The sequence below is a fragment of the Lycorma delicatula genome, chromosome 5, assembly GCF_047948215.1.
Source record: "Lycorma delicatula isolate Av1 chromosome 5, ASM4794821v1, whole genome shotgun sequence".
NCBI lineage: Eukaryota > Metazoa > Arthropoda > Insecta > Hemiptera > Fulgoridae > Lycorma > Lycorma delicatula.
Window position 1 is genome coordinate 145,976,957 of NC_134459.1, and position 144,179 is coordinate 146,121,135.

Consider the following 144,179-nt stretch of genomic DNA (forward strand, 5'->3'; position numbering starts at 1 on the left):
AGGGAAAAAGAAATAATATATCAAAAGAAAAATAAAACTAGTTATTTAAAACAATAAGAGAACGAAGACTTTAATAAAAAAAGATCATATTTCCCAGTCTTCTTTCACAAAAGATTTCAATATAATAAATAAAAAATAACTACACTAACGAATCAAATTTAATGCTAATTACGTGATTCAATTTTAAATAAAATGGAATTTGAGCCTGAAATAATATATATAATTTTTTCCCAAGTAAACGATAAAGTGAAGAAATACGTCGGACGAGTTAAAATTATTACGACAGTAGTCCTAAGAAAATGTCTATGTGAACCGTAAACGCTCATGAGATTGCAGATTGGAAAGCGTTCAACCGTATAGAACGGTGAGTTCACGTTGAAGTAGACAAACTCAAATGGAATATTGGAAGGCACATCTTCCTTCTTCAATTGGCACTATTGATGACAAGTACAGGAATTACGTTCATTTTAAACTAAATAAGAAAATTTATTTCTTTCGTAGAGATGTACCTACGCTTCCTAAATATATTCTACAATAATTTAACAACAAAAAACGTCAACCTTAATTTTTTTCGTAATAAATTTGAAATTTAGCTTATTTATTTTAGAATTTCAGCCAAGAGTGATAAATAAAACATTTATTTATGAATTGTATCTGCAAGATCACTATTAATAATTATTCTTTACCCAGTAATTATTCTTTACACTACAATAAAATGTAAGTACTGCTGTAGTATGTCTCAGTTAAAATGATAATTAACAAAAACGATGCGTTTATGGGCAATGAGATATTGCTTTGTCGACACAATGACGCCAATAATTGTGTTACTGATTTCAGAGACGGTAATATTCAACGGCAGCTACATACCCACTATACCTAATTGATAATCAGTTTTAATTACTTACTAATAAACTATTTTCATTATCGTAACTAATTATATTAATGATTTTACATAAAGATGTGATGATATTCCTAAACTTAGCAAAATGAAATATATTTATTTTCAGGATCGATTATAATTAAATAGAAAACTGATTGTATCGGCCTATCGCAAGACCAACGCAAATATTTGCAATCAGTATCAACTTAGATGAGATCAAATATAAATTAACTTTTTCCACAAATTGAAATAATATCTTGAAGTAAGTTCTGGCAAAAGAAAGAAGAAATACCTTAGCATGAGCTGTTTTAAAAATTGATGTGCATCAAATTAATGTTTGTTCTCTACTGTAAAATTACATTATTATAAAATAACGAAATTTTTTAAAGAAAGTTTCTTTATCGTTTAAAGAAAGATTTAAGGAGAAAACACGATTTTTTCGTCCGTTTTTTTAAATATAATTTCAGAGCTCTGTAACATTAATAAATAGGTTTGTAAAGTATTAGTTAACAGTTAGTTAACTAATACATAGTATAGTTAATATACTAAATTACGGAATTTTTATTTTTTCCCCTCATCCAATTTTAGGTCACTTAGTTAATGGTGGACGATTTTAAAATAATATTATATCTTAATCTCCAGTTATGGTACGTTTTATTAACGCTATACTAAATAGTTTTAAAATAGAAATTAAGAAATATGAAGTTTCAAATTTTTAGAAATGCATGTATAAAAAAAAATTATGTTTTCCGTGAAGATACATATAACATGAGAAGTGAAATGAAGATTTTAGTGATAAGAACACAGCATATGAATCGTATTACGAAATACAAGAGGATAGTAATGTCTATTAATAGTAATGCCTCTAGCATTAAATAAATCATTTTATATTATCCTTCTTAATAGACATTTTGATGTCAATTTTAAGCGCTTTCTTTTAGTAATCACGAAGTTCGTTAGAACTTCGTTTGTAAGAGGCGACAAAGTCAACGAACTATGTTTACAGTTCTAAACATGACCTAACCTAACAGTGAGATGAAGATGGAAAAAAATAAAATAAGCGTGAAAACATTATATTTCAGTTCAATTAGATTTGTAATAAAGAATACTTTCAAAGAATACCTCAAATTTTGTTAGACACCTTTTTTCCATTTTATGAACCGCGGGACTCGAATATATCATTTTATTCATTATTTTAGTGTACCTTTACGAATCGCGCCGCTAGATAGCAGTACTTGATAGACTAGGTAGCGTACAAAAACTTGATGTACTTGAAATAATAAAATTTAAAAGAAAATATATTATAGCTTGTTTTAATCGTAAATGCTTTTATGTAAATGGAAGTAATGAAGATGAAATAATTTTTTAATTCACATCCCATCTTTAAAAAAAATAAAAATATTAGCTAATAGATTATAGTTTTGTTAAAAAAGGAATAAATAAAACTGAAATAAATTCGATTGGTAAATCGAATTACAAAAATTGGCAAAATAAATTTGATATTTATTTTAACTTTTTTTAAAAGTTAAAATAAATATTATTGAAAATAATGAAAGTATTTGCTACGAAATTTAAGAATTAGTTTTATTTTTTGTCGTGATCGCTTTATGAAAAATAAATATATTCTTTAATTTTAAATCACTTTAAGTAATTTATTCAAAATAAGTAATTTTAGACGATACATTACTTATAGTTTTGACGCTAGCATCATAATCAAGCATAAAAATATAAAAAAAATAAAAATATATACATAACCTAATTATACGTCTAACAACAAAATGAATAAAATTTATTTAATTATAAATTTAACAAGTGAATCCAATATTTTAGGTCATTAAATTTATTTTATAACGCCTTTTTTGGTAATAAGTTTTAATTATGATTTTTTTTCTTTTTTGTATCTCAAATTATATTTACAATAGGTTTCGTAAATTAGGGACCATAGATAAATTTCATCACAATAATCAAGTTATAAAGGAGTTTCCCTTGAAACACTTTAATTACATACATTCAAAAGTAGAAATAAAATTAAATATCGAGGAATACGAAAATACTTACCAGAAAGCCTAAATTCCTCATCAAATTATACAACTTATATCACTTTTTATGAGTATTATGTTATGATTGATAAGTGAATAATTAAGTTTTTTTTTTAAATATTGTGTTCCTACTTATAGTATTAATTAAACTTTAAATATCATTTAATTCGTTGAAAAATGAAGAACAAAATATTATTAATTTAATAAAATGACAAAATTCCATAATACTTTTAAAATAATACATGGTAAACGACTTACTTTCAAATAATTAAAAGATTTTTTCTTTCACAAACATCTTGGAGATTCTTCTTCATTGGAGAAACTAGTACCTTACCCAGCGGTTTCTGTTGACTGATTTTCTAAAAGTTACCATTCTCTCTCACAAACAAGATGCTTTGGTACGGGCGCACTATTACTAAAAAAAAAACTTGTTAACCCTTCAACTCTTTTCTACGTTTATCTGTATCTTTATTTCGTTTCCCCTTTGCTTCTGGTGAATCGGCTGTTTCTAGACGAGGGTGTTTACGTGAACAGTCGGCCAAGTTTTATTATTCAAGATTTTGCTGTTGATACCTTCTGTAGAAGGCTATCCGCAGGGGTACAACTTCACTCCAGAACTACTGACCTTGGAGGTCCGTCCCGGTACTCCGTAGGAACCGGAAAATGCATTGGCAGAGCGCGAACGCGCAGTCTCTGCACTAACTCCAAGCCCCTACTCACTAAAGCTTTCAGGGCTTCCATGCACCGACATGCATGGGCACCTTACTACGTGCTTGTCATTGCGGGGGCATATGGACAACGGAAGGGATTCTGTTACACCTGCAATCACATCAACCCTGGTCTCCTTGTCACCAATTGTAAAGATGATGAAAGTCCGTATCCAAAATAATTTAGTAATAAGCATAATCTGCAGGTAACCAAAGAGTCCAGCCCTATAGTGACCTGAAGTCGGGATCGCTGATATAAACAATGTTCACGAGTCGAAAATTACTTAGAGCTCCGTTAGCCGTAAATATGCATTGTACTTAGTAACTACGGCCCTAGACATGGAACGTAGATGGTATTGTTCAGGACGTGGGGATTATTTACCACAGAGCATTATTACTATTATTATAATTATTATTATTGTTATTACAGTTTTCATAATAACAGAGATCAATTTATATTATCTGATGAAAATAATTCCCAAAAGAGAAACAACACGGAAATATTACATTAGAGTACTTATAACACGTAAAAAACAATTTATGTAGTAACATAATTATACGTTTAACCGAAATCATCGAAACCGAAAGATGAAACATCCTGAACAGCATATTTATATTTAGTTAAAATATTTACTCGACATCCACAGGAATAGGATGGTATATTCATTTGCTTGTTTATGCCTGTATAATTTTCGAACGGTTACACTGATTAAAATTAAAAATGTATATCAGATCATTTGTGTCAACTGCGTGTGTAATCGTAAATAAGTAAGGATTTGATGAAAAAAACAAATACATACAGTACAACTTTAAAATAAATAACATCAAAACGCCTCAAACCGGGCTACAATTAAACATTTTTGATATAGAAAAATAAATTAAAAATTCAGAACATACGTTACTTTACTTATTACGCTTATTAAACAAATTTATTTAAATAAATTAACAAATAATGTAATCCAGTTCATCAGCACGTTGATATATACTCTAGATCTTTCGGCCTACCCGAAAGCGATCATCAGAAGTTAAAATTAATATATTTAAAGTCAAAAGTTTAAAAAATCATAGTTAAAAATTAAAAAAAAAACAACTAAGATCGGGACAGTCATGACTGTTTTTTTTAAATTTTGAACTATGATTTTTTTAACTTTTGACTTCAAATATATTAATTTTAACTCCTGATGATGGCTTCCGGATAGGCCGAAAGATCTAGAGTACATAACAACGTGCTGGTAAGGTGGATTACATTATTTGTTAATTTATTCATTTAACATATCAGCGGTACCATGCTTAAAAGATTCAATTTATTTAAATTAGAATAATACACATATCATTTATTATACACGATTACACGAATAGGAAATTTGAATTAATTTAAATTGCATCTCTAGTAATTATTTAAAGAAATAGTTAAAAAAAATTGTACCGAAGTATTAAAAAAAGAGAAATAAATTCTTAAAAGTTAAAATAACATTAACTAACTGTATGAATTCTAATTTTACAACTGTAAGTTATAGTAGTAGAATAAATAAATTTTATTAACTTTATTTTAAATTTGAAACATAATATTGTTTAATAAATTAATCAGAAAAGTTTTCTTTTTCATATTATAATGTGTTAAAACAAATTTTTTATTATGTAAAATATTTCTTTCATTTTAGTATAAATCTAGGATAAGATTATAATTTTATATACATAATTAATAATAGAGAGATTTTATGAGCAAATACCTTTATTAATCATCGGTTTAGTCCCAAAATAGTATATTTGTCTACCTACTATATCACCCCTAATCATGTTGCCGTTATTTCCGAGAAACCTCTCATCAACTTACGTCTCATTAAGTAACAACAAACAAGCCTTAAAGTTGCCATCATAGTTAGAATATGAAGGGAGAGAGCTATTTCAAACTTCTAATCTATAGTTTATAACGTTACTTAGTCTACGTGGTAGGTCTAATAATAATAATATTAATAAGTACAACGTTTTTCTAATGAGAAATTAATATATGAAATATGCTTTTTTATTTATTAAAAAGTAATTTCTCTAAAATACTTCAGATGATTAGTTGGAATTGTTATCCGTAAAAAACGGCCGAATAGTAATAAAATAATCTTACGCAACGTGTTGAAACCGGTTATAGATTTACTTATCTCAAGTAAAGATTTAATAAAAAATAAACTATAATCAAAATATTTTACGGTATTAAAAAACAACATGTCATGTCTGTTAAGAATCATTACTAAAGGATACAGAAAAAATTATCTTATAAATATACAGGTAGTCATTCTCAATAAAAAGAACATTCGTTTCATGCGAGGCCAATCGGATGTATGAAAACAACTTCTTCCCTGAACTGAATATATTCTTGCACATGATTACGCCAAGTTTAGTGAAATTCAGCATATACATTCATCCACTTATACAATAGGGTATTTAAGAAAGAAAATTAATAAGAATTATATATTACGGTAGAAAATTATAATATACCATAAGTTACACAATTTGGTTATTCAGGCAGTAAAATTATAAAGGATGACAAAGTAAGATAGAAATCAAAAGTAGACTAGCAAAAACAATGAGAGTTCTTTAAAAAAAAAAACTTGAAAAGCGGTCTTGAAATATGGACAGTAGGAAGAACAGAAAGAAATATAACATGAGGACTTTGATATATATAGTTGCTCGTATATAAGGTCATAAGATGAACGGGAGAGGAGAGAAACTTGTGGCAGGGTCTTGTAAACAGGTGAACTAGATCCACGGGACGTATATTAACAGAACTAGGATTAATTAAATTGATAAAGAATTGTGAAAAAGAAAAAAAAACAATTAATAGAAAAATTGGGATTTTTATATAAAACAGATAATCGAGGATGTAGCATGTAATAATTATAACGAGGTTAAGAATATGAATAGAAAAGAAGTCTATAGGCATCAAACATAGATCCAGAAATTAAAAAGATATTCTTAAAAAAATTTTATGTAGAGTTTGGCGCTTTATGCTATCGAAATATGGGCTAAAGAAAAAAGAGGCCTTTGAAATATAGCGCTACTGATTGTTGAGAATCAAATGGGTCGAAATGGTAAGCCCTTAAGACAATGAAGATAAGAAAGAGTAATGTTTTTGGAAGATTCTTGAAAAGAGTCTAACTATGTTAGTCGGTAATATATTAAAACATCATCGGAAGGTACTGTAAAGGAAAACAAAGATTGGAATATACAAAATCGATAACTCAGGGTACAGAATGTATTACTAAATTTAAGTTAAATAATTAACATAAAAAATGGAACGGAGAATACTATCGAACGGATAAAATGAATGATATTTCAAAAATACAGAATAATTGTGATCTTGTTAGTTAATGAAAAGTAACAAATTTTTTTTTTTTAAATTATTTATTGACGCAATTTGGTGCAGATCCGTTTCGTAAACTTCCATTTTTTTATCATTCAAAGATTATACGTGATACATGTGACCACAAATAACAGAATTTTTAACGATATAATAAAAAAACTGATATGTATCAGGCCGTACAAGTAATTAAAAACATTATCGCAAGAAATAATCCTGAGGCTAGACAACATCAACCGCTGAACTAAAAATGAATAAACCACCTGTTATACCACTATATAATGTTGAATTAAAAAGGGAAAATCCTTCAACTCGATTTATTTCAAATACTACTTTCGTTTATCTTACGGTACAAGTTTTAGTTACAAAATATTTTATCTGGTATACTGCTGAACGTAAGCTGTAGAATAAATATAAAATAATGTTTATGTTTTCAGCAACAAAATGTGATAATTTTAGATATTTGCTTCATATCTCCAATAGTAAACGTTGCAAAAATATTATTATAATTTTCCTATAGCAATGTATAAACATGTTCAGAATAAACGAATACGTAAATTATTTCTGTGAGAATATGCGTGTTTCTGTTATTCATATTATGTTATAAGAGAAATAAATGAAAGCGAACACTTAGTTCTTGTTTTCGTTAGGAATGGAGCACCAGCGCCAAAGATTAAACGATGCCTGTAAGTATTACCACACAAACGATATATATAAGTGTTACCGATGTAGTAACGCTCCAGATAAAACAATAGCGAAAACTGAAATACTACAAACGATTCTAATAAGGCGGGCAAACAACGGACATACATAATAATAATAGTAATACTAATAATGCTAGCGATATCGTACAATTCTCTTCAACAGATGAAAGAAACCGTTGTACGCTACAGCACAAAACACGAATTTCAAAACCAAGTATTTAACTGTTATTACAGAATATTGTTAGTACTACACTGTTTTCTAACGTTTTACCAAAACATCCTTTCATCTTCAAAAATGTTGAAATAACTTCATTTCCGATGCATACACATAATTTGTATACAATAAATATTTTGAATTCATACAGAACAGTTACAAAGAAATGAAAGTTAAAATTGGATTTCATTATTTTACTTTTAAAGATGTCTACATACTGATATAAATTTGTATACGTGAAAGGAATAGTATTGTATTTCTTTCCATATCGTTTGTATATATCTTTTCTTGAATAATTTCTTTACTGTATTTAAAATAAACAAGAAAGTAATAAATGAAAATTGTTTTATAACTTATACAAACACATTTCTTTAACAAACAAAACGATTATAAAATTAAATTTTTTTAAAGATTTTATATGTATATGTATACATAAAATACGTTAGTCAACTCGTTTTGAAAAAAAAAATAATAGATAATTAAAATACAAGTATATAAGGTATTATTGAAAAATTAAAAAAATATTTATCACATTCATTCACCTTACAAACATACTAATCATATTACAAAAAGTAAATAAAAAATTTAGTGTTATCATTATAAATTATTAAATTTATATTTTTCATCTACAATCTAACGGAATATGATATCAAAATTTTAATACACACATAAGCTACTTTGGTACTGTATTTATGTCAGCCGTAACCGTAAAGATTACGATGTACAACTCATTCTCGTACCGGGCGTAGATATTATAAAAAATAGTTAAATCCGCTGTTACGACTTACCAAGAAAAGTAAGGAGTGTCATTGTATTAATCATCGAGCCAAATTATTACATATCGGTATACCAAACTTAACTCGCTTGCAAGAAATGTTCAGCTGTATGTACATGTCAACCACTACGTGTATGTGTCAGGTGTATGTACATTTACTGTATTTGCTGTACGGGGTTTAGCCGAATAGTGAACGTCATTACTTTCAAAGAAAACAACTTTTTTAGTGTCTCATATAACACATGTGGTTTACATAACCATAAAACAGACATATAGTTTTTATAAAACTATAAAATTAATATGTACAACCTCTTATTTTTGAAATAATGCTTTTTAAATATTTTTGGTGCTCAGAAAAAATACTCTCAATACATCTTAAAAAAAAAATTAGAATTTTCTGTTTGAAATCGTTTTATTCATTATCCTTCTTTGTCAGTAAATCAGGAATTTAATTATAATATTATTTGAACTAATAAGTTTTTTTTAAGAACATGTATTATAATTTTAGCTTATTTAATTGATTTTTTTTTAATTTTAGTTAAAAAGAGGTAGTCAAAAATACATAAAATAAAATTTTCCTTTCTTCTATTTTAAATCAGTTTGATTGAATCAAATATTTATCTAAAGTTAATTAATGTATTTTTATTAGTTTTGAGCAGTATATGAAATGCGTATGAAAACGACTCTTTTATTTTAAACTTGAATTTTTTTATGTACAAAAAAACGTGTCTTATAAAATAAATGTCTTTATTTTAAAATATTAAGACGTATTTTTATTTATTTTTTCTTGAATATTAGATTCCAATAAATTTAATTTTCTTACTTGTTCACAATTTAATGTTTTTAAACTTTATTTATTAAAAAATATACAATTTAAATTTAAATTATATATTTACTTAATGAATTAATTATAATATATTACGATATTAGATTTTATGATAGAAAATAAATTATCTTTAAAATGTCATGTATATATATAAAATATTAAAGTATCATATATATATATATATATATATATTAATGAATACAATCCTTTGAAAGAACGGTAATGTCAAAGTTTGTAAAGGAAATTATAATCTATTTCTTTGTACTCTTAAAGTATTTTTTACTTTTTAAATGCTAAAACTAACTTTACTCTCTAAATTAGTTAAACAGTAAAATGCTCGGTATGTTCGTACTTAAATTCCCTGAGGTGATATAGAGGTTACGCTCATTAAGAGAACTCCAGAATGTGTTTTAAAGCCTGAACCTTTGTGTATAGAGTGGTTCAAAGAACATTAAATAGAACCCTGTAAAATTATATTAAATGATAAAGAGTAACTAGAAAGAACTTAAATATAATTTTATTTTTACTCTGGAAAAAGAAACCTATTTATTTACTTTTTGTTAAAAGAATTTTTTCAGCATTGGAAAAATAATATAAACCGTTATAAAAATTCTAAGTAGCACTAAGCAAGCGCTATATGTGAACAATTCATGGAAAACTGGTCAGTTCCTTTTCTTTTTATTACAACGTGCAACTGATAACTATTGATGTTGCACCGTTTTATATATATATATATATACAAAATATTATGAGTAAAGCGGCCAAAGTTTTATAATTTATACAGATATAAAATAAAAATAAACGTCAGTAATAATAACATGAATAATGTAGTAACAATAATAAATTACATGTAAAAATAAAAAAAAAAAAACCTGAATACAACATTAACGACAGTTTGTAACAAGTCTTAACAAGATGTAGCATGTTTATTGGCAGATATCCGCGCTAGTCATGCACCGTGCAACTACTATGAGTGCTATTTCAACTATCAGCGTACGTAAATCGATATTTTTACGTCCGTGATCAAACTCATTTTTTTCGATAGAAAATACATTTTCATAAGTACCATAAAGACCATACAGCTAAGTTACCGTTTTCGATCTGAATTCAAATATTCTTCAAATTCTTTTTGTTATATTTGTGGTGAGTAAATGGTGGAAAGGCAAAAAAGAAATATAACAAGTTTCGTTTGACAAGTGTACCTCACGTATTTTGGTGTTGAAAATAGCAAATCAAATAAAACTTGGGCACCCCATTAGTCAGAGGGTGAACAGAAGAGTTCAGATTTGGAGTTCCAATGGCGAGAGCAACGAAATCACGCCAATGATTTTTTACTTTTGTATGACTGATATTCACGGTTTCAATTTGAAAAATAAAAAAAAGAATCGTCTATCTAAATATGCCATCCGCTTTACACCCGGTTCCTCATTCCAGATGTATCAGTGCAAATTCCACCAGAACATTTACCTGAAATAGACGGTTCCAAAAGTGATTTAAAGGAAGATATCATCGAGGAATACGAACACAGAGATAGCTTTGCAGCAGAGCTTTATTCACTGTCTGAACTAAACGATTTGATTCGAGACTTACATCTGACCAAAGAAAATTCAGAATTGCTTGGCTTGAGGCTTAAAGAGAAGAACCTACTAGTAGCTGGCACCTCCTTTTCCTGATTCAGGTACAGAAAAAAGGATTTTCTTCCATATTTTTGGAAGAAGAAGAATCCGATGTCTTCTGCACTGATGTATGTGGACTTTTGACTCGATTTAACATTCCGTACGAAAGTACCGACTGGAGACTGTTCATAGATTCGTCCAAAAGCCGCCGCAAAGTTGTCCTTTTTCACTATGAGGTTACGTATCCGCCAATACCCATCGGATATTCTGTCCATTTAAAAGAGGGTTACGATAATTTGGAATTCGTTCTTGATATAATTAAGTACGATAATCATAGGTGAATTCAAAAATAAAATCTTGCGGAGATCTCAAAATAAAATCGATGCTTCTAAGACAGCAAGAAGGATACACAAAGTTTCCTTGCTTTTTGTGTGAACGGGATATCAGAGGCAGAGAAAATTACTGGATAAGGAAAGATTGGCCGAAAAGAGCTTCATAAGAACCTGGAACTTTTCAATGTGATGAACTCTATAAAGAATATAGAAGGAAAAACGCGAAGCAGAGTATATGCCGTCCAAAGTAATTTCGACAAATGGAATAAAATTGTAAGTATTTTACAAACTTCGTCATTAACGGTGTGTAAAGGGGGGAAGTGGTTTCCAAATAAAAATGGATTAATTTAAAAATGCAGTATAATAGAAATTAGGCTTATTTTTAGTAATTTTCATTAGAAATTAAGGGGTCAATGACCCCCCCCCCCCAACGGCCAACCAGTTTAGACCACTCAACTATAAGACTGCATAATATAAGCCAAAAAAGTGAATATATTATATTAATTCATTATAAGAAAAACTTTTATATCTATTTTGTTGTATCACATTTTCGCAATTTTTCAACTTTTACAAACTTTAAAATTTGCAATTTGCGAAAAATTCTGAAGTGATGAAAAAAAATGAAGGTTATTTTAAGATTTAGCACTAAACGATACATAAGAATCAGTTATCAAAAACTAAAAAACACAACCATCGCAGACTTGTATAATTAATAAATCGTACATTGTTTAAAATCCTTCTTCAAGATTTCAAGACTAGGATTGAAATATTTTATGTCAAAAAACTTTCTTATTAGTTATTTATAGACCTGATTCAATAGCTTGTCATAGTTATTCTGGGGAAAATATTTAAAAATAGTACATAATCCAACGTGCCTGTAATGATAACCATTAGTGCATGAGTGCGAAGTAAGTAAGAATAAGTGAGAAATAAGACATGAGCCTTCTTGGCGAGTGACGTAAACTTCGCAATAATGCATTAATGACCATTATAGAGTTGCATGCCCTATTTTTCCTACGGCTGAGAAAATATTGATATTATTGATTTACGTCGGGGAGAATAAATTGTTTACGGATTTAAACAATACATTTTTGTGGAAATAGGTTATTAGTCATAAGTTCTGCCTTTTCTTTAATATCGATCGGCGTTATAGATATTTCTTCCTTTGAAACCAACAGAAGTAACAAAGGGATAAATAGTGTAATATAGAAACTTACCTACCGGTGTATTTTCAAATTAACCTCTGCTTGATAAATGGGATTAAAAATCAAAGTTAAAAAAAACAGCTGATATATTTAACAATACCCGCTTCTGATTGGTCAGTGATTAAAAGAGTTCTTCTTTTTCTGTTTAGCCTCTGGAACTACCATAAGGTATTACTTCAAAGGATGAATGAGGATGATACGTTTGCATGTAAATGAAGTGTAGTCTTTACAGTTACAGATCGACCATTCCTGAGATGTGTGGTTAATTGAAACTCAACCAACAAAGAACACCGGTTTTAAACTCTCGACTTCGAAATCAGCTGATTTACGATGACGAATTCACCGCTAGACCAACCCGCTTGGTTGGTTGAAAAGATCTTTCAATCGGCTGAATACCTGTATCATAATGAAAATCTGTTTCATAATGACTCTCATTATGATACAGATAACCGGATAATTCAAACGTTATAATACAACCGTAGAGAAACATATTTTCTAACATCTAAAAATTCATGTACATAGAAAATCAAGAATAGAAATTTCGCCATCAGTATACCCATGAATTAGTTTTTACAGTTACCAGCTAGTTACCTTAAAACAATTTATACTTTTTTATTTGCGTTCCGACCAGTACGGTTCACATTTACATAGTTTTGACTTCCTTTTTCTTTTCCCCAGAGTCTTTAATTGTTTTGCTCTGTTGTTTTCTTCCGTCCATCTATTCAGGTTTATACCCTTCTTTTTCTAATTTATACTTAATATTGAAAAAAAAAAATTTTATCAAAAAAAAAACGTTGTTTTTTTGTCCTTTCCTTAGAAGTACAAAATTGTAGCACATAATATAAATTTTTTTTTTTAATTTTAAATATTTTCTGAACAAATTTTAGGAAAACAGATAAATATTTTTCCACTGTTATATATCACTAATTATATTCTATTAGATAAAATATACTAGTTTACATTTATTAATTGTAAGTATTATAATAGCATGAAAAATAATAACCGAGTAAATCTCAAATTCAAAAAAAAAAAAATCAACAAAGGATTTTCTCTGATGCATTTAACGTCAACTTTTAACGTTTTTATGGCTGCATAAACAATATCATCGCGTTAAAATTCATATATAATACGGATAAAAAAACAAATGAATAATAAAAATAAATGTGGTACCACAGAATAAAATATGACGTATTTTGATAAAACGTGTTGATATAGATATATTTATTTATTTACGGTTTTTTTTTTTTAATATAAGACAGACGTATTATGTGACAGTCTGGCCTTGTAATAAGAGCTTACAAAGCAGCTAGCTTGGTAAGTCATCATCCAACAACAAGGCGGTTTCACCAGTTTGTTTTTTTTTTAACGAAGTACGTAAACCCATACCATCCGTTACATTCACATTTAGTTAGCGGGGATGAATGAAGGAAAATAACCCTCTCCCCCACATCAGCTCAACAACATGTTATTTAATACGCCTCCTTGATCAACTTACATATTCATACGATGCGTAACTACTTTGCGTTGTTATGTTTTTAAACCTGATTTATTCTCTTAGTATTTTTAATAAAAGAGATTTTTAAAAGGTTATTTTACAAAATTGTCGTTTTACACGCATGTGTTGTTTTGCGTGTAATGTTTTTTAATTGATTTGGTTAGCGTGACTAATGTTATTTTTGTTACTGTTACTTTCTTATTGTACTAATGATACTTTTTTTAGAAAAATGAATTTTCTATTTTACCCGCATATATATCTATATATATACATATATATATTCGAATGAACTTAAAAACATCGAAATTTTTACAATAATTTAACAATATTATTAATGATATTATGTCTACTGCACCGTTTTATCACAACCACAGGTCACATCCCAACTCCGTAGGCTGAAGACACTCACCTTGTCACGTTACCGATCGCCACACCAGTCTCTCCGTTCCGAGCCCTGAGAGGCTTTACCGGAGGACGTCTTTAGACCCTCTAACACATTACATCTCATAGTCATCAGCCAGGCCTCGGTCGGGATGCCACCGATGTAATGCCTTGGCAGACATTTGCATCAGTAAAATATATATCAAATTTTGCCTTCACGTAGACCTCAAACGTACATCTTCAGATCCAACCTAACATGATCCCCTCAAACTAACTAACCGAAAACGCGGAAGCGCGAACCTCGCGGTTGTGCAGATTTGACAGCACCGTTCGTGACTGTGAATGCCTCAGAAAACGAACGAGTTTAAAGTGCACTCATTCCAATAAAAATTATGTCTTACGCAAGATAGAAATTCAGACCTACACCCAAATAAGTCGACCAATTTAGATCACCTAACAAGGGGAACGTAACCTCATTCCGGTCCGCGCAGGAGCCGGGGACAAACCCCGCACCACCACCCAGTCGCATCATGGTGGGCATTACCAAGTCACGATCAGGACCGCCAACGGTGGAGGGAAGCCACGCCCCCGGTCGCACGGGTTACCATATCCCGGCGGCGTGGCCATCCCCACCAGCGGAAGCCCCAAATCGAATCATAAACAATACCAATATAACCGTGGCACGTTGCCAAAGCGTCTACCTCCAACCAATCCAACGCCTAAGCCAGAACCCTAGCCATCCAGGATCCTACCACGATCGAGTACCTCGTTTAAACTCCCTTTGCAGACTTACACACCGCAGGGGCGCGAAGAAAACCAGGACACAGGTCATAGTGGGTCAGCCATTCTAATGCTTGGGGGTAAGATCATGGATGTCTTGCAGCGAGCCTCTAAAAGATGTATTTGGACAAACCAGGGCCAGGTCGGCGATCGTTTGCTCTTCAGCTCCAATCGGTCGGATCGTGGGCTTTCCGCAGCTCCACACTGTGTCATGCTCTTATTATAGATACCATCATTTGTGCGAATTCTGTTGATGTTACACCACTATCTTCTGGGAAGAGTAAATCCTGGTATCCTCAGAGTTGGGGGTCCGAAACTACCGGATGTCAAATGGGCAGAGTCTCGATCTGTCAAGCTAATTTTTGCATTCATATCCTTCTATGAAAATGAAACATACGAAACTCCTGATATCAAAAACTATTGAAACTGAGATAAGACCGGATTCAATATACTTAACTTTCAGATCATATTAAAGGCGTTGAGTTTTTTATTTGTAAACTCCTTTATCTTTTGTCTGTGTGTATAAATTTTTATTAATATTTTCTGAATGATGTAACATATTTATTTAAAATAAAATACGAGTCATTATAACTATATTATGTTAATTTCTTCTAACATTGCAAATATTTTTTTAAAAATGTTCATAAAAACACATTTTTTACTTTCAAATAATTTTCTTATAAATATATTTATATCAAAAATAAACTTTATAAATTACATTTTTAATTATAAAACACAGTTAAAAAATATGTTTTAAAAATAATTTTAACATGATTTTTTTTTTAAAAAAAGAAGCAAAACCTTAAGGTAAGAAATAATCAAGATGTATATTTTATATATATATACGAAAAAAATAATTGCAATCTAGTGGTGGTTATGATATAAGGTAAACGGAAATTAAAATATTTACATTTTGACAATAAAGATATAAGAAAATAAATTACAGTATAAAAGAATAGATAAAAGTACAGGATTACATAAAAATGAGACCGAAAGAAAAAAGCTAATAATAAAAGTTTCACTGGATGAAAAGGGTAGAATACATTATTATGTTAAAAAACCTATTTTCTTGGTTAGAGAAGGAAAGATTGACAGAAACAGCAGTGAGGATCTAAAGAAAAAGAAAATATCAGTAAACGAAGTTCTTGTTTTAAGATGAAGTTGACATATGATAGACTTCCCAATTATTGGAAAAAATGGTAGAATAAGATTATACCAAGATATGTATCTATTTTAAAATTAAGAGTACTGTTCGCGAACTGAAACGTCAACGTCCATAATATAAAATAAATAGTACCATATCCCGATAGTAGTTCTATCATTATTTTAATTATGTAAAATAATCTAATTAATATTCGATTCCTTCCTTTAACCTACTATTACATCATTGTAAATATAAAAATCAAAAGGAAGATACGTCTTTCTTTATTAATTAAAAACTATTTGAATCTTTAAAAAAATAAAATGTGCATAAAGAAACACTGACCAGTATTTTCCTCGATAGGCTTGTTTAATTCTTAAAATCAAAATGAAAGAAATAATATCTTCTTAAAATACCTGGAACAAATAATTTTAAAAAAATGTTAGACTTTAATTAATATTCTATTAAATAAATACTGCTACATAATATATACTTTTACATTCTTTAGGTAGATTAAACGTATCACTATTCTATTACACTTAGTTTTTTGTAACATGCTGCGCGGGGTTCTTATCAGTGCTGTTTCACTTGCAATTCGTTTAAACAACAAACGAAGAGATTAATTTTGATATCAAGCCATTTTGCCGGTTGAAAGTTCTAGAACACTATTTTCTTTTTTTTTAAAGAGATGGAGCAACCCCATTTACGGGCGCCGAAGCAGTTTCGGATTCGCTAACAGGTTCCGCAGGATAGTAAAAAAGGCGTATGTTTCCCTGCGCACTACCGACTAAACCTCCACCCCTGGCGACCCGGCCCTCCTGGGAATAGCTGGTAAAGAATTACTTCAGTAGGTGGGTTAAGCGCTCATACACACATTCAACAGACAAGAAAGCAAACAGCAAGGCACATACACATACAAAAACAGATCCACATATAACTAAAAAAAAAAACCACACCAAACAAACCAACATCTATACACCACCCGTGCACCGACACACGCACACCATCAACTCTTGCAACACTCGTACTTACCACGCATACTGGCTGGGCCGGGACCCCAGCCAGTGGAGTGACCGCGGCTTCATTGCATCCAGCCGACCTCCACAGGGGTGTTCTAGAATTTTTTTTTTCGGTTTTATCTTTGCATTATTAGAATCTTTATTTTTATTTTTTTAAATCGTTTCAGTTACGAATTAAATTACAAGGTATACTTTACGTTCGAAAGATTAGATGAATGTATGAAGGTTTGATTGATTGTATTTATTTTGATTCAGTACAGATGTGTAATGCTACCTAAAATTATTAGTTCATACAAAGCTTGTAAAAATAGCGGTGGGACAGAATACGAGGGCAAATTAAAAATTATCTACACTTTTCCCATAACGCACCATCAAGGTTGTCATATTGCTTTCTACGCATTCGCGCCTAGAGTTGGTACGACTCCGATCACGTGTGCAAAATTTAATCCTGATCGAGTTATTTGCCTTTCGGCTATTACAGGGCAAATTTGTCCGCTCCGCTAGAAGTATGCACCAAGGAGAAACAACGAACAGTGATCTGATTTCTCTAGTCGGAGAGTGTAAAAGGGGGTTGAGATACATCGCAAAATTTTATCACAATATGAAGACAGTGCTTTATCATGTAAAAGTGTTTTATCATGAATCGAGTAGTTTAAAAATACCCTACGACAGTGTGACTCACGAAGAGTGAGCAGGACCCCCGACAACTTCGACCACGGACGAAAAGATTCAACAAGCTTGAGAAATGGTTCTGGCGAATAAGCGAGTTACCATCAATGAAATAAAGTCTTCTTTAACCATCGGTCACGGTTTTGCCCATCAAATCATCCACGACAAGTTTGGCTTTCGTAAAGTCTATTGTCGAAGAACGTGTTGCTGTTGTTGCTGCGTGAAAACGCCCGCCCGCATAGACTCGCCACATCGTTCAAACCATCAACAAGTTGAATTTTGAAACACTAAAACACCCTCCCAAAAAAGGGTGCAAAAGTGGCTTCGCGACCAACCGAAAACCTTTTCCTGAAAAAAATACGTAACCTTGAGGATCGCTAGATCAAATGCATTGATAAGGGAGGTGATTATGCAGAAAAATGATGTTCAAGTTGAACCTCTACCTTTGTATGAATAAATTTTACAGCGGAAACTGTAGATAATTTTTGACTCGTACATTTTACATTAGAAATGAATATCATTTACAGAGAAACAATTGCATTTCTTTCGTAAAATCAGAGTAATTAAATACTGAAGCAAGAAAAAAAAACGTTAATATTATTAAATAAGTAGCAAATGTTCTATTTAAATATATTTTGCATATTGTGTGTATATATATATATATATAATTACAGACGACTTATGATGTAATTTCTTAAAATAAATATTATAACGTATAAAAATTATTAAAATTTATATGAAAAGTAATAATAATAAATATTATATAAAATAAGTATGATAAATTTATTTTATAATTTAAAATATATTATTTATGTTTAAGTGAAAGGAAAGAGAATGTATCACTTTAAATGAAGGTTGTTAAGCTGACAGACAAAATAAATAATAACATATACAGTCTAGATGAAGCAATTTGTTTTAAAAGAAAAAAAGTTGAAAACAAAAAAAAAATATATAAGATGATATTTCCGAAGTGCATTCTCTTTAATATTTTCTAGATTTTTCATATGCAAGCAAGCAGAAATATAAAAATCTTTTAAAGGATAAAAAAACGTAGAAAAATATAAAGGAAGAAAGAATGGATATAGGAAGCAGCAAAGGTTAAAAAAAAATGGAGAGGGAGATTCTGAGGAGGTATGCGAACGTGCCGTATCGTTCAGCTGACCTGATTACGGCAATATTTCTTGTTCTATTGGAATTTTTCATTTCCAGTTTGGCTGAACGCCTCACAAAAGCGCCAACTAAAAAAATATCTCACGACAAGCATACTCAAAACTCTTACCCTCACACATACAAAACATCAGCATGTAGTACTGGCATATATAAAAACAAACGAGGATGTTATGGAATTAGAACGCCTCTCATGGTTATCTCTCTTATCGAACCTACAAAACGTTTTCCATTTTTCCCTCTTGTTTTTATTTCTACATTGACAAATATCGTATATAAATTCCATAAATTTTTTTCAGATAAGAAAACTCTATTAATTTTGCATAAACTCGTATATATGACAGTCATACGCACGTAAGAGAACTGTATATATATATATATATGAACAATGTAGATATATAAAAATAAATACAAAACATTTTACTACTTTATATGAATGATTATAATAAGTAAGGACGGAATCTTCAAGAAAGTTAAAAAGGAGATAGCAGAAAGAAAGAATAACTTGTTATTTTGCAAACGACGTGGTTATATGGAGAGGGAGTCTAAAAAGGATGTTGTGTGCAGTAAATGTGTGGAGTGAAGAGATTCAGAAATATGGCATGCAGTTAGTGTTGAGGAGAGTAAGGTGATTGTACAAGACAAAAAAAAGGGAAATTCTATGAACATAAATATGAACGGCAGAAACATAAAAAGAGTAATTAACAGTTTTTTCTAAGGACGGGAGAATGGTTAAAAAAATAAGTACAAGAGTAAAGAAGGCAAGTAGATTTTACCATAGTGTAAGAAGTCTGATCTGGAACAAGGAACTACCATTGCAATGTAAGAGACTTATGTATAAAACCTATTTTCTGTCAATTCTTACCTAGGCGGTAGAAACGTGAACTTTCTACCAGGTGGTAGAAAGATGAAGGGTCGAGTACAGGCCGCAGAAATAAGATTCAAGAGAAGCCTGCTAAGGAAGCAAGAAGGAATAGGGTAACGAGAAACTGGTGTGGGCGCACTATTGCTAAAAAAAAGCTTGTCGACCTCCCAACTTATTTCTAAGTTTATCAGTCAGTATCTTTATTTCGTTTTCTCTTTGCTTCTGGCAATCAGCTGTTTCTAGATAAGGGTGTTTACGTGAACCTTCTGCCACGTTTGACTGTTCAACATTCTGCACGAAATGTTGATTCCTTCTGTAGCAAGGCTAGCCTCAGGGGCACAAACCCACTCCAGAGCTGCTAATCTTGGAGGTCCGACTCGGTATTTCGGTGGAACCGGCATATGTACTGGCGGAGAACGGATGCGCAATCTCTGCACTAACTCCAGGTCCCTGCTCACCGAAGCTTTCGGGGGTCCCACACACCGACATACAAGGGACCTTACTACATGCTTGCTATCGCGGAGAAAATGTAGATAATGGAAGGGTCTCTGTTACATCTGCAATCATGTCGACCCTGGCCGCCTCATCCTCATCTCTAAAAACTGCGTAAGTATTTTTTCAAAATAGTTTTCAACTTTGTACGACCTGAAGGTGGCGGAAATGTTCAATCCTTGTAATGGACATGTAGAAGGAAATCAGGTCAGAAGAAAATTACCATTTCCGAGGAAAACCTCGTTAGCCAGCTAGCAATAAGTATGTTGTAATTATATACACCTACCGCTCAGGATGTGGAACGTAGATCGGTATGTTCCGGAAGTGAGTATTATCTACCTGAAAGCTTAAAAATGTGTTAACATTATTATTCTCACCTCCGTGGTGGAGTGGTGGTGTCTGTTTTTCTTCCTGCCTTTCTGAATTAAAATCCTGATCAGGTATGAAAACGTAATTGGGGACCGCCTGTTGTGTTTCTAATGAAATAAAATTGTTTTTTTTCTTTCTTACTTTGTGTATTCAAAAATGTGTCATGAAACTAAATAGCAAAATATCAATCATTAAAGGATATTGACATAACATTTAATATTCAATACTTACATTAACGTAACATTAAATAATACTTACATTTAATACTCAATATTAAATTTAAGAGTATTAAATGTAAGTAATCATTTTAAACGTAAATTTTTACTTCTAGGCGACTAACTTTTCTAAAATACCGAGCAGTAAATTTCAATTTGGTAGTATTCTTTCTTTCTTTCTTTTTTCCTGTTTTGCCTCCGGTAATTACCTTTCAGGTAATACTTCAGAGGATGATATGTATGAGTGTAAATGAAGTGTAGTCTTGTACAGTATCAGTTCGACCATTCCTGAGATGTGTGGTTAATTGAAAATCCAACAACCAAAGAACACCGGTATCTCAGATCTAGTATTCAAATCCGTGTAAAAATAACTGGCTTTACTAGGACTTGAACGCTGGAACTCTCGACTTCCAAATCAGCTGATTTGGGAAGACGCGTTCACCACTAGACCAACCCGGTGGGTTAATTTGGTAGTATTAATGAGTAATTACATAACGGCAAATAATTTCTTACCGCTGATGTCCTTATACTTAACAATGTACCTAATATAAATTTAAAAAATCGCATGTAATACTGACTAATGAATCAAATCGTGTATCAGCGGTTAAAGATAAGCAGCCTTTTTTAAAAAAGCCTTACATCGTCCAGCCTTAAATTTAATTATCAACTGTAGTGATTCAAAACAATGCTATCTTTAATAAAAAAAGAGAATATTAAAAATTAAAGACACGACTGCCGAAAAAATCATTGCTGACAAACATCGCTCTTTTTGTTCTGATTTGGTTTAATCGTGATTTTGTATTATAGTAACAAATCCCCCGTTTGAATTTTGAAAATTAGAAGATTGGTTGCGAAGTTATAACATTTCCGAATAACCGTATCCTGTTAGATCGAGAGTTTCCCTGATGCATGTAAAAGTTAGCCTTTAACCTACTAATAAATACCGCGTTTGAATTTTGGAAATTGGACGATTGTTTGTAGAGATATTATAAGAGCACCCAAATGCAATTACCAAAACAGCGCCCCAGGGGCACCCCGTTTGTTAGTATTATTATTATTTGTCAATAAAATCCTTCGCTATTTCTTTAAAGAAATTCATACTAAAATCCTTACTCAAAATCAAAGCCAATCAAAAAGTTTCTGATTGCGCAAACCAGACCCTACATACTGTTGTATAAATGAGCAAATTTCATGAATGAATTTGATTATAAGTATAGTAGTTGCACAAATAAAATATATATGTTGCACAAATGAGACATATATGCACGGAGTCCAAAAATTAGCTACGTGCGTAATTGAAAGTATGCTTTGAAATATTATCGCACTCCATACATAAGAGAAATACATAAATTTACTTACACGACTAAATTACTTTTCAGTAATATTTTTCAATATTATAACGATGATGCACTGAATTTATACAGTAAAAAATAGATATAGTAGTATAGTAGTTACACGAATAACTGTACGTATACCAAAGAACAATTATAAATGTATTTAATGCACAACGAAACACAGGCAAGCTCAGAAGCAAAGCACAACGTACTGTTTCTGTCTTGCTCGGACAAACTCGGTTCCTCCGAGTTTACCCGAGCGTATCACAAGGCCTTACGGATCATACTTATTGACTATCCACCTGATTGTTACTACCTCGCTCGGCTAAACTTGACTCCCCCAAATTTACCCTAATGAACGTTTCACCTCGCAGTCTGAAAGATCAAACTTATTCACTACCCAGCAGACGTCTCTCGAACTCGTTTAAAGCTCGGCTCGTCCGAGTAACACGAATGAACGTTTCACTTCAGAGCCTGACGTATCAGACTTTTCCAATACCCGTCCAAAAGATGTACAGAGCGTCTAAAGAAGTCTTCAGTTTAAAGATATTGAAAATATCAGTCTACAGTTACAGCTATACGTCTACGGTCTATAGCTATAACGTCAGCTCTATGTATAGTTTTTAAGCATATTTTACATCACAGACTTATTTTCTGTTAAAAGCTACATATTTCTGTATAAATATTACATTCTAACTAGTCTATTACATCTAACCTATCTACTTCTGAAGTTCTTACTGTACTTCTGAAGTTTTGGATAATGCAGGTTAGGTCGATGAAGATTGTATCGTTAAAATCCAATTAAATATTATATTCATTGAAGAATTCATGGTGTATTAGAAATCTGGACCTTCAATATCATTGAACTTTATTTATTTCACCCCAAAATTATGAACATTTTTGTAAAAGAAGGTTTTGTATTCCAGAAATCGTCTATTTAAATCTAGAAAACTTAAATGAAATACGCTTACACTTACCGAATTAATTGTTACCCTTCTTTCGGATTTATAGAATCAGATTTCAAAATTTGGTGGAATTAAGGTTAACAATTTTCCAGCAGTTAGCAGTATATTCGTACACGATACATGAAAGCACAAAAATCAAACTGAATGAATCCTATTAAAGGTAATTTTTAAATTAGAAAGTATGGACTCAATCTTACACTCCTGACGTCGTCTTGAGATAACATTCTTCAGCTACTCACGAAGATAATGGGAAGCCCTACTTATCAAGAGGAAGCAGTTAATTCTCATTCGGTGCAATTCTTCCACATAATAATAATTTGCCACAAAAATAATAACTTCTTTTTATAAAAAATTAATGGCTAAATATTAATTAAAAATTTTAGTACATCTTAAGGATTTGTAAAATTTACCAATAATTTAAATTTATTTAGAAAAAATAGCAACACAAACTTAAATTATATCAGGTATTTTTTGCTACATAATTAATAAGTGGTGTTACAAAGTTTTTTTATTTGACACCTGCAACTTATTTTAGTAAAAAAAAAATTACTTGTACAAATTATATAGCTTATTTAACAAGTTATATATTTGATTTTTCAGTAATATAAAATCAACAGCAAATTTATTTAAAGCCGATTAAAAGCACATCGAAAGTAACATAAAACAATAATTTCTACTTCCTTGTACAAAGTAAAGGAAGTGATCACAAAAAATTTCGGTTTTTAGATTTCAACGGAAATATCCATTTTGACCACCCCTGAATCCATTTTGACTAGTTTCGGCATGACGTCTGTATCTCACATAACTAAAAAACGATTAGTTGTAGGGTGTTGGAATTTTGGATTTACAAGGAAGTCATGTGGTGTCCACATCAGATTTTTTATAGACAAACTTTTTATGAAAATATTTAAAAGTGAAGGAAAATTTTTGAACTTATAAATTAAAAAACTATTGAATAATAAACAGGTAAGCTATATGAAATTTTAAATGAATAAAAACGTATTCTATAATGAAAGCAGCAATACAAGTGATAAAGAATGCTGCTCGTAAAAATAATATATTTTAATTTTAAAGAACAAATATGAAAAAAGAAAAAAATCTAGTGAGACACCTATTTTTAAATTTATAAAGTAATTGATTAATTTAACGGTAGAATACTGTTTCGGTTCTATGATTACATCAAAACGTATTTAACAATTTGTTTAACAGCATTACAATGTAAACTTCAATTGGTTATTTTATGGAGGAATTAAACTAAATAATCAGACGTTTTAACCAAATTAAATTTATAATTCCTTTATGAAGGAAAAATCAATAATTTAATGAATTGTGATGACGTAACAGTCGTTAACGAACAAAACATGTGTACATTAGAATAGACATGTTTACTTTTAATAAACGCTAAATGAGTATATTACACGAGTAATAATATTGAAACGTACGTACGTTCGTACGTAGCCTATGTTGGACCAAGAAGAGGTTACACAGTACATTACACTAAATTAATATTGTTATTACAAACATTTACTGAAGTCGAGTTGTAAATAACAAAATTGCAGTTTATAAATTCATTATTAATTTGTATAAGTTTATATTTAAAATTTAAAAAAATGCTGATACCGTTTAAGTAAACACTTCGCAGTGATTGCATAAAACATATAATATATCCTTTTCCATAGTAATAAACTTTAAAATTATTATTACTATTCACAAAACCTTAATTATTTTCTTAAATAAAAAAATTAAAACATCTCTCGAATGAACTTTAAGAAACTCAAATAATAAAATATAATTTTTTTTTATAACAACAAAATCAATTTCAAAAATTCATGCTGTACAAAAAAAAATGTTTCAGTTCTTTAAATTCCGACTTTCTCAAGATAGTACCAAGTTAACAATTTAAAAATATTTAATTTGGCGCTGAATACAAAAAGTTTAATTTAAGTAATAGCTGAAAAAAGTATTTTATTATAATTATTATTATTTCGGGGTTTTTTATTTATAAGTTTTACTGCTTTTTAAACATGAATTTTTTATTTTATTCTTTTATTTCTGATATGTAGGTTGCAATCTGCAATCTGCATATATATGACGTGCAATTGAGGTACTATAGTTTTTAACTATCAGTCGACCATTCCTGAGGTCTGATTTATTTATTGAACCTCAGTCACCAAAATATACCGGTACTCACTGCCTCATACCCGACAAAAATAACTTACCTTTATTAAAATTTAAACCTCAGAACTTTCAACTCCGAAAATCAGTTGTTATACAGCTAATATGCGTCGATGATTTTATCATTAGACAACGCTGCGGGTTAAACATTTATCTCATAAAAATGTTTTTAGTGTTATTTTAATTTTCAATATGGATAAGCCTAAAACAATTACTACTCCTATAAAAAAATGTGTTTCCAATGTATGAAAAGGCATGAAAGCTCTCACTTAATGAAAACAAGAAACAGATTGGAAAGAGATGAGTAAAGATACTATTGTACTGCCGACCATTTCTGAGATGTGTGGTTAATTGAAACCCAACCACCAAATAACACCATTGTCCACGATCTAGTATTCAAATCGACCTGAAACTGAACAAGAGTACATTTCACTGACACTCATACATATCATCCTCATTCATCCTCTGAAGTAATACTTGACGGTGATTCCCGGAGGCTAAACAGGAAAAAAAGGGCTAAATTGAGTCACCCAGTACATTAGTTTACTAACATCGCACAATCTGCAGTAAGCTCTACTACAAACAGCTAGGATAGTTTTTATGCTGAACACGGTATGCTACTGAGCATATGCTAAGACTTTCTGGATTCCTGTAATATTTATTATTTATTACATAAATTTATTTATTTCAAATAATCTTCTTTTCGAGCAAAAGTGCTTTGATTATCAGAATAATAACAGAAATGCTATAAAAATCCAAAACAAAAGAGTAATAATGAAAAACACTCCTTAATCATCAACGTAAAGAATATACTTTTCATTTTTTCAAAAAATATTTTCCACAAAAAATTCCAATTACAAAAAATATTTGTAATTGGTCCATTATCGGACAGATGAAATATAATGATCCGTAATCGGTATATTTTTGAAGAAAAATTTCTGAAAACAGTGAAAAAAATGCGTATGGATCGAATTTGGGAACCTCTTTTTCTCTTTCTTTTATTGAAATCGGATAAAACAGTTATAAAATGATATAAATAGTTTGAAAAGCCAGTCTCTTGTTAAATAAAAATCTGGAGCAACAATGTAAAAATGTTAAATGTTTTAGTTTATCTTACCCTTAAGTTATTAAATTTTTTTTCCGAACATCTTTCCACTTCATTCAGTCAAATTACTCCATCAATATAAATTTTAACGAATAAAACTTAAAAAAAAAAGTTATTTTAAATAATCTTTGAAGTCGTGAGTTCTTAGGTTCCAATCCTAAAACCGGTAGGTAGTTGCTAATTTATTCGGATTTGGATACTAGATCAAAGATGCCAGTTATGTTTGGTGGTTTGGATTCAATTAACCATATGCCTCACGAATATTTGGCTCGAGTATGTTCAAGACTAGACGTTTATCGGTATTTTCACACAGATATTGATGAAATAATGATAATTACTTTAGTTACTGATGCGACTATAAATAAAAAAATTAAAAAAAAAAATAATTTTTAAATTTCAAAGCGAAGTTTTACAGACATTTAGGAGAGACATTTTTGGGGAATTTATACCCTTACGACAGCAAAACATTTCAATGGGAAAAGGGAAATAAATACAATTTTTAAACACTTTCCTAAAGATTTAAAAAATGTATACTGCGGCTTCCCTTCTCTTTAGTAACTGTTTTATTATTGTTATTATTTAATATCTAAACATTCATATTAGCAAAACAGGTGTTCTGTATCCCAAAGTATAAACTTTATCTTTTTCTACATTTTAATTTATTCCTGGAAGTTATTTTAATAAATATGTAAAAGTAACTGTAACTTTCGCGTCGGAAAACTTTCTACAAAATTTTGATCACACTTTCCCTTACTAGTAGTAAATAAGAAATTGTAGCGGTACGAATGCTTGCAATTTTCAGTTTGTTTATTATCAAGAAAAAATGTTCTTAATAAGAATTATTAGGTGTTAAAAATTCTAGTATTGTAGTTCTTCTATACCGGTTTTCTTTTCTTCTCTGATTTATTATTATTTTTTTTTTTTTTTTACTTATATGAAATATACTTTGAATGTAACAGGAGAGGAATAAGGTTTAAAATAAAAATAATTTAGGTTTGAACAATACTGGTGTAGGTATTGTTCAAATACCTATTAGTATGACATACTAATAACAGACAAGCAGTCTCTTATGTACAAGTGATTGAAAATTTGAGTAAAAACAGAGAATACATTGAAAATTTGATTCTTTACTATACATAAATACTTTTAATGTAAAAAGAGATAGCTGAAAAAACATAAATCTTTAAATAAACTGGTTAAAAACACTACTTAAAAATTCTAATTTTAAATCAAGCAAATACATTCTTATTCGGTAAAATGAATATCGTATTATAATGAATATTATATCATACCTAAAATCAGTAATCAATCTAATATTTAGAGAAATAAATTTAAGATCTTTTTGTAGCTGACGAAGAACATTCCAGTAGATTTTTGACCGATACAAACGACTTTAAGAAGAACGTTAATGATAAAATTAAAAACAAAGTCATCGAAGAACCATTTCGAATTATTTTTCCTGATGTTTATAAAACACTTCTTGATCACATCATCTTCCAACATTTAGTACTCCCTGGGTTACTCGCATATTAATGGAAGACCAGGAACAAAGGTAAATAGGATTCATGGTTATATTGGTTATCATTGATTATATTGGTTACGTCTAGTAAGTATTGATGCAGAGATTAAAATATTCTGTAATACAAGACACTGTACACTCAAACTTTATCAATTTATCGATTCAATTGATATCAGCGATAAAGAAGTCAGTGTAATATAGCACACAAATGAAACACCGATCATTGGTGGCATCGCCAAAAGTTATTGAAAAAACTCCAAATTTGGAAGCGAAATTTATTTGCCTTTATCCACACGATGTTTTGGGATCGTCACAAGGCGGCTGTCTTCCCCATACGGGTTAAGGATGTAGAACTGGTCGACGTTTTATCAAAAGGAACAACTACTTTAAAATAGATAAAATCTCGGCTGGAGTCGGAAAATTGACAAAGGGTCTTAATGTGTTGTACCATAACGGAAATCCACAATAAATCTTTTATAATCAAACTGTCTACTGTTAAACAGCTCCCTTCTACATATTTCTGAGCTTGAATTATATAACCCTTCAGGTTAGAATTCGAGCTAGTTACAGATAATAATGTAATTGAACATTACAGAATAATTTAATCTATACTTCAATATTTTCTAGACGTAACCAATATAGATTATATTCATAAAAAAAAAAAAAAATATAAAAATATTTTTCTTTTGTTTTAAAATGAAAAAAGTAATCTGTTAGTGTTACATTAATCAAATAAGTACATTGAACACAATAAAAGATAATAATATAAATTAATTCTTTCTATACAAATAATATTATTGAATGAAAACAATAGCAGGATATAAAAGACTAGATATTGTAAATTTCAAGAGTATGTTAAATAAATAAATACATTTCAAATAGTGATGGCAAAATGAAATATTTATATGAAAAAATAATCTATAGTAAAAACAAAAGAATAACCTATTTCAATATTAAAAAAATCAATATATGAAAATCCCAAATGATACAGTTTTTATACCTCCCCCAATCACATTTTACGGCAATGGAGGAGTTTTAAAAATTAAAATAATAATTTCGACAGAAATCTAGATTATTCAATACAAGATATATAAATAAACACCATTCTGTATTCACGAATACGTAGTACGTATACACATACCACAAATTCTCTTAAAATTCCATTAAATTATGTACGAAATGCATTGAATTTAATTTCAACTAACAATAATATCCGAACAACAGTTCTTCCTTCATCTGTTATTAATATGTTAAATTGAATTTGTAATGTGTATTGTTTAAAATTCCATTGTACTGAAAGAAAATACAGTTTAAATAAATATCCATCAAGTGTAAATAAATTTTAAAAGAGATATTTTTACTCGATAAAACTTCTATTCATAAATTACCAGATAACAGAGTTTGATAAATAGAAAAACATAATAATAATAAAAAGATAAAACAATAATTCCAATTTTTGAAATAATTGTGGGATTAAAATTTTAAAGCGTATGAAACAGTTCTTTATTATAAGTAAAGTATACCAAAAAGAGGAATTAAATTTTAATTGAATAAAATTATCGTTAAATTATAAAATTAGAGAATGAATAGCAATTGTTTTATAGAAGCATATTCGAGGTTTTTTTTTTGTTATGAGAGAGCGGGCATCATCAGCTATAGTCATTAGCCCGATGGAAATTGGTGACGTATGAAAAGATGCTATGACTAACCAGGACCTCCGCACGAAATGCCAAGACGCTACCTATTCAGCCACGGAGATCTATAAATATATCATAAAATAAGAATGATTTTTTGAAAAAAATAAAATATTTAAGTGAACTGTAAAGTTGTGATCTAAATATTGAGATAAAGAATGATTAGGATAAGAAGTTATATAACGTGAACGATGATAAAAGGAAACAAGAAACTAATAATTGAACCAGAAGTACTGGATTTGTATTTACTTTTTTGTTTTTTGTCCATGACCCTGTAGATTATAAAAAAATAAACTTGATTATTGCTTACTTAAAAATATTGTAACTTTATTCTGTTGCTTTTATCAGTATATTAAAAAAAAAAAACTAGATTAATGTAAAGAATATACAGATATCTAAAACTAAATATTTGTAAATAATATTAAAACTTAAACAACGTTAAAGTATCCATGTGTGTGTGTGTGTGTGTGTGTATGTGTGTGTGTGTGTGTGTGTGTGTGTGTGTGTGTGTGTGTGTGTGTGTGTGTGTGTGTGTGTGTGTGTGTGTGTGCGTGTGGAGGGGGAAGGACAAGGAAAAGGATGTCTCAGAGCAAGTGAAGAAACAAATTTAGAAATAGAGACAGAAGAAATACCACCCTCCTCTCTTTTTTGTAGACGTGGTATACTTTCAATATATTTTAATTAAATTAATTGAGATGACCAGGATTAAACAACCGTACATAATTTGATTGCAATCAATGTCATGTAAAGGTCATGTTCAGTAAAAAATATTTTTAAATAATAATAAAGTCAAAAGATAGTTGGAAATGCATTATATAAAATAAAGGGTTAAAAAAAGAGTAAGATTCATTGCTGTGGCTTAATTAATAACAAATTGTTCATCACAGCATAATTAAAATAATATCATTTTCATTGTATTACAACTTGGGAGGTAATTCAGGTGAAATTCTAATCCTTTAACTTTATCTTATTCATCTACTAAGTACAAATTAGATTAAATTAATTTAGAGACATATTAAAAAAAAGAATTTTTTAATGGCCATTAATTGCATTAATGAAAAAAAAATTAAAGGTGTTAATGAAGTCTTCACCTAATGATATACAATACTTTTAATTTAAAACATTAATATAACTTTTTTTTTAAATGTTTCAATTAAATATAATATGTAAGTTTAAGTATTTTGTTATTATAACTGCAATTTTATTATTTAACAATTATATTTTTTTTGTCTTCAGTCATTTGACTGGTTTGATACAGCTGGCCTATAAGTCTGTCTCTTCTTTTAACTATATTTTTCCAAATGCTTCTTTCTTCATCTATTTGCCGCAATACCTCTTCATTTGTCACTTCATCCACCCATCTGATTTTTAACATTCTCCTATAGCACCGCATTTCAAAAGCTTCTAATTTTTTATTCTCAGGTAATCCGATCGTCCAAGTTTCATTTCCATATAAAGCTACGCTCCAAACATATACTTTCAAAAATCTTTTCCTGACGTTTAATTAATTTTTGATGTAAAAAAATTATATTTCTGACACAAGGCTCGTTTCGCCTGTGCTATTCGGCGTTTTATATCGCTTCTGCTTCGTCCATCTTTAGTAATTCTACTTCCCAAATAACAAAATTCTTCTACCTCCATAATCTTTTCTCCTCCTATTTTCACATTCAGTGGTCCATCTTTGTTATTTATACTACATTTCATTACTTTCTTTTTGTTCTTGTTTATTTTCATGCGATAGTTCTTGCGTAGGAATTCATCCATGCCGTTCATTGTTTCTTCTAAATCCGTTTTACTCTCGGCTAGAATTACTTTATTATCAGCAAATCGTAGCATCTTTATCTTTTCACCTTGTACTGTTACTCCGAATCTAAATTGTTCTTTAACATCATTAACTGCTACTTCCACGTAAAGATTAAAAAGTAACGGAGATAGGGAACATCCTTGTCGGACTCCCTTTCTTATTACGGCTTCTTTCTTATGTTCTTCAATTATTACTGTTGCTGTTTGGTTCCTATAAATCTTAGCAATCGTTCTTCTATCTCTGTATTTGAACCATAATTTTTTTCTAGTCTACGTTATCGAATGCCTTTTCTAGATCTATAAATGCCAAGTATGTTGGTTTGTTTTTCTTTAATCTTCCTTCTACTATTGATCTGACCCCTTAAAATTGCTTCCTTTGTCCCTATACCTTTCCTCAAACCAAATTGGTCTTCTCCTAACACTTCTTCCTTTCTCCTCTCGATTCTTCTGTACAGAATTGTAGTTAAGATTTTTGATGCATAGCTAATTAAGCTAATTACATAAACAAATATATATTTTTATATAAAAACTATTAAAATAAATAACTTTTTGAAAATAATTTTCTGAAAAGAAACATTTCATCAAATAAAATAAAAATTTACTGCCAAAAAAATTTAATTATTTTTTTTTTTAATTAAATTTTTTTCAAAAAACATAAAAATATTCTTCCTTAAAATATGATTTTCAGAATGTCTTATTTACTTCCTAAGTTTTACTGCAGATGACACTGTTGTTAATGAAACGCGTCATGAAATTTGTTAAGAAATCCCTTATTATTTAAGTAAAATCACATATTTGAGATCGGCTAACGTTATTATTCTAATACGTACGTAGTTTATATTACGTTCGTAAATTTCACTACTTGGTTTGGTGTCTTTACTGCTATCTAAAATTTAAAAGCGGTTAATTTTATTTGTGTGTATACCTCATGGTTTTTACCGAAGTAAAACAAATACGTTTTAACATTAAAATACTTTTTTTTTCAAATTACAGCTAAATTATATATTTTTATAAGTACGTATATATTTACCCGATTGAAAACTGATGAATCTGATTTAGATAATGTTAGTAATAAAGAGTTGACCTCCGTTGGAATTAAGAGGCAGATCCAATATATATGTTACAATTAGAGAGTAGAACGGAGGATAAATGCGCTCTATTTAATTTAACTTTTTAAGACATATTTACAAAAGTGAGAATATCTATATTCTTTTATATACAATTATATAAACTACTTTCAATCTATATCAATCATAGATTAAAATAATAAACCAAAAATTGAACTTTACGGTCGAATATGAATATAAAAACTTAATATATTTTCTTGTCCTCATCATAGGAAAAAAACAAAGTAAACTTTCATTGCTTGGCTCGAATTAAAAATGACGTAAAAAATTTTGAATCAATTTTTTTATCTATGTATATTTTACAAGCTAATAATCTTCATAATATTAATAACAACAATAATAAAAATTAATAATTAACCATTATTAATTTTTACAATATAACAACAATAATAAAAATTAATAATTAACCATTATTAAATCGTTAATTATAAATTAACTGAGTGTAAATAATCGATTGAACAAATTTATAATTAAACTACTTAAATAAATTATCCGACTGAAATATTATTAAACCGAACAATGCGAATCGAAATGCAATATAATTGATTTAGTTTGTTAAAATAAAACGAACAATTCACGAAGCGTAATTTATTTTCGATTAATTAATTTATAACAGTCGTTGACGTTTGTCGTTCGGTAGCCAATTCAAAACGTGAGCTGTCATTAAATGTGAATGTATAGTAATGAAGGAAACAATTGTATGAAATAGGAGGATGGTTTAGAAATAGATAGAACGGGAAACGGGGAAGAACACCCTTTCCACTTTAGTAGTTAATGGTTCACAATAATAATGGCTAGCCTACAAACCTGTCTTTCCGCCTGTCCATCCATTTGAAACAAGACTATGGATTATATCCTATTTAATTTACTATCCACTTACAATGCATCAACTTCAGCCCTAATATACACAGGTAATTATTAAATAATTGTTACATTATTTACAGTTATTTTAAGAGTATCACACCGGTTATTTGATGTTTCTCATCACATGTATTCAATTCTGCATTTCAGAAAGAGAGGCTCGTTTTAATTTTATTTTTATTTTTAGGGTTATTATTGAACAATAACTATTTAAAATTAAAGGTTTGATCAATTTTAATAATACAAATAAGCAGCCTTTACCTTGGATTTAGAAAAAATAATAATTGGAATTATTTTCCTAGTCACATAATATGATGTGACTCACCGGGTTGATCTAGTGTTGAACGCGTTTTCCAAAATCAACTGATTAGGAAGTCGAGATTTCCAGAGTTCATGTCCTAGTAAGGGCTTACTTTTATACGAATTTGAATACTAGATTGAGGATACCGGTGTTCTTTGATCGTTGGGTTTCAATAAACCACACATTTCAGGAACGGTCGAACAGAAACGGTACAAGACGTCAATACAAAACTTCATTTACACTCATACATATCATCCTCTGAAGTAATATCTGAACGGTAATTTCCGGATGTTAGATAGGAAAAGGAAAGTCACATAATATGAAAGAAATACGAAATCAACAATTGCTGGGTATAAATTACACAAAAAACGTATCCTCTTTATTATGGATTTATGAATAACATTGGTTGTTGACAAATGTAGTCGTAAATTATATATATATTGTACATACATACATATATTGTATGTATATTTCTTAATTTATCAGTTAAATCTAGATACATGTAATCTTTAATGTCTAAAATATCTGAATTATTATCACAAAACGTTCATTTGAAGAACAATTTTTATCATAAAAAGACTATGTTATTTATAAATATTGTAGTGTGTTCGCGGTTCTACAAGAATATTGAGAGAATAAAAAACGTAAGTATTTTTTATAAATACAATTTATTACTACTCTAAAAACATATAAAATAAATAATAAATAAATAACATAAAAGATAGTAGTAATTCAAATAAAAAGACAAAATTGATTTAATGACAATTAAGTTTAATTGTCCAAAATCAAGTTTATAAATACCAAAATCAGTCCGATTTACTAAAAAATTTATAATAACTAATAGAAACAATATTGCATTAACTACAAGATAAGAACTCCTGGTCTGCAGAACCAATTGTCTGTCCTGTTGATTGTTCAAGCGCAATAATTTTTCTTGTCCGCGCCTTCTACGTTTTTTTATAAGTTCTTTCTCCAGTCCAGTAATCCTTCTGGTCAAATAAGAGCTTTTGGAGGTGCCAGGACTCGTTATTTTAACTAAAGAAACTCTTTTAGTTCCTTCTAAATCCTTTTTCCTATATTCTTTCTCTCTTTTTAATTAGAAGAAACCTTTTCTAAAACAATTCCTCAGATAAGATGTATGACCACGTCATACATCTTTAGAAGTATCGTATGTTTTAATTATGTTTTCCTGACTATGACAGGGAAAGAGGATTATTTGAAAAATTATATTTTCTTAAGGAAATTTATATAATTGTTTATTCTTTTAATTAAGTACTGTTAATAATAAATATTTAAACGCACATTACTCATTATTTATTTTTTATTCCTGTTACTTTCTATCAACTGTTCAGACTTAAATTTTTTTTTTCTTCTTTTAAACTATCATAACTTTTAATGGAAGTAACAGAATAACATTATTGAAAAACAAATGAGAAAATTAAGTAAGTTTGGTAAATTATTTTCAAAGTTGGACTATTTTTAAAAAAATACGAAAATAAAAGGGAAATGTAAACGCCACTATTCTGTAAGAGTAAAACTGGTGAATGAAAATATACACATTTTATCCGTAGTACATGGATGAGATTTTGCAAAAACTCAGCGAAGTTTACCGTTCAAGATATTTCTTAGAATGTTTTTTATATACCAACCGATTCTGCAATAACAGTTTTTTTTTTAATATTAAATTTAGTTTCAGTTAGAAGAAATTTCATTAAAAATCAATATTTAATTACTTTTTATAAACTCTTACACAAGTAATAGTGTTAGGAATAAAAAGTTAAGGCAAGCTGTGATTCAGGAAAGAGTAAGCAAGGATGTTCTTGTTCCATTTATTTTTTTCAGTTTGTAATATAAGTAGTAATACAGAAGTTAAAAGATAAATTTGAGATCGACGTAACCACCTAAGAATAATAAATTAAAATGTTATTATTCACTAATTTCATCGTTTTTTTCGCAGAAACAAAAAAAAAATTTAAGAAAATTTTAACAACATGTAAAAATCAAAATTACCCTTATTATCCATATTATATTGTCTCTTATTTCTATAAGAGAATTATTTGAATATTTTGTTAAATATTAATTTATTTATTAATAGTATTATTTTGTTAAATATTTTATTTTAATTTTTTGTTAAGATAAATAAGAGCAAAACAAAGATAGTGAAGGTGTGACAAAACTGAGGATAATGATAAATTAAACTTTAAATTATGCGAATATAACGTAATAAAGTGGGAAAATTTTATGTAAGGATGGACGAAATATTGCAGTCATAAAAAGGCAGACAAAAGCAAGAAGAGCTGAAAAAAATACAAACATTTAAAAAAATTTTTGTTTGGAATATAGAGCTTTACAATATTTTACGGTTTTGAAACAGTGTTCGAAAAAATGGAAAAGAGGTCTTGAGACAAAGAAAAGACAGAATTTTTTAGCAGTCTTAAATAAACAGAGAGTAGGTCGGTGAGTCGTGCAACGAGATATCTACGGTTTGTTAATTTGGTGATAGAGAGACCTAAAAAGTAAAAACTGTAAAGGACGACAGATAACTGAGGTTGGGCGATTTAATAAATATGTTGAACTTAAAGGATTATCACAAAACAGAAAAGAGAAAAGAATGGGAACACAATGACATCAATCGACTGAAGAAAGCAAAAAAAAGTTTTCATATTTTCTAATAGCAGATATACATTACATACATATTATTTAAATAATATCATGTGAAGAAACACAAATAAACTCTTTAAAATAAATACTATGTTATTTCAAACGGTAGGTAATAGTAATCTGTATTTCAAAATAAGAGAAAATAAAACGGAATGAATTACAAACCGCCTAGTTATTATCAGTTATGGCACAAATAAATTACTGCACTCGTTTGTGAAATGAAATTGTATATAAGCAACATTTACTCGCATATTAGTCAATCGTTGACGTGCATGTTTCATACTATTGGATTTAAACGCCAATTTTTCTGCATGCTAGCAGACATGCACCACCGTGACATACATAATAAACCTGCACATTTACACACAAAATGAATACATATTCGTGTTTATATACACGCATACAATCGCGGTTACAAAGAGATTAAGATAGCTTTAGCTTGTACACGCCGGTATGTATGTACAAAATGTTTGCGGTTTCATTGAATTTAGAACAATTTACGATTAGAATCGATTATATCACTTCATTGCACAACATATTAACCTAAATTTAAAAAAAGAAGTGAATTACAGAACTTATAAGGCTGTATCTTAAATTTATTTCTTAAATTTGTAAAGTTTTTAATAAAATTATATAATAATTTGAGCGATAATGTAAGTAACAATCATGAATCGGAAACTAATTATTTCTTTCCGTAAAGCATCAACTTAAAAAAAGTTGTTTATTTGTTTTTCTTCCGCATGAAACCACGCTTCATCTGTAAGAAACGTATGTCGAGGTACCTATGGAATTTTGGTCAACAAAAAAAAATAAAATAATTTAGTCTTTTGGCATGATCTGAAGGTTTCAGTTCTTGAACATTATTTTTTAGTAAAAGTTTCAGTTCTTTTCTTACAGCGTTATGTGCGGTAGAAAGTCCGATATTTTGCTTCAATGGTAACTTACACACTGAACTTGATAGTCTTTCAGTCATAGCATCCAAAGTATCAAGCATCTTCTGCTCGTTTAGTTTAAATGGTCTTCCATTTCGATCGTCTTCAACAGAGTCAGTTGCCCGAAATTTTTCGGTAAGAGTTCGAACTGCATTGCAGTGAGGAACAGCAGCATGTATAAACTTTTCAGAAAACTTTTATTTCATTAAACTAGTATACTGTATGACCCACCGGGTTGGTCTAATGTTGAACTCATCATTCCAAATCAGCTGATTTCGAAGTCGAGAGTTCTAAGGTTCAAATCCTAATAAGGCAGTTACTTTTATACGGATTTGAATACTGCATCGTAGATACCGGTGTTCTTTGGCAATTGGGTTTCAATTAACCACACATCTCAGGAACGGTCGACCTGAGACTGTACAAGACTACACTTCATTTACATTCATATATATCATCTTCATTCATCCTCTGAAGTAATACCTCATTAGGTGGTTTCCAGCAAAAAACAGAAAAAACAGGAATATATTGTCACCTTTACGAAAGACGTACTCGTCGAGAAAAACGCGTTCCTCTACCAAACGAATCATTACGTTTGTCGTTAACTATATCCGTTACTTTTTCGATAAACGAAACAAAACGAAGGACGTTCAACCACAACTGAACAACAGACATCTTTGTTTATTATTGAGCAACGCCCAATGAACCCACAGGACAACTAGCCTAACGCTGAAAGAACAGAATGCACCGCATAATTCTGAAGCATACTGCACAGCGACTTTCCAAACGCTCTGTAAAAACTATGATTATTCAAATTTTTAATTTAAATTATGATTTTAGTACAAGAAATGCTTTCAAATTTCCTCAGCTTCATTATCAGTTTATAGATGATAACAATTTGTCAGTATAGACACACATTAGTAAATTTTATTTTCGTTTTTTTTTTTTTAAACAAATGTATCATTCATTATCCGATTTATATTTTTAAAAACTAGAAGGATTTAGAAATCATATGTCATAATTCTACTTCTTTCTTTCTTTTTCCAGTTTAACATCCGGGAATTACCGTTCAGGCATTACTTCAGAGGATGAATGAGCATATGTACGAGTGTAAATGAAGTTTTGTATTGAAGTCTTGTCCGTCTCAGTTCGACCGTTCCTGAGATGTGTGGTTAATTGAAAACCCAACCACCAAAGAACACCGGTATCCACGATCTGGTATTCAAATCCGTATAAAAGTAACTACTTTTACTAGGACTTGAACGCTGGAACTCTCGACTCCCAAATCAGCTGATTTGGGAAGATGCGTTCACCACTAGACCAACCCGGTGGGTGTTTATTTAGTACGCCCAACATAGCAGCCTAGACATTGTTTAAACTCTATACCATGCTTTGAATTGATCTTATATATATATGCTTTGATTGATCTCTCTCTCTATATATATATATATATAAATTTACGTGTGTATTTTTAATGTGGTTTTTTCTACGCAAACATATCTTTGCCTTGGAAGAGTGAAGAATTAAAAAATAGTATGTGTCGATGAAAAATAAGGTGCAGATGAAAACGAAAAATTACCATCGTTTCCTCGAGTCAGGTGCCTAGTCTATCACACTCTACGAGCACGTTTGTACGTACAGACACATGATTGATTCTGATGATGGTAGAAGACGATTTAACCATCCGGTTGACCTTTCAAATTTTGGTTCTCACTATCACTTAAGAAACCTGCACACAGTTTTTCATGTTACCAAAAATCACTGAAATGTATTTCTAGAACGCTGAGTTATTGTATCCTGAAGTTCTCGGAAGGTAATAATTGTTTTTTTTTTATAAATAATGATCTTTGATTTCCAAAAATTATAGCTAATCAGTGAGAGGTTGGTATAAACAAAAGCATCCGCCATTTCTTCATATGATTCTGACACAAGAATCTTTCTTTAATCATATGCAGATTAGCCACAAGTAATTTATACTGTCTATTACAACTAATCATTCAAAATTTTCCTTTTCATTCCGAAACAGAATTGAAAAAACAATAATTTTTTTAAAAGGATAAAAATAGCATAGGTGTATTCAAAAATATAAATTCTTATTATACAATTTTTTTTTTGGCTCTCAGAGGTGGAGAGAAGTTTAGTGATTTCTGATTCACAAATAACAAACGGACATGAATCTGTTTCCAGTGTACCTATATGTCTTATGAAAAAACATTTTTATAGTCAACTGGAAAATTAATAAAAAAAAATTTTTTAATTAATAAATGATTAAAAGAAATCGATTAAAAGATAAAACATTACATCCTGCGAAAAAATGTCCATATTAACCGGCCCTAACACAATTTAAATAGTACACCGATTTTCATACAAACAGCGAATTTAAATAACATCGAATGGGTGAGTAGTCATTCATTTATATAGATTTTGTTTGCCATCCTATCAGGAATGCATGAAAAAACTGAACAAGTTAAAAATTTACAAAAAGAATAAAAAAAATAAATAAGTATATATGTATGGGTGAATCGTAAAATAATATTTAATATACCCGAATACACACATTATGAACTCATACCTCATTCTTCATGGCAAAATTTCAAGAATTCTGAAAGAAGCAGAAATGCTTAACTAATTAATAATTAATATGCAATTTTCTTCCATTAGCTTTCGTTCCTTCCATTTACCGATTTTAATCTTTCTTAAAAGTTATGCAATCTGCAGATTGTGCTTGCCAAGATTCATACATAATGTATAAATAATTCGAACTGTAAACAAAAGAAAATTTAAATACCTAATTGTATTTTTACTTTTAGATTTTCTATTTTAAAATTCTCTTCATTTTTTATTATTTTATCTACCTATCTATCTGATATATTCAAAAATGTTCACCTGCCAAAGAAAAAAAAGAATAATTTAATAAAGAAATCGAAATAAATAAAAGATAAACTTAAGTGTTGATAATAATTATTACTCGAACAAACCAGTTTACGTCGCACTAACAGTTAATCAGGGAAAATATCAGGGTAGATTTTTGGCATTTTAAATATTTCAGACCCTAACCAGAAATCGTATACAGAAATTGCTACAAAGCAAACAAATGTAGCAAGCAATTACTTATTGCTAGTTCATAATTAATGGTAATCTTTTCTACAACCAATGTGATCGATTTTAATTTTAAAAATGGTTTTCAATATTTAAAAAATTAAATTCCCTTAACATAAAATATTTATTTATTGTAAATGCTTTAGTTTTGATACGAAGTCATTAATTTCTGTACTCGCCAGTACATCTTTCCACAGATATTTCTTTACGATTTTTAAACTAATCACATTCATTCACTACATTCTCCCAGTTCATAACATTATTTTCCTCTTTTACTTAATACTAAGAAATGAGAAGAACCTTCGCCTGTTACCAAGCGACAGGTAACAGGAATAACTAGATAAATATTGGAATATTTTATTTATTTGGTATTTTATCTAATATAGACAGGTAATTCATGAAATACCTCGTTATCTCATGAAATACGAGTAACTGAATTACACACTTTAAAATGACAAATACACTTTAAATTGGACACTAAAGTTACACACTATCAAATGAAACATCTAGATGTAGGATATATATTTTTATTAGATGCAGATAGGTAGCTTTTAAGTTGATTTTCACCTATTTTGAACCCTTTGTTTTTTTTTTGTATTTAAATTGGGTACCAAGACATTCATGGCCAGTTGTTATTCTGAATATGGACACATTTAGACTTATTTTTGCTAACCTAATGGAGCTATTATAACTGAGAGTCCAAGAGACTGTCATTTATGATAGCTCATTGTCTACCAGCGAAGACCATCTTTTATTTTCACTACACGTCAGGAGATATCGTAGAGTAGAAACTCTAAATTTGTTTTTAATAAAGAGCTATGCCGAATGATAAGATTAATACAGATGGCTGCTGAAGCAATATTTGTACGCCTTTTTTTACCAATAGATCGACCTGTTCATTTCCATATATACCCAAATGGATGGAAATTACTGAAAAATCACCTCCTTTCATGCAGCTAGTACTGTCTAATCTAGGTCCATATATCTAAGATCTTTAAAGATGTAATAATCAGTATAGCAGCTTTTGAGTCGCAAAGAAAGACAGTCTTACCAAAGGCGTGCATTCGCACAAAGAGTTGTCGGAGAGGAATTTCAATCGCAGCAAACCTCTCCAATAAAGTTCAATTTATGAGAGTGACGGGCGATATGTACATAATTAAGGGCAAAATTCAAAAAATTACTATTAAATTACTATTTAATTGCGAATGGTACTTCGCAATTGAATGGTAAAAAGAGAAGAGCTCTCAGTACACTCCTGTGCCAGTATTACTTTCCTGATCAGGACATAACTCATCAGCGTACACTCATAGCTATTCATTTTTGTTTTTACATGTTTCATGAAAATCTTCCGTGGAACATAAAATATTATTATTTGAAAAGCTTTCAAATAACAATTGATGGACGCTTGACAAACAAATTGATGGTACGCTTCCTGTCCCATACAGTGGGATTCCAAATGTTACAATATTTTCAATAAATGATTTTGTCAAAAACGGAGTTATTTTTTATATTTATATTATAAAAATATACCAAAATCCCACTGACACTTTGTGGATTAAAAATTCTTTTTTGGTGGAATAATATTATTTTTGGTAATTTTAAAGTTAGGTATTTGAAAGCTTTGAAAAGCTTTAATGAGCTTAAAATTCTGAATACATATTTTTTTTCTAAAATTATGTTGAATATCTTAAAATTCAAGACACATTTAACTTATTTTATGTAGTTTTCAATTAATTTTTTTCCCTTTTGTCGTAACATAAAGTTTTTTTTTGTTGAAAAAAGTAGATTTTCAATAATTTTTTCTTACTTACAAATTTTGTCTGGAAATAATAAAGTTTTTCTTTTTTTTGAAAATGAAGAAAGTTTTACAATTTTCTTATTTAATATCTAATTTAAAGAAAAATATTTTCCTTTAAAAAGCCAAATATAAATCAAAATAATTATAAATTTTATTTATTTGGTTTTTGTATAAAAAAGTTCTGTTAAATAATAAATGGATTTCCACTCCAAGTAAGAACTTATGGTATTTGTGTGTATGTGTGTGTGAGATAACACAATTTAATACTTTTTACAAAAATATTTTCTTCTTGATAAAAATTTTTAAATTCGAAATGTAAAGGATTTATTCTGAATTTAACTAAAGAACTCCATTTCAAGATTTTAATTTTTTCCAATATTTAGCTCGTTTATCCAATTTTAATCGAATAGAATATGTATCACGAGCTGAAATTTGAAACAGAATAGTCTACATTCGATTTTTCCACGTAAAAATAAATTAATTTTTTTAAATAAAATAATTTTCTTTTTCCATAGGATTTGATTAGTTTTTCTAGTTTTGAAAAAAATCGATTTTTAAAGATTTATCAAAACAACTAATTTTTTATCATATTTTAAGTCTTCATGCGTAAAAACCGCATCATTCTTAGATAGAACTGATTTCAATAAAAATTAAAGGTTACGAATGTATTTAAATTTAGAAGAAAAAGTTTATTTTTCGATAACATTTTTCATTATAATTTTTGTCTAATCATTATTATTAAGATTTATTTATTTTTTGTAACCTAAAATAACAATATTAATATATTTTTCTCTTTAAATTAACCGTTTAATTAATATTTCAGAGGAGAAACTTGAAAAAAAACTTTAATTTTATAAAATGAGCTCAAAAACAAAAGCTTGATAAAAGACCTGGTATATATAAGTTACATGTTAGATGGGTTTAAAAGTGACTTTGACAATGATGAAGTACAAACGTATCAAAGATCAATTTAAACTATCACAATCATACCTATACACGTTCACATTCGTACGCGTCTGCGCTAACACACTCACAAACAAACATCTACTACGCGTCAATCCTAACACTTCATACATCAGGTGTATATAATAACTGTTTTTTGTATTACTACGGTACAATGCGTTACATCACTCAAAATCCAATGAACATCCTCAATAGCGATATCCAACAACGCAGCGCTCATGCCTGTCAGCATTTAGTTACTTTTATTTAGTCACTACCGAGAGCCGGAGGGTTAACACTCCTCTTCAACACAATTAAAATTACTAAACAACTGACTGACCGACCCTAAGGACTCAGAGCGAGAAACGAAACTTATTATTGTTATTATTATTCCTGTTGTTATCATTTTTAATTCCTTTTTTATTAAAATAATAATAAGTTTTAATCAAGGTTCTACCACTACTAAGATGACAAAAACACAAACGAATAATACAACGTTAATTTTCTTTTTCTTTTTTAATTAATGGAACGCGGAACAAATTCAAATGCAGTTTACTGTTACATTATTATTAAATGATCTAAAGGTAAGACACTACACGTTTCTATAATCAAAATCTGTTATTAATTTAGAATTTTGTTAAAAAAATATACATGTTAAATAAAACTCTTACCGGCTCGATTTTATTTATATGTAATACATATCACATTTACAAAAATAATACAATTCTTACGGTTATTCGTTGTTTAATAAATGAAATCGGATCGTAAGTGTTTTATTCAACATGTATTCCTTTTTTAAACAAAATTTTAAATTAATAACAGATTTTGATGACAGAAAAATTGTGTGTTACGTTTTTTGATATCAGTATCATTTTGTTACGATGGGTTGCGATGGGAATTAAAAAAATTGTTTCTTCTTCAGTACTTTTATTTACATACTTACTATTACAACAAGCTGTAGTATATTTTCTTTTTATTATTTCAAGAACATTATCATGTTTTTGTACGCTACCTAGTACTACCAAGTACTGCTACCTAGCGGCGCGATTCGTAAACCCACCTTTTGAGGAAAAGTGAAATGATCCAGTACTGGAGTTCATCAAATGGAAGAAAAAAAAGTCTAACAAAATTCGAGGTATTTTTTGAAAGAATTCTTTACTACAAATCTAATTGAACTGAAATATATTGTTTTCAAGCTTAGTTTTTTTAATTTCTTCCCCCCATTTTCATTTCACTTTAGGTTAGGTCATGTTTAGAACTGTAAATATAGTTCGTTGATTTCGCCGTGCCGTCCAGTTCTGCGGACTCTTACCGGCGAAGTTCGAACGAACATCTTGAACACTGAAATTACACTTTTTTTTTAATTTAATGTAAGAAAAATGATTTAAACAAAATTTTTAATGAAAAATAAAACCAGCCACGATTTTCCTGTCTATACTTATATACTCTGAATCAAACAGATTCGAGAGGAGGATTCAGACTCACAAAATGAATTTTTTGAGAAGGGTACTGATAAAGTCAAGGAAAGACAAATTTCATATCAAATTGAAGGTAAACTTTATCTTAGAGTAAAGTGAAAGGTAATTGTTAAGGTACTCGACACATGTGATTAGAATGGATAAGAGCAAACTACAGCAGCGAATATGATTGGCCGGGATAGATGAACGGAAGCATTGAGGACTAATCAATGTCAAATCTCGGTGGGATAAATTTTATGATGCGCTATAAAAATTATTAAGTAAATTGTAGTTGGATATTACTACTAGAGGAAATAAAAAAAATCATAAACAAATATATATTTGCATTTAGTTTTCTTTATTAAATTCTTTTTTTAGAAAGATTCATATTGTTAAATTTCAAACACATATTTATTTAAAACCATACTTGTAATACAATAAATAATAATCAATCTCTAAACCTAATCTGTTTAGAAAAAAAGACTGGAAAAAATTGGCTACCAAAATTGTAACCTAAATTAAATGCCATCTACTATACATTTTAAGTTCTATAAATATCGGTTAATTCAGACTGAAGATGTCAAGCAAAACGACAACTGACGAAAAAAAAGAGGAGAGGAGAATTATCCTCAACCATGAACGAATGCCCAAATATATAATTAAAATCATATTCTAATATAATGGAATCATCTAATTAACGCAAGAATGTGAGCGAGTCCACAAACGGCAAAAAGAAAAATAAGGTTTATGCAACCAGCCTTTCATGTGAGTTTGAATAAGATTAAACAGCACATCAGAACATACGTTTGCAGTTTAAGGGACATTAAATTACGTGAAAAACTTTATCAATATTTTGAGTAAAATTCTGAACTACAGAATCCGTAAGGCCTGTATTTCCCTGCCTCTCTTAACCAATTATGAACAAAATTGAATGGCAACACTGGTCCAAATACAAATACCATCGTACCCTTCATCCAAATCGGTACCCATCCAGAATTCAAGCAAAAAATACACCACAATATATGCATCATCCTACTAGCATTTTTTAATACTGAAATTCATTTTTTTTACAGATCATGAAGATCTAAAACTGAAAAATTTCGATGTGAAAAGTTTGACCGGAATAGCATACGTTCATGGCTATATACTATAATTTATAACTATATAAAAAGCAAAGTAGTAGATTTTTTTTTCATTAGTAGATTTAAAAAGGGAAATGATTATAAATAAATTTTAACTATTTATTTATTTTAAGTTGAAACACTTCAATCAAATAACAACAGTTATTTAAAGTATAGGTTTACTTATTTCAACTCATTTTAACAAGCCTAATAATAACAAAAAAATAATTTCATGAAATTTTTAATAATAAAATTTAAATATTAAGTTAACAGAATAAATATTTTATGTAAATGTAATTATGTTTTATTCGTATTGTATATATGATTACCGATAAAAAATAGCATTAAAAAAGGGAAAACAAACAACAGTCGTAAACAGACTAGAGAACTTCCGCAAAAAAAAAGTACAGATTAAATATAAATGTATGCTTCGTATAGTATTATTAAATTTTCGTTTTCTGCTGATATAACTTGCCTACGTAAAAAATAAATACATTACATAAGAATCCTTTTACTTTTACGCAGAAATAGTAACATATTTCAGTTTTAGTGGTCATTTAATATAATTAAATTATCCAACAACCGTAACTTGAGTTACTATTATCGTAATCGACCCGTAATAAGTAATTGAGATAAAATTACATAATATACTAAAATTGCAATATCATCAAATAACTAATTAAATTTAAGTTAACTTTCATAATGTTTAATTAATTATTTGTACAAACAATATTAATTATATATATATATATTATAAATTGATTTTATAATATAATTAAAATTAATTATATAAATAAATAATCTATCAATATATTACCAAAATTACATCACTATAATCCGGAGGTAAAGGTTTGGTTTTATAACGCAAATATACAAATTTTTATTTACGATTAAACCGGTTCTTATTATTTTAAAAGGTTATGGAAGAACTCCTTCAATTTATTGGATAACTTCCAAATTTACTCCAGTGTAATATTATATAGCCTGAGTCATTTCAATTATAGAGAAAAGATAAAACCAGTCCACAGTATTGCTAAACAGTCTGTCAACAAAGGAAAACTTTCCGTCTGTTTTTGTACTTTTTATAACCAGATTAAATACAACTCTTTCACTAACATAAATATTTTTGCTGCTAAATTATTTATTAAAATACAGAATATTTTTAATAATATTTAAAATTTTTTTCATAATAAACGTTGTAAATAGGCTATTGAATGAAACTGAGAATAAGATGCGATAAAAATATTCCTACCACAAATTATTTTATTTCTTACGCGATTTGTGAAATTTTGTTAACATTTAAAAAATAGTTATATTATTATAAAACAAGTTTCATAATTGTTTTTTAATGTAATCAACCTTTATATGACCATCTTTCTACAAAAAATAAATTAGGGTTGGTTTGAAAATAGCGAACAGAATTTTTAAAACTTTGTAAAAGAATTTTTATAATTTGTACGTACCTGCATTTATTTTTACTGCCCACTCATACTACGTTTTGTTACACTAAACCTTTACCAGAAAATGTATATAAAAATTTATCTAAAACAGTTTTATAGAAGTATATATAAACTACAAACGGACAAGATAATATTTGTAAAATAATCATATAAGTAATACTTTGTTAATTATATGGCAAAAATACCTTTTTTTTATGTTAAACCTCCAGGTCCAGAGTCAAGCAATTCAAGGCAAAAAAACCTATAATTAAATAAAGTGACAACTGATCTTTAAAAATAAAATCCCTCGTTTTCATCCACTCATAGGTTTCTCGACAATTAATATTTATGACATTATTTATTGGATTTTCCTTGATCGTTTTATACAGGTTTTCAGTTCCCATATTAAATTTAGCAAATATACCTTTTTTTATTTATTTCTTTATTCTAATTCCTTTATTGTGTTCCACAATTATATATATATTGATATTTTTTTCTTATTTCATTTTTTAATGATTTCTATGATGAACCAAGTTTTTTCAGTTTTTAATATAACCTATCATAATTATAATTTTATTCTTCAGAAAGATTTCTTCTTATATGACGTATTTTTACTTCAAATTTTCCCAAAACAATATCCATACTAGTAAGAAGAACTTACTAAAGGTCAATGTACTGTCATACAAACTTATAATTTTCTTACTTCGTATATTCACGATAATATATTGTCAAAATTTATCTAAAACAATTTTATACAAATATATATAAATTACAAACGGACAAAATATTCAGAATTTTAAATATAAACAGATATTTTAATTATACATTTTCTCCTTCCGTTTACATTATATAAAATCATAATAACTGGAATGAATAAATAAGTAATTGAACTAAAAAATGGAAAGTTTTTGTCGCTACTAAACGTACAAGTTTTTTCATTAAATTTCATCGTTCAACATAACGGTTTTTAATTATATATAAAACAAAAAAACCAATTTTATAAAATTGTAGTCAATAAAAATAATAATAGTAATAATAAAATATATTTACTAGACGGACACGCCTAATAGAATGAAAATACAGGTTGTGTATCAACATTAAAACGAAACCGGTTGAGTAATATAAACGTATTACGAAACGTAAAGAATTTGACCCACGACTGTAACAGAAGGTGAGTTCATAGGTTATAGGTTAAAGTAGCCGACAAGCCGGTATATTTATTACTATATTGTAACCATTGGAGCACGTACAATCTCAATTAGAGTTCCATATTCAAATAAGGTACTTTTTTTTACTTTTAAGTTTTTTTTTCAGTTGCTACAACTAATATTTTATTAGTTTTTTACGTATTACTAATTTTTACCAAAATACCTTTACAGTAATAAACAAATATGTCTTAAACTGCCAGTAAATAACCCACCGGATTGTTCTTGCGGTAACTCGTCATCGCAAATCAGCTGATTTCGAATTCGAGAGTTCTAACGTTCACATCTTAGTACGGATGAATACACATTGGATACGGATTTGAATACTAAATCGTAGATACCGGTGTTCTTTGGAGGTTGGGTTTCAATTAACCACACATCTCAGGAATGGTCGACCTGAATTGTACAAAACTACACTTCATTTACATTAATTCATATCATCCTCTGAAGTAAAAATACCTTACGGTGGTTCCGGAGGCTAAACAGAAAAAAAACTCGCAGTAAAAATAAAAGGTAATAAATACCTTTACCAATTATTATTTTTAAACGTGAACACTAAATTAAAGATTAGTTAGCTATTGGTATCTTTTTCAATTCTTCACTGATTTCTGAAATCAAAGTTCAAAACTATTGAAATTTTTTAATTCATACAAATTGTTTTTTTTTAATTTGACACAAGGTAATTGTACAAAATGTCTGCTTCGAAGAAAATCAGTTGGCAAAAAATCCATAAGCAAGAAATCTGCGTCTTGATAAAAGTTAAAATACAATGTAAAGAGTCTACTAATAATGTATGAAATGAGGAAATAAGTATTATGTTTTTCCTAAGTTTTCAAAATAATTTTCATATAAAAATACATTTAATATAAAAATGACTTCAATATATTATTACTCTAATAAGTCAATGGTAAGCGAAGATCACAAAAAAAAATGAAAAGTATTTTCAAATCATCAGTCTTTATTTTGGCAATTTAATTTGTATATAAAATATTTCCCACTAAAAATGTGAAAAATTCTTAAAACAGGATCACCAGAAGAATTTCCTCAAAATAATAAAAAATCTGATATGGATACCCATGACTTTCTTGTACACCTATTAAATTACATACACACTTTTTTTTTTTAAATGAAAAGTACATAAAATTTTATTTCATTAATAACTTCTGATATTTTTTCATATTTTTTATTAACATGAAATATTTATACAATTATTAATTCTACAATCTTATCTAAAATATTAGGATAAGTAAAAGTCCCTTTATTACATTTTAAATAAATTAAGTGTTATATCTATATAATATTATATTTTTTAAATTATTATACGATGTAACCATCAACAAAATGAAAACAAAAACGAACAATCAGATGTTTCATCAAATCCGATGTTGACACTGCATGACTTACTTGGATGCCTATTAAATTACATATACATATTATATTTTAGTTTTTAAATTAAAAGAACATAAAATTTTATTTCATTAATAACTTCTAATATTTTTTTCTTTTTCTTTTTTTTTATTGTATTGAATTATTATTTATTGTAAACATTTTTTTTTACAATCAGTGGTTAATAATTATGAATAAATCAATACATTTAAATTTTAAAAAAAGTTTAAAAAAAGTAGGTGAAGACCGATGTGCCTTCCCCTTATAAGATCTAAATATATCATTAATTAAAATTTAATTTGGTTATAACTCTGAAACCAATTAAAATAAGTACCACGTATGATAATCGTTGAAAGGCTCTCAATGAGGGCTTATTACTTAAGACAAAGTCCAAAATCAAGATTTTTTTTTTGGATTTTGGGCTTTTTTGGTTCAGTCGATTGCAATAAAAAGGGGAAGTTCACAACTAAATGTTCGAACAGTCCTAAATCCAAAATTTCAACATCCTACAGCTAATAGTTTTTGAGTTATGCGAGTTATACGTACGTACGTACAGACGTCACGCCGAAACTAGTCAAAATGGATTCAGGGACGGTCAAAATGGATATTTCCGTTGAAATCTGAAAACCGAAATTTTTCGCGATCACAATAACTTCCTTCCTTTCGTACAAGGAAGTAAAAAGAAACAAGGAATAGATCGATTTTTATAAACAGTTGAAAAAAAATGCATATAAAAGAAACAAAAATATACATATACGTGTCGAATTAAGAATCACCTCTTTTATGATGTGTTAACAGTTTAGAATAAAAACAATTTATAAATATAAATTATTAATAAATTAAAATTAAAATAATTCTTTTTCTCTTTCAAAAAAATATTATAAAAATCCTATCATCTTTGGTAAAATAGGTTATAAAATAGAGTCAAAATTTAGGAATATTTACGTTCCATTACTAACTAATCTTTTGTAATCTGAGATTAGAAAGTTCTTTAAATGTACACATAATTATTTCATCAATAAATAAAAATCACTATGAACTTTCAAGTTGCATCACGTCTACTGCTTCATAAATATAGATGATATGGTTACTTAACAGAATTTTTTCTTCACAATTTGTTTATTCCAAATAAGGAACCACGAGTAAATCATATCAGAAAAATTGCATGATGAAGGATTTCCACCAATACTCTCAATAATACGTACATATATATAAAGATTTAAAGTACATACATATATAAAGTTCATATTTATAAACACACTCGCACTGTATAAAACCACAGAAATACAAGATTTCACAAAGGTTTAATGAAAAACAAGCAAAAAATAATTTCAAAACATTATTAGAAGATAAACAAAGACAATGAAATAGCAACATATCAAGCTCATTGAAAAAGACCATACTCATCAAGGCATAGAAAGATGCTCATCACGTATGTTATATTGAACCACCTTAGTCGCTCAGTTTCCCCAAGTCCAAGCGTGGCGGGAGTTTTTGCCTCCGGGCCGAATTGGAAAGAAACTTTTTCCACGGACCAAACAAAAAATATTAAAATTAAGAAATATTAAATACAAATACGTTTCATTTAAGTAATCACAATTTTATTATGGAATTTTGTTATACTTTTATTCAATTTCATTAAAGAACAATTTTTTTCACAAATATAAGTTGGGCTGAAAATTACTAAATATTTCTAGCAAGTGTTTTTTTTTTTTAATTTCCCTATTTTCCATTACCCAATTGCTTACAAAAAAAGCTAATATTGAAAAATTTTTCGCGGACCGTATGTTGGCCATGCCTGCCCAACACTAGTAGGCGTTTCAATCGCCGGACATCCTCGCTGTTGTCTAGGAGATTAACTGCTAACAAATTTCACATGATTATTTATCTAACTGTCTATAATTTGAACCAAACCGTTTGACCTCTTCGCAAACATAAAGTAATTCTAGGTAATTCTAGGTAGTCATTAATTTCTTCGTTCAGTGCGAAGCTGAATTACAGATATCGCAAACTTATTCTGGAAACGTTGTATAACCTCAATTAACACTGAGAGCAATTGCTCTCAATGAGCAATTACACTGCTCATTGCAATGCAATTATAATTAATTAATAGTTATTATTAATAATTGTTAATTGCAATTAATTATAATTAACAGGTAAGAAGTTAATCTTGCTCAATTAACATTGAGCAAGATTTAAGCTCTTCCCCCTCGTTGTACCCCATAGTTCTACGCCATACGTCGAAATCGGTTTTAGAATCACCTTGAATATTATAGTGTTGAACGGCGACACTGTGAATTCCTGCCTAATAATTAATAAAGCTTCTTATACCATATATTTAACTGTTTCCTTTTTTCTCTCACGTGGTACTTCCATGTCAAACAACGATCAAGGTAGAGATATAGTATGCGGTCAAAATGTCGGTTGAAAGTGTCGACATAAGTAACGACGTGGAGATAAATCAGTTTTTTACTACGAAAAAAATCTTCGTTTATACTTGTTAACGGAAAAAAAAATTTGGTGATAAATGTGTAATTAATCCTGTTAAATAAATATTTAAAAAATTTCAATCTAAAAAATACAACTTTTTATTATTATTTATGTTCAATTTTATTAAAATAATATCACATATATAAAAAATAATATTACAGGCCACTCGAGCGTAAATGAAATAAAAACTTTACGCATGGAAAATTTTAATAATTAGTTATTAATTAACAAAAAGCAAGATTATATAAAATACAGGTTTAGAATAATTATAAATTAATTATATATCACTAGCTTTTAACTCGTTCTATATTCAATATTTTAATTGAAAAACGAGAATTATAAATGATGTTTAAGAAGATTTGTTCTTACTTAGGCTATCCGTCAGATGATGTCAAGGGATTACTCCTGAAGGAGTAAAGACGATAAGCTCTTCAAACCTCATGCAGGATAATCACTGTAGTATTACTGTACGTTCTAAACAAATTGAAAGTAATCAAAATAACCCTCTTGTACAAAGTCAAAATTGTTAAAACGAGTAAAATACATATATGAAATAGATCTATGTTTTTAAAATGTTTAAATAAAAAGTGATTGGATGCAGACTACGTGACGTAAAAAATCAGTTTTTTTATTAATATGGATCTAGTAAAAAAAAAAATTGTAAATATTGATCAAACCATATTCTATAATCGCTTTGAAAATTAGTTTTCATCCTTATTAATATATCACCGTTAAGTTTTAATTCTCTTACATTATTAATTAACTTAACTTTCTTTTCTTTAAAAAGAAATACTAAAACTTTTGTTTTCTCCTCCTCCTCTAACTCATTTTCTAATTATCACCTCACCACAATTCAATCATATTCTCTCCTTTCTTAGGAAGAATTCCTGTCATCGGCAATCTTCAGAAGAATCCTTACGTAAGACTGTATTTTATTCTTTCGAAGAATAATAAAAATCCTTATAGAGTTCTAGTCGTTTTTTTTTCTGATTATTTTCAATATCCTTGACTGTTTTTCATCCTGATCATCCAGATAAGAATAAAATTCAATCAGAAAAATAAATTGTTTCTACAGCTATTGAATTTTATCTTGAATACAGCACAAATTCACCAAAATTATCACTTTAACAAGAATTATTAACTCTACGGAATTATCAAAAAAATGTAAATACATATTACTATTCAAATTATCCAGAAAAAAAGTTTTTTTTTTTCTGTTGGATTGGAAAAAAACGAAGTCCCTTGTAAAGATACTAGGTAATTCTATTTCTGCAACAAATTTTGAAAATTTAAACAATTTTTGAAATTAAAACTTATTAACTGAAAAAGCAATTGTTTATTTTTTGAATAATAATAGTACAAGAAAAATTATAAACTGTTAGTGGTAAATTTAATTAACTCTCGTCTTGCAAATAGTTTTTATGATTTGAACTGTTATAGAGATAGAGGGATAGAGGATATAATTGTAACGGCAACCTCTTATTTCAAGGATTTATTTTTTTAAATTAAACGAACCATAAAGAAAAATCTCAAAGGATTAAGAATAATTCACCGATATCTAAGAAGTTTCGTCAATATTAGATGCTTTTATATAAATAAATGTTTCACTACACATTCCACATACCTTAAGATCATCAGTAACATTTTGTTTAACCACTTGCTTTTTTGTGGAATAATAAACAGCTAAAAAATAAAAGTTTTTAATAAAATATTTTTTTTTAAAACAAGTTTATATTGATGTTGCTTAATTATTTGTTTGGAAAATGTTGATTTTAAAAAAACAAAATTTCATCATAAGATTTTAAGAGGATTTTAATTTTAAAGTTATAAAAGCAAAGCTAGTAGTTAAGAATCTACCAGATTTGCTTTTTGTTCGATCACCGATTAGGAACCGAGTCCTTAAATAGACCCAAAAAAAGGTCACCCACCCCCCATCTGTGCCCTAATAAAGAAGTGGCTCCTTTGCAAACCCTTTCCCATGTTACTCATCCAAGGTAAAAGGAATAAAATGTAAGGAAAAGGGAAGAAAAGAGAGAGGTAATTTACCATTCTACTCAGAACCCAATTAATATAATTACAAATGTACTGGAGGTATAACAATTAACCTTAAATTCATTATGGATAGCAGAAACAGCAGCAGCAGCTGCTCGTAACAAATTTTCTCAAAGTTCAACTTGCTTGTTTAATATTTAATTTTTATTTTATTTTCACAAATGTGGAATTTAACTACTACACCTATTTCAATTATTATTTCTATTATATTACTAGCAGACCCCTACAATGCTTAGCTATTGCTAGATCTGAGTATATATATAGATTAAATGAACACAATCGAAAGTTTGATAAAACATTAAAAAACTGAATATTACAGAACTTCATAAAATCTTTCACTTTATTTCTTTTTCCCTTTTCCCTTCTTCTCTTTTTCCCTTCTTCCCTATTTCCCTTTTCCCGGTTCCCCGTTTCCCCATGTTCCCCTTCGCCCCTTTTCCCTTTTATCCAATTGTCCCTTTCTCTTTTGCCCTTTTCCCCGCGCGTAAATCGGTCCAGTAGTTTTTTAGTCTATAACATATCTGTGAGAAAAAGAAAAAAGAAAAGAAAATCTGTTTGTATATTTGTTTGTTTAGTAATTATCTCGATACCGGCGCTACCTAGCGGGTATAGTTTTTGCAAAAGGTTTTCTTTTCACGTAACTAATATATATTCTGAATATGAGCAAAATCGGACCATAAATGCAATTTTTCCAAATATTTCGACCCCAGCGCCATCTAGCGGGTCCATTTTTTGCAGAGGTTTTTTTTCCATGTAAGTAACACATATTCTGAATATGAACCAAATCGGACCATAAATACAATTTTTCAAATATCTCAACCCCAGCGCCACCTAGCGGGTCCAAAGTAATTCAGAAACCTTCGCGGGCATGTGCACAACAACTTACAAAAGTTTTATCGCAATCGGGTGAATGGTGTACGAACGCGGACAAAACAAACATTCATTTTTATACATATATAAGATTTCGAACGTTGATAAACTTGATTATTTTAAAAGTCTCAGAATTTAAATTTTAAACAAATTATTAATATTTTATTACTATGAAGTGATCCGATTCTAAAAAAATATTTTAACTGTATATATATACATCCAATCACCTCAGGAATAAAATGCAATACCTACGCATACAACATAAACAACTGTTACGTGGACATAAATGTTAGATCAGGAAAATGTACAAGTATTTTAACCATGTTAAATTCTAGACGATGTATATAATAGCAAAAAAAAAAAAAAAAAAAAAAAAAAATACCTGCAGACAGAATTTTAATGTCATGAATGAAAACGAATATTTTGTTTCTATTTCACAACTACAAAATTCATCATTGTGAAATCACAGCCTTAAAATAGAATTTATTTACTCCCAAGGTTTTACACAAATTCAACCTTATTAATAGGTTTAATCATCTGATAAATTGTACAAATAGTCACGAATAGTTGACAGTAAAAACTGTAATTCCGTCAAAAAAATATATGTATTTTAAAAAAAAAATATTAACATGCAAAATAATACGTAGAATGTTAAAGAATTGCTTACCCCTAGAAAATAAAGAAAAACTGCTAACAAATTTAGTATAAAAGATGACTTAAACTATATATAAAGCCATACTGCTATAATGTTCACGTATCCACAATAAAAATATTCTGAAAACACTTCTTTTTTTGTTTCTATTTTACACACATGAAGCGAAAACTGTAGTAAAAAACAAATTATTATTATTATTCTGATTGCTATCATTACAGAAAGAACTGGAAGCTGTGGTAATGTATATCTGAAGTACGTAGCCGACAAGAATTATTTACAGCTTGTTCACACAAGTTGTTTTGATTTATTCTCTCCGATAAACAGGAGAATTTATGTTCTACATAAACAAAAGAGGTTATGAAAGGTGGATCTATCCTTTGATCTTTGACTTTTGCAACAAAAAAAAACCTTTGAAATGTGATTTCAAAAAAAATATTTAAAGAATCATTAAAGATTATACTGTATAAAATGAAGAAATTTAAATATGCTGATAAAAAATTACGGCTAGGATAATGTATTACAAAAATAAAGTCTGCTCATATGCTTAGGGAATTTATGTTAAATCATTCAAACATAATTAAAGTCCACCGTAGACAGAAAAACAGAGAATATTTTTTATGAAGTACAATAATAAATTATAATTACATATTGCTGTAAGTAATCACCTTTGTATGGAGAGGCAAAAATGAATCGGAACAAAAAAAAATTATATTAAAACAGAAAATGATCGGTGACCAGAGATGAAGTTTAATGATTCGATGGAAATGATTACTTTAAAAGATGAAGATGATTAGTTTGATGAGAGATGAAGTATTTTCATTTATCTTATGCCTACTATGAAGAATTCAACAGATCCTAACTTGTTCAAACATTAATCATAAAATTACTTGTATATAGAAGTTATTGTTATACTTGGCGCATCTTATCTTTGCCGATACATTTGAAGATTAGTAAGTTAATATTCAGTAAAAACTTCCGGGTGGTCCTTTATTTTTTTAATGATTTTTTCTTTATGTAAGCTCAATGCTTGTAGGTTGAGAGTATGAAAAAAAAATACCTGACCGCCATTTAAACCAGTAATTTTTCGGATGAGAACCTGAGTCGCTACAAATATTTTATATCACAATCACATTTTTATTTCTTAACCTATGCAATTTCATTACTAAAATTTGTCATAAAAAAATTCTGTGAAGACAAAACTAAAGAAACTCTTTTTAATACTTTCCCTGATTACTCTCGCCCATTTTGGGCGTTTTTAGGTAGATGGTTTTCAAATTATTGGGCATATTCGAAGTAATACCCAAATAAAAGAATTGTTTCTAAAAATGAATAAATAAAAGGTATCTTTAGTAAAGTTAATAAAATATACATATATAGTAATTTTTTTTCACCCTACCCCTTGGACAGATCCACAACAAAGCGCAGCCCATTGTACGGGCCTGTCTACTCAAACGGGCCTCACCGTCCGCCAGCCATAAGTCTAGTCCCACAGGTCAGCCCGCCGGTTAGATCTTTTCATTGCCTGCCTCTAACCGCTAGGGCGGGGTATCCGAGCCCGACTATGTCGTTCCTGGACTCCATCCCAGAAGCCGCGATTCAGTCTTGACGCCAATGCCTCTAGTGAGAGCACTCTGTGTACACCGGGTCTCAGTCTTTTTCGTGAAGGGATGAAAAAGTCCCCCAGTGCCTCATCACTGCCGCCCATCCGTGCAAGAGCACAGACCAACGGTAGCTCCGCAGGGGGGTGACCTTCAACCCCTCGACCCCCCATCCTCCCTGGCTTTGTGCTGGAGTATCCGTGTCACAAAGTTATTTATCGCACGAAACCTCTCTGCCCTTGATAACATACAGTTTATGATTATATCAACTGTAAAGGGTCCAGTCACCAACTCGCAGCAGCGACGTTCAGCAGTCGAACACGATATGTTCCGGAATATTGAGCTCTCCACAAGAAAGGCAAAATGGGTCATCAGCTCTCCTCCTGGCATGCAAGTACACCCGAAACACACTGTGGCCAGATAAAAATTGGGTCAATCAGTAGGTGACTTCACCAAAGCTGCGGTTGACCCAAGGCTCGACCTGCCGGATCAGACGTTTTGTTCATCGTTCCGTGGAGGATAGGTTCCAGCGGACCTACCATTCTTGGAACAACCGTCTGTGCATATCACTCCTGTCAGCTCCTTCAATAATTCCAGTATATATAGTAATTAAAAAAATTACTATTTACGAAATGATAAAAAAGAAGTTTTACTAAAAACATCCACATAAAAAAATCTCCAAAAGCTCCAATATTAAAAAATCTTAATAAAAAAATTTTAAAATTATTTTTTTTGTAAATTAACATTGCAAAATTTAAAAAATTAAAATTTGAAGTTGAATAAAGTACTTTACCTTTTGAAAGGATTGGTATTTTATTATTTTGTTAATATTTTTTATATACTCGTATGTACATTCATTTTATTTATTTTTAACAACTGATTAATATAACATAGTTCATTACCTTTCTTTTATTTTTTTTGCAGGCGTTTAATAGAAAATATGTGATGTAGTTAGGAGTCATCTGTTGGCTGTTGTGTTATTTTTTTTCAACAATTCTTCTTTTATTTGTTATTCATTACAAATATTAATGGATTATAATTATTATTTCTGGCTTTTTAATACAATGAATGATATTTCATTAAATCGAGATTGATGAGACAAGCAGTATTGTTTATCGTTAACTTTTTTTTTTAACTCAGTAACTGCTAAAATATTATTGTAACCTTAAAATTATTATTCTAATTTCATTTTATTATCTACGATTACCTAATTCAAAGAATTAAATAATCTAATTTGAACACCAAATGACTTCGTTTTACGCCTATTAAATTACACATAAGATTTTTTAAAATGCAAAATACATAAAATTTTATTTCATTAATAACTTCTGATAATTTTTTTTTTATTCTTATTATTGAATTAGTATTTATCGTAATTTTTTAATCAATCAAAGGTTAATAATTATTAATAAAATAATATATTTAAATTTAAAAAAAAAAATGGAGATGAAATATGATACGAACGGATGTGCCTTCTGGTAAAATCCAAATATTTCATTAATTTTTTTTTTTGGCTCTAACTCTAGAACCAATGAAAATAAGTACCACTTTTTTATATCGTTGAAAAATTCTCAATGAGGGATTAAAGTTAAGAAAAAGTCCAAAATCCAGATTTTTTGGATTTTGAGGTTTCTAATGACACTTTTGATTTAGTCGATTACAATCAAAAGGGGAGGTGCACAACTAGGTATTACAACAGTCCTAAATCCAAAGTTTCAACATCCTAAGGCTAATCGTTTTCGAGTTATGCGAGATGCATACGTACGTACAGACGTCACGCTAAAACTAGTCAAAATGGATATTTCCGTTGAAATTTGAAAAGCGAAATTTTTCCTGATGACAATACTTCCTTCACTTCATACAAGAAAGTAAAAATTAATAAAGTCATTGCCATCTTAATTTTTAATTATTTCTTTTATTCAAATTTATTAATTTATTAAAATAAAATATTACTATTATTATTTGTATATTTTATCTAATTAACTGATGATGACTTGTTTAAAAATTAAATGTACACGTTTTAGATTTTTGTTTCCCAGGAAAAAAAAAATTTTTCTGGTAATTTATTTCAATAGTTATCGCTCATTAATTATAATAATTAAGTAGTTTAATAAAAAGGAAATTTTCTTCTAGTATTTCAAATTCTCCTTTTAATAAACTTTAAAGGAACAAATTATTAAAAAATGTATCTACTACAACTTAAATTTATTAACGTTAGCACTTCATTTAAGTGTTGCAAAATTGTTTTTAATTAAAAAAAGTTAAGTGAAATTATCTTGTACGAATAAAAAATTATAACAGAGTTCATTAGAAAGAAAAAAAATTGAAAGAGCAATAAAAAGAAAAGGAATGGGCAGTGATTCATGACAAAATAGGAGATGGCGTGAAGAGTGCTGGAAACAATTTATTGTGTTGTAGCGACTCGCCAAAACTAGACGAACAACAACAGCAATAAAAAATTACACGTAATAATATGAAAAATAATCCAGAAAAAAAACAATGAAAATGTAGGCACGTGTTCGTGCTCGTTCAGTTTTATAGACAAAGAAAGAGATTTTTCAAGTAAAAAAAAAATTAAGAAAGAAAATCGTCACAACTGAGTGATCCATAGAACACGAACAAGTTGGTTGACTGTACTGTAAAAGTTTTAATCGGAGTTAAAGAAGATTAGACTGTGACTTTGAAATTCTCTTTTCGCTTCGCCTGACTTAGAAACTATAACACTATATAAAAGAAAGATGGGAGAAACATCTGGTGGCGCCGACAAGCCGACCCGACCGAATAATTATCCTTATCAAGCTAGCAAAAATACAAGACTAGATTCAGAATTACAAATCATTAAAAAAAATTACTAGTGACTAGAAAAATCTATGAAAATTTATTCAAAAATCAAATACATAATAAAAAAATTAACGTTTATCAACTGTTTAAAGAGAATACAGAAAATTAATAATTTCATTAAAAGTTGGTTATAATAAGTTTTCAAACTGCGTAATCTGTTACGACTAACAATGTATAAAAACCAATATTCATTAAACACAATTTTTTAATTTTTATTTAAAATAAATAGAATTGTAATGAAAGAGATATTGGAAGAATACAAGCAAAACAAAATAAAGGAATTTCTTTTGGTGGCTCAGTTAAAGGACTACGATACACGTATGAAACTTTTGCAGATGATATTGCTCTTCTATCCTCAAACGTAAAAATTGCTATTAAATAGAAATCCTAGCAAAATTTGCAGCTAAATTCGTCTAGATATAGAAAGAGAAAAATAAATGCACGTCTAACCAATATAAAGGAAGTAAGAAACTATACACGTACATAGAAAATACGGCAAGAGTAAAACATTTTAAATATCTAGGAGAAATGATAACGGGTATTGGAATAAAGAAGGAAGCAATTAATTTTCGAACAGGTAAATTAAACAGGGCACAAATTTTAACACAAAAACTATATAACAAAAAGTGCATCTCTAGAAACGCAAAACTAATACAGTGCAATACCATGTACGATACAGAAGTACGATACACAGCAGAAGCACTCTACGTCAAAAACAAGGGACTAGTAAAAAAAGAAAGAGTAATCCTAATGAAGATTCTAGAGGGAAATAATAAATATGGTGACAAGTGGTTTAAAATAAGAAATGAAAAAATTTATCGCGTATTAAATCAGTAACAACAAGAATAGGAAATAAAGGCTTTAAATGTTCTTTGGATACTTGTTAAGAATGAATGAGAGTAGACTCACCAAAAAAATGTTTAAAATTATACGCCAAACAAATTTCCCAAACCCTGGTTAGATAAAATCAAGAAAGACTTAACCGAACTTGAACTCTCGCAAATAGATAAGTTAGATAGAAGCAAGTATAGGAAAATAATAACTGAATTTAAGGAGGTTAAGAAAACAAAAAATGAAGGAAACTAACAGCCGAAAATCTGGCAAAAATGGCAGACGACAGAGCAGCCTCAGAAAAGAAGAGAAATATGAAAAAGACTTTGATCCGAGGTCCCCAGTAGCTCAATTTGCTAATAATAATTATAAATAAAATTGTAAAATGTTCCCAAAATAAAGTAAGAAAATCTTAACTTGTTTTACTTTAGGTGGCCCTACTTAACCTTTGTCATGAAATATTTTAATAAAAATTCATTAAAATTTATATTTAAAAAAATATTAAAACCAATATGGACTTCCAATTATATGGAAAATTCAAACACAGAAATAATTCTTGTCAAGTTTCTGCGAAAATTTACTCAAGCATCATAGTACAACACAAATCATAGTACAACAAATAAAATCATTCATATAAGTCCAACCATCTCTTCCGTCAAAGAAGAAATTTCAAAATTCAGCAAAAAATATGAAAAAAAAAAACGTGAATTGCATGAAAATAATTTGGCGGACAGCGAAGAAACTGTAAACGAATGAAACTCAAGCATCCAGCGGACTTTATATCTGGCTAACCTTTCAAAATTTAATTTTACTGATGACGATCACAAATTATTTAAATATATTAAATTATAAAACCAACCAATTAAACTTTTCAGTTTGAGGTAGGTAACTGTACTGTTTCCTTTTAATATCACTATTTCTACAACAAATTTTTTGAATCATTTTAGAATAATTTTTAGATGAGTTAATAAAAATTAAATAAAATTCATAGGAACTATGTTTATATATATATATATATATTTAATTCAATGGTGATACATGATTTTTAACTAATTCGCAACTTAAAAAATAAAATGACGTACCAGGTGTCCCAAAAGTTGCCTGACCGAGAAATCTAATCGTAAAAGATCTACAGAGTTGGATATTGCTCGCTGTAGCATGCATCGTAGTTTGAAAGCATTGAAACTAAAAGCTTATCGTCCACTACTGAATCAAAGTTTAGAAGATAACTTCGAAAGTCGTCTTGAGTTCTGTCAATGGTTTGTAATATACTGTGAGGCAGAGCGTAACTTTCAAAATTGTATTTTGTGGACGGATGAAGCTTCCTTTAAACTAAACAGTTTTATCAGTCGTCATAACTGTGTGTACTGGAGTGACACAAATCCGTACAAGGTACTTGAGTAAAAACTAAATGTTCCAGGAATCACTGTGTGTGTGTGTGTGTGTGTGTGTGTGTGTGTGTGTGTGTGTGTGTGTGTGTGTGTGTGTGTGTGTGTGTGTGTGCGCACAAAATGCGTGTGTTAAACCCATCCGGTTGGTTTAGTGGTGAACGCGTCTTCTCAAATCAGCTGATTTCGAAGTCGAGAGTTCCAGCGTTGAAGTCCTAGTAAAGGCAGTTACTTTTATACCGATTTGAATACTAGATTGTGGATACCGGTGTTCTCTGGTGGTTGGGCTACAATTAATCACCCATCTCAAGAATGCTCGAACTGAGACTGTACAGACTACACTCACATATCCTCATTCATTCATCCTCTGAAATAATACCTGAACGGTAATTCCCGGAGGATAAACAGGAAAATGAAAAGGCATCAATGTGTGGGCTGGTATATGAAGTAGTGGAACTTTTGATCCATATTTTTTCAAAGGCACTATAAGTGGTGATTCTTACGTTGAAATGTTACAAGAACTAGTTTTACCTGAGCTACAAAATAACCCTTTGCTTGAAAATATTAATTTACTTAGGTAACAAGATGGTGCTCCACCACATTACAGTTTATTGGTAAGAGAATGTACTGACAGCAACTTGGACGAGTAGATCCGAAGACTGTACAACTGACTGGCCACCAAGATCATGTGATATTACACCGTTAAGACTTTTCAGTCTGAGGAATTTTGAAAAATAATGTTTACTCTAATAAGCGTAGAGATTTTCAACGGTTGAGAGAAATAATCGAAGATGAATTTAAAGCGTTAAACGCAAACAAAGATTTGTATAAAAAAATATGTTAAAAGTGTAAAAAAACTGCTGAGAAAAATGTATTAAAGTACATGAGCAACTCTTATAAAGTTTAAAAAAATGTATAATAGATTTAATATTTGTAATAAATGTATTATTTGTATAATAAATTTATTAGTATTATTTTTTATGTATAAAAAATCTATTGTTGATTTAAAAGCAGAAGTATTGTTTTAACCTTTTGAGATATTGTATTTCTCGGTCAAGCGACTTTTGGGACAACCGGTATATTGACCTTTACTAAAATAGGCAAAAAATAAATTTATGTTGATTTTTCAGTATGTCACCCAGAAGTGGGGTTTTCTCTATTATCGGATTAATATTATGTCTAGACAGTTAATATTCTATATAATAATATAAAATTAAAACAAAATAAATTAATTCCCTGTACCTGATATAAATTAGAGATTATAAACATTTTTAAAAATAATTTAAAGTTTTAAAGGTGGATTTTTTTAAATTCTTCAGTTACATATGTGTAAAAAGTAACGTAAAGTTTTAAAACATTATTTTTATGACTTACATTAAAAGCGAGACGACACATAAACTAGTATAAAATGCTAAAAAAAGCAAATACATGTATATACCAACAGTATGCGATAAGAAAGTAAAAGCTTGTATTTGAAGATTTTTATCTTTCGAACCATTGTATGGATAAAATTTAATTTTATATCTTCTTGAAACTTTTTACTTTTCCATTATTCTTGAGTGTTGAAATTTATTTTTAAGATAACGTGTAGAAGTTACGGAAGATCACCCATAAGAGTACTCAGTTTTTCGCCTGTTTTCACAACTCACAAAAACAGCAGAAATTAACGAGTTAAATTAATTTAACGTTTAAAAAATTAATTAATTTAACCTTTAAATTAACGAGCGTTTTCTATCATGACACGTTCTATAGAAATTACATTTTTAAGTATCTTTTTAACCCGCATAAAACTCTTTTACCTTATTTTACTCTTTTATTATTAAAAATATGGAATACCGCTGGTGGTGAGTGGGTGGGTACGTCCTTCTCTTGGCTACTTAAACTTTTTTTCGAAGCTTATTTACAATCAGTTACATTTACGAAACTCCTCAAAACTGCACACTAGAATATTAAAAACTTTTATGTCAAGCAAAAATAATTAACAATTACGAATGACACATAACACCACTAAAATAGATAGCAGAATAATATGTTATAATTGCACGTAAAAAAAATTGATGAATCATTGTAAAGAAGAAAAGTATATGTGATACGTTTGATATTAAAGAGTCGAATAAGTCGAATAGATACGAGTAATGGCAATACTCACATCCAGGGTTACTATAGACACCTTAAAACACTACAGGAACACTTAGGTCTAAAATGTGCAGTCGGTTCAACCTTCTAACATCATCCCTATTCTTTAGTAGGTTCAATGCCAAGTGATTTGTGTAGTTAAGGCCACTTAAGTGATATATACTTTTTTTTAAACCACTTCTACTTGTTGGTTTAAAATAATATTTCTTTATAATAAAAATCTGATGTGGACATCACATGACTTCCTTGTACACCTATTAAATTACATATACATATTTTTTTTTAATGAAAAGTACATAGAATTGTATTTAATTAATAATTTCCGATATTTTTTTTTTTTTTTTTGTTATTTTTGAATTATTATTATTCATCGTATTTTTTTGCAATCAAAGGTTAATAATTATTAATAAATCAATATATTTAAATTAAAAAAAAGGAAATGAAGTCTGATTCGAACCGATGTACCTTTCCCTTTTAAGACCCAAATATTTCATTAATTAAAATTTTATTTGGCTATAACTCTGGAACCAATGAAAATAAGTACCACTTATGATATATCGTTGAAAATCTCTCAATGAGGGCCTATTACTGCAGATAAGAAAAAGTTAAAATCCAAATATTTTTGGATTTTGAACTTTTTTGGACACTTTTTGGTTTAGTCGATTGCAATCAAAAGGGGAGATGCACAACTAGATGTTACAAGTCTTAAATCCAAAATTTCAATATCCTACGGCTAATTATTTTTGAGTTATGCGAGGTACATATGTACATACGTACAGACATCACGCCGAAACTAATCAAAATGGATTCAGGGATGGTCAGAATGGATATTTCTGTTGAAATCTGAAAACCGAAATTTTTCACGATTACAATACTTCCTTGTACTTCCAACAATGAAGTAAAAAATGACAGTTTAAACATTTATTAAAACTATCAGCTGTTTCTTTGATCTATCTTACTTTATTACTAGCAACTTAGTTTCTTTATTATTTTTTTATTAAATTTCGTAAATAAAGTTTTATATTACAATATAAAATAATATTTTCATTTTGTTAATTAGTGTTTAAATTTTTTATTGTTTTTATATACAAATAAAAAATAAATTTCCAGTTCTCATTTCGGTTGAACTGCTCAAAAGTTGGATTAAGAAAGAAATATGTTTCACCAGAGTTAAATTTTTTATTTCTTTTTTTATTTTTCATTTAATTTTATCATTACTATTTATTAATTTTATAATTTATTATTAAACGATATAAATATTACTTAACAATATATAAATATATATATATATATATATATATATATATATATATAGAGAGAGAGAGAGAGAGAGAGAGAGAGAGAGAAAGAGAGGATAGGTAATAAATTATTTATGATAACAATCGCAAATTTACACAGCACGAAATAATTAACATAATGCTAGCGAGGAGTTACATTAACTCCATTTAATTTATTGGTAACCTAACAATCAATCACTCCTTATACCACATACCTTATACTATACTAAATTATAATTTTTCATGTAATTGTGGGTTTTTAATTTATAACGTCAATAAAGATAAGTTTCCTGGTCAAAAAGTATCTCATATTCGGGAATCAACACTTATTTATGCTTTATTATACCGACAGCAGGTAATAAAATACTTCATCGGAATCATTGAAAAATAACATTTTTTCAAAAATTTTACATGTGTAATCTAACGGTTTAATGTTTTTTTCCTGAATTAAGAGTAATTCTTTATTGATTTAATTCTTTATATTTTTTTACTACATCAGTAAATCAGTTGCAAAAAAATGGTTTGTTAAACATAATTTTATATAAATTATTATTATTAAGTAGTATATTATTCGTTAGACAAAGAAGAAATAAATGGGTAAGCTATATTAATAGGAGGTAAATGAAACATTTACACAATATGTATAATCTGTTCGGATTTAGGTTTCTTTAATTTTAATTTTTTTTTGCATATTTATATTTTGTTATTATCGTTTAAACGTTTGAGCTTTACTGTATTTAATAGGATTTTTAAATTTCAATATCTTCGGCTTCCGTCGGATTCATTCCGATATTTACAGTACACTCAGCTCCTTACAGATGCAATGGATGTATTACGTCATTCGGCTCCTTTCGGATGCATTCGACTCCTGACGATATCATTCGGCTCCTTTCGCATATACTAAGCTCCTAACGGAGCAGCGGCTCCAGCAATATTATTTAAGGAAGTCCATCGTCATTCTTGTGGCCATTCATTATTCATTCTTCACTCGCCACTCTTGTTCAGTTACAGCCAGTCGCCTACAAATGGCAATCGCATTATTCTTGTACGATCGCATTCAGTAACAGTTCCAGTTCATAATTAAATTATAATATACATTTAATAATATATGAATAATTCATTTTATACTTCAAGTATATTAAACATTCAATTTATAGATACAAAGGTACTTTCAAATATAATAAAGAATTGACAATATCAGCTTATGACTTTAATTATTTAAGAATCAGCGCCGAACTTCATCTGTTCGTACATAATCATCATTATCGTAGCATAATAATCAACATTAATCAATTATTTAATCAAAGAGTTCTATGAATAATATGAAAAATGTATAAATTATTAAGTGCCGTTACTATATCAGTTGTAGGCAACCTAATAACAAGCATGCCCATGCCAGGCTTACCGAGAGGGAAATTGAAGAGTAGACCGGTTTGCTGTTGCTTTTTATCATCGAGCCAAATATTCGGTTATATATCAAAATGCCATATTCAAGAAATAATGATGGTACATTGCTCTGCAATTAATGCATTCACCCTATTAACCGACTGGCTGTATAATGAACTGAAGATCATTACTCTCAGAGTAAGAAACTCTGACTGATTTCTCTTGTAGATGGTTTTGCACTCATCATATACATAAGAAAGGCTGATGTGGTGTTAAGATTCAAATGAAAGTATCTTTTTTTATTATATGCAATGCCTTTAATCAATAAGGAATAATTTATTAATATAGCAGGAAAAAATAACAGTTTACAAATACATTAATTATAAAACGGAAATGTATTATATTAACACTACCTAAAAACCAATATCGTTATAAATTGTGGTTTTTATCACAATCAAACTGTAATTAAATTGGAGTTCAATACTTTAAATCCCCCAAATTTAGTACATTGGAATTTAACACTTTTGCCATACATTCTTGAAGTTGGAAGTAAAAGTTTCATCCGACTACCAACTCTAATTCAAATTTCTGTGGTTTCCTACTATTGACTATTAATTAAAGCAAATTTTGAAACGTTATTAAAGTTTATTTTGATTATTCAAAATATAATATAATATAATATTGTAAATGTATACACTACAGCGCCAACAGAAGCTATAAGACTGCTTTAAATAAGTTTAAATTTTACATATATATATATATATATATACATATGCATCATAGTATGTTATTATATACTTCAAACAGATTCACAACTGTAACATCTTTTTTTATAATTAGTGGATGTGCTAATAAGGAATAGTATTGTTGATGATAAAAACGTGTGCAGAGATTAATATCAAGTGACGTAACAGCAGTAAGCGGTATATTTTAATTATATTTTTTGACTCTTACGAATACATATAATTAATTTATCTTATAAAATCGACCGCCGGTTTAACCAGGATTAGTCAGGGAGTGGTAAACGGGACAATATCCAGTCGATTGGATAATTAATTAATTTATCCTTAAATCTTATGTATAATTTGAAATAAACATCATCGACGTAGATTATATGCATGTTGTAGTAAGTGATTTTAATGCTAAAATATAGTTAACCTCAATAAGAATCCAGAATGGCTGAGTAAACTGCCGTATACTCAAAAAGAAGATGTGTTAAGATGTAATAAATGTGGTGAAGATGGTCGGTCATCTTGGGATGAAGTGCAGGGGTCCAGACCGCACCATTATGTTCTCAACGCCACGGCGATGGTCACAAGAGAGGTGAGTGTCCCCAACCAGTCAAAACTACAGCGAGAAAGACAGAATCACGAGCCGGAGGTAGTGGTGGTAAACGTCGAGGAGAAAGAGCGTCACAGTAATGCGTTTACTGGATTTTAATGTAAATCGGAGCAGACGGATAGTGGTGGGTGGCCAGCTGCTGGGAATGGGAGACGGGTACTCCTCGGAGTCGTCGTCCGTCAATGGCCCCCTGAGGATGTCATCATCGCTGTTCTGTGTCAGCGTTAGGTGTGACCGGATGGTTGCACGAGGGCTATGTACATGCCTCACGGATTAGGTCCGGCCCCTATGCGACTTGAGGGGGAGATTTTTAGCGCGTGTGAGTCCCGTAATAGCCGTCAGAGCGAGCCTGTCGGAGGCTGGTAGAGCTTTTTCCTGCCCCCACGGGGAAAAAAAAGCTAAATAATATATATATATATATTTAAAAAATTAATAAAAAGCCATACGTTATCTATCGTTTACCGTTTAATGAAAATAAAAAATTTACCTGAAATTTTAGTACCGGAAATAAAAGTTTTATTTGCTATAATTAAGGTTCTGTAGCTTTTCATTAGAAAAGATGGCGCTAATTATACCAGTATCAGCTCAGCTATAACCAAAATATAGATAAAATAAAGTTTTTTGTAGCAGAAAAAATGTGCCGTCAAAAATATATTCCTCATAGAACATCTAAAAAAAGGAAATATTAAATTTCATAGAAGTTTTTCAATTTAAGAAATAATTTCATTACATTCAATATAAAAAATATTTATTAATTTTTTTTTTATAACTCAACCATTCGTAAAAATATCACAAATACTATCATTAAATTATAAATTATTTGAATTTGTTTCTCGCAAAGTACCTACTAAATATTATACACGCTTTCTAATATTCAAATTACGCCAGGCTTATATATATTTTTTTCTAATGTTTATGTTGCAGTCCGTTTAATTAGTCAATAAGCAGTACTCAATAAACAATTAGCAATCCCCCCACGGCCCAATGAGATGAGGATGATACGTATGACGTGTAAGGTGTAGTCTTGTACAGACTCAGGCCAACCATTCCTAAGTAGTGTGGTTAATTGATCATCCATCCCCAATTACCAAAGTACACCGATATCCATTGGACTTATGTTAAACAAATAAAATTAATATTTAAAGAAAAAAATAATAATAATGAAAATTATTATCGTTTTGTTCTAAACCAACTTTTTATTAATTTAATGTAACGCTCTGAATATGTAACTTTATGTTTGAGATACTTTTGAGTGTTCAAAAAACGAATTTATAAGCATTAATTAGAAAGAGTAAGAAAACTCAATGTTCATTTAAGGTAAGCGCATAAGGAAAATACTGTAATATAAATGGGAGCGATAGTGAAACCTGAGAGAGCGGTCTGAGGGGAAGGCTTAATGTCTAAGAAACTAAGTGGTATGAGAAGCGAGTGTAATTCCAGAGGGACCGACAACTGAAACACACAAAAGGGATCAAGGCGCTATTAGCTTTAACGAAGAATTAAGAGAACAAGACTACTTGGCTACCCCCCACCGACGAATCATGCCTAGCTCCGCTCAATTCTCATTGCTGTAAAGGACATTCCGCTCGCTCTATTGCTTCTAAATACAGGCTCGTATTGAACCTATCGGAATCGATGTATTGTACTATAAATGCTATTGAACTATATATAACCTTTTAAGATAACATATCATATTAATAACGTGCAACATTGTAATTTGACTCGTTTACTATTAATTTTACTTGTTAATATTTAGAAATACACTTCTAAATTTATTTATTTATATCTGTAAATTCAAAAGAAAAAAATATTGTAAAATTTATTCTAAATTCCCTCCAAAAATCAAAGTTCAAATTTATAACGAATCTCAAGGCAATAGAATTAAACTAAATCAACTTTCATATTGAATCAACTACCCGGATAATTTATATCTTTTCAAATGTAACCAACTAACTAAACCGTCCATTTTAAGGAAAACATTTTCACTTTAACAAAAAATCTTTCTATCGCCTTTCCAAAGATTTTTCTTTAAATTTTTAATAAATCTTATTACATATTAAAGAAACCTTAATAAATCCTAGAAATAATTATTTTCCCCTCGGATCCGAAAGTATAGTGAAATAATATAAAATCCCATATCATATAAATTTAGCAGAATGCAAAATTTCTCTTATAAATATTATATATCTCATTCAATAAAGGTATTTAAAATTTTGATTGACGAAAAAAATGCACATTTAAATTTGAGCTGTGCGTACTGCAAACAAAACAGGAATTTTGTAAACACCTAATTTCTACATTTCTTTTTCCTCATATTAATACAAAGACAGTTGAAGATGCAAATCTTTCAGAATTTCTGTTTTCTATCAAACTTCTATCCTTCTTTTTTATGTTATTTTATCACAGCAGAATTAAAGAAAAAAATTAATTAAAAGTTTTTGTTTTTCATTAATTTAAAAAATTAGATTCTTTGACTTAAAAAACGCCTTAAAGCTCATTAGAGGACCTATGGCCCGCCGCGAAAATGGCTTGGGGGCGAAAATGTCTTCTTCGTTTAATCTTGTGTGTGTTCATGGGAGGAAGTGTTAGTTGCCGGGCCGCCTGCTGCTCCTTACTCTGCTGCTAATGACGCAGAAAGGACCATGTAGTGGGCCGGGCGGCTGCGCGCAGCCGATTCTCCCCGCTCCTTGTGCTCTCTTAGTCATTCTTTCCCACAGTCCGTTGTAACTACTTTTAAATAATTCATTAAATAAAAAAAAATTTTTTACTGTAAATATTAAATAATAATCCCTTTCTTTTATTAATAATTTTGAATAATAATTATATAAATAATTAATCTAAATATTGTTAAGAGTTATTAATCTTTGATTTAAATTTAATAATAAATTATAAATAAATAATTATTATTTAATAATAAATTCTAATTCATACAGTATCTACACTTAGAAATTGAATTAAATAATCTGTAAATTAATTGACAACGAACTGCTTCTTGTGTGTAAAATTTAGCTGTTTCTTGAGTTGTGATTTTTTAACACTTGATTTTTTATTCGAAAGGGAAAGAGGGAGAGTCCGCTACGCCCAGCCGCCCGGCGCACCAAGTTATCCGCTCTACGCCAATAGCAGTTAAAATAAAAATGTCAGCACATAAAACAAACCAACGCACCATCCTTTTTCATTACAGTTTTTTTAAAAATATACTCTACGATTAACAAAACGGAACTTTATTGACCAATAAAGTTTTAGATACATAAAAACATAATAATTATAACATTATAACGTAACAATAATTACAATAATACTTTTTTTTTTAACTATAATTAATTTTTTTGTGTAGTTCAGTACTTTGCTATGTATGTCTAGTATAATGCTAAGCTCTAATTAAAAAAAAAACCTCACATTAGTATGAGTCAAATCCCATACGTAATTAAGTTATACGTAATATGGTTATTAGAAGAAAAGAATTCCCCATAAAATATGTTATTAAATCTTACATATATACTTCTGAAATAGACATAAGTAACTTTTTTATATCACATAATATAATTATTTAAGAATTTAAGCTTATATTTAAAAAACAAGCAAATGTAAGTTTTACAAATAAATATCTTTATTGACAATACAATTAGATTACGTATTTTCTGAAGAAATTGAAAATTGTCGCCACACATATTTATTGTAAAACTTTTTACCGGTTTAAAATTTTAAATTATTATCGATGCGGAATCTTTTTACCAAAGTTTCTGACAGTTTGTTAAGGAATTCAAATTAATTTCTGGAAGTTTTAGAGAACATCACTAAGACAAAACGGGGATTATTAATTAGAAATTAGAGATGATAAAATAAGAGTTTATTAATGTTATCTCCTTACCGGATCACAAAATCGATTTTTTATTTATTTATTTAAATTACACTATATATTAAAATAATATAATTGGAATTAAATGTACTGAAATTAGTTGCTTATAAAAGTAATAATGATTTATATTATTTATCAGTAAAAAATTTTTTCTGAACTCAATAAAATCAATTTATTCATAAAAAAATTCGATTCTTAAATGAATGATTTAAGAAAAAAGGATGAAAGAAATAAATACATTACGTATTTTATATTAAATTTCACATTTCAAAATCGAATTAAAAATTTTCCATCAAAATAAGATGTCAAAATCCCTTTAACAGCAGCTGTTTCTTTATTTTTCATTTCTTCAACCTTAGAAATTACAATATTTTGATATTAACAATTCTCCGATATTAGATTTGATATTTTTTCATCTGACGTATGCCTATATCAATTTTTTCATGCAATGTTCAAACCATATAAAAGTAAAACTGAAACTCATAATAAATCTAATTTATACAAAAATAATAATCACTAATTAAAATGAAATGATAAACGCGTGGTTTCATTCGTTCGTAGGGTTTTTTTTAAAGTAGATATAATTTTATACTACGGTAAAATTTCTTATAATTACATTACCAGAAAAATAGGCTTGATATTACACCTAAACTCAAAACTAAATATATTAGATTTAAATTACGTGTATAAATCGATAAAAAAATGATTCTGACTGTTTATTTACCGAAAAATAAAACAGCAAAACAATTTTTATTCGATTATTATCTAATAAATTTATCCAGTTTAAATACAACAGATATTGTGTTTCTAAATATCTCATAATATTGGTAAAAATCATGTGAAAATTTTTGTTTCTAATTAAATATAAAAATTATATTACGTAATAAAATAATGGAATATATTGAAGAGTTATACGGAGAAAATGAATTAGAAAATGGTGTTATAGAGGAAGAAGAGGAAGTTGAGGAGGATGAAATTGGAGAAACAATACTGAGATCTGAATTTAAGAGAGCATTAAAAGATTTAAATGGCAGAAAGGCTCCTGGAATAGACGGAATACCTGTAGAATTACTGCGCAGTGCAGGTGAGGAAGCGATTGATAGATTATACAAACTGGTGTGTAATATTTATGAAAAAGGGGAATTTCCATCAGACTTCAAAAAAAGTGTAATAGTCATGATACCAAAGAAAGCAGGGGCAGATAAATGTGAAGAATACAGAATAATTAGTTTAACTAGTCATGCATCAAAAATCTTAACTAGAATTCTATACAGAAGAATTGAGAGGAGAGTGGAAGAAGTGTTAGGAGAAGACCAATTTCGTTTCAGGAAAAGTATAGGGACAAGGGAAGCAATTTTAGGCCTCAGATTAATAGTAGAAGGAAGATTAAAGAAAAACGAACCAACATACTTGGCGTTTATAGACCTAGAAAAGGCATTCGATAACGTAGACTGGAATAAAATGTTCAGCATTTTAAAAAAATTAGGGTTCAAATACAGAGATAGAAGAACAATTGCTAACATGTACAGGAACCAAACAGGAACAGTAATAATCGAAGAACATAAGAAAGAAGTCGTAATAAGAAAGGGAGTCCGACAAGGATGTTCCCTATCTCCGTTACTTTTTAATCTTTACATGGAACTAGCAGTTAATGATGTTAAAGAACAATTTAGATTCGGAGTAACAGTACAAGGTGAAAAGATAAAGATGCTACGATTTGCTGATGACATAGTAATTCTAGCGAGAGTAAAAAGGATTTAGAAGAAACAATGAACGGCATAGATGAAGTTCTACGCAAGAACTATCGCATGAAAATAAACAAGAACAAAACAAAAGTAATGGAATGTTGTAAAAATAACAAAGATGGACCACTGAATGTGAAAATAGGAGGAGAAAAGATTACGGAGGTAGAAGAATTTTGTTATTTGGGAGGTAGAATTACTAAAGATGGATGAAGCAGGAGCGATATAAAATGCCGAATAGCACAAGCGAAACGAGCCTTCAGTAAGAAATATAATTTGTTTACAACAAAAATTAATTCAAATGTCAGAAAAAGATTTTTGAAAGTATATGTTTGGAGTGTCGCTTTATATAGAAGTAAAAATTGGACGATCGGATTACCTGAGAATAAAAAATTAGAAGCTTTTGAAATGCGGTGCTATAGGAGAATGTTAAAAATTAGATGGGTGGATAAAGCGACAAATGAAGAGGTATTGCGGCAAATAGATGAAGAAAGAAGCATTTGGAAAAATATAGTTAAAAGAAGAGACAGACTTATAGGCCACATACTAAGGCATCCTGGAATAGTCGCTTTAATATTGGAAGGACAGGTTGAAGGAAAAAATTGTGTAGGCAGGCCACGTTTGGAATATGTAAAACAAATTGTTAGGGATGTAGGATGTAGAGGGTATACTGAAAGGAAACGACTAGCACTAGATAGGGAATCTCGGAGAGCTGCATCAAACCAGTCAAATGACTGAAGACAAAAAAAAAATAAATAAATAAATAGTATTAATTTTTAATTATATCTTATCACTAACTATTGATTTAAAATTTATTTATTAAAATGGAGCATTGTTCAAAATGACAAAATTCAGTTTAGTTTTTTTTTCACAGTTTCTAGGAGGGGATGTCAGCTCTATAAGATCCTCACTTGGGTGCTCCATTGAATAACATAACAGATATAATTATTAAAAAAATATTTACACAAATTTTTATTAAATAAAAGTGGCTAATCTATTGTAAGAAACAAAAAAGAATATTAAAAAAACTTCTTAGCTTAATTGTCAGTAAAATAAAAAAAGAAAACATCAACTTAGAATTTAACAGAATTTACTATCGTAAACGTAGCGAACGACATCTTTAATGAAATAAAAAAACATCCCTCATCTCTTCATCATCATAATGCACCCCAACTACTACCCTTACTTTATATTCCGTTTACTTTACTCTCTTAATTAAGAACAGCCTGTAGTAATATCATGCTACTTTGCATTCTTTTTTTACCCTCAGTGAAATTATTTTTTAAAGTTAAAGTACACTCGCACTCACCTTTAACTTGAAGTGTGACATTTTTTTTTTTTTAATTATTAATGCGACCATAATGTAGTCCTACAGAATTTCTTATTTAATATGTTTAAAATATAATTTTTATATGAGTTTTAAAGTTTTAGGTTACACACTTACGCTAAAATATAATTAACAATAACTAAACTATTAAACAAAAGAAAACTGTGTTTATTTTTATTAAATCTTTTAACATTTTAACCCCTATTTCTGTAATAAAATAAACGGTAAATCAAAATGAAGAACAAAATCAAAATGGTATTTTTTTTTTGAGATGATTGAGCATCATTAATTTTGTCCGATGAGAATTGAAATTTGTAGCGTATGAAAAACGCCATGTCTCACAGGGATCCAAACCCGAAGCCTTCTCATGAAAGGCTCAAAACGCTACCACTTCGCCACGGAGATTGAAATTTTAAATTTAATGATTTTTTTTAAACATGCACTAATATAATGATGTAGTAATTACACCAAATAATTACATGAAAATAAGTAAAACGATTGATAAAAATAATTTTTATATTACTATGTTGACAGAATAATGCTTTGGCATAAATTAATCATTACTATATAAAAATATATTGAATGTTTTTTTTTTTTTTAAGTTTCATTATTTAAAAATGAGAAGATTCTAACTGTTGATAAATCAATCGACACATCCTTAATACTAATTCTCAATATCTCTATTCCATTTTAAAGACTGAATTTAATAATATTTATTTTTGATTTATCATGATGTATTTTCATTCAAGATTTTTTCTTTAGAATAATAAATAAGCTTAATTTTTTTTAAAAAGCTGGTCTTATGTATTTTATTGTTTTTTAATGTGCTATCTAAAATGGTTAATTATTTGAATAAATGAAATAATCATAAAATTACTACACAAATTGAAACTTTTTGGAATATAGTCATAAAAAATGTTAGGTTTAGCAGGTAATTTTTTGGGGGAACTCGTGTTTCAAAATCCAGTGAGACCAAAAATCCTTAAAAAAAGGTACAAATCTGTATTCATAGATGAGCAATATTGTATTCGTGAGTGTGTGCGCGCGCGCGTGTGCGTGAACCTGTGTGATTGTGTGCACTCGCTCGTCCATGCTTTGTTTGTGTTTACGTTTATATTGGTTAATACATTTAGAGCGGGATGAACATAACCATTTAATAACGTTTAATTTAGTATGGTGACCATTATACATGGGTCACTGATATTATTAAACTGTATTAAAATCGAATGAGAAGGTAGAATAGATCTCCATTTATCTTTGATTACTGATTTAATAGAGGGTACATTTTGGTATAAACGTCACCCTTTTTAAAATCCCCCCTATCTTTACATCCCAACTCCAAAACCAAAACAAAAAAAAAATCAAGTCACAATAACAGAAAAAATGTATGACCTTTGTCTACTATCTCAAACTAGGTGCAATTTGGTAAACGTTTTAGGTGGATGCTTTTAATAACTACTAGTAATATTAGAAAAAAACATTTAACTTCCTTTGTTTTTCCCCTCCTCTCAAAATTATAAAACAAAGATTTTAAATATTCAGACCTTTTTTTGAAAATTTTAAATAGAAATATATATATATATTAATAATAAGGTTGGAGCCGTATATCCACGTCCCCCATTTGAGATCGAAGAGATTTTATAAATGTCTATTCGTTGAAGAAATCATTTAATTTTTTTTTCATTAGTTAAGTCCAGCGTAAATAATGTTCAAATTGTTCAAATAATTATCAAATTTATTATTGGATTTACGAGAAAAATGAATCTATTTCTTTGCAAATACCTGGAAATTTTAGCAACATGATGAATTTTTGGCTTTCTGTTTTTTTTTTTTAGTTCCCATACAAGAAATCTTTTTGAAAGTATATGTTTGGAGTGTCGGTTTATATGGAAGTGAAACTTGGACAATCGGAGTATCTGAGAAGAAAAGGTTAGAAGCTTTTGAAATGTGGTGCTATAGGAGAATGTTAAAAATCAGACGGGTGGATAAAGTGACAAATGAGGAGGTATTGCGGCAAATAGATGAAGAAAGAAGCATTTGGAAAAATATAGTTAAAAGAAGAGACAGACTTATAGGCCACATACTAAGGCATCCTGGAATAGTCGCTTTAATATTGGAAGGGCAGGTAGAAGGAAAAAATTGTGTAGGCCGGCCACGTTTGGCATATGTAAAACAAATTGTTAGGGATGTAGGATGTAGAGGGTATACTGAAATGAAACGACTAGCACTAGATAGGAGGGAATCTTGGAGAGCTGCATCAAACCAGTCAAATGACTGAAGACAAAAAAAAAAATAAAACAAGAAATCTCAATTTTCCTCCTGATGCACGTAATTCAATCAAATAATGTCTGTGTGACAAAGTTTATCTTTTGGTATATATAGAAAAATTGTGTTTATAAAAAAAAAGATTAAATTTTTTTGTTTATATATAAAAAATAACAGAAAACGTATGATACAATTTTACAAAGATAACTTTTCGATTTTATAATTTTAACAATGAAAATCATCAGTTCTTATATTTAAATGTCCACAAATAGAATAATTTTAGTTAAGATTTAAAATACTATCACGCACTATTGCAAGAACTTTATTTTTTTTTAATAGTGCGTGGTAGTATTTTAAATCTTAGAAAATAAACAAAGATATATACTCAGAAAAGTGTTGGCAATAATTAACATGGTAACTGTTAGATTGCCGTTACAAACAACGCGTGAGTGAGTCACACAACGGAAGGAAAGCCGTCAAGGAAGTTGTCTCCTACTTTTGAATCCATCTCTACGTGACCCTCATATGAAGTTAATTTATAGGTTTATGAATATTTATAATTAAAAAATACTGTTGAAATCAGCGTGTGCTACTGTAATTTCATCAACTTATAAGGAAAAAATAATTAAAAACAATCCTAAAAAAAAATCATAATTATTTAAACCATAAGAGAATTCCTTTAAATCATACGGAACACCAAATAACCACTTTTTCTTCATCATAATAAAAATACTATCCCCTTTGTACCGAATAACTGTAATTAAAATTGACACATAGTTAAAACAGAGTATCAGAAGAACGGGATATACATATCTAAACCCTATTACACTTTCATATAAAGAAGCCTCCATGTTTTAAAACAAAAATAAAACTAGTCAAAAAATATGTATTTAAACTATATTTATGCAAAGTCATGATTCTATTAACTAAAGAAATGTTAAAGTGTCGTAAATTTAAATTACCCAGGAACATTCGTCGTACCCTGGGCAACGATAAAGAAGGTTTGGACCGGGTATTTTTATTTCTTGAAATACTACTATGTTAGATGCCTTTTAATAGTGTAACGAATTTCGTTTAAATTTTTATTTTTTTGTTATCCGAGAAAGAGCCTTTTACACTCTTCTCGGAGTTTGTTAAGTTTTTTTATTTTCATATATATATAGAGCTTTTTTTTCAAATATTATTTTAAGATTTTTACCTGTGATAGTAGTTATATGTGTGTGTATTCAATATTTTAGTTTAAAATTTTATTTGTTCTTTGTTTTTCAATATTTTAGACAGTTTTAATTTTGTTTCTTTGTATTTTAATTTTATTTTTAATATTTTAATATGCTTAAATTTTGTTTTAAATTCCTAGTTAAGATTTTTTTTGGTTGGTAAATTTTATTGTTAGATTTTATATTTTAACTTTGTTTTCCGAGCGACGATTACATTAAAATGTTTTTCGACTAGAAAAAAAAGAAATATAAAAAGTGGTCTAAACAACAGAACAAACCCAGTTAGTTTAAAAACAAAGTTTTGCATTTATATAAACAGATACAATTCACAAAAAGTAAGAAAATTATTTTTCTAATTTACTACATTTAAAATATCTATACATTACACTGATAGATTAATTGAAATATAAACTATAACCTATCAATAAAATGACGAATTGACTCAAATAGATAAATTACGAGTAATTTTATCTATATAAATATATATTTATCTATATGATTTTGCTATTATTTATAAAGGGTTTTCTTCGTTACGTAATCTGTAAAGTTTTATTTTGAGAAAAAAATATTGAAGATTAAAAAGAAATCATAAAACGACTTAAAATGCAAGAAATATAAAAATGTTTATTTTTACTATTACCACGAAATATAATACCCTAATAACGTAACATAGATATAACGAAGTTTTAGAGAAAGTATACATAAATTGATTATACAACATCATCGATTAAATACTTCCAGTAATCTTTAGAAAGATCTTCATTTATTTAAAAAAATAAATGAAGATCCATCTTCATGAATCCGTTGGCTTTATTTAAAAAAATTTTAGCATTAATTTAACACTAAATATAGAAAGAGGTCTTAAAGAAAACATTACAGTTTGATATGAATATCTCTCTTGCTTCTCATATTAATTTTAAGTAATCCATTTCACGTATACTACAGCAGACAAACCTAATTATTCAAAAACCTACGTAAGTGACGCCATTTTATTTATTTTTAATAAAGAACTAACGAAAGTTTTGTGAATTAAATTTTTTTTAAGTTTTTATGTCCTCTTCACAATTACATACATGTAACTGTTGAACAATGTGACAATTATAATGTAATTGTGACATGTGACAATGATAAAATGTATTTTTTTAAAAATATATTTAACTTTATATTTTTAATTTTAGCAGTTTTTTTTTTTTTTTTTTTTTTTGTAAATCACGTACACTAGATATCATTTACCACAAAATTTACGATTTTAACTTTGATTAATAATATTTTAGTCATTTTTAATAAATTAACTAGGTTTCATTGGCTGAAAAAAAACCGACGTAAAAATTCGTTGACTTATTTTTTTTATTGGTTTTAAGAATCCGATCAAAATGGATTTTAGACCAACAAAAATTTTAATTTGAATATGCTACTTTACTAATGGGCCATTTGTATGTGTGTCTGTCTGGGTGTATGTGTCCTTCTCTCTTAGCTTAGCATGGGAAAGTACCGATCACTAGCGGAAAATCCCGATTCGTTAGTACATGTCTCGTGGTGGTTTGGTGTATACTTTTATATTATTATATCGCATATATATATATATATATATATATATATATATATATATATATATATTTTAAGTAGATTTCAGAAGAAAGCTACCTGTTATAATGGGTACCATAATTCGACTTCCGAAAAATTACGATATATCTTCGCGTTTCACATCCCTCAGAATCCAAAACCACTGTCAGCTCAAAAGTTTATATATATATATATTTCACTTTCTTGTGGAGAAGCACCAAGCACCAAGTAACATCGAGAAAATAGTCAGAAAAATTATTATATTCGAAACTGCAGCACGTTTTTTTAAACGTTGATAGACTGCAAAAGTCAACGAATTTGGTAACGGTACACTTTTCTAACCGCAACAAGGTTTATTTTTTATTCAGTTTAATTATTTTTTGTCAAATTTTTTTGTAAATTGCTCTGTTAATCTAAAAAAAAATTAAATAAATTATAAAATAACTTCACATGTAGTATACAAAATGAATGTAATGTAATCAAAGGGTAGGTTAATACCAGAAACCACATTTCATTTTAATCTATTTATTCTAGGATTTACTCTACGCATTACAAAACAAGTATACAAATTAGAGTTGAGTAACAAATATTCTATTGGATCTATTCATGTGCAATAAAACTACAAGGAAAAGTAAAGAATTACATTAAAGAGATTATAAAATACAGTAGAACGGGTTAAAAATATCTAAAATCCTCTTAAACTAATTATCTGAAATATTTCAAAAACAGAAATTAAATGATTACTGTAATTAATAATAAATGATTACAGGAAAAGATGATTAGTTAAACCTGTAACCGATCGGTTTGCCCATGTAAAATTAATCTATATCAATTCATCAACCCTCTAAAACGCATTGAACTGTGTTTTATTTATTTCAATAACAGATGTAAACGTAGCTGTGTGAAATATTGTCAGTAGTGCACTCGAGTGCGATAAGGTAGGTTGCCGTCATCGTTTCCGCTGTCAGATACAAACAACTTAACTGTATTTCAGCATTAAACTGTAATTATTAGTAGCACAGAATAAATTAATTAGGAATAATATCGAATAAAATACGGATGAAAAATATAGACTTCAAATTCTCAATTAAAAATCTTATTTTTCTCTAATGCTTTATATAGTGCACGGTAGAATAAGCAACAATTAAAAAATTAAAGAAAAAAGTTACCTAAACTGCTCAACAATTAACATGTTAATAAAGTTTAAACTACTATAATACAATAACACTTTGAATTCTCATTTAAAATTTGTGGTCAGTTGGAATAAAACTAATGAAAAATATTCATTGCCTTAATTCGTCAATAAGACAGTAACGTCATGTTTGTAAGATGTTTGCGACTCAGTCGCAAACATGACACGTTACTGTCTTATTGAGTACGAATTAATTTTGTTCTTGACGACCGACTATTATGAACATAACAGTTTAATTTAAAAACGATTATTGATTTGAATTTAAATTAAGATCTTTTAGAAAATCCCTGAAGATGCTCCGAAGCTCCGAAACTATTAGAATTTATACATTTTAAATTGCTGGTAAGTGAAAATTTAATTTACACAAAAATATAACTTTTTAAAAATTGTCTATTTTTCATTTAAAATTACTGGTTTTGGGTATAATATACATATATTTTTATTTTTTAAACGGTTAGTAATTAAAAATGCAATATTTTAACTATCGGAAGTTTTTGAAATCAATATTTATAAAATGGAAGCAGATATTTTAAATTAAAGAAAGAGTAATAATTAAATATTGTAGTGACAATAGATATTGTAAAGTTTAAAGAAGAAAAGTGAATTTTTTTCAATTATTTTGTTACAATTGCTTGCAATATTAAAAATATTGGTATAAAATTAATATACTACCATAAAATAGATGGTTTAAGTGTAACATAAACAATTTTAAAAACTTCTAATTTAAAACTTTGATTTTTTAACTTTTTTCTGAAGTCTGAAAATATATGTAAATAACAGTATTTTACTTAGTAATAAACAAATAAATAGTTTTGGTAAAAATTCGTACAAACCAAAACAACAGTAATTTCGGCTTAAGTCAGTTAATATAAATGAAGTCTACCAGGAGCTTTGTGTCACGTAAGATGTGAAATATCCTTTAATAGTATTATAAGGTGAAATATCTTGGTCAGTGGTAGTCTTAACAACTTGTAACTTTAAAAGTTAAAGTTCATGAAGGGAAAGTTATAAATCTCAATAATCCATAAAGCCCAAGCAACTAAAAGATTTAATGTCAACGATAAGAAAACTAGAGTCGTAAAAGAAACGATATCTGACCGAATACTGCTAAAGAAATTGAAACGGTTACAGAGAAATAACAGGTGAAGGGAACGATGTAAATGAAGAAGCTGACCTAAATAAGAAACATAAAAAACAGTGGAAAAAGAGAATTATAAATAAAATGAATTAAATATTAAAGAAAATAAAAAATAAAAATTGATTACAGTACATTCGTTTATGTACATTTATGATATATACAAACTCTCGATCAGAAACATGGTAAATCAAATTACTTAATAAATACCGATCGTGACGGAGTGGTAGTGCCTCGACCTTTTCTTCCGGAGGTCCCGGGTTCAAATCTCGGTTAGGCATGGCATTTTTCATACGCTAAAACTTCCGTTTTCATATCCCACGCAGAAGCTTCAAACTTATGTGGCGATATCATGCAGAAAAAAAAATTATTAATAGCATAGACTGTAAATATGATTCATGCAGCATTAAAACGCGCCGGCTCCTCACAGTAAATAAGTTAAAATTTGTTACGGTAAAAATATGAAATGATGGAAAATAAAACTGATATGAAAGAAACATTTTCTAATGTACGTTTTTCTTTACTAATGGTAGTGTTTGAGACGCGGGGTTGACACAACTACTCAGTCGTTTCTTTCTAGTGACTTTTGCCAATAAAGACACCGAATTACTATTATAACTACCCCCCCCCCTCAACGCCAACATGTAGTAAATACGCGTTACTACATCAAACTAATAATTCTTGTAATTTTCAAGACTCTTATTTCATTAAAAATATTTCAGTTTCTCATACAGAAATATGAACAGAATAATTGGAAAACGTTTAACTAATGTTTTGTTATGGATGCAAAAAGAACAAGGTATTACGGATTAAAAGAAGTGATTAATTTTAAAATAAGTACAATTTAAAGTAGTGGCAACGATGATGATGAATTTTCCCGAGATATAAATAGGGTTTAAAATTGAATCGCCCTCTTTGTGATAAATAGAAATTATTTCGTCCTGCACTTATTTACTTTTATTCATTTCCTGATAAATATTTTTCACAATAAAATTTGTAGAAAAAACGTCGTATTTAGATGTCTAATGTTTTGGTAACAAATAATATGCTGAAAACCAATCAAATAAGAAGGATATTTTCGGTTATTTTACAAAATATTCATAATAAAATGTTTCTAAAGAAACATTAAATTAGTAAAAAAATGTTATTTGTTTTTTATTGGGGGATAGAGAACTTTTTTTAAATGACAATCATATAATAAACCTTATGATACATTTTTATCCACAAAAATTCATTGAAATAAACTGTTTAAAAAATCTAAAAAAATATTAAATCTCTTCTGTCTTTATATCATTCCCTCAATACCTTTTACTAAGCTGCCTTAGTAACCTACCAACAATTCCCCTAATGGAAAAGTTATCAATCGAAATTTTATAATTATATGTTATCCTTTACACAGTATAAATTACAAACATATGGATTAAGAATTTTTTAACTGAGATTTATGTTGCATTTTTGAACTAAACGGACCATAAACATTAAGAAATATAAAAGTTTGAGAAAGGATTCTAGTTTTACTTAGAAAACTTCTCTTTGTTACTGTGTGTTTACTAACAACAGAAAAATAAAAATATTCTTTAAACTTAAAATAACAAAAAACAAACATAAAAAAAAGAACTGTATGAAAATGATAAATAGAAATATCCAAATATTGTTTATATTGCGATTAACATATTCATACATCTTTCTTTTTCTGACGTTAAATGTTAAGTATTTTTCTTGTCTTCATATTTATTGACATAAATAAAGTTATGTTTCAATGAACAGACAATGGATGTATTAGAGCATACATAAAAGAAGAAAAATATTATATTTTCATAAAATTAATTCATTTAGTTTGTTTTAAAAATCTCATATAAGAATAAAAAAAATTAAAATAGCAATATTTTTCATCGAAGCGATAATTAACATTAGAAATTATGGTATTTAATTCTGTCCGAAAAGAATAAGGAAAATTTATTAATCGATAAAAATTAAAAAGCGATAATCCATAACGAGACCATCCAATCTGGATTTGGGTTTACATACCTTAATAATTGTTAGATATTTATATACAAAAATGAACGACGGAATTCCGGATGAATGAATCTGTTAGAGAATCCTGATTCTACTCGTGGGTAACTCATCAGTGCCTGTTATCACATTCTCGTAACTGAAAACAATTATTTATTGCAGCATATATTTGAGATAGCGAATCCAAAGTCGTTGATCAGTAATCAACGACTATTAGGTCGTTTCTCACCTTGAGAATATATATTTCGATCTCCTAATTGCCTGTACTCCTGAGGCATTATGAACAGGATAGACGCCCAATACCCGAAAGATAACTTAGGCGTTCTTATTTTGTTTCAGGTAGGGTTGTTTGTTTCATAATTGAGTGTATACATCCAAATTCGGATGGATTACCTATTTTTAATAGCCCACTTCTTTAATCCCGTTTTCCTTGGTTATTTTAGGGGTTTTGACCAGACTCGACTAGGTTCGGATTAAGAATATGAGAAGCTGTAGAATTTATTATTGTGTCATCTGTTTAGATTGGATGCAGTAGGGTTTATCAGTGAAAATAACGGTGGCTATACAAGAAGCTCCAAGCTGGCGCTGAGGAGTATGTACAGTACGATAAACGACCTCCTAATTATTTTTAATACGTTCAGGTACGAATACATACCGGCGGGCCAGAAGTCGCTATCCATTGTAAACATTAAGATAATATTGTTTGTGATCTTCTCCACGATTTTAACTTATCTCCCTTTTGTTTTCATAAGATAATTATTGACACAAACACCAGAATGCACTGCTATTCAATCAAGCATCTGTTGTATACTTTTATTATGTTGATTGAACATTGTTGATTCTAACTTGTGAAGATGTTTACTAATGAAGATAGAGCTTTTTTCTTTAAAAACTTTGTACAAAGGTGGTTAAAATTTAAATGAGTTGAATAAACATTTCAACACTGTTCCACCGACACGGAAGACTGTCTACAATTTACGAAATGTTTTGAAAGAAATGCATCTGCAGCGGACTGTCCCAGGTCAGATAGGACGTCATTAAGTGATGAGATTAAGCTTAAAGTTTTACAAGCGGTTGGTTATTCAGAGCCTAAAACGTCTACTTGTAGGCTAGCTCTCAAAAAAAATATTTCTAGACTTTTACATAATGTTAAATTCAAACATTCCATACTTTTAACCCACTCGGTATATAAAACATAAAATTTATTTTATTCAAAACTATTTCTTATATTGGAAAACTAAATAAGAGATAATAAAAATTAAATATAAAATTCTTAACAATTCAATTAACAATTAAAATTCTTTCTAACAGAAAAATAACGGCAATAAAGGATATAAATATATATTTTCTCTTTTTTACTTTCCGTTACGACAGTAATAAAAAAAGTGTATATATACAAAAGTGTAAAGTATATATATATATATACAATTTTTTTTACATATTTTTCTATAAGATAAATAACACTGTTGACAACAATAAAGTTAAAAGCATAACCAATATGTAGTCAATCATAAAAATAAAGGAAATAATTTCTCAACAAATAATTTCCTTAAAAATGTAACGGTTGAATATAACAGTTTCCACTCCACAGTTATCACATCTTTTGTCATCGTTATGTCAAACGTTATTAAAAACGTTTTCAGTGGTATTTCCTTGCGGTTTAGTTTTAGCTGAAAACAATCATAAATGTACTACCGTATTATACCATTTTTGCATAAATTAATCATAAGAAATAAAGCAATAGTTAAATAAAAAAGAAGATAATTAAAAGTAATATTTTATATGAAAATTTACTTTTATCCTTTAAGTAATAAAATTTTCCTTCTAAATAGTTTTTTTTTGTCGCTGAGTTTAATTTACTAGCGGTTCCAATTTATCGGAACCGTAAGTAAATTAGAATAAAAAATTTGATATGGGCAACACGTGACTTCCTTGTACGCATATTAAATTACTTTTACACAGTTTTTTTAAAATGAAAAGTATATAAAATTGTATTTCATTAAAAACTTGTGACATTTTTTCAATTTTTTTTTTTGTTATTGAATTATTACTCATCGCAAAACTTTTTTTACAATGAGAGATTAATAATTATTAATAAATCAATGTTTAAATTAAAAAAAAAAAATTAAAAAAAAGGAGATGAAATCTGATTCGAACCGATGTGCCTCCCCTAAGTTCCAAATATTTCATTAATTAAAATTTTATTTGGTTATAACTCTGAAATCAATGAAAATAAGTACCACTTATGATATATCGTTGAAAAGCTCTCAATGAGGGCTTACTTCTGAAGTTAAGAAAAAGTCTAAAATCCAATTTTTCAACATACTACGGCTAAAAGATATTGAGTTATTCGAGACATACATGCATACGTACGTACAGACGTTACATCGAAACTAGTCAATACGGATTCGGGGATGGTAAAAATTGATATTACCGTTGAAATCCGAAAACCGGAATTTTTCCCGATCCAATACTTCCTTTATTGCATATAAAAATTTGACGGAGAGAGAGGTTTTCATTGATATATATATATATATATATCTTACACAGTATATATAATAAGTACATAAAAAGATGACTCCAAAAAAGCTGATAAAGTTCAGAATATAAAAAGCAAAAAAAACACCAAAAAGTAGTCTTATCAATCACACGAAGAATAACTAATCAAACAAAGAAACAGTGAATCAAATCAAAGAACCAACAAAAGTAAGTGACAATATGAAATGAAGACTTTTGACAATGTACAACACCCTACGGTAGCTGATTCACCTAAAATCTCGGAGATCTTACAGATGTAATACATGCAGTCGCTTTAATTGCCTAACTATCTCGCTGTTATACAGGAGGTTAATCGCGAGCCAGTTCAGTTATATGTTAAGACTCATTTTGTATCTTGTACTGATTCGCCGTATCTTTTCTCAAATGATTGGCGATCCCAGATAATCTTGTATTCCAGTGTTCTTCGCAAACCAAGACGCTTTTATTATATTTATCAACAGTTTGTTCTGGTATCGTTGTACCACTTCGATGTTACTCTCAATTGTTGTGCCCTATAACTGGATTCTGTAGATCCAAAACAGTTAGTACGTAACTGCTTGTTAAATAATGATAATTGTGACTCCCTGTCAATAAACCAGTACATCTCCCTGAATTTAATTTTAAGCGGCGGCTTTTCTCCCTGACATGATTCCTCCACGTCAGACGGCGATCCAGATGCAGACCTTGGTATCGCACGCTGTTAACATGTGGGATAAAGACGCCAATTTGCGTCTTTATCCCACGGGTAATCATTCCTCCTCATCACAAAAACGTAATAAATTTGATTTGTAATAAATTTAAAATCCGACTTAACATTTATTGTTAAAAATCATTTATCTCAAATTGTAGAAAGTGACAAATTACAAATTTAAGGATTCTTTCTTAATTTTTCTTTTGTTTGTATTAACATTATATTGATTTCTATCAATAACAGGTTAGCGAATATATGAAGAGTTTTTAATAAATAAACATTTCAATTATTTATTTTTCTAATGATTTACGAGAATGTAATGCTTCATGTCAGTAAATAATTGACGATAGAAAAATCAAAAGGGCAAAAAAATAGGCTTTTTAAATGCAATTAAAAAATGAATGTTTGTAATTGAGGGGGTTTAGAGAAAAATTGAAAAGAAAAGAAGTCCATGGTAAATTTTCATTAAAAGAACTAGGTCGGTGGGCCGTATACGAGAAGGCATCCAGTGTTGTTAGTTTATTAAAAAGAATGTAAAAGATAAAAATTGAAGAGAAAGAAATTAAAAAAAAGAAAATAACTAAGTGTACAATGTAAACAAAACATGTTGAAATTAAAGGATTCGATTAGAATAAAATTAACGGAAAAACGCATGTAAAACTTCCATATTATATTTTTAACTTCATTAACATACATAAAAATTCATTAACAATATTAATTGAATATTCATATAGATTTTTAAAAAATCTAGAAAATTGCTAGAAATCTATCCGAGGATAACCGTTTAGCACCTACCTTAAAAGTTACACATGTCTGTTATTTCTACAATTTTAAGTAATACATTTTATTTCTGTAATAAAAAAAGATTTTATGGTAAAATTAAAAAAATAAATTAAACCTTTTAACTCGTAATGTTTCTTCCGATTAATTCGTTAACATTCTAATAAAATAAAAATTGAAAAATACAAAAAGATACTGTGTAATTAATAAAAAAAGATTAAAACATAAAAAAATGTTATGTAAAATAACTTAGCCTTGTAATTGTTTTAAGGATGAATGATTAGGATAAATTGATAAAGAATGAAGAATTGCGAATTAGATCAGTCAACTGATTGTTTATTTGCTTCTTCAAAGTCAATTGTTTATTGTAGACCATTTATAAGGCATACTATTTATATACAACTCTTTTAAGAAATAACTGCGTATAAAAGATGAACACAACATAACCTTCAAGTACAGGATACGTTCAGGTATGTATTCAATACAGATTTATAAAGTAAACAATCATTTTTAACTGAAGTAAGAACATTTTCTAGTTCTTTTTGTTAAAAGTAAATTATAAGAAAGACAGAAAAGACAAATTAAAGTAAATTAAAAGAAAGATAGAAAAATAAAAACTTAAGTCAACCAGCCTAAATTTCTTGAATGAATATCACAATTCTGCATGATAAAAACGAACATTATTTTGAAAATCTTCAACGCTGAATTTCTAAAGAAAAAACCGATGGCACAGTTTTAATAAATTTATTAAAAATTTATTGAAAAAATAAATTATAATTATTACATTTTATTACTGATCTTCTCTAAAACCACTAATAATAAAATAAAATAAAATTTATAAATTAATAAACTAATATCAAAATTTATACATTTTTAAATGAAATACAAAAATTATAACATTTTTAGTACTTCCAATAATTCTTCACCGATTTAAATCACTTTACAGAATCAACCACTATTTTTATGAATATTTGTTACACTTTTTATTGAATCTTACAATAAAAAAATCCTCCAAATAAACAAAAAATTTACCAAAATTATTCAGAAAAATGCAGCGTTATCAGCACATCTAATTTACAAATTCGACCACATAATAAGGTAAAAAAATTCTCGTACGAGATTCTTTTAATCGATTAAAATTAAATTCATTTAATTTACCCTTTTAAAGAAGATTTATGTTTGGTTATGCCAAGATCCTAAGGCAATATTCATTGTCGGATTTAAAAATTTACTTAAAGGTTTATGTTTACAGCATAATATTCAAATTCAAGCATTTGTAGGTAGTTAAAATTAAAATATTTCAAAAAACCGAAACAGAAAAATCTTATAAACAAAGATATGTTGGAGAAAATATTAGGAGAATTAAGATTTTTTACGATTAAAATGTAATTCTGTAAGATTACTTCATTACATCTCTATAGATGGTAACACCACATTATCAAACATTGCCCGCTTAAAACTAAAGGGAAATCTGCTGGACATATATTTACCATATTACTTCATTCGGAATAAATGGGCTGATAAAATTAAATGTAAGAAAATAATTTAAATAAAATAATTAAAAAAAGTATTTCAGTTTTAACATTTCATAAAAAAAAATAATTTAACTGTAATAAAAAAAAATATAGAGGTTAATAAAAAAAAATAACATAACAATTGAATAGGTTTAGTAAAACCGAAGAGATTTATCTGATAAAATAATATAATTATAAGAATATTAAAATATAGTCTGTAGAAACGCATAAACCCGGTCAACTGATGAAAGAATAACACGTTTTGTACTGTCCAATATGAACAAGGTAACACTAACATTATTATGTTAGTGATACCTTGTTCACTAACAAATATTAATATTAATGTTTATTACAATATTATTATATTGTAATAAATATTAATATTTAATTATATATAAAAAATTTTTCATTAAAAATATCGTTCAATAAAAATAGCAAAAATATATAAAAATAAAAACAAAGAGTTAATGATTAACAATATAACTCAACGGAATAACAATTTATGTGTTTGGACTGCATAGCTTTTATAATTTAGTTTATTTATAACGTTTTATAGTCGCTAATCAAGGAAAGGTAAAAAAACAACGGTAATTTAAATAGATATATCACAAAGAAGTACGTGTATGTGTTTTGGGTTAACGCAGTTGCGTGACAACATGCCCTAATTTTGGTTTCCATAGTTACAATGTTGTAAATGTTTGTTGATGCATGCAATTGATATCGACAAAGGTTCTACATACCCTGTTTTATTACTAACTACCAGTCACTATAAAAAGTAAATATACAAGTATAATATACAGAAATTTTATTCTAATGGTATAATTCAAAGGGAGCGTGGAGTTCATTAAAAACTTATAAAATACTAGCTCAACTAATCAGTTTTAATGGATAAATTAATATATTTAATTATTTTTTTTAAATATTATATTCAAAGAAGCATACTTGGTCTAACTTTTAACTCTTATCCGCAAGTCAGCTGATTTTCGAAGTCATAGGTTCTTAGGTTGAAATCCTAGTAAAAGTTAGTTGCTTTTATACAGATTTCAATATTAGACAGTAAATACCGGGGATAGTTAGGATTCAATTAACTAAACATCTCAGGTACAGTCGGCCTGAGTCTGTGCTACACCTTCTTTACATTCATATATATCAATCTCATCTTTTCGACTGGTGGGGGGGAGGTTTGCTTACTGTTCACTAATTGAACATATTGTAACGTATACATTAGGAAATAAATCAAAATAAATATTCAAAGAATTGTGATTAGACAATTTTTTTACTTATTGTTTTAGATGCAGTTATATTCTAAAGGCGATATGTTCATTAATATAGATTAAAAATTAATCTTTAACAAATTATTTATTTCTAATTTAAAAAAAATGTATATACATTTTTTTAAAAATAATAAGTGTGGGATTCAAATGAACATCATGAGAATTTTTTTTTTTGAGGGTACAAACGCTTTCGCGTTATCATCGTCCGGAACAAACATAATATAATATTACCACAAATATATATTACAATAATTATTAAATAGTGGAATACAGATGCAAAGCCTTAAGATAAAATATATTCGATAGCATCCTCATATTGTTCCCTAGAATATATCTTGGATCTTATTTTTTAATTTAAATTTGCGACGCAATGCCGCATCACACACACAGATCGTAAAAGATGTGGTGAATTGTTAGTCGGCATGGGAACACAAACTAGAGCATCTGTCTGATTCATTAGGTGATTTATGAGAAAAAAATGATGAAATCAGGTTGATGAAAATAATACCTTTGCCAGTGAATTTTGAAGAATTTTTTTTTGTATACAATAGTTTTTAATTATAAAATCGGCATAATATTTCAGAATTATTTTAAGTCTCTCCTCAGTGTTTCTAAATGTGTTGATGATGGATGCGTTTAACTTTTAAAAATTAAGTATGAAAATAATAGGTTTTTGTAAGATTTTATCGAATTCTTTTCAGAATTTGAAGTCCAAACATTGATTTTTTCCACAGAAATAAGGATGTATGCATGTATGTGTATGCTAATAAAAAAACTGAATTGAAAATTTTATTCAAATACTTTCAGCCGTTTAAATACAAAAAGAACATTTTAATCTATTTTTCGTTTTCTCATGGGAAATTTCTACCTTATTGAGATGAAAAGTAATATGTATATTATCTTCGATCTGAACTATACATATTTATATTTGCAAACTTTCATATAAATACCTTTAAGCGTGTTTTAATAAGAAAGCAAAACAAAAAGCAGATTACTAATGATTTTTCCCAAAATATCAAAGATTTTAATGTTTAATTAGAAAATTGAAACAACGGAAATATAAAAAAAAAACAATACACTAAAAATTGAACATTTTTTTGCTGAAACAGTTTTTCTGGGTGTTTTAATATTAAAATATATGTAGAGTTTTCTCAATTTTTACTTGAAGAGGTTTTATTTATTTAATTTTTTAAAATATATAAATATAAAATGCCTATCGATAATTTAAGGGTATGTAACTGCCTAGATCATTTTAATGGATCAGGTTGTTCTAATGTTCAAGAGTAGTAAAGAGAACAGCACCGCACGATATAATAAGCTTGTGAAAATACACTTCGGTATATACGTGAATTAACAAGATATAAAGAAAAATAAAAGTTAGGCTAGGTTATTATTTCAATAAGGGATCGTTTTTATGAACGGTTTATTTCGGTTTCCTCTTCGTAAGACAAAAATCTTTAACAAACCCAAAACATTAATAACATATTTAATATTAATATAATCACTTTTCGTGAAATAAATTCTGGAATAAATGTAATAATTTCTTATCGACAATCGACTTTCTGAATGAAATATAAGATTAGTTGGCGCATAATATTTCACTTTTATTTAAAAATTAATTAAATGTGTGAAAATTAAATAATTTGAAGGTAAATACGATAAAACCTTTTTAATTGTTCTTTTGCATCGCTCGAATGAAATAAGATTTAAGTTCTTCTCCGACATAGAATAAAGGTTTCATTTTGAATAGGGAGTTGCAGGATAACTAAAGTATTTCTTCATAGGTAAATCAAAAATTACTTTAAGTTTTAATTAATTTTCAGAATGAATATTGTAAAATGCTTTTGTAAGAGAAAATATAATTTTCTTTTATGATATGATTGTAAAATCATTTATAACATTCACGTATGATTTTTGCAGAAAAAGTTTCTAATTTCTAGTAATGTTTTGAATTCTATTAACTTTAATAATTTACAGACAAATTGTTCTATACGAGCCATATTACTAGTGCATACAACGAATAACATCTAAACGACGAACTTTTTCAATTAATTGTAACTAAACTGTTGTCAGTTATTAATTTGTACTATTTATAATTAACTGCACTTTAGTTGAAGGCTTTGACGATATAAAGTAAGTAAAAATATAAAATTATTCGAACTTTATAAAACAAAAGTGGAACGGTAGAGGTTGTCTGTAATATTGTAATCAAATTAAATGTTTTACTTCACGTAAATAATGTTAATTCAATTTATAGTTGTAAAAATATAATTAAAAAAAATTACAGTAAATGAAAATTGTAAAATAAAGAATATTAAAAAAAAAAATAAAGGCAAATAAATAATATCTTGGTCGTGCTTCAATTTTTATCCTTCCTCCTACTTATTTTCAAAAATAATTATTAATAATAATGTTCATAACTGTTCTTAGAATAATAATTTAAATTAAGAATTTATTTTTTTAATTTTATGAATCTATATAAAATGTTAGCTTTTTGTCGTTAAATCTGTTTATAGCTGATATCATTGCGAAACAGTTAGATAGAATCGATTGATTTATAAAAAGTGGAAAGCTTTACATTGGTTTTTATTTTTATTTTTTTATGTATTTACTAAAAAGTAAAATTGAACCTGTAGGCAACCTAAGAAAGAGGATATAGTGGTCTAGCAGATAGGAAAAGTTATTAAACGAAAAAATATAGCTTTAATCACTGTTTTTTTTTTTATTTTTGCATACCACTTCATTAAATGAATTGAAAAAAGTTTTTCGTAAGTAATACTTATTGGATTGAAAAAAAAAATTATTAATGTTAGCAGAACAAATTAATAAAAAAAAAAAACATCTTGTGTGAGCTAAACGCTTAGTCGAACCGCAAAAAAAAAAAAAAAAAAATATTATCTCAACTATGAAACGTATGAAAGAAAAACCATAATAAGAGAGGACGTTAGAAATGTTCAAAGTGGAGGTGTTGAATAAATAAAAACAATAAATAAACAAGTAAGATCTGTGCTTCCTGAAAGAGCAGCGTGCAATACAACGAAAAAAAGTACATCTGCTATATATCCAAACCCTGCACGTAGAAAACATTCATAAAAGCATGTATTGGTACTGAACACATGTAAATCTATCTAAATAAAAATGTAAATGTTCATTCGTTAAAAATCTTAAATTTCCGAAAATTCTTTACAGATTGCTTTGAAATTTTGACACAGCATTCGAATACGCACGTGTTTTTACATACCTACAATTTATATAACTAAGATGTCAGAGATGTAATAGGTAAAACATGTTTCTTTTTTAAAAACAGCGCTATCTGTTGGACGTAAAAGCAACACACGCTATACTAAATATTTTACGATTCCATTTCAATGTTTCCGATATGCGTCCGCTATAGACTAAAAAACAACTGAACCGATTTACGCGTAGGGAAAAAGGGAAAAATCGAACAGGTAAAAGGGAAGAAGGGAATGGAAAGAAGAAAAAAGGGGAAAACGGGAAAAGGAAATGAAAAGGGGAAAGGAGAAAAAATAAAAAGGGAATCGGTGAAGAGGAGGGGGAAAGGAAATAAGGAAAATAAGTTTTGGGGAAGGAACGGGAGAGGAAAATGGTAAAATTGGGGAAAGGTAAAGGAAAATTTGGAAAATGGAAAGTGAATATGGTAAAAAGGAAAATGAGAAAAAGTAAAGAGGGTAAAGGAAAGTGGAAAGGGAAAGAGGTAAAGGAAAGGGGATCACAGGAAAAGTTAAATTTTGTGAAGTTCCGTAATGTTCATTTTGTTAATGTTTTATCAAACTTTCAATTGCGTTTATTTAATCTAATCTATATATATATATATATATATACTCAAATCTCTAGTCATAGTGAAACATTGCTGGGTCAGCTAGTATTAAAATAAAAGGTTTTTAGTTTTGTTTAACAAAAATGATTTACTTAATGTTATTTTAACGTTTTATTCAGCATTCGTTGAAAAATGTGGTAAATTAAGTAACACATCCTTTATTGAAAATAACGCCGATTATTTTGTGGGAAAAGATATTAATGAAAGCTTTTGCATACTAGTGTGATAAGTTTCATAACGGTAAGTTTGTAGGGTGAAAGTACGTTTGTGTTTTTATTAAAATTTCATTGTCAATTCATTATGTAAATGCGATTACTATTTAGCAGGAAGGTGTAAATTCATCGAATTTGTAATGATATAACCCAAAGTAAAGGAGTACAACGATTGGGAACCATGTAAAGCTATTTAAGATACTCGTACTTTATAAATCCTTTCTAAGTAAACTAGAATACCTGTGTCATGTTCATTAATAAAGATATTAATAAATGTACTGCTAAGACACGTTTATTAATATATATATATATATATATTGACATAAGTAAGAGAAGAAAGTATATTCTGCTTAATTATATAGATGACGAAAAATGAACATTTTTATTTTTCGACAGGAAGCAAACTTACGTTGGCTTTCTAACAAATAAATTATGTTTCATTTATATTTAGTCAGAAGGTTAAGCTACAATCACTTTGTTTATTCTTTTCTCATCAAGAAAATTGAACCTCGATTTTTCCGAGTATATTCCGTCAGATGGCACAAGCTATCAAGGTTCAGAAAATACTAGAATGTATCAAAAGGATATTTTTATTTATTTACTTTTTTTACATTATTTTATTAACAATCAGTTTCTTACATAACGAAACTATAAGTAAATCGTATAAAGTAATAATGACGTAAAAGACAGGTATCCAGTAATACTTGCCAAGACAATACAATAAAAGTCTGAACAAAGAAGAATAATACAATTAAAAGTACAATGAATAAAACATAAATAACTATGCAGATAAACTAAACATAAATCAACAAGTAACGAAACACAGCAAAAAGGATAAATGACAACTCAACAGTTAGATTGTTAATAAAACAAAAGAGTACAATATTCTCCGCACAACAGTCTCAAGATCCAATACATGCAACCTTATCAGTCGTCTTACATCCTCATTGTTATCAATAGGTTGACAGCCAGATGGTTTTCATGCCTGTTAACCTAATTCAGAAGAAGTTTTCGGGTAAATTTCTTCAGGAACAGACAGCATCCCTAGGTAATTGTGGATCTTGTTTTTTGCAAACCGTGGCGCTTCCGATATGTTCCTCAACACCTTATTCTACAATCTTTGGATGATGTCGATATTGCTGTTTCTAGTCGTACCCCAAAGTTGCATTCTGTAAGCCCGTATTGGCTTTAAAAACACCTGGTACAACAACAGTTTATTACTTAACGACAACACGGACCTTCTTCCTAGCAACCAGTTCAACCGCCTAAGCTTAATATTTAATTTCTTTCTCTTTTCACTCACATGATTTTTTCATGTTAGGCGACGGTAAAAATGAAGTTATTACGAAAAACCTTTTTAATTAATTATACGTATAAATATAATAGAATATGAATTCAAAAATTAAATATAATTAAATTAGAATTAATGAATAATTATTAGCGACAGCAATAATAATAATTATAATATTTTAGGTATAATATTATGATAAAGGTAAACCGTGAAATTACAGCTTAATTACGATCGGCTGTTTTATGAGAAGGTAATTACCATTCAAATGGAAATAATACACATATTATATTTATCGTTAGTAAATATTAAATAATAAAAATTAATGTATATATATAGAAAATACATAAAACATATAAAATAAGCGAAATAATGAAACATATAAATAATAATACTTAAATATTAATAATGTATAAATAATATATAAACATAAATGAAATAAGTGTTTCGCCGGGAAAATCGACAACTACAATTTAAAGGAAAAAAAACATTTGTTTTTTTTATTTATTTTATGTCAGTATATACATCACTATGAAAGTTATGAAAGATATTAAAACAAAAATAACTGATATCACGAACATCAGAAAAACGATTTTAAGGCAAAAATTTTAGTGAATCTCCTTATAACAAAAGCATTATGAAATCAAAAAGTTTTGAATAATACAACCCCCAGAAAAACACTTACATGATGAAGGTATCCCTCAAAAAATAATTGCTTATCCCAAATCTGAAAAAAAAAAATTAAATTTTTTAAACTATAAACGTTCAATCGCCACAGGACTGTTTCAAAATATAACAAACAACTGGTTTAGAAAAAACAAGCAAGCTCTTAAAGTAATAGTTAAGAGCAACATCTATTTAGAGTAACATTATTTTGTTACTTATATTATTTTGTAAGACAGTCCCGTGACGAATGAACCTTTGTAATTTAAAAAATTAAATTTTTTCGGATTTGGCACAAACAATTTTTTTTATGAGTACCTTCGCTCTGTAAACGTTTTTCGTAGATTTGTATTATTCAAAAACCCTCGAAATCTCGTAATGATTTCATAACGAGATTCACTAATACTTTTATAATAAAATTGTTTTTTTGTGTATGTGATTGTAATGTTGGCTGAAATATACTATAAACAACCAGTATATGTGAATTATTATTATTATTATTTGCTTACCAGAACAAAGATATCCAGAGAATTCATAGAAAGTATATTTTGTAATTACCTGAAAAAAAAGAAGATTTTTGTTAAACAATTAAATTTGTTCGTTAGAATTATTATTATACTATTATTTGTTCGTTATAGTTGCAGGGTTCTTTATTATTATATTTAAAAAATATATAAATTGATTTAATAATTTTTATTACATGAGTAATAATAATAATTATTATTATCATACATATATATATATATATATATATATATATATATATATATATATATAATTCTTTCTTATTAATCTATAAAAACCCGCTATAGATATTTCACAATATATCTTTCATCCCACACAATAACAAATATACATGCAACTTTCTTCCACAAATTACATTGTGCAATAAATACTAACATTCTGAACTAAAATGTAAGGCTTAGTTTGATATTTAATTTTTACTTGTTTGAATTTAGCGCAAAACAGTCACAAATATTACGTAAGATACAAGTTGATTTGTAAATACTAATGGTGATTGTATTAAAACCACTTTCTTGCCTTATTTTTTGTCGCACTTTAAAACTTAAAGAATAGTAAAAAAGTTATAATTATAAAACTCGATGTTGTAATAAATATCTTTACTGGCTATGATATTAAAATATAACTATTTATAATTTAAATGCGATATCGGTAAAAAAGAATTAGTTAAAGCATATTACTTGTAAAGAAAAAAAATTTTAATTTCAAACCATTTTATATCCAGCGATCTCATTAATCAAATTTAAGTCCTTACCTCTAACGATACACCTCAATGCTCATGAATTTGTTTAATTTAGACATAAATTAAACTTTAATAAAGAAATACGATAGTAGAAATTTTATAAAATTAAAATGTAATTGAATTTACCTAAATTATCAAATATTATTTAAAACTGATTAAATAAACCTGTCCTAAAAATACTATTTGAAAGAGAAATATAACGTTTATTTTTATTATGACCAAACATAAAATGGTTACAATCGTTTATAATAAAAAAGACACGAGTATTTACACTCCAATAAGTATCAATTAAATGCTCTATTTAATTGAGGATAAAATATAATCACTAATTAATAAGTGAGTACTTCTTTCCTTTCATTACAAAAAAAAATCTGAATCAAATCAATTTAGAAATTGTATACTCATAAAAATTAAGTAAAGATGCATTTAATTAAGCGTACCACCCATACTATATTAAGAAAAAAATAATACAATCAAAAACAAATTTTCTTACTTTAAACGCATAACTAAATTAAACAAAACAGAAATTTAAAATACAACAGACCAGCAAGTCTAGTAAGTCGGTGCAAATGTAACGCATTAAAAAGCACTCAGAAGATCGAGGGTTGTACTCTAATTAAAATAACATTGAGGATTAAACATTCTGCTGGTGTTTAATAACGGAAGGTCGTTGTAAACAATGTACCGAAACTCAGCTAAGTCCAATAAACCGTTATTTTAAACATTAAAATTAATTTTATTTAAAAATAGTTTTTTATAAAAAAAAATTTTGTTCCTGAATTTTTATAAGCTTTTAAAAATGTAAGTTATATTTTAATACATTTATATATATGTATACATATAATTTCAATACGCATACATGATAATATAAATGGAGTTAAGGTACGAAGACTTAAAGTGTATGTAATAAAGATTTTTAATAAAATAACATCTCGGCACGAAAAACGTGCTGATCGTGGCGGAGTGGTAGCGTCTCGGCTTTATCCACAGGTCCCGGATTCGAATGCCGGTCCGACATGACATTTTTCATACGTTACAAAATGTCCATTTCAATTTCCCTAACACACTTCTAGCTTATAAGGTGAATTTTTTTTTTGCTCAATAACTTCTATGGAGCCATAAGTAAGTTTCCTAACAAAAGCAGGTGATAAGGAGGTCCTTAAGAAACCCCCAAAATAAGTAATATACAATAAATAGTTGCAAATAAACTTAAAGTCCAATATGAAATTTCAAGCTCAGTCATAAATCAAAAAAACATTAATTTCAGCACCGTACAGTCCAAAAGAACAAACATTAATTACAAAGAATAAAAAAAAATTAAAAAAAAAACAAGAATAAAAAGAAAGAGAAATAATAAAAAAGTTAGATACGACACCACTAAACTTGGTGTTAGAATCTAAACTGTTACTCAGATCCTAAGTTAGGTACATGGACACGTGTCAACCGCCGGACATCCCTGCTGTTATCGAGTAGATTAATCACAATCAAGTGTAATTAAATTTCTTCGAGTAAATTTTAAAAATTTATTCATTCTCACTGAAATTTATAAACTTAATTTGTTTGAATTAATTTTTTACATTGACGTAATAGAAAATACTTGTTCAACAATGTTATTGAATAAATGTAAACAAAATTGTAAACCTTTATATAAAATTTGGTACCATCGTACTGATTTGAATTGGCGTTACCGACTTCTGAACTCTGATATATTATTTAGTTATTTGAACTCTTTACCTCCTCTTCATAACTACTTCTTAAACCCAATAAAAACTGTTAATTTTATTTAAATATCACACCTAAGACTATTCATAAATTGTAGAGGAAATGCTCAATAATACGGCATTAATTTTGAAAATGGTTAAACAAAAATCTTTGAAATCTTATTTAATCATAAGAATTGAAAATAACCTTACTTCAATGTTTTTATTATCAAAAATGTACGTATGAATTTTTCCGTATTTTTAATATAACATAAACTATAATTAATTTAAGTTATATGTTATCATGTATAGTGATGTGAATATAAATGTTATTTCTAAGCTGTTTAAAGTGCCTTGCCTTTATTTTACTCAAATCTCCAACTGAGTAATTAAGAGCGAGTGAAGCAGCCTTCTCCGCTACATCTAACTGGTGATAACCATGCACTCTGAACAGCAATCTTCTTGCTATACGAACACAGTAGCTTTTAATTAAAGAGAGCATTTTAGCTAACATTATGGTATATATTGTAGCTGTCCTTTGCGACGAAATTTCGTTAACACCAATATATAATTAACAATAGATTTTGTATAAATAGATTAAAATATTATAGAACTACGTACATTGTGACTTTTGTTTCAATTTTCCATTATATATTATATCGTAATAAATAAATGAATAATTGTATCGTAATAAATTTTACTGTTGTGTAAAATGGATGAGAGAAAAATTAACGGGAGAACCGTAGATTATCCAAAAAATAGGAGTAATCCGGCTATTTGTGCGTTATGCCGCTAGGACCATCCTGAAAAATATAAAGGGTGCAGGGTATACAAAGAAATTTTAGAAAGAAATGAAAAACATAAGATGAACTATGCAGCAAAAAAACACTCTTTCTCGAGGGTCTCGAGGTAAACAGAACAGGTCTCTTGATTTATATAATATTAATTTTCCTTCATTGAATCGAAGGGCACCTATGAATTTGTATGTCGATTCCAGTAATCTTCCCAGAGTTATAGAGCCCAACAACTATGGTAGTTTTCTAATACTGAAGATAAGTTACAGAAACTGGCATCCAATATCGAATTTTTGGTGCAACAAATAAGGAGCCTGTTAGAATTGCTCACGAAGGTGATTAGTAAAATGTTTTGATTACAAAATTTTTGATGATGCGATCTAGAACATCAATTTATCTTGTGAATCGACGACAAGAATTGAAGACAATGATCTTTACCCTGAATTGTTGGACGTTATCCTTATTTCTGAAACATACTTTACTGATCGTAATTATTTTAGTCTTCGAGGATATTCGGTGTACACCACTAATTATCCGGATGGTAAAGCGCATGGAGGGAGATACTGCGGTTCTCATCTAAAATACGATAAGGTATCGTATCCATAAGGTAGCTTCCGGTATTTAGCACCGATCAGATTCAAGCAATGTCAGTTGAGATCTTGGACTGGCTTGGCCTCCAGGCTATCTGCTGTCTACTATCTTGTTTGTAATGCAGTCACAGATGACTTGTTTTCTGAGTTCTTCGATACTCTAGTTTCATCTTTTATTGCGGGAGGTGATTGGAAAGAAAATCATAGATTCTGAGTGTTCTCGATTCGTAATAGTTCGTGAAACAACCTTAAAGGATTGATTGTATCATCAACATGGGGCTAAATGTATTCTCTCGATTACAACCCATATAATGGCCATCACATCATAAGAAAATCCTTGAGTTGTTAGATTTTTATGTCACCTCGGGGGTGTCTTCTTTTTAAACTGACGTTAAGAATAACTACGATTCTACGTGTGATTACTCATTTGTTCTGTAACCGTTAGTAAAATGGTAATAAGAAAGAAGAAATCTCCGGTCCTCCATAACAGGACCGGCTGTTATGGGAGTCTTACAGAAGCTGGATAGAAGAAGGTGTCTGTAGCTGTTCGTTTAAAATGTTCCACTGATATCGATGTTGCTACCCAGCGACTGACCTCAATCCTTTAGGAGGTAGCATGGCGCACGACACTGGAGGAGAGACATGAGGTGCGGGGTGGCACAGACTATCCAAGGTAGGTGATGAAACTTGTTGCCATTAAAAGAAGGGTTAGGAGGAGACGACAATTTTATATGAGACCTGAGGATAGACCAGCTTTGAACAGGGCTGCTCTAGACTGAAAAGGCTGCTAAAGTCTATTATAAACGAGACGTTTAGAGGTTACCTTAAAAATGTTTCCTTTACGAGTAAAGATGATTGTGGAAAGCCACAAAAAACAGCATTCACTCTCGTTTCCAGTTTTACGAACATCAAATGGATGAGCTCGCATCGAAAGGCATAAGGCCGATCTGCTGCACACCTAAGTAAGGTCTTTTTACTTGAGATAAAGGAAGTTGATGAAGATGAAATTTTTGTATTCCTGAATACCCCGAATATTTTGAAATTGAGTCATGTGTTCCTCAAGGCTCACTCTTTCATTGTTTGTTCTTTGGCGGTTTCTTCACACGGCGATCTTGGCGGCCGACGATGGCCCAACGCTAGCCTCATTAAAATGCAATTCGAGTTGGATCTAATCAACGGGCGGCTAACTAAATGGAAGATAGAGGTCAATCTGGCGAAATCAAGTCATGCTACTTTTGCAATGAAGGGAGGAGACTGCCTACTAGTTAATCAGGATGGTGTTTATATACCACATATTATGTATGGTGTCTAGGTCTACATCTGGATCGTCGTCTGATATGGAAGAACATGCGACAGAGAAAATAAATAAATAAACAATAAGAATAACTGGATGTACTGGTTGCTAAGCAGGAAATTTCAGCTGTTATTGTCTAACAAACTGTCGTTGGATAAAGTATTTTTGAAGCCAGTATGGACCTGCGGTATACAACTTTGGCGTACAACATGCTACATTGCAGTTAACCACCTGTTCCAAAATAAGTTACTCAGGAACATGAGAGAGGCGTCGTGGTTTGTGAGGAATAACGAGAATCACGAGTATCTGAGGATCCCATACGTCGCGAGGAGATTCTACGATTGGGTTCTAAATACATATTTAAGCTAAATGTCCATGTAAACGATCTGGCGGTGAACTTAGAGAACAATAGCGAGACAATAACGGGACGACAACTTCATGTGTTGAATCTGGGAAATATCGAGTGACGACTAAAGTGGGAATTCTCCCCTCATATGTTTTTTCATTGCATCGTTATTGAAAATTATTGATTATGTTGTGTTTTGTTTTGTTTTGTTCTTTTAGTCCTTTTACTATTTTCTCTTATGTTACTCATTGTACTATTATTTTGTTATATTACTGTTCTGTTATTGTTATTAGTTAGTTTATTATTGTTATTTATTATTTAGTTTCAACTATTTAAAAAATTAACAATCTTATTATTTTGTGATCTCTATTTTGTGACTAAAAAAATTCAAATTTTCTTTATAAAATTTTGCATGTATAGTTGTGCGTATATATTACGTTTGCATTTTATTCATATCTTAGAAACATACGTTCCTGAAATAAGAAAAATTATAATTTTAGACATTTTTGTAATATTTCACATGTTTTAACCTATTGATTTGGACATTTAATTTTTCCATAGATTAGTAATTATCAGTTTTATTGTCAACCCCAGGGTAAAACTAATTTTTTTTAAAAATAAATTTTGCTCAGTTAATTAGATACCATGAGGGTATACGAAAAATTTTGAACTAATCATGAACAGAGATTTTCATATTAAGTATATCAGAGAGTGAAGAAAATTAAAAAAAAAAAAAGAAGTTATTTCGCTTTGACTAACCGTAAATAGAAATTGCATAACTAGTAAAAAATCGATTAATTAATACTAACAAAAAAATAGAGTACTCTACAAAAACGAAGGTTTTAAATCAACATTAATTAGTCTATTAAATTGTCCAAAGGTCATCTGAATATAAATTATCAAGCTCAAATAATCTGATCGGCCGTGAAAATAGTGACCCGTTTAATCCGTGTCGGAAACCGCAAATTCCAGCAATATAGCGTAAATGATCATAATAAACCATGTGTTACGCTTATCCTACCACTTAATTTCATTAATGTAGTAGAAAAATATCAACTCGTACCATCTAGTTATCAATTGTACCTCAGTAAATTGATTGCCAATTTTTTTAAACTAAAAATCAATAATGTAATTTTCATTAAAAATATTTTCAGTTAAAAGCAATATTATTATTATTGTTATTATTATTATTATTATTATTATTATTATTAATTAATATTAATTATTAATTATTATTAATAATAATAATAATTTAGTATTATTATTCAGTAATTTTTTTTCTTTTATGAATATATTTTATATATATTATTAATAATTAATATTAATTATTAATTATTATTAATAATAATAATAATTTAGTATTATTATTCAGTAATTTTTTTTCTTTTATGAATATTTTTTTATATATATTTAATTAACGATGACACAAAATAATGGTATTTACTTCAATTTAGAGAACTCCTTTAGCACTAAAGTGTAATACAAGAGAAGAGTTAATTATTAGAATTCTCAGTGCGGTACAACTAACACAAAACAGCTCAGTTGAAATACGGAAAGCCACCAAAAACATTGTACGTCGAGGAGAGTAATGTGTCCACTTGTCGGAGGACATTTTCAGCAGTTTATTTAATTGTTTGTTAGTTTTATTACTTGTATTTGTTATTTTTCTAAAATATTTAATTCTTCTGTTTTTTAATACTGAAAATTTTGTTTTGTTTAATACCTAGTTAAAATTCGCCACAACAATTTGATATGTTTTGTTTTTAATAGCATCAATATTCTTACATTTGAATTTAGTTTCTGTAGATTTTATTCATACAATTTTACTCAGAATTAAATTCTTTATCAGTTTTTTTTAAACTTTTACGTATTTATTGCCCATTTAACTAAGTTATTTTATGCCAAACATAAAATAGTTTGTGCTTTTCGGCCCTTATTTTTTGGCTCTTACCACAGATTTCTTAAAACCTACTAAAAATACAGCCTGGGAACTATTTTTAACATTTTTCAGGTCAGATATCATACAAAACTACTAAATTTCCCCCTAATTTGGGTCCTGAGAATTACAGTCTGGTTTAATTTTATCGAAGGTACAGAAATTACACCGAAATCTTTCGTCAGCCGACGCTAGCTAACGAAGCGTTTCTGTACCTTTGTTTTTATGAACTTTTATGAACTTTCACAAGCAAAACATGTTCTGAAAGTTTTTTACGTTATTCGTTAATCATTCTGTATAAAAGCCGGAGTTCTATCTCAGAGTAGTGTTCTTAATGAACGTCTGCAAAACCAATAAAAAATTATATTATCCATAATTAATATCGATTATCCGTAATCAACACGATTAAACATTCATTATACTATCATGTATATCAATCATGATGGCAGTGATCGCATGCCATCCTTTATCAACAAACAAATTATTTGTAAAAAGTAAATTTTACTATAGGGAATTCATTTAAATAAAGCAATTATATATAAATGTACATGTATTATATTATACATTTAATTTTGAAATGATGTAACAATCTTAATTGATCATAAATTAAAACCTTATAAGGATAAATCAATATGCAACACTACATTGTAACTTTCTTATCCAAAGATGATAAGTTGGAATTTTTTTCAGAAACCAGTTAAAATGTTTAATTTAAATGATTATGTCAAAATCTATTCAGCTAGCGGGTAAAGATGAAATTTCTTTAATGAAGATTTAGAGGAATGATATCGGTAACACTAAGTTGTTATATACAACTGGATATAAAATATATTAATTCTAAGTACCCACTCAAATTACTTAAAGGTGAAGACTATGGTTCTAACAAAAGTTAAAATTAAAAATTTTTTTAAATTAAAATTTAAGCAAAATAATTTTATCGGGAGAAAGTACTATTTTGAAAAAAATTCATAGATTTATTTGAAAACCGTAATATATACGAGTAATTATATACCGTAATATATACAAGTATTTATGATTATGCGGAACTTAACGTTATTTTCTATACAAATTTTTTTAACCTTATTTTCTATACAAAGAGATAAGAATAACATCGGATGAAATAAGAACTCTCGCTAAGACAGCTGAAATCCATGTTCTTAGACGATTAAGACCGGTGAAAAAATAGGTCGCCTAAGAAATGAAAAAAAACGTTCCAAAAAGAATAAAATTGAAATTCGGCGAATGATAAGACAAAGTAATATCAAAATAATTATATAAGCCATTAAAACTAAAAATTAAAGAAAGTTTGATAAAACATCAGCAAAATGAACATTACGGAACTTTACCCTTTTAACCTTTCCCTTTTTCCCGTTTATCCTTTCTTCCTTTCCTCCTTTCTTTTTTCCTTTTCCCATTTTCAGTTTTACCATATTCGCTCTCCCCTTTTCCCTTTGCACCATTTCCCCCGTTTCCTTTTTTCTTTCCCTCACCCATTTCTCTTTTTTCCTTTATTTCCCTTCCTCTTTCCCCCTTTTCACTTTTATTTTTTCTCCATTCTCCTTCCCATTTCCTTTTCCCCATTTTCTCATTTTATATTTTTCCATTTTCCCCTTCTTCCTTTTTACCTTCTTTCCTTTTACCTTTTTCGATTTTTTCCTTTCCGATTTTCCCTTTTCCAATTGTTTTCCATTTCACCCTTTTACCACGCGTAAATAGGTCCAGTAGTTTTTTAGTCTATAGCGGACATACTTATCGGAAACACTGAAATGAAATCGTAAAATATTTAGTATAGCGTGTGTTGCTTTTACGTCCAACAGATAGCGCTGTTTTTAGAAAAAAGCATGTTTTCTCCTGTCACATGTGTGACGTCTTAGGTATATAAAAACACGCGTGTATTCGAATTCAACGTTGTGTCAAAATCGGTGAAGAACTTTCGGAGATTTTTAACAAACTAACATTTACATTTTTATTTACATAAATGTTAATCAAAAGATAATTTAGTAGCAGCAACTCACATTACATAAATATAGTAAAAAAATTGAAAAAAGCGAGATAAATAATCTATTATTCTAAAAAAATAGTGTAGTTTATTAAAAAAATACAGTACTAAGTACAATATACACAATACAATATACAAATACGCAATACATTATAATACAATATAGTTTAGATAAAAGATATTACAACATTTTAAAAGGCAAATATTAAGTATTTTTTAACATTATTTGATTCAAATGGTCACTCTGTCTCCTACAAAATTTTTTAAATTTTATTCTAGGAAAAAGGCGAGCCTAAGGCCCGTCGCGCAAATGTTACATGGTTTATATTTCATTCAACAAAAAAAAAACTTCAAAACTTCATGAAAAGCTTCAAAATCCTGAACAGTTTTAGCTGTTTTTTTAGTTGTGATTTTTTTAACATAGCTCTAAACCCAATGTTTTCCTTTTTTATCCCCAAAATACAAATATAAATTTAGATAAATCGTTCGAACACATGAATCGTGGCAGCTGCGCGTAGCTACGCGCAGCTGCCTAGTCCGCTCTACGCTATTAGCAGGTAAAATAAAAATGTGAGCATATACATCAAACAAACAAAGAAACGCATCATTGTTTTTTTATAGGAAATAAAAATGTTCAGTGAATTAAAAATATTCAAATTTGTATTCATTAATTATATATAAAATCATTGAAAGTAAATAAGAAATATTATAAGGTAGAAAAATAATAAAAATAACCACGAGGTAAGCTACTCTATTTACATATAATTAATTAAAATATAACGGAAAAATCCCACACAATTAGATATATGGGATGACATTGGTTTATACATTATATATTTTAATTAAAAATAAATAATTTATAAGGTATGTACAACTATTATGTAGGTTACATATATATGTATGATGAGAATGCTTACGTGTTGGTAGAAAATTATTTAAATTATTATAAATGTTTTAATTCTTAACTCGTCCTGCAAACTGCTTTTGCTAAACAAGAAAAAAAAGAAAAGAATACATTACTCCTTCAGGGGTTATAGACTATTTAAACCGCAGTAAGTTAACCCTGTGTAAAAATAAATAGACAATGAAAGATTAAAAAAAGTATTTAAATTTAAATGAGAGAGTCATCAAAATACTATGTGTTTTCATCCAGCGCTGTATATAGTTGATATTAACCATTGTTTTAACTACATCCTTGTTTTTGTAACCAACAATCCAGTTTTATATTCCTTTTACCTCTGTTTCTCTTTGATTTTTTTTCTATTTTACTCAAATTTTTATGTGTGCTTTTAATTGTGTTTGAAACAGTTAATTAAAAGGTTTTGTTTTATTTTAATTGACATTTTAACAAATATTTGTCTACAATATAGTGTTGTTATATTAGGGTAAAACTCAATTTTCTTGTAAAATCAGTTTTCTCTCTTTTTGTCATTTTATAATAAAAAAAGGGTCAAAAAAATTAATAATTTTTTTTCAATGAATTTTGTATTTGTAAAATAATTTCATTTCTTTTATGTAAAATTGTTAAAGTTCACTTTAAAGAAATGAACAATGCAAACACATTTTTTTCTTATTCTATTTAACTTTTAAGCCAAATTTTTTTTTACCATTCAGTTTTACGAAGATTTAAATTTATAAATGATAACTATTTATAATTTGATTTTCTTTTAAAATTAATTATTTTATAGAATAATTGTTTCCGATTTTCTTACTATTATTTATACAACTAATAAATTTTCCCTTGAAAAATCAACAGAAAAAAATTAATAAAATCCAGAACTAAACTTTTATATCTTATGTAATTTCCAGTCCCAATAAATCTTTTGATATCAATTCGAACAAAAATGACCTTCTGGATGTCCTAGAAAGCAAAAAATTAATTGCCCTTGATCTAAATAACTATTACAATGAAAAAAATCTGAAAAATGCAGCAATATGAAGGACTAAAATTAAGTTTAGAACTCAAAATACTTTTAAAGTTAAGTTTATTTGGAGTTAAGGTTATTTGGAGTTATTCAAAATATACAAAGAGTGTACACAAAGCTCTTCCAGGACTTAGGTAACCTATTTTACTCGTGAAAATAATGGAAGTTCATATAAATATATTTCCTAAAATGTTTTGTTTGCGAGTTTTGGCTAGTTAGAAATTTCGCTCGGATTTCAGCTACTCCATTGAAATAAAATCGTACTGATTTCTAGGGCATTAATTAAAGAGCAGAGTTAATGATTTTTTAAGGTTTTTACGTAAAAATCGAATAAAATAGCTATCCCAGTAGCCATCTAACCCTATCTACAGTAGTTTATTGAGAAATCTGGGGTAAATACCTATAAATTGGGGTAAAAAACCCTGCTTTTATGTTTGACGTACAATAACTTTGTTAAATGGGTAATAAAATATAAAACATATAGAGAATTTAATTCTGAACAAAACTGTTTAAGGTAAACATAATTCTCAAAAACTACCACAGTTATGGTTCTGAAACCTATTATATTCAATTTTTCAAGTTAAAAACTATAAGAAATCACAAACTTTGTCCCTTAAATAACGTCTTTAACATTTTATACCACCTCATTTCACCGGGGTAACTGAAATCCGAGCGAAATCTTTCACTAGCAGTAGCTCTCACACAAAAAAGTTTAGAATATATATTTTTATATGAATTTTTTCAATTATTTTCAGAGTATAATAGATTATGAAAGTCCTGGGAAAACTTTGCCATACACTGATGACGTCGTCTTTTTTGGCATAAAAAAGAATGAATGGAAGAAATATTGATTCCATATTTAATATATGGAGGGATATTTAATAAAAACAAAATTATTTTATATTTATTATTGTCATTAATTTTTTTCTTTCTCTTTCCTGTTTAGCCTCCGGTAATTACCGTTCAGATCAGAGGATGAATGAGGAATATATGTATGAGCGTAAATGAAGTGTAGTCTTGTACAGTCTCAGTTCAATCATTCCTGAGATGTGTGGTTAATTGAAACGGTCAAAGAACCGTAGGAAGATATATTACTAAACGCTTGGACATAGCACCCAAATTGTTGTTCAAAGGGACGCGGATGATACGTGGGGAAATTGTTGGGGAGCAAAATGAACAGTTGCTAAGGGTTTAAAAAAAAAAAATAATAAAAATATACACGAATCGTGGTGACGATTAGGGACAGGCAGGAAGCCTTCTTGTTTAGGACAGCCGGGCTCACTAGCACGCAAGAGCTGGAGGGTCGGGCTGCTTCTGATGATGACATGGAGGACCCTGAAGGTATCAGAGGGTGCGGAAAGGGAAAGGGCATGCGGAAAGCATGTCTGGAACCTGGCAGGTTAGTGACGGGTTGGGTAGCTTCCCTGTGGAGAGGCATTGGGACCATCCAGAAGCGGAGGTACAAATGCCTCGAGGAGACACGGAAGTCCCCGATGGGGGCCTGAGAATATGGCCAAGCTAGGGTGGGGCAATCTGCTTCCACGTCACACCGGGTGTAACTTGAGGTAATGCTGAAAGGTGATACCAGTTACCCCCGGGGTGGTTAATAAGGTTAAAAACAAAACCACCAAAGAACACCGGTATCCACGATCTAGTAATTCTGATTAATAAAGATAATTTTAAAATTATAACATTATACATTAAATCTCGATGGTATGGATTAATTTTTAGAGGAGAAATTTAATTTAAATTGAATTTGTGGAAAAGTAAAACAAAAGTTATGACAGAAAGGAGAACTGAATATTAAATTTACCAGAAAGAGAAAGGGTTTTTTATTTAAAAGTAAAATTAAGAGTGATGGTTGAAATAATACAATGTAAAAAAAGCAGATTGGCTGAATGTGAGAGATTTTATAAACTAAAAAAATTTGCTTGCATCAAATTTAGATCTAAAAATTAGAAAGAAATTCTTTAAAATATTTCTACAAAATGTGCTGCATCTTTAGTATATTCATAATGAAAACGACTTTTTTGAACATCTGCGACTTTATTTAAAGCTTAAAATTTAACTCTTCCCCAAATTACAAGTCTAAAAACTATTTTTTTTTTATATGAGTAACAAAACTTAAAGGAAAAACCACCTATTAAATACATAAAAATTTATTTATTGTACCAAAAAAAAAAATGTATGAATTAGAATTTTCACTTCGAATGACCTAATTTCAGGATTCTTGAATAAAACACTCCTTTAAAAAAAAAAAAAAAAAACAATCAAGAACTTCATCCTCTAATTCTTCAACAAATATATTTCTAAGTTATTGATACATACATCTCGTTTAAAAACAAACTTTAAAAGTTATAAAATAATTTTTTTGCGAGCGTTAATACCTTGATGAGTTGAAAGCTCTTTCAATCTTGATAAAGAGTCATTACGAGAAACAAATGAAAAAGTAATCTAAATAAAAAAAGTTAAAAAATTATATAAAATGTATGTTGAATAACGAGGTTTTTAAAAACTTTGGTATAAAAATTGTTCTATATTATTTCTAATAATATTCCAGATATTATATGTATTTATAAATATATTTTTAAAAAATAAAATTTTTCAATCTCTTCTAGAAAGTTTTCCGAGTAAAATTTAATTTTCATGTTCTGCTTAATTATAATCATAATTTTTTTATAAATACCGTCGAAGCAAAACAAAAGATATGAATTTTTTTTCTTTAATTTATATTCATTAATCTTTAAAATTATTTTCCAGTGATAAGAATGAACACAATTATTCATTTATTAATGAAATAAAAATATTCATTAATACAATTTTAAATACTTACCTTGAATTATAATTCCGTACCTTCACAATTTAAAATCCAGTCATGGGAATGAATTAGTTGTTTTTAAGTAAGGACAAAATGACTACGGTTAGATAGCCCTAAGACTACTTCTTCTATAACAACAACAAGAACTACAATAGTGTATCTATTGTTTTAAATACAATGCTTTTAAAACGTCCTTTGTTCCCATCAGACGATCCTAAATGTGAATTTCATTAAAGAAAAAAGATTCTTTCAATGTAGTAAACATTGAACACGGCAACCTATCCACTGTAAGTACGAATAGATTTCTTAGCTATCAACAAATCTTTCAATTCAAATGTCTAAACCGCATTTCACAACATCGTATACTTAACATCTAATAAATATTAATTAAAAAAAAAAAAAAAAAATTAAGTAAAAAATTCAGTACGTCTGAAGGTTAAAAAAAGATAAATTCCTGAAGTTCTGAATCTAAATTTGAAGTCTATGACATTAAAAAAGAATAAAACTTGAGCGAAGTAAAAGTACAATAACCTGCTTGCGTTGTTTCACACGAGAAAATTTTCTTTGTAATTTTAGGAAGTTCGTTTAAAAATTTACCGTTTATCAAGCTAAAAGTAATTTTTTTATAAATTTTATGTAAATAATTGAACAGTTCGAAGTTCATATAATTCAATCTCTTTTATTGCAATAAGTACACAAGATACTTTTAAAGTCAAGAATTAAATTCTTAACTAAATATTTGTGGTGGATTTTTTCTTTTTATAAGACCTTCACAAAAATAAAAAATAGTATTTTTTTAACTTTTTTTATAAATTTTTACTTTTTGAAGTCAGCGCGACAAATTTGACAGAAACATCAATTTATTAACAATTATTTTATCGTCGACTTCAAAATTTAACGATTTGAAATATATATATATCTTTTATTCATTTTTAAGGCGAATTTTTTAAGAACGTTTCTTTATTTTAAAAATTTATCTTCTTTTAATTTTATTTATACTTAAAATATGAATAAGCCTAAAATAAGATAATTTACAAGAAAAACAAAGATAAAAATACGAAAAGAAATGCAACAATATGCTATCGACTGTGAGCTAAGGCTCTCTGAGATACGAGAATATGTATTAGGCTACATCTATACAAAAAATTCCAGCATTTTTTTTTTTAATTCCTGCGTGAATATATTTTGTATATCAAATGTACATTATGTTATATATCCTTACTGATTTTTGTAAGAAATGAACACTAGCAAAAGTAAAAAAAAAAAAATATGTAACCTTAACTAAACTGTTTAAGTAATAAAATATTTCATTTAGAATATTTTTCATTTAGATTACCTGATAGAAAAATAGCAAATACTAAGAAAATATTTAACAGATAAGATCTATATAGTGACTACAGATATACAGTAACTAAGATCTAGATAGTAGATCTATATATCATCTATATAGTAACTTGGAGATGTAGATGAAGAAGCGTCTTGGGAAATGTTATAATTGGACTGTAAGTCTATATGGATGTGAAAAAACTGCAATTTAGAAAATTATAACAAGAAAGACAGGAGGTATTAGAAATGTGGCCATACAGAGATTGGAGAAGATTAACTGAACAGAGTAAAAAATTAAAAACTAGACTTAACTAGTTGGATAGTATCATGAGAGAAGGATTGATAAAACAGTGCTAAAAGGATTAGTAGAAAGTACAAAAAAGAGAGGCAAGAAAAGAGAATAAAGATTATAAACAGTCTAAAAGAAAACAGGAGCTATCATGATCGTAAAAGTTTAATTACAAAGAGGAGAAACATACATAGTGCAAGAGACCTGCCTCAGGGCAAATAGCCGTATGATGATGGTTTTACATATACATATATTTTTTTTTTTATTCATAATCTTTAGTTATTCATTTCAAAAATTAAATAAACACTTTTCATAATTAAAAAATTAATAATTTACAAAAAATAAAATTATTAATATTCTTTGACATTTCTCAGCCTATTTTAAATATTTCCGCTGGATTGTAACAATAGGAAGTGAGATATAATTTTTATTTCCGGTTGTTAAATCAGTTGTCAACACAATTATTTAATGGAGTTGAAATATTTAACTTTACGGAAATCAAACTGTAAGGTAAGTCATGCATTGGCTTAGCTTTTTTTTTTCTTTCATCGGTTCAGAGAATGCGGAAAAGTCAACATAAATAGAGTAATTATATGTAAAATATTATAAAACTTATAGATTGAGAACAAAAAAATTGACAGACTTACAGTTAAATAACTGTGTAATGCGTTTCATGATTCTTCTAAATAATATATCTATATGTATTATACACAACACAACTGAAAAGAGAATTATTCAAGATTACACGTCAACGGACGAAACGAGTGTAAGGGCTACACAATTAATTTTTTCTGTTATTTTTAATTGTATTTCCTTAAGCTTACTTCTTTTAATTATAACTTTTTAAAATTTTCCATTTTTTTTAGCAGAAAATAGATCCTTATAAAAGTGCCTGATCGGTTCAGGAGGACCTGGGTTTACAAAATAACTTATTCACACGAATAAATTTAATGTTTATAAAAATTGAAAGAGGTTATTTAAAAAAAAATTAATAAAAAAATTATTTTTTCCCCGCAGTAAATATGTATTCAAAATTGATAAGAACACAAAATAACATTACAATTTTTGACAACAACAATGTAAACAACGATTTTTACCAGATATCGTGCAGCTTTTTTCTATAGTAATTTTTTTACAGATATTTTTAATTACACAAACTTGATAATTTTAAATAAAATTTAAATTAAATAAAGAAATATGAAATATTTTTTTCTTTTTAAAGAAATTCAATTTTAGATTTTTAATATGATCTTACAATGAAATAACTTCATTGTAAGAAAAGAAATCCCTGTTGGCACGCCAGAAGGCGGAGGTATATTTCACCGGTTCTAAGTAGGGGATAAAAAAATGTCCAATTTCAGTTATGAAAAACATTAAATTTACTTAATACGATAGTTGCATGTGAATAAAAGTCACATATTTAGCATACGATAAGCCCCATCTTCTTACAATTCTAGTAAAATGTTGGTCATCTCTTGCCATAAGGGATGGTCATATCAAAAATTGTTTCACAAAAAAGTTTAAACCGATTCGATATTGTGCCTATTAAGGGAGGTATGATTTTTTTGTCTTCGAAACCCCAGTTTTTCCATCCCCTGGGCCAATAGTTGGTGATATCAAAAAACTTTACTTATGTAAGTTTTAGGCCCTTATCCGAAGAATAATAGGAACTTTAAACAAATACGATATTTTACTTAATAAGAAAGTTATAGCGATATTTTGTTTTTTCGAAAAAAAAACCCTATTTCCACTTCAATGGTCCAATTTTGCCCATTAACGAACTCGACCGTGATTTTGGGTCTTTATATTTTATGCAGCAATTTGAAAGTGACTGGCGCAAAATTACGGCAGTTATCGTTCCAAAAAAAAAAAGATATATATATATATATATAAACTTTTGAACTGACGGTGGTTTTGGGGTCTGGGGATGTGAAACGAGAAGATATGTCGAAATTTTCCGGAAGTTGAATCATGGTATCCATAACAATAAGTAGCTTTCCTATGAAATCTACCTAATAATAAATAAAATTATTAGAATTTTATTATTAAACAATTGCATTATGTTTGCCCTAATTTAGGACATTAAGCTTAGTGATTATTCGACCAGCAAGACACACAACTGTTCTACAATATACAGGACGAAAATTTAAATAGAAGTAAACATGCTCGTAAAATTATTTCTAAAATAATCAATAATTAATATTCAATTAACAGCACTGAAATAAATTCAGTTTAGGTGTTACAACTCGCAGCAGTGGTAAATTCAATAATTATTATTACTGATTATTCTTATGCAACTAATTTTTTAATTAGTATCACTGATTTATTTTTTTTTTTAACTCCGGGATCACCGTTAGGTATTACTTCAGAGGATGAGATGAATGACAATTTTTGTAGCGTGTGAAAATGCCATGCCTGATGGGGACTCGAACCCGGGACCTCCGGATGAAAGGCTGATACGCTACCACTTGCGGCACGGAGGCCGGAAAATAAAAATTGTTAGATTATGAAAAATACCATGCCTAACCGGGATTCGAACACGGGATCCACAGATGAAAATCCGAGACGCTACCACTCCGCCACGGAAATCGGCAGATTAAATATTTGCCGATATCGGAGTATCGGAGATCGACAGATTAAATAACTGCCGATATCTGTGATATCGAAGTATCACAGGTTAAATGAAATAAAACCCACCGAGTTGGTCTAGTGATAAACTTGTCGAAAATTAGTTGATTTCGAAGTCAAAGTCCTCGGGTTCAAATCCTAATAAAGGTAGTTTTACTTTTATTCGGATTTGAATACTAGATCCTGGATATTGGTGTTCTTTGGTGGTGGTTTCAATTAACCACACATCTCAGGAGTAGTCGACCAGATTTTGTTTAAGACTATAAATTTACCGGTACAGTTACATTACACTGATAAGTCACTAATGACTTTAATTGTTGATCCGTCTATAAACAAAAGTAGTAAAATAGAAATGAAATAAAAAAAATATTTTTATTTTTAAATTTCATGATAAGTAAATAATCAAAAACATAATCTTTTATATGCATTTATAGAAGATTAGAATGAAAATTAAGTTTCAAATACAGTTATTCATTTTTATCAGTGTTTTACTGATTAATTCATTTCAATATGAAAACTATCAAAATTAAATAGCTATAAAACTAGAAATTTATTTTTAAATAAATAATTAATTTCTTTTAAATATTATAAAATAAATATCCGTGGTAATATTTCAATTAAAAAGTAGAATCGTTTTAATTAAAATTAAAATCGGTGTAGTAGTAATAATAGTAATCAGTTTGAGATAATGAATGGAAAAGGGTAAAGTAGAAAGAAAGAGGAATAAAAGATGCAGGTAATTTGTACTATTATTAAAGCGAAAATTTATGGCTAAAAAAAAAATGGCATTTAATAAAACAAAGTAATAAAACAAATTTAATAAAACAAAGTAAAGAGTAAAGGGTTAATGTTTTACAATATATTATAAACCTACAGAAAATATTGCAAGTAATTCTATGAACAGTAGACAACACTCATTTGAGTGCTTAAAAAAGAAGTATTTGCCTCGTAACCTCAAATGGAACTTCATTTTTATCGGTTAAAATTTCCGCTGTAATTTTTTTAAGTATTTCCATTTAAGCGATGGTTTTTTTCTGAGGTCGTTTACGGAAGTTGAACTCCATAAAAATATTAATAAAGAGATTTATGATACTCTTTTAACAAAATGACCTCTACCGAGGCTGGAAAAAACCAATTACGTATATGGATGACAATTGATTATTTACAATAACTCTTATTTTTATTTTTTTTTTATCTTTTAAAATATTTTCTTATTTGTTTTCTTAAAGATAAAAAGGAAATTGAAGATTCCTTTTTGAGATTCTAACATTTAAAGATAATTAAAAATATACAAGAAGAAAAAAGCACCATTCTAAAAAATTATTTGCATAATAAATATGTTTAAAAACATTCAAGATTATTGTTTATAAAACAACGATTTTAAGTATGTGTTCAAAATATTTCTTTTAAAAATTTAAAGTATAATAAACATTCTGTTATTAAACATTCAGTCACATTGAGTGTTCTAGCGAATGTTTGTTCTAGCGGCAACATTTCGCTGCTAGTCTTTTTCTATTAAGTCTCCGGAACCACCGTAAGGTATTATTTCAGAGGATGAATAAGGATAATAAGTATGGTCTTGTATAGTCTCAGGTCGACACATTGCTGAGATGTGTGGTTAATTGAAACCCAACCACCAAAGAACACCTATATCCATGATCTAGTATTCGTATCCGTACAAAAGTACAAAAAGGATTTCGCTAGTCTGCAAATATTTGAAATTGGTTTTGTGGTGTATAACAAAAAAATCTGATGTGGACACCACATGACTTCCTTGTACGCCCATTAAATCACAAACACATTTTTTAAAATGAAAAGTACATAAAATTTTATTCCATTAATAACTTCTGATAATTATTCTTTTTTTTTTAATTTTTATTATTGAATTATTATTTATTGTAAATATTTTTTTTTTACAATCAGAGGTTAATAATTACTAATAAATCAATATATTTAAATTAAAAAAAAAAAAAAGTTAAAAAAGAAGATTAAGTCGAATTCGAACCGATGTACTTGTAAGATCAAAATATTTCATTAATTAAAATATTATTTAGCTATAACACTGGAACCAGTGAAAATAAATACCACTTATAATATATCGTTGAAATGCTCTCAATGAGGGCTTATTACTGCAGTTAAGAGAAAGTCCAAAATTTTTTTTTTTATTTTGGGCTTTTTTTGGTTACTTTTGGTCCAGTCGATTACAATCAAAAGAGAAGGTGTACAACTAAATGTTACAACAGTACTAAATCCAAAATTTCAACATTCTATGGCTAATTGTTTTTGAGTTATACGAGATGTGTTCGTAAGTACAGACGTCACACCGAAACTAATCAAAATGAATTCAGGGATGGTCAAACTGGATATTTCCGTTGAACCACCGTTAGGTATTACTTCTGAGGATGAGATGAATGGCAATTTTTGTAGCGTGTGAAAATGCTATACCTGACCGAGACTCGAACCCGGGACCTCCATGAAAGGCCGAGACGCTACCACTACCACTCCGCCACGGAGATCGACAGATTAAATATCTGCCAATATCGGAGTATCGGAGATCGGCAGATTAAATAAGTGCCGATATGTGTGATAGCGGGGTATCACAGATTAAATGAAATAAAACCCTTCGAGTTGGTCTAGGGATAAACTTGTCCAAAATCAGCTGATTTCGGAGTCGAAGTCCTCGGGTTCAAATCCTAATAGAGGTTGTTTCACTTTTATTCGGATTTGAATACTAGATCGAGGATATGGGTGTTCTTTGGTGGTGGTTGGGTTTCAATTAGAAATGGTGATTTGAAAACCGTAATTTTTCGCGATCACAATACTTCCTTTACTTCGTACAAGGAAATAAATATTAAAGAAAAGAAAAAAATACAATTTTCGGTTCGATCAACTTTACAAGGTGTGATATAAATATTGTTTTTCATTGTCTGTCTTGTCTTCCAAATCAAGAGTGCCATCAAATTTCAAATTCCCGCTAAACGTTGTGCTTTTTATTACGAATTTTAAATTCTCTGTTAAATCCCAAAGCAATAGTCACTGTTTATGCATTTCTATCAAACGAAAGACATCCCCTTGTTACCACTCGGTTATCGAAAATTAACCGAATAATTATTTTTTTAAATTCAAAAAATAATGCTGACAAGGAAACAGAAGAATACTGATTGGTTATGTAACTTGTTTCAGGGACAAATATTGCTGTAAAATGTTTTTGAAACGTTAGTTAAATATTTTTTTCTTGACCTTTTTCGACCCTGGGCGGGAAGAGTGTAACTTGTTACAAAACATGAAAATTATTTTATAATACTAGTTTTAAAACTTTTTCAATTTGATTCTCCAACAAGTTTAAAAGGTCAACTTTTTTTTATAAGTTGTTATATAGTATAAATCTGGATAAAGAGGAGAATTTTTTTTGCTTACATTCAATGTTTACAGTCGATGATGATAAAAAAACAAACATAATTTTCATTATTAATTTTTTCTTTTTTCAGTTACAACAAAATAATTATTACTGATTATTTTTTTTTTTAATTTATAATAAAGACATGACTAATTTTTAATATTACCACGTTGTGACGTTAAGAAAATATTTATCTTAGTAATAGACACTTTGAACAAGTATACAGAATAATAATAGTCACGTTACTTGGCTACAGATACGATTATATGGCTAAGTCCGTCTTACACACTCAATTGCAGTAATATAATATGAAATAGAACTGATATGTTATTTATTTTGAAAGGTAAATTGCTTTCTCCGTATTAAAAGCAATAGTTGGAATTATCCCGAGGAGTAATTCCGTAATCCACACTATAAATTAAAAGAAAGTTACTTAATACAAAAAAATGCTGGTACAAACTAACTTTTTTTTTTGACAAACACTGACAAGTCACTGTTTCTTGTTCTTTATGCTAATAGAAACCAAATAGTTCTAATACAGTGATTTAATTTACGTAAAAATCATTTATTTGAGATATTTAAAAAAATAAATAAAAAGAAAAAGCGCTCAAAAAACCATTTATAAATAAAAAAGCTGTAATACAAAAGTAAAATATTTATAAAATTTATGTTTTGTAATTTTTTGTACAACGATTTTTGAAAATATCCATGTTTTTTTTTAATTAAAAAAAAAAAAATAATGATAAATTTAAGAAAACCGATTTCTAGTTGGAAAATAGTTATTTTAATAAAAAAAAAATATTATTTTTATAATTAATAAATAATAATAATAATTATAAATTATTTTTTTATGTTTGACATTTATAATTTTATGTAATTTTTTTATTTCTTTCTTTTGTCCTCACAATTTTATTTACAATTGATACAGAGTTAGGAACCACAAGTAAATCGTATTACAAATGTATATGATGAGGGTTTCCAAAAGATATGTATATGTATATCTTTATGTATACAACTATACATATACATAAAGATATGAATAAAGTGAATATATACACATATAAAGTTCATATATGTAAACACAATCATACTGAATAAGATCACTCAGATATTGATGCGTTTTCTTAGCGTAATGTTATTGCTATGTATTGTTTGGACAGTGATATATAGCATTGTGGTCTATGAATGTGGGATCCAGAAGTAAAACTTCTTTAAGCAATTCCAGGAAGGACGGGTAGCCAGGGGTATAGGTTTAGTCGGTAGTGCGCAGATACTCATACGCATTTAATAATATCTTGCGGAACCTGTTAGCGACCCCGACACTGCCGTATGATGTCTGTAAAATGGATTTCCCATCTCTACAACAAAAAAAGTATATAGTCTTTTTCACAAAAGTCTAATGAAAAACAAGCAAAATAATTCATAACATCAATCAACAATACACAAAGACAAACAAATAGCAATACAACAATCTCATGGAGATAAATGGAAGACTCCCCAATAAGATAAAGACAGATGCTCGTCACATACGTGACATTGAATCAGCTTAAGAGTCACTCAGATTCCCCCAAGTCCAGCACATGTAGGCGTTTCAGTCACCGGATATCCTCGTTGTTATTTAGTAGATTAACAGTTAGAAAGTTACTGTGATTATCTAACCGCCGTCTATAATTTGTACTGAACCCTTTGACCTCTTCAAGAACATAAGGTAATTCAAGAATTTGAATTTATTTGTTCCCTGCAAACCATGGTGCCTCTGCAATGGGTCATCCAAACTTATTCCAGAAACGCTGTATAATCTCAAATTTACTCTTGCTCGATCTGTTCGAAAATAAAAAATAAAAGAATACTAGAAATGGATTTATTTAGTGAAAAGTAAGGCTTGAACGTAAATAATAATATATTGAGTCGAGTTGAGAACCTTCTCATTTTATGGAGCTAGAGTTAAAAGTAAATAAAGTACTTCGTGTTTATACGATATGAAGAAGATAAGTTTATTTCATTACAGTGTATACTCTTTGTTGCATGGTGCAGTATTCTAAATTAAATAGCCAATATACTCGTATACACTAACTTTAAATAATAAATCAGTAGGAGATAATGCCGCCAGTTAGAATTGTAATTGATGGAACCAACTTGGCTGAATAAGGTTAATTACATCAACATCTTTTCATAATTTTTATAAAAACATTTAAATTCTCCTCCATCTAAATCTTTTATTTGTTGAGAAGAAAAAAAAGGTTTTTCCTGGGTACGTCTGAATTTATGAAATCCAAAGGACCATAGTAAAAGAATGGTAAAGTAACAATTAATTTAATCCCTATCTACTAAGAAAAAAGTATAAAAGATTTTTAGTTTTAACGTATAATAGTTTATTCTGTTTTTTTTTTTTTTTTTTTTTTTTTTTTTTTATTTATTAAACCACTACTAGTTAGAAAGTAGAAGGCTTTTAACCTTCTTCAGCAGAGGTAATAAAAGTCAACAAGAAGGAATAAAACTCACAGAGAACCCCGGCTTTGATTTTATCACTAATAATAAGATGCTATTTATACTTACTATCAAAGCCATCCATTACATAACGCAACTCTTTAATATCCCGGCGGACGTACTTCCCTACCGAGTGAAAAGTTTCACAAGCGGTTATGGTCCCGCAACCAGGTAAATTCGTACATGATGTATTCTCGTACAGACCAATAAGCCTACTTTGTCAAAGGTATTTGAGAGGTTATTTCTTCGGGGGATGTGGCCTACTTCGGAGCAGAGTTTCGTTATTCGAGATTACCAGTCCAGTTTCCGTAGTGGGAACTCCATTACTGAGCAAACGCACAGCAGGTGCGTTTGCAAACGCACAGTAGGTGCAAATCAGCAGGTGTTTAAAGGAGAAGAAATACTGTTCGGCAGCCTTCTTAGAGAACTAGTAGGTCTTTGGTTAAGATCTGGCTGCCTGGGTTTTTATACAGTTCAAAAAGGACCTTCTTCAAATTTATTACCTTGTTCTTAGTAGTACCTGGATCGGCGTTTCACCTAAGTAAAATATAATCAAGTATTATCTGTGTTCTTCGACACTAAGTCGGGGGTTCCACAAGGCTCAATTATGGGACCTATCTTATACTATATCTTCATTACCAACCATACTGTTGAGTATAGAGTCCCTGACTCTTCTTTTGCCTATGACACGGCTATTTTGACTGTTGATAACAACCCAACTATGGCCTCAACTAATCTACAATCCGAATTAAATCTAAAGAGCAGGTGATTGGGGATGTAGAAAATAAAGGTTAATCAAGTTAAGTCGAGCCATGTGACAATGAAGAGTGGAGATGGACCACGGGTTCTCTTCATGGCATTTTAATCCCGCATTAATCAAGCCTTCATTTCCTTCCTCTCACTGTATTATTTTTCAGAAATTTATAAAGTACTAGTAAATAATTTTTTATGAATCTCAATGGTGATTCATTTTTAATGTGAATATATAATGTAATACAATTTACTTAAGGTTCCTACAAAAATATAACCGATTATAAATAAAAATTTTAAATAAAAAAAAAATCTGATTTGGATCCACATGACTTCCTTGTACGCCAATTAAATTACATATACACATTTTTTTTTTAAATGAAAGGTACGTTAAAAATTTATTTCATTAATAACTTCTGATATTTTACCATTTTTTTTTATTTTTTATTGTTATTATTGAATTACGGTTTATTGTAATTTTTTTTTAAATCGAAGGTTAATAATTATTAATAAATCAATATATTTAAATTTAAAAAAAAATAAAACGAAGTCGAATTCGAACTCATATGTCTTCCCCTTGTAAGATCCAAATATTTCATTAATTAAAATTTTATTTAGCTACAACTCTGGAACCAATGAAAATAAATACCACTTATGATATATCGTTTAAAAACTCTCAATGAAGACTCATTACTTTTGGATTTTTTTTTTACTTTCAGGGCTTTTTTGGACACTTTAGATCCAATTAATTGCAGTCAAAAGAGGAGGTGCACAACTAGATGTTACAACAGTCCTAAATCCAAAATTTCAACATCCGACGGCTAATCGTTTTTGAGTTATGCAAGATACATAAGTACGTACAGACGTCATGCCAAAACTAGTCAAAATGGATTCAGGGATGATCAAAATGGATATTTCCATTAAAATCTGAAAACCGAAATTTTTCGCTATTACAATACTACCTTTATTTCGTACAAGGATGTAAAACTGATAAAACGAAAGTAAAATAATTTCATTTAAATCGGTTCATTTAATAATTATCTAGATTAAAATCTGCAAATGCTATAAATCCAGCAATAACCTATTATAAAACTCATATTAAAAACGATAATTTTATATAGTTTTTAATATGAATTTCAATATTAAAAAAATTTATAAGATTTAAAACCAAAATAATTGACATTTTTTTAATGATTTCAATTAACCATCTGTTATTAATATACAAAAGTAATAAACTGGTTACTTAAATTAATATGACTGTGAATAAATACTGAACGAAATTTTTTTCCATAAAAAATAAATTAAACTCTAGACATGTAATGAATCCCAGGACCTTAGGTTTATAAACTGAGACAACCAACATGGTCTGAAGAAAGCTTCGGATTTTTCTTCTTTTTTTTTATGTAATAAAAATTATTCAAAGAAAACTGTTTTTTATAACCTTACTTTACGGGATATTTATTCCAGCAATACTCACTGAAACAATAACAACACGTGTAGATATGTATCGTATAGTATTGCCGATTTATATCCACCTAATTTAAAAGCATACTATAATTTAAAACGTTACAAGAGAAACCAACTATTTATTTCTACTTAGAACAGTTAGAAAACAAAAACTAAAAATTAGCATTTCATTTTGTAAGACCACACAAGCGTATATAATCAACTAGTAACAAATCAGTAATGCATTCTTATCGTTTTTAAAATACATATAGTAGAGAATATTTTAGAGTTGTTGATGTATAAGTATATATGAGTTTTTTGTATTGTTTTTTTTTTTTTTTTTTTTTTTTTTACGCAACTTTTTCTAGAATAAAATCTACATATCTAAACATACTGGTATAATATAAGCAAAAACAATTGCCTAGAGATCGGAATAAAATTAAGTAATTTTTGCGTGTGTTCTTAACATAAAATAAAACTATTATAATAAGTAGAAAATCACATGTTATAAAATATATCCAAAATGAATAACTCCATAAACTTTTTTCAGTAAATATACAAAATTCACCTTCATTTAAAAAATTGAATATTTTTGTTTTCGAAATAATATAAAACACAAAGGTAATAATTATTAACAAAAATCAACTATGAACTTACCGATACAGCAAGCTTAATATAATCTTAACAATTTATTAAAAAGTTTTGAATCTATAGATTTATTATCACTTACTAGATGCAGAGGTGTGCCGTAGACACGCTCTCCATAGCTTGACCATCCGGGCGGGTTGCCCTGGTGGGCGGAGTCTCGGAATGGGATTATTAGGTGTCCAAAATTGATTACCTCTTGTGTAAATATATTTTTTTTGAATGATGAAAATTGAAATAATAAAAGTTATATCTTTATTTGGGCGCATAGGTTGGACAGAAATAGAGCACTTATTCAGAATTTAAGGAGTGCCCAGCGCAGAGCCTAAACAGTATACACTGGTGTTTTTAAAACAATCTCTTACGATGCTACCACTGTATTGGGAAAGGCTCTCCCAATCGATTTAGTGGTAAAAGTTTAGGCGGCCATGTGGACGTTGCGAAGAGGCAGTGAGGTCGAGGTATTTGTGATGCGGTTTCGAACCGGGTCACATCACAAAGCACCGGTTCTAAATTTCGTTCAGTTGCCATCTCTCGTCTGTGAATGAGGCTTTACAGCCTCGCGATGGATCCATGGTAGCAAGAATGGCACACCACGACTAAGGTAAGGTATAGATTTATACAGGACCGTTTATAAAAACCGTTTACAAAAATCTTACATAAAATCTAAAAGTAGTTGGCCATTTCGGCTAAGTCGAGCCACGTGACATTTTCAATGAGGAGAGGAGACCATCTTCGGATTCATCTTAATGACATTATAACTCCGCATTTTGAAAGTGTAAACTACCTGGGTCTTTACCTGGATCGTCGTCTGATGTAGAAGGTTCACGTGAAGGAGAAGAAAAAGCAACGTAACATGAAGTTAAAGAAAATGTATTGGTTGCTGGGCAGGAGGTCTGAGTTATTTTTGTATAATAAAGTACTTTTAAACTCAGCAATTTTGATATGGACATATGACGTACAAGTATGGGTCCATGGCAAGCAAAAGAAATATTGGAATTATACACCGATTCAGAACAAACTAGCAAGGTGTATAGCTGAGGCGCCTTGGTTTGCTTAAAACAATAAAATCCATGAATATTTGGGTTTACGGTACGTCAAGAAAGAAATACAACGTTTCAGTATGAAATATGAACTTCGGCTGAATGATCAAGTTAACTATTTGGCCGTAAAACCTCTTAGACAACGATGAGGATGTTAGAAGACTTAAGCGGCTTCATGTTCTGGATCTTTGTTTTCTGTTTAGCCTCCGGAACCATCGTAATGTATTACTTCAGAGGACGAGTGAGGACGACATGTATGAATGTAAATGAATTGTAATCTTGTACAGTCTTAGGTCAACCATTCCTGAGATGTGTGGTTAATTGAAACTTAACACCAAAGAACACCGGTATCCACGATCTAGTATTAAAATCTGTATAAAAGTAACTACCTTTACTAGAACTTGAACGTTGGAACTCTCGACTTCGAAATCAGCTGATTTGCAAAGATGCGTTCACCACTAGACCAACCCGGTGGGTTTGGCTTTGTTATTATCATTATTTTTCCTCTCCCTCGCATGATTACAGTCTTAATCTGCACTAACAGCCTATGCCAAGTCAGTACAAATACTATTATAATTCTATATTAAAAAAAGATTGTAAAAGTTGCATGTTTTGAGTATGAATGATTTCTGAAAGTTTCTAAGTATGTGTGTATTGAGTCCTAACTGTACTAGATGTGGTGTGAGGCCCGTGACTAACATAATGAGGGGGATTTTGATGATTTTTTCTTGTTTCTAAAGCTCTTTTTTTCTATTTCTAGATCGGTGTATTTGGATTTCTTTTCGATGTATGTGATTTGGATGTTTTTGTCGTTGGGGATGGCAATGTCGATGTAGGTGATTTTTATTTTTGATTGGAAGGTGATGTCTGGTCAATTGGCCGGAATGTTATATCCGTATGAACGTCGATATCCCAGTATATCTTCTATTTAATATTTTCTAATATGAATATCGGTGTGTTTTGCAGTAGAGATCTGTTTTTTCGATGTGTTTTTATGGTGTGGCTAGTGCTAGGTGCAGTAATTTAGTTGCTGCGTTAATTCTGGCTGTGTATTCGCTTCCTACTAGAGCTCTATCTGTAATATGTTCCACTGTTTTCTTTGTTGATAGCATCTCCTGCATGTGTTATTTGTGACGGATGGGTCGCCGTTTATGTACTTTTTGTAATTTCGGGTTGCTATGACTTTGTCTTGGCAAGTATGAAAACTTCTGTTTCGGGAATGAGCTGAACATCCTGTAGCTAGGTATATCATACACCTGGTTACAGGACGGTCATTGTTTTCAGTTGATATAGGCTTGTGCGATGAAGTATCTGCGTGGTTCCATGGAGTATTTTTTTTTATCAGTTATTCATCTTTTCTAGTTGTGATTTTGCGTTGTTATGTGTGTCTACTGTGTCGCTTGTGTGAGAAAGGGCGAGGGGTGTATAGTCTTTGTCTACTCAAAATAATATTATTATTATTACTCTGCTTAAAAGTGTAATGTTCATATTGAAAAATATAACAGAATTCAGAAGTGAAATAAATGTATTATACATTTTTTTCGTTATAATGAACGATATCATTTCATATGCATGAATATTTCTGTGTCGCTTATTATTTCTATACAATTTATAATTATAGTTTCATTACTCTATATTGCACAAGTGAAACCTAAATAAGTCAAACGAAAGTAGTTTATATTAATTAGTAAAAAAATAAAATAAAAATAAATATCGGTAGTAGCTTTTTAAAGAGAGAGAGAGAGAGAATTAAAAGTAAAGAGTCACGTGACTTCGTTTTCGGAACTGCCCTCGTTTGTTTAAAATGACATGATCCGAATACGTCAGCGGTGTCGGTTCTCACGACACTTTCTCCCTTACTGTAGAAGTACTCCATCATGAGATGAAGAAAATAAGACAGGAGAAGCGAAGCGATATGGCATTCCATGTTTATAACGAGGTTACGATAACGTTGTTTGTTGTTATTGTCCTTACAATGCGGACTATTCTTATACAGATATCAATCATATTTTAACAGCGAGTATAACTATTTTTATATGATATAATGATTATATTAAATATAAAATGCATAGTATACATTTTAATAGAAAATACAATAAAACAATGAAATATTATTATTTATATTAAGTTATCTATTTTTATAAAATTGAGCAAATAAACATTTCATAAAAGTGCTGTTATGTTCTGAATAAAATAAAATACAATACAAAATAATGGAAAAATGATGTACAAATGTGTAAACTGGCTCTCAATCTAGACATAACTTTATCTGCAGTTTAAAAAATGTAAAGGATTTTTTGTTTTATGTTTTTTTCTTTTTCATTTTACTAAAGAATTATCTGTAACGACTAAGATATACACTTACTCTACATAATTCTATTGCCACTATAAATATTGCAACAGCTAACCAACTTTATCTTGGTTTGTATTTTTTTCTTTTCTTTTTTTTTTTAAAGTAATACAGCTGTTACATAAATTAAATCGATACTACTATCGATTCAGGGAAATTCTACAATTTCCCTGATATTGTTTTCAGCTGAAAATATCTGATTTTAGTTACGAAGAAACCAAAATAGTACAAGCACTTTAAAAAAGCTCAAGCGATTGTTAGAATATAGCCGACTGACACGTTGTGATCCGTATCAGTCTAATTCGATTCTTTAGTCCTCCCTCCCCCAAAAAAAAAACCCATACAACCTGGTCAACATACAGTTATCTGTCCTGAAGTAAATCCCTTGTACTATAAACTCTCTATTCTCATCTATTTTCAGTTGAAAGATGTGAGTTTCCGATAGCTTCCGTCTCCTTTTAAATCGTTTATAATTTTATTCTTTTCTTTTACCTTTAACCAATTCATCTAGCACTGCTTTTATCAACCTTTTTCCTTTCGTAATACGTCACTGCCAGTTATGTCATTCCTATTCTGAACTGTTCTGATTAAGTTTAAATTTAAACTATATCATTTTTCCTCCATCTATATGTTAATTTTTCTACAATTTTTATTGTATCAACATTTCAAATCCTCCATATTTTTTTTTAGGTTTACTCCCTTCTTTTACCCTTGTTCTACATCCATACCGAAGTACAATCCAGACGTAACACTCCAGAAAACGATTATTCATCGCTAGGTACTATATAATAACAGGTATATAATCTAGGTATATATAATAATTGTTTTTTATTGAGTACTTTCTTAGCTGTTGTTTTTTTATTTCTTTTTCGTTTCTGAAAGCTTCTGTTACAGTGCAATCTTTAGTATTTTATTTGATTCTTTCCTTTGTTTTTACTGCAGATATTAATCAGTTTATTCTATTTTTATATCCTTGTTTTCCTAACATTTACTTTCATGTTATATTCTTTCATAACGTCTTCTAATTTTGATATCGATTGTTGAATATCATGTACCATAAAATAATAGAAAAGTTAATTATTTTATGAAAACAGCTGTTAAATACTATTATATTAACAAATACATCTGCCATTATTATTAAAGTTACTTTCCTTAATCCTTTAAGCGATTTACGTTGCAGTACTTTTACGAATAATTAATGATTTGTAAAATCATATACATAGAAGATTTTTGTAATTGGAAAGGATACATCTCAAACACCTCCCGTTTGAAAGTTTAGTCCTGATAAGTTTATTAGAACTTCTTGTCAAGAATATCTAATTTGTTTTCCTCGTCTTGCAGACGATTTAATGATATTTTCTACTGGAGTTTTGATAGCAAATCCAGGTGTTTCAGTAACAAAGAATCAAAGATGAGAGCATATTACAGTATTAAACTGAAAAAAAGGATGTTGACACTTCCTTTAATCTGAAGAAATAATGATGATTAGAATTCAAAATTTCATTAATTATTTTAACCACCGTTTATTTTCGTACGTAATTTTATCGGAAGATTAACTATTTTTTTTTTTTTTTTTTAATATTGAGGACGATAAAAGATAACCAGGTATTAACATGGTTATTCTTCCATTATTTTTTATGTAGAATAGAGCCTTTTGTTAAGAAGGTATTTTATTTATTTTATTTTTTTTTGTTAATAAATTAATATATTCTTCTTTGATTGGTAATTTTTTTTAAATATTTGTAAGCAGGAAAATAACAATGAATGATGACTATTGAAAAAATGTTCATGGTGGGAATTTAATCGGGGACTTCGATTATATAAATTGAAAGAAAGAATCTGTTTTAAGGACAAAATTCTTACAAAACGGACGGATAAATAAAATAATTTGTTTTAAGGAAAATTTTATAACCTACTTTATAATTCATCAAATATACAAATTTAGTTTCCTGTGAACAATTTGTTATTTATTCATTCTTTTAATATTAACTTTTAGAAAATCTTTTCACTTGATTTATAAAGTGAATTACTCTATAGAGTGATAATTGGATTTAAACTGTAAATTCGCCATAGTAGAGATGTAAATTTAGAGATGGGCTAACGAAGCTCAGTAGCTTTTCCGTAAATCATAATATGAACATAACAACGTAGGGGCGGAGCTTAATGCAATTACCTAAGTCGAGTACAGAAACCTACAAAAACGTAATCGACTAGATAACTGTATTTAAAATCCAGCGCTAATTCTATGCGCCCTGTGAACACAACACGTATTCCAGACAATTAAGTTACTCGAACATACATGCAACGCAGAATGTGAACCCAAATTTTTTTTTCTGACTATAAGATTCGAAGAGTTTCCTAGCGCTAAGCTTCATAAATCACTATTTACTTTCATAAATCATACTTTTTTTATAATAACATCTTTCTTTAAGCATAAATTTTTCATTTAAATTTTATGATATATAAAATACAATATCGTTATTTAGTTAAAATTCCTATGAATAAGGATATTCTATTACATGCCTATAATATAAATCAAAACTTCAATTAAGTAAAGAACAAGAACCATCAGATAAGAGGAAACTGCAATCAGTAAACTCATCAAACTGAGAAGGCTCTTCAATTACAATCTGAAGGATAATCCTTTACACAGTAACGCTATCTATTCCTTCGAAATAACGTTGTAAGCCTACCAAAACGTCAACAAAATTCTACCTCTAGGCCCTAACAATGGATAAAACAACGACAATTATAACCCTGAGGCTAACTTAACAATAAGTTTGTTGTCAAATGAACTGAGATTTTTAAAGTGAATTTTAATGTAGAACAAACTATTTAAAAACTTTTCTTCTCTTCAGTATAACTTTTACTTTAGTTCGATGGGAAAGTTTTTTAAAGTAAATGATGTGAACTTGTAAGAATAATAAATTATCAAGATAAATATAGCCTCATTTTGAATTCATTTTAAATTAAATCTAACCGCAAATAAAACATTATATATATTCATATGCTGTATAAACGAATTAAAGTGGGTTATTTCTTTTGTATGATTTAGATTAATTTATAAAGATTGATTGATAACATATAATAACACTATTAAGTTTATAATTCTCATTTTTCCGCGGTATAATAAACATACAAAAAACCATAATGATGACTTTTAAAATTAACCGATTATCCTCATACTAAAAGAAAAAAAATGAATAACTGCATTTAAACTTTACTGAATAAAGATTATTTAAAAACATCTTCAATTTTAAAAATCACCCTTAAATTTCAATTAAATTACGTGACGACTCCAAATTACAAATAAACTATCAACAAACGACTAAAACCTTTAATTTTCGGTCGGCTTCAAAAAGTTAAAAAAAAATTGAAAAAGTATAATTTTTTGAGCAGGTTAATATTGAAGATTTAAAAAAATTATTTAAGTTAATTTTAAAAATTGTTATTTATTAATTGGGTAGGTCAACAAAAAATGCTTACCTATGAGTAACGTCTTTTGCACGAACTACAAAAGCAAGAAACTTAAAAACTGATATAAATATAAAAAAAGAGGACATACAAATAAAATTAACAAGACTGGTAAAAGAGGCGTGCTCTCTCGATTGCACTAATAAATAATAATAATAAATTATATTTTCTTTTTTAAAGAAAAATTTCTAAATTTAATATTATAATTAAGTAACACAATTTTCGAAAGTGTTGTCTTCCTATTAATATTTAATAATAAAACTGTAAGGAATTATTATTTAAATAATAATTAAATTTCATTAGTCAAATGAAATACAAGTAGTAATGTCGATTAAGAATCTGAAAAATAACGTTAAGAATAAAACAGCTTAAAGTTCGTTCATAAATGCCGACCTCCGCGGCGGGCTGGTAGCATTTAGGTCTTTCATCCGGTCTTTCAAATCTAGTTAGGTATTTTTCAAACGCGACGAAATTCCATTTCCATTTTCCCACTTCAAACTTCTTTGATGAATTAATTTATAAAAAAATGCATTCACGCGCGCGCACACACACACACTATTAACCATGTACAGCAACGAAAATAATTTTTAATATTATTCATTTAAAAAAAAACGTAATTTTTAAATACACAAAAATTTTGTTTATTAACTTTTTATTGTTATCATTATGTTTTAAACTTATAAACGTTTTGTAATCAGTTTATTTGTAAAACCTTTCAGCATTTATAATATTGATTCACAACTACATAATTTAATTAGTTACATTGATTTTAATATCTTTTAATTGGGTGTATTTAATTATCGGTTAGTTTTAATTAACATTATTTAATTAACATTATTTATTGGATGTATATTACGTAAATCTTTATTAAACAAATTAATCAAATATTAAAAAAACCTGATGTGTTCACCAAATTGAAAAAAAAAAAGTTAAAAAAAGGAGACGAAGTCGGCTTTGATCCAATGTCACTTCCTCTCGGAAGTTTCAAATGTTTCATTAATTAGACTTTTATTTGGCTATAACTCTGTAACCAATGAAAAATAAGTTCTGATATATCGTTTAAAAGCTCTCAATGAGGGCTTATTACTGCAGTTAAGAAAAAGTCCAAAATCCAATTTGTCTGGATTTTTTGCTTTTTTGGACTTTTTTGGTTCAGTCGATTGCAATCAAAAGGGGAAGTGCACAAATAGATGTTACTACAGTCCTAAATCCAAAATTTCAACATCCTACAGCTAATCGTTTTTGAGTTATGCGAGATACATACGTACGTACCTATGTACGTACAGACTTAACGCCGAAACTAGTCAAAATGGATTCGGGGATGGTCAAAATGAATATTTCTATTGAAATATGAAAACTGAAATATTTAGCGATCACAATAGGGATAAGGAAGTAAAACGGGAGATTAAATCTCTTTTATAGTTTTAATTGAAAAAAAAAGTTATTGGATATGAAAGTTAAAACACTGCTAATAAGCTTTTTAATTATTATTGTTTTTTTTAATAATAAACATTAAAAAAAATTTAATATACATATTTAAAAAAAAATTAATTATTTTTTCTTAAAATTAAAATCGTGTAGTAGGATATTAAATAACCTTTGTTGTTTTAACAGTTAATTTAATCAAACAAGATTACATTAAACATTAACTAAACCCTAATTTAATGACAATAATTAAAAAAATAATATATTTTTGATGCTTTAATGAGCGGTTTTAATAAATACAATTGCAGAAACAGAAATAATAGCAAAATATTTAAAATTAATACATACAGTTAAATATTTTGCTTATTACATCACTTTTTATTTCTATGTTATTGGAGAAACCACCTGAGATAAAAATAACCAGATTCTTTTACACACATTCCTCTAAAGAAAAACATTGTAGAAGAGTACCAGTAAATAATATAAACCCCGAAAAATTATAACAAAGCTTTTGTATTATGATCATTACAATTAAAACATAAATAAAAAATAAACATCACAACGACATATAGAAAATAAGTAATAGTTCCAAATGTTAATAATACAATTTAAAAGTAATAATAATAATAATAAATAGAGATTATCAACAATTTTCACTTATTCTTGACAACTAAACCGTTTTTAACTTTTTATAGTTTTGAAAAAAATTTACAGTTTACTATAAACCATATTATTGTAATGCAGATTATAAAAACAGATATTGTTATTAAAACAAATATATTTTATTTTAAATAATAATAAAATTCCATTCCCCCAACCTCCATGTTGGAATCACCGAATCTCATTCAGATGTTCCGAGTGTGAATTCAAGTCAGGTACAGCAATTTTACACGCTACCTGTCGTAAGTTGGCGTCAATAAGACCAACTGACCATAACGTTCTCAATAAATTACATCAATCTAATCCTCTCCTACACAAAAACATCCTGGAAAAATGAGCATTTAAAGTAATAACAATTTTTTTTTTTTACACGGCTTGTTTTAACAAGGCTTAAATTTTGATCGGCATCTCATCTGACGTAAACGTATAGTCAACAAAAAGAAAAGAACCAGATTTTTTATAGTTGGATAACCTAGTGGTTAATGGTGTAAGATAGTAATATCAAGCACTTTTTTTAAAAAACAATTTTTGAGGCCACTTGGGAGTAGTTGCATTTAGCTTTGAGAGTTCATCAAAAAATTTAAATATTGATATTCTGGAAAGATTTCTATTCAAGTATATTAAGTAACATCCTAAATACATCTTGCATATTATCAAAAAAAGAAAGAAGAAATATATATATATATATATATATATATTTATATTATTTTATTTTATTATTATATTTATATATATATATACATTACAGATAAAACATAGTTATTTATCAAGATATAAAAAATTATTGCGCAAAAAGAGAGACTTTTCGTTAATTTAATTTGCTTTTAATATTTTTTTAATTTGGTTTAATATTGCTAACAATAGATACTGCAGATAAAAAAATTCAACCAAATCATAACAAACCGCGCTTCTAACTTGTCCGACTCAAATTGTTTTGACCTAAAGAATGACAGAATCAATTTACATCAAATTTTCACATTCACAACTTCAGATAGACTACTACAGCATATTTAAATTTAAATGAAATTGATATAATAGTTTTGGAGATTTTTCAGCCACAAAATTTTATTCTTAGGCATATACATAAATACATATATATATATATATATAAACTCAATTTAAGTGAATGGTATTTTTGTATTCCTCTTACCTCTAAACGTAAAGAAAATTCATTGTCACCCTCCACTCCTACCATATTACCGAAAGTAACATCGTATTTTTCTTCGAAAATTCGATAAAAAAATCTGAATAATAAAAACAAAATCTCAAGATTTAGCTATTTTAACAATAAAGAAAAAACCAATGAGTACGTGAATCTTCTTGATTTGATTTTTTCAAGACTAAGACATAATATTCTGAGTAATATTTTCATAAATCCTTCCCCTCTCATAATATGTTCCGATCAACGTATATATATTGTTTACAGAAAGAAAAATACAAATTTTGTAGATAATTAAATCTTCAAGTAAGCATAAATCTTTTTGTGTGCCTAAGTTTGTGTGTTCTACAGGATATAAAAATTTTGTAGCGAGTATAAAATCACAAGCCTAACTAGGATTCGAAACCCTAACCCTAAACTTCCGAAAAAGTACAAAAGAAATTTAAAATTAAATTAGAACAAGTATCACCGTCAGTGAAAGAATAAAATAAACAATATATAAAATAATATATAATAGAATATACTGGGTGTTTGTTTTCAAACGCAACCCAAGTAAAATACTTTTTAGAAATGTTAATAAAATAATTACGGATGAAGAGGTTGGTAGCACTCCCTATTGTAGTTTTATAATCATCTGATATAATTTCCTTGTGGTGCTATAGGAGAATGTTAAAAATCATATGGGTGGATAAAGTGACAAATGAAGAGGTATTGCGGCAAATAGATGAAGAAAGAAGCATTTGGAAAAATATAGTTAAAAGAAGAGACAGACTTATAGGCCACATACTAAGGCATCCTGGAATAGTCGCTTTAATATTGGAAGGACAGGTATAAGGGAAAAATTGTGTAGGCAGGCCACGTCTGGAATATGTAAAACAGATTGTTAGGGATGTAGGATGTAGAGGGTATACTGAAATGAAACGACTAGCACTAGATAGGGAATCTTGGAGAGCTGCATCAAACCAGTCAAATGACTGAAGACAAAAAAAAAATAATTTTCTATTTATTTTTTGTTATCTGTGTTTTTAATTAAGAAGAAATGGTTTTGAATAAGGAAGGTAAGATTTTTATTGTAGAAAATTATTTAACGACTAAATCTTTTATTTTGTAGCAAGAAGCTTTTCAATTGCAGTTCCCGGGTAATAATGTACCAAATAAATCTTCAATTCATCGTTTGATAAACAAATATAGGGGGAATGATTCTGTTTGCAGTAATAGACATAGACGTTCAGCACTTAATGACAAAACATTGGAAGATGTTAGAGTAAGCTTTTTAATGTACTTAATAAATCATTACGAAAACTTACGCAACAAATAGTAATATCTATCTCTGTATAGTGTCTTTAAAACAACCCGGCTAATTAACTTTAAGCCATACCGAATTCATGTATCGCATGAAATACACCCGGTTGATTATGCTGCTACGCTCAGCTAGTGTCAGTGGTTTAATCAGTTTGTTCGGGAGGGCATTAAAGCGTTGGATAATGCATTTTTTACAGATAAGTTTTGGTTTCACTTGAGTGGTTACGTTAATAGTTGGAATGATCGATACTGGGGACTTCCAAAAATCCTCACATCATCTCTACATCAAAAAATCTCCTCACCTCTACATCCAAAAATGTGGTGTCCAATTTCCAGGTGAAGAATAATTGGCCCCATATTATTTGAAAATACTCTTAATGCAGATCTCTATCAAGAAATTGTAACGCAATTTATTGCAAATTTAAAACTAAATGAGAGAGATTCGTATTTTCGACAAGATGGGGCCACATGTTACATGCAAGAGCAACAATGTACCTTTTCGGAAATTTATTTGGTGAAAGAGTAATATTGACCGGCTTAATACCAGCTAGGTCGCCTGATTTTTCTCCTGCAGATTTGTTTCTGTAGGAATATCTAAAAGGCTGTGTATTCAAAAATAATCCATACACCATTGAAGAACTGAACTCAAGAATTACAAGACATTGGAAGAAGTACACTTCACAAAAGGTTGTACGGAATATGAAAAAGAGGGTAAAGGCTTGAATTTATGAAAATAGTAAACACTTTCAACATTTGTTATAAAAAAAATTTGATCTCATTATTGTTTTATATTAATATCTATAACTAATCGCATTAAATATAGCACAAATTGTTTCATTAATTTGTTGCAGTTTAACTCAAACACCTGTATAATAAAATAATAATAATAATATAAAATAAATAATATTTATAGTAAGAGAAAAAAGAATAAATAAAAATTTCATACGTAATAAACAATAAATTTAACTGAATTATTTTTTATCGTTAAAAAAATTGAGGAAAATTAAAATTATTAATTTAAATTTCTCAAACTTTTTAAATCAAATAAATATATTAAGAAAAATGTTATCTTATTAAATCATTTTTACGCTCTCTTGATTGACTTAATTAAATTTACTTTAAAAAACGGAACAACTTGAAAATATTTCTTTAACTACTCGAATATGTTTTTAAACATTCTTAATTACTTATTTTTAACAAATTATGAATAATTTCTGAACTTTATATAATAAAGATTATAAAGATGTATTTTATAGCTGTTTCATTAAATATAGAATTTCTAGAGAGTTTAGAATAACTAAAAAGGATTCATCCTTTTTTTTTTCCTAAAAAAAGTTTCATGAACTTATAATTTCACTTGCACTAATATTCAACACTCATAAATAGTTATAAAGATAATAAAGAAATAGAAAACCCATTAATTATATCATATATGGTAAACCTCACTGTAAGCAATCACATTCGTTATATAACATAATTTATATTTTCAGTTTATATCGCCTCAAGGATGTAAGCCCATTTAAGTTCAGAATATTACTTATTCATTTATAAGAACACAATGTAAAAAAATGTAGCCGCACCCAATTACTAAATAATTAATTTCCGTACATAACTTGACAAACTTAGCGCTAAAGCTAAACACTCCTTTGTAATTCATTGTTTAAACAGAATACAGCATGATTAAAAAAAAAGAATAAAACCAATTAAAAGAGTAATAAAACAACAAGATCTTCCTTATTAGTACATTATATACAAATAGTTTGTACAGTCATATTTTTAATATATATAATCTTTTTTTTAATATTAAAAAAAAATGTTATATTTACTTAACACTTTTCAATTTAATATCTGTTTTTTTTTTTTTTTTATTATTATTATTTAATCTACATCATTACTTACTTTTTTATAGCAGTATTGATTAAGAAGCAATTACCGTTGTGATACAATTAATCGATTGATAATGATTAAATTTCAATAGAAATTTTCTACCTGAGAACACAAATTAAGATCATATATTACAGATATATTAGCGTATAAACCATTCACTATTGAAAATTTGTGTAAGGACTTGATTACTTCGAAAAGGATTGATAAAATATAAAGGGGAAAAACATCTCAAAGACTAGGCATTCATGTTTAAAACTATGTTCACAGGATCACAAGCTCAATAATGAACAAATCTGTTTGAAGCGTCTAACTCTAGAAAATTGGATGAAAAAGCGTGAAAGGAAGAACAAATAATTCTAGTGTAAATAATTAATTAATCATTTTCTATTACACATTATTTGTTTCAAATATCCTCTTTTTCAATGTAAATATTATTTTTAAATCTTGATAATTTTTTAAATGTAAAAAAAAATATCAATGAAAAATTTTAAAGCACAATTTGAAATAAACTCGCACAACAGATATTCTATTTACCCAAGAAAGTGAACTGTTGATTTTTGTCACCAAAAAATATTTACTGTATAAAATTTATATTAATGAACTATGAAAATTATTTTTATTGGAAATCATAATTAAATAAAATTTTAATAAAATTACAAAGAGGGATGAAAATTTAAAAAAATTCAATTCAGTAGAAACTGAATTAAAACGATGTCTGTCACTGACATTTTTATTTTTTAAATCAACAAACTTAATTTTCTTTTACTTATAAAGACAAGTAATTTATTCAGTGTAACCAAATAATGTTAAATTAACTATTAAAAAAAATATTTTCACAAAGCAAAATTAAAAAACGATAACCAGTAGTTTTTAACATTAGATAATTATCTAGAACAGTTATAAAAATTTGGTATCCACAAGAAAAATAAAGGAAACTACACCTTATCAAGATACTTAATTCATTTATTACTATGTTTTACTTTATGAAAATGAACTTTCTAATATTTTTTAAAAAATCTTCATTCATAAAATATTTTTAAAAAATCCATAATTGAGAAAATACTTGTTCTTCATCAATTACGACAATTTTTTTTTTGTCTTAAAAGTAAAATTTACAATCGTTACATTATTACGAAATCGTAAGTAAATATTATCACATACAATCATACGTAAAGAGGCTTCCATCGAAGCTCCTCAAAAATTATATATAATATAATACAGAACATTTAATGTAAGTACATGCATAAAGTTAGGTCAGAAAACAATGCCATTAATAGTTCAACACAAAACAAAAAACAATCACAAGAATTCATTATAAACAAGAGAGAAAATTAAAATAAAAGTAAAGTTTACAAGAGATTATAACTGATAATAAAACACAAAAAAAAAATTCCTTTCGGCACGCCGGAAGGCGGAGGTAGATTTCACCGGTGCTAAGTAGGGAATAAAAAAAGATTTCCACCTTAAAATAAGGAAAAACATCAAATTTACTCAAAACGACAGGGATTGCATGTGAAAATAATTTTGTTTAGCGTACGACAAGCACATCATAAAATTCCAGCAAGAGCTTGGTCTCATTCCTTGTCGTAAGGGTTACTCATATCAAAACCTGTTTTAGACAAACGTTTTAGATAATGTTTAGAGGACTAACAACCACTTTAAACCGATTCGATACTGTGCTGATTAAGGGAGGTATGATTTTTTTCTTCAAAACCCCATTTTGTCACCGCCTGGGCCAATCGTTGGTGATATCAAAAAACTTTACTGAAGTAAGTTTTAGGCCCTTATCCAAAAAATAATAGGAACTGTAAAGGAAATCGATATTTTACTTAATAAGAAAGTTATAGTAATATTTTTTTTTTAAACCCCCATTTCCATTCCCATGGTCCGATTTTGACCGTTAATGAACATGACCCAAATTTTCTGATTAGTTATTTTTAAGGAACAATTTGAAAGTGATTGGCGCAAAATTACGACAGTTATCGTGTCAACAAGAAATTGAGATATATATATATATACATCAATATATATATATATATATATAAGCTTTTAAACTGACGGTGGTTTTGTGGTTTGGGGGGATGTGAAACTAGAAGATATGTCGAAATTTTCGGAAGTCGAATCATATATCATATGGTACCCATTGGTAGCTTTCTTATGAAATCTACCTAAAACACGAATAGTAGGAAAGTTTTGCAAATGTGGCAACAAACATTTGTTACATAAAACAGAAATAAATTTGATTGGTAAAATTTTTATTCTACAATTAGGACTATTTGAACTATGGAGAAACAAAAAAAAATCATTTAATAATAATATAAAAAGTGTGTCCACGGATACGCTAAAAATCGAGGGTTACTCTTATAAAGTAATAAGTGCAATATTACATCACGTATCTTCGATTCGTGAAGGTCATACTAGTTTTATTAAAAAAGGAAAAATATGTTAAGAAGTGAATGATATGACTATGAACAAAAAAAACTGGCCATGAAATTCAATTTGTTTGTTCTAATGAAATAAATTCATATGATAATCAGTAATTCATAAAAAAAATAAAAATAAAAGGATAATCTAACAAAGTGATATACAAAAAAATTACAATGATATTGTAAACCGTACGATAAGGGTCTCGCAGATATTATTTCTTCCGCTCAAGAAACAAATATTTCTGTAATATAAATAAAACTGTTTTCAACAAAAAGATATTGATATCAAAAAAGGTAAGACACTACATTTCTATTATTAAAATCTGTTATTAATTTAGGGTTTTGTTTAAAATATAGATGCATGTTAAATAAAACTCTACCCGGCCCGATTTCATTTATTACACAACGAATAATCAGAAGAATTTTATTATTTCTGTAAATGTGATATATAACATATAAATTAAATCTGGCCAGTAAAAGTTTTATTTAATATGCATTTTTTTTTTAAACACAATCCTAAATTAATAACAGATATTGATAATAGAAATATACTGTCTTACCTTTTTACTTCCTTGTACGAAGTATAGGAAGTACTATGATCGCGGAAAATTTCGGTATTAGATTTCAACAGAAATATCCATTTTGACCATCCCTAAATCCATTTTGACTAGTTTCGGCGTGATGTGTGTACATACGTATGTATCTCGCGTAACTCAAAAACGATTAGTCGTAGTATGCTGAAATTTTAAATTCAGGACTGTTGTAACATTTAGTTGTCCCTTTTGATTGCAATCGACTGAACCAAAAATGTCCAAAAAGCTTAAAATCAAAAATTGGATTTTGGTCTTTTTCTGAACTGCACTAATAAACTTTCATTAAGAGATTTTCAACGATGTATCATAAGTGGTACTTATTTTCGTCAGTCCCAGAATTATAGCCAAATAAAATTTTAATTAATAAAATATTTGAATCTTACAAAGGGAAGGCACATCGGTTCATATTCGACTTCATTTCCTTTTTTTTAAATTTAAATATTGATTTGTTAATAATTATTAACTTCTCATTGTAAAAAAAAATTACGATGAATAATAATTCAATAATGACCAAAAATTGGAAAAGTATTAGAAGTTATTAATGAAATAAAATTATGTACTTTTCATTTAAAAAAAATGTTTATATGTAATTTACCAGGCGTACAAGGAAGTCATGTCGTGTCCACATCAGATTTTTTTCAAATCATGGTAAATATATTTATTTGCATTCCTAAATTCTTTTCGTTGTCAGGAATTTTTTTCCCAGTGTAAGCTTACGTAAACTTTACTATAATATTTTACCCCTACTTTAAAATTCTTTATTTTTCTTTTCCCTTAGCTGACATTCCTTGATAATGTTTACAGGTTTTTATCTTTTCTTTTTGTTTATCCTACGACCGTTTCAGTGATGAACACTTCTGTAAAATTAGTTCTTTCAGGTTGTGGGCAATCTAACTTTTTCAATCTTTTTTTGAGATACCCTGTTATTAAATTTCCTTGTTTTATTGTGTTTTGAAGAGTTTTGTTATATTTCTGTTCAAAACTTGTAAAAAATAAAAATGTATATTTGTACCGTTGTATATTTTTATGTTAAATAATGAATCGGAGTAATTATTAAGTTTTTGTTGAAATTACCTGTTTCTTATCTTGAACTAATTGTTAATATTTAAGAGCCAGGAAATTGTATAACTCTTTGCAAATTTTTTTATATTTTTTTATTATAAGACGAACATAATATTTATAGTGTAAATAGTTATCCAATTGTCAATCACTATTCTACATAATCAAAGTTTTTGATAAAATAAAAAGGTTTTACTTGCGCCATTTATCTCATATTCCAATCCCTTTGTGTGTATTTCGTTAGAGCTTTAAACCAATACAAATAGAACAAGTTACGTAGTATTTGACTCCTATTATTTGGATCAGATATCTTTCAATTCTATCCTGTAATTGGATATTGAAATGGTATCGTTTATTTTTTTCTGAAAAGGGTATATGCTTCATTTATTCTCCATACAATACTATCAGGTTATAATATATACTGTATCCTATTAACCTGTCAGTTCAACTATTTACAACCTACTATTAATATTTTGTTACTTTACTTTTTTAATTATAAACCATCGATGTTTAAATCTTTAAAAAAATAAGTATTAAAAAATAATAATAAATCAGTGAGTAATTTTAAAATATCTACTTAGCTGTTTGGTTTTATTTCTATCGTATAATGACAGGTGTTCTTATATATAATTGGTAAGAAAAAATATCAAAAATCCTTTCATGGTTAGTAAGGAGACTATTGGTATTGTACGCGTTTTATTTTGTTCTGAACATCATCAGGTTATTCATCAGATGATCGCTTAAGTAGGTTTGTTCAAAAGATCTACATATTGTTGCTGACGATTCCAAATTTATAGAACTATCCAGTCTGCATATAGACAAGGAATAAAATCTAAACTTATTTGGAAATAACTGTTGAATTTTACAGAAACAGAAAAACGTTCGACTAATACATCTGCGCACGCGCAGTTGTAGTACACATCGATTTAGTTGTTGTGGTGGCAAAATTTAGAATTACACTATTGTTTTCGTTAACGAATAGACAAGGTAAAAGAACTTATATTGATTCATGGTAATCAGACCAGTT